At 52.2% G+C, this 119,541-nt stretch overlaps 4 protein-coding genes, 1 non-coding gene and 1 pseudogene across 9 annotated transcripts; 4 read left to right on the plus strand and 2 right to left on the minus strand.

Moving 5' to 3' along the window:
- Positions 1–32,058: 32,058 nt before the first annotated feature.
- On the plus strand, positions 32,059–32,165 carry LOC132417379 (U6 spliceosomal RNA). The gene has a single exon (XR_009517818.1). It is a non-coding gene; the product is annotated as a U6 spliceosomal RNA (small nuclear RNA).
- Positions 32,166–36,085: 3,920 nt separating this feature from the next.
- LOC132416903 (4-hydroxybenzoate polyprenyltransferase, mitochondrial pseudogene) lies at positions 36,086–36,611 on the plus strand (annotated as a pseudogene).
- Positions 36,612–49,783: 13,172 nt separating this feature from the next.
- Positions 49,784–62,741, minus strand: LOC132417087 (chymotrypsinogen B). Of its 2 annotated transcripts, none has more exons than XM_060000700.1 (7): positions 62,348–62,741; positions 52,327–52,430; positions 52,125–52,204; positions 51,945–52,023; positions 51,508–51,688; positions 50,463–50,596; positions 49,784–50,002 (listed from the first exon to the last, which is right to left on the minus strand). In XM_060000700.1, the coding sequence occupies exons 1-7, from the start codon at positions 62,436–62,438 to the stop codon at positions 49,841–49,843; spliced, it is 831 nt and encodes a 276-aa protein (XP_059856683.1). In that variant the 5' UTR covers positions 62,439–62,741; the 3' UTR covers positions 49,784–49,840. The 2 variants fall into 2 exon arrangements, with proteins under 2 accessions (XP_059856683.1, XP_069396341.1); XM_069540240.1 differs by lacking the exon at positions 62,348–62,741 and adding an exon at positions 54,215–54,266.
- Positions 62,497–68,442, plus strand: LOC132416072 (chymotrypsinogen 2-like). Its single transcript, XM_059999303.1, has 8 exons — positions 62,497–62,523; positions 62,813–63,014; positions 66,106–66,209; positions 66,333–66,412; positions 66,754–66,832; positions 67,174–67,354; positions 67,433–67,566; positions 68,219–68,442. Exons 1-8 carry the CDS (start codon positions 62,497–62,499, stop codon positions 68,378–68,380), a joined length of 969 nt encoding a protein of 322 aa, XP_059855286.1. The 3' UTR covers positions 68,381–68,442.
- Positions 68,443–68,894: 452 nt separating this feature from the next.
- LOC132416658 (chymotrypsinogen B-like) lies at positions 68,895–72,672 on the plus strand. The gene is made up of 7 exons (XM_060000141.1): positions 68,895–68,946; positions 69,728–69,831; positions 69,921–70,000; positions 70,377–70,455; positions 70,865–71,045; positions 71,917–72,050; positions 72,511–72,672. The coding sequence occupies exons 1-7, from the start codon at positions 68,895–68,897 to the stop codon at positions 72,670–72,672; spliced, it is 792 nt and encodes a 263-aa protein (XP_059856124.1).
- Positions 72,673–73,578: 906 nt separating this feature from the next.
- Positions 73,579–109,042, minus strand: BCAR1 (BCAR1 scaffold protein, Cas family member). 4 transcript variants are annotated; one of them, XM_060000138.1, is made up of 7 exons: positions 108,845–109,042; positions 86,052–86,663; positions 80,807–80,968; positions 80,513–80,629; positions 78,529–79,626; positions 77,606–77,695; positions 73,581–74,631 (listed from the first exon to the last, which is right to left on the minus strand). In XM_060000138.1, exons 1-7 carry the CDS (start codon positions 108,854–108,856, stop codon positions 74,119–74,121), a joined length of 2,604 nt encoding a protein of 867 aa, XP_059856121.1. In that variant the 5' UTR covers positions 108,857–109,042; the 3' UTR covers positions 73,581–74,118. The 4 variants fall into 4 exon arrangements, with proteins under 4 accessions (XP_059856123.1, XP_059856121.1, XP_059856120.1 ...); XM_060000137.1 differs by lacking the exon at positions 108,845–109,042 and adding an exon at positions 96,223–96,433; XM_060000139.1 differs by lacking the exon at positions 108,845–109,042 and adding an exon at positions 96,065–96,194.
- Positions 109,043–119,541: the final 10,499 nt, after the last annotated feature.

The raw sequence follows: 119,541 nt of genomic DNA on the forward strand, positions 1-119,541 counted from the left end.
GGCCGGCTGCTGTGTTCTGCTCCAGCTTTCATGGCTGTGTTGTAGTCTTGAGCCTGGGTTCTCAACTAAAACACATATTTGACATTGTTGACATGATGGAACCTTTAATACAAAAAAAAAAGACTAGTAAAGACAGAAAAACCAATGAAAAAAATGCAGGGAATGCCAAGGGTATCATTACTCTAAATTAGCAAATAACAAATGCTTTGAGAAAATTCAGCATAAACACCTTTACAATTAAACAAATGACCATAGGGGTGACTGTCCTTTCATGAGCTGTTTGCTCCCAAGGCCTTAGAAATCCAGATCAGAACTCATAATTTTTTTAAAAAGTGCCTTGTAATCCTCATATACAGAAGTGGTCTTAGAGGAGGAGACTCCTGAAGACGAGTTCTTATAGCCTGGACATATGACTTTATTTCACCAACCTTACAGCAAGCTAGAAGGCAAGTTGTCATTTCACTGGTGAGGTGCAGGCCAAGAGGCGGGACAGTTTGCACAACAAATTCTACCTGTCTGACTCCAAAACCCATGCCCACTTACTTGACCCCGTGACATCTTCACTCCACTGATTTTTTTTTTTAATGTATTTATTTTTGGCTGTGTTGGGTCTTCGTTGCTGCACACGGGCTTTCTCTAGTTGCTGCGAGCGGGGGCTACTCTTCGTTGCTGTGTACGGGCTTCTCATTGCAGTGGCTTCTCTTGTTGCGGAGCATGGGCTCTAGGTGCGCAGGCTCAGTGGTTGTGGCTCACAGGCTTAGTTGCTCCGCAGCATGTGGGATCTTCCCGGCCCAGGGCTTGAATCCATGTCCCCTGCATTGGCAGGCGGATTCTTAACCACTGCGCCACCAGGGAAGTCCCCACTCCACTGATTTTAATTAGACATTTTCTTTCCATTTCCATAGATATCTTTTTCATAACTAGAGTGCTTAAGTATTTTAACTTTTCCACATTGTTTTATGCTCTATAAATCTAAAGTTGGGAACATCTTGGTATAAAGCCAGTGTGGCTAAATGGAATTGGTGTCACTCTACTGTTGGTAAGTATCAGGACTAGTCAAATGGGGCATAAGGTGACAGCACCATAGGCAGGAGGCACAAAGCTCGCAAAGACATGGAAATGTGAGACACTGGGTCCTCCTCAGGAGGTGGGGGCTTCGTGGGGTGCTGCTGGAGGTTTAGTCCCAGCCACCCCTGCTGTCTCCCCTGTCACATTCACTACTCTCGCCCACAGTCCATCTTCATCTCTTCAGCTGAGTGACCTACATAGAGCCCTGTGCCATCCCCAGGCCGTGTGTGGCTCAACCCCTTACCTGATTGTCACAGCAAATCCTGCTGGCCAAAGTACAGTGGACTCTTGGGACCTGGTCTCCACTCGACAGTCTTGCGACTTCATCCGGTCTGTTCTCTGGTGTTTGGAGAAGGAAACTCCATAGCTCATCCTGCTGAGCACAGTCAGGGAACCACGGCTGGGATCCCTCTGCTTTATTTTCCAGACCTCAGCTGGATGGCAGTGACCATCTTCTCCTCAGGTCTTAGCTCTCCTCCTGCCCCCAGAGAGAGGCTGCCCTTCTGCCTCAGACACACACATTGAATCATTTCATGTGTGACACATGTTTTAGTAATGTAGAACCCACCTTCCTCGGTAGTATAAGGACTGTCAGAATGTTAAACAAAATGCAACTAACAAGCCAAAACATATAAAAATGTTAGGGACTCGTGTGAAAGAACCCAGAGATGGGTACTGAAGAACCTAAGGGAGCATAAAACCCCATGAGACATCTGGACCATGGCTACTGACACCAATCATGGCAGCAGATGAGGAGACATTCATTCCAAAAAGACACTGTAAGCACCAACAAGGGAGCAGGCACTGTGGGCTTCTGGGGATATGCTGGTGAACAAGATAATACTATGACAGAGGACTCCTGCCCTTGGGGCATTTACATATGAGCAGCGCATCTCAGGAGCAGACAGACAACCCAGGCAGAGGATAGGTTCCCTGAAGCTGGAAATGCAGGTATGGGCTGGGCCTGTCCCTGTGAGAAAAATGAGAAGCCATAGTAGGGTCTTAAATAAGAAGTAGCAGCATCTGCTTTTTAAAAAGTAAATGAGCTTGATACTAACTGGGAGGAGAATTTGGGTAGAGCTGCCCAGAAGCAGAAACCCCCTCTCAGGAAGAGAAGCCTAAGAGATGGCGTTCTGCCAATTCATAGCTCCCATCTGACTGCTTTCAACAAAACTCCTTCAGAGAGTAAGCAGTGTTTCCTCCTGTTACTGACTGTTGGCAATTAGTGAGAAACCATCTTGCAAGGATCCAGGTTCACTTCCTTCTGCCTTCCTAGATCTGTTCCTAGTGTCTTCTGGTGTTTTCCCTATTCCTCCTGCCTCCAGCCTATCCAGACCCCTGAGGATTACCTACGCCCACCTCAGAACTGTGGAATTCCATGCCCTGAAAAACATTTACAGTAGTTCATGCAGGTTGTTTGGGGGTGGGGCTGACATTAGCACTTTTCCTTTGTCTGGTTGATGCTGAATGTGGGAGGAGGAAGTTATTCTGTGTCCCTGCAGGTTGCTGAGGCCATTACTGAAAGTGAGAAAACTTGGGGCAACAGGTGGGGCTTGATACCTCTTAGGGAGATGAAGAGACACCAGGGCTGAGCAGAGACTGCCCCCTGAGATACGGGGAGTCCTGTCATGCGAGAAGTATGTACTTGAAGATAGCAGGTGGCCTGTGGGACTGTGGCCTCAGATAATTTTGCTCAGAGCAACAGACGGTGTAATGTTGAAAACAAGCCAGGCTTTGTCTGTGATGAGGACCTACGGGCGGGCCTGGCTCTGATCAGCTGATTTGGCTCTTCTGGGTACAAGAGCAGCCTGAAGGGTAGGCACCGGACGGCTGAGCCTGAGTAAGGAAGAGGCAGCTGCGGGTTGCCCTGCTGAGACAAAAACTTTCATCGATGGAGCAGGCAACCTAGAGGAGCGGGTGGAAAAACGTGACCTCAAGGGGGTCAAGCTGGTGAGGATGTCAGTATGGCTCCCCTGTGGCCTCAGGAGGTCAAACAACAACAATAGCGACTGCCACCAGACCAGTAGTCGTAGTGGTCATAATAGTGAGACAAGCTGGGACCTGGGACCCTGGGCTGCAGTGCTTACACCTGGACAAATGTCTCCTGGAGCAACAAAATACGAAGAAATTATAAGGGACTAAAAACCCTGTGCTCGCACAGTTGGGGCAAATTATGGACAACAAGGTACAAAAAGACAAAACCAAACCAAACCCAACTGCCACTTCTGAAGAGCTGGGAGCAAAAACAGGGTGTTGGGAGCAAAAGCAGGGTCCTGCGCATGCCCCCTGCACTCTCCACCACCAGAGAGGGGGCAGACCAGCTAAGCCACCCCTCCAGCGTGACCCCTGGACACACCCCTACCCTCACCTCATATAAGGAACCAGCTTGCCTTATATGGAGCGAGAAGGGGAACCTTTATGGAGCGAGAAGGGGAACCTGTTACTTTTTCTCGCTCCCTCCTGCTGCAGCAGGGGCCCCAGTAAAGCCTTGCCTGAATTTCTTGTCTGGCCCCTATTGATTGGGGAAGGCCAAGAACCCTGTTCTGTATCAGACTTAGTGGCACCCATCGTGGGGCACTTGGCCCACGTTGTTCCAGGGAGAGGATCTGGGCACCTCCAGGACCACCGAATGCAGCTTCCCTGTGAGTGGCAAGTGGCCACCTGAACGTCTTGTGTCAGCATCACCACATTTGGTAAGTCTGCCTTCCTGGCCCCTGGGGGCCTCAGTACCCTCATTCAGGCAACGCTTTCCCCTCCCCTTTGTCCATTTCCCTCTCCTGAAATCTCTCTACTTCTCCCTTCTCTGTCCTCTCCTACTTCTGACCTGTGGTTCCGAGAGAGTGGATGTTGGGCAGCTACAGCATCACTCCTCCCAGCTTCTGAGACCTGCTCCCTCTGGCCGGCAGTGGCTCACCTTCATGGGTGACAAGCAGAGGTGGGAGAGGCTCGCCCCACACCATGCCGACACTGGTCCAGCAGGCTCTGCTTGATGGGAGATTTATGAACGATAGAGGTTCAAACCTCATATTGTGTACTGGCTGGAAGTCCTATCGTCCCAGTATTCCCACCTTTACTACTGTCTCTCTCTCTTTTTCAGTCTTTTCTGTTCCTCCTCCCTTTACTTCTCCATTGATCCTTATACCCGCACTCCCATCCCCTTTATCCTGAAAACTTCTTGTTTTTAAGTTTTTGTCTTTAAGTTTTTGTCATTGGTGTCTTTGTTTCATGTAGTTTTGTCTGTCCAGCTGCTCCTGCAAGTCTCTGCTGAAATTGTGGGCACGATGGAGCATTTAAGCCTTGAAATACAAATACAGCCCACATTACCTGAGACTCCAGCCTTGGGTTACTTGGTGGGATTTTAAAGAGCAAAAAAGAAAAGAGAGGCGCTTGCATTTCTCTCCTCTGCCTTTGCAATGTAGCTATTCTGCCTGGGCTCTCAGGAACTACCTGATCCATCTGTAGTCCCCCAGACTGAGGGAAAAAAGAGAGGCCTTTTTAAATTCAAGCGGGAACACCATGAGGTCTCTGGTTCTGTCTGTCTTTATGTAAGAACTAACTTGTAAATGAGTTGTATTTAATTGGCTTAACAGAAAGTAAGCACTTAAATGCATTCTCAAAAATAATTTTTAAAAAACTCAACAGAATACTTTTCAGGTTCATGGGATCTGGGAAATATTCAATATTGAATTAATATCTGGTATTAAAGCTAGCTTAAGTTTGTGGGTTTAATTAATACAGACCTGTCTTTAGAGTCATCAACATTACATATAATACTTCTATTGTCCTAGGGTTACTGGAAGTGCACACTGTTATGAAATTTGTCAACAGGGAAAGTAACCTGATATGATTAAACTTTTAAGTAAATGTAACTGAGGTAAGAGCTTTTTGGTAAACTCTATAGGAATAATTATGTTTTGGAAATGTCCATCTAAAATAGTCCCCCCAAATTTTGGTAACTTGAAACTAAATTAAGCTAAATGATAGGAATGCATTGAATATCCAGGCCATTTCAAATAAGAAAAGGGAAAAACTTAACCTCTACCATAACACTGCCTGGCCTTTAAATAAGTTGGGGGGAATGGAGGAAAATGGTCTGAAATGGGTCTCTAAATTATAATACCATCTTGCAATTGGATTTTTACTGTCGCAAGATGGGAAAATGGACTGAGGTTCCCTATGTTCAAGCCTTCATGATCCTTTACCAAAACCCTGCTCTGTGCAGCTCCTATAATCAAAAGCCTGCGGAATCAGAAAGCACTCCTGACATTTCAGACGATCCCCTTTTAACCTTCCCCAGCTCTCAGGGGGGAACCAAGTCTCCCCTTCTTTTCCGGAACCACCTGCCTCTCCGGAGCCACCTATTTCCCTAGATCCCTCTGACCGGTCCCAAACTCCACCTCCCTGTGTCCCTTTATACCCTCCGTTACCCCAGAAAGAAGAGACTAGTCCCTCTGGGGTAGCTTTTAGTGGAACTTCCTATCACCCAGGATCACGAAAATATGCCCTCTTAGGGAAGCGGCAAACGGTGAAGCGACAATCAGAGTACATGTGCCCTTCTCTATAACCAATTTAGCCCATTGCAAACAGAGACTAGGGCGATTTTCTGAAGACCCTAGTAAGTTTGCTGGAGGGTTTCAGGCCCTAACTCTGACCTTTGATTTAACTTGGAAGGATGTCCAGATAGTCATATCCAGCTTGCCAGGGACCAACCCAAACATTTTGGTATGGGTGGGGAGACAGTCCCAAATCAGGAGCCCTGCTGGAATTGTAATTCCCAGGATGGAACAGAAACCAGGAAGCAAATGATCCAATGTGTATTAGAAGGGATGAGAAAGTATATCAAAAAGCCAATTAACTAAGAAAAGGTTAAAGGAGTGACCCAAGAAGGCCAAGAAAATCCAGCTCTCTTTCAGGGACAGCTTGGGGAGGCTTTCAGAACACTTACTGATCCATCTACTCCCAAGGGCCAATCCCTACTTGGACAACTTTTTATCAGCCAGTCTGCCCCCGGCAAAAGCTCCAAACGTTACAATTAGGCACACAAACCCTGAAGCCCAACTCCTAGAGGTGGCCTTCGGGGTATTTCATAATTGAGACCAAGCTGAGGAGGAATAGAGAACTTAGTGTGAAAACAGGCAGACCAGGGCTCCTGCTAAACCAAAGGCCATAGCTGTCAGCCACGCCTTATGACCTCAGGGCAACCCAAGGGGGCCAAGGAAGTTTAACCATCCACCTGGAGACAAAACCAGCAAGGGGAAATGCTTCAAATGTAAGTCTACCGACCACTGGGCCCAAAACTGCCAAAAAGAGCCCCTGGTCCATGCCCAGTCTGCAAACGAACAGCTCATTGGAAATGGGACTGTCCCCAGTTCCGAAGGGGAAGGGAGGTTCCCGCTCCCAAGATGGCCATGCTAGACGACTGAGGAGGCCCAGGGACTCTGGCGGCTCCCTTTCATGAGACGTCTGTCTCTATCGAGTAGCCCCAGGTGGTCCTTGACATGGCAGGTAAGAAAACCAGTTTTATAATTGATACAGGAGCCACTTACTCTGTCTTGATCTCTCATGCTGGGCCTCTTTCCTCCACAAGCTGTACAGTGACTGGTGTCTATGGAAAGCCTCACACCTGTTATTTTTCTGGGCCTCTCACTTGCCAATGTGAACAGCATTTAATTTCACATGTCTTTTAAGGTGTGCCTGAGTGTCCTACCCCACTAGTGGAAAGAGACTTTCTAGGCTCCCCTGGAGCCGTATGACGATTAGGAGGCACTGAGCAGCCCCTTTTCTTGACTCGAAGACAAACCAGCTGGAAGAACAAAGCCCTATTCCCAGCCATATTCTACACAGAGTAAACCCTGCAGTTTGGGACAAAGGAATCCCTAAGAAGGCTATAAACGTCCAACCTGTAAAAATCAGCCTTAAGCCAGAAGTCACTTATCCTCACGAGACAGTATCCCATAAAGTTGAAGCAAGAAAGGGTTTGCAACCGCTCAGAGATAAATTCCTAAAGCATGGCCTCTGAGTGCCCTGGTCTCTGTGCATTACCCCTCTTTTGCCAGTTGTTAAGCCAAATGGGGAATATCAAATGGTCCAAGACCTTAGAGCAGTAAATGATGTAGGGATCCCTATACATCCCCTTATGGCTAATCCTTATATCAGCCCAGATTCCTGGAGATGCCAAATGGTTTACTGTCCTTGACCTCAAGGATGGATTCTTTTGCATCACAGCTCATCCCTCATCTCAGTATCTGTGCCTTTGAGTGGACTAACCCCCACTCAGGCCAAATGCAACAATATAGCTGGACAGTATTGCCTCAGGGGTTTCAGGACAGCCCACTTGTTTGCCCAGGCCCTAGGGAAAGAACTAAGGGAAATACACCTAAAAGAAGGGGCTGTCCTACAGTATGTAGATGACATATTAATACGCAGCTCCACCGTGGAGGCCTCAGATCAGAATACCATTGAAGTCCTTAATTTCCCTGGGGCCTGGCTGCAGGATCTCCCAGAAAAAAGCACAAATCTCAAAGCAACAAGTTAGGGCTTCCCTGGTGGCGCAGTGGTTGGGAATCTGCCTGCCAACGCAGGGGACACGGGTTCGAGCCCTGGTCTAGGAAGATCCCACATGCCGCAGAACAACTAAGCCCGTGAGCCACAACTACTGAGCCTGCACGTCTGGAGCCTGTGCTCTGCAATGGGACAGGCCGCGACAGTGAGAGGCCCGCGCACCGCGATGAAGAGTGGCCCCCACTCGCCGCAACTGGAGAAAGCCCTCGCACAGAAACGAAGACCCAACACAGCCAAAAATAAATAAAGAAATTTATAATTAAAAAAATAAAGCAACAAGTTAAATATCTGCGATATATTGGGCTTCCCTGGTGGTGCAAGTGGTTGAGAGTCCGCCTGCCAATGCAGGGGACACGGGTTCGTGCCCCGGTCCGGGAAGATCCCACATGCCGCGGAGAGGCTGGGCCCATGAGCCATGGCCGCTGAGCCTGCGCGTCTGAAGCCTGTGCTCCGCAACGGGAGAGGCCACAACAGTGAGAGGCCCGCATACCACAAAAAAAAAAAAAGAAAAAAATCTGGGATATATTATAAACCCTGGAAGTAGACAGTTGTCTCCAGATAGAAAGCAAGCTATATTAGGCCTCAGTGCCCCAAAGACAAAGAAAAAAAGAACAAAAACTTCGTACTTTCTTAGGCATGGCAGGATTTTGCAGAATTTGAATTCCAGGATTCTGACTAATGGCTAAGCCTCTGTATGAAGCCACGAAAGGCCCAGAAACAGAAGCATTACTTTGGGGAACAAGAAAAGGCTTTTAATAATATCAAACAGGCCCAGCTGAAAATCAGGGGACAGCTCTGGGGGTCCTTGTACAAAAGCTAGGAGAAGTTCCTCAGCCTAGGCTATTTTTCCAAACACCTAGATTCCATGGCCCGAGGCTGGCCTGGCTGCCTCCGGGTGGTAACTGCCACTGCTTTATCAGTGGAAGAAGCTGACAAGCTTACCTTGGGACAGCCACTGGAAGTCCAGACCCCTCATCAAGGACAAGGGATTCTGGAGATTAAAGGCCACCATTGGTTAACTGGAGGTTGCCTTACTAAGTACTGGGCTTTACTCCTTGATTCCCCGGAGGTAACCTCAAAACGTGCCACATCCTTAATCCGGCTACACTGATGCCCACTGAAAGCCCAAAGCTAACACATTCCTGCCTCGAAAACTGTGCCCAGGTTTATGCCTGTAGGCCCGATTTAACAGACCAGACTGTAGAAAACCCTGAGGGAGAATGGTTTACTAATGGCAGTAGTTTTGTTAAAGACGGAGTCAGGAGGGCAGATTATGCTATTGTGAGCGCTCATAGTGTTATAGAAGCAAAACCTTTGCTCCCTAACAAGCCCAGAGGGCTGAGCTAATAGCCCTAACTTGAGCCTTAACGTTAGGGAAAGAAAAAGTATAAATATATACACAGGCTCAAAATACGCCTGCCTTGTTTTACACGCCCATGATATCTGGAAAGAAAGAGGACTTTTAAATGCAAAAAATTCCCCTGTAAAATACGGGGCTGAGATTTTACATCTCACAGAAACGGTTCAAAAACCAAAACAAGGGCTTCCCTGGTGGCGCAGTGGTTGAGAGTCCGCCTGCCGATGCAGGGGACACCGGTTCGTGCCCCAGTCCGGGAAGATCCCACATGCCGCGGAGTGGCTGCGCCCGTGAGCCATGGCCACTGAGCCTGCGCGTCCAGAGCCTGTGCTCCGCAACGGGAGAGGCCACAACAGTGAGAGGCCCGTCTAGATTCCCTGGCCAAGGTGTTACTTGACAAACAACTGACGCTCGATTATCTACTGGCAGAACAAGGAGGGGTATGTGCAATTGCCAGTACTTCTTGTTGCACATACATCAACACCTCTTCCCAGTTAGAAACCAACATTGAGAAAATTCGACAAGCCACCTAGCTTCAGTGGACAATTAATCACCAATCCTTGCTATTCAACATGGGCGGGGAAATAGAAAACTGGTTCTCTAGTTTGTTCTCTTCGATCCCACAGGGTATTAAAAACTTTCTGGCAGGAGGTTTTCATTTTCTCATAATCCTTTTCAGTCATGCTGATTTATGCTATATTTCACCTAGCGCTCCATTGTCTTCGCTACTGTTGTAAACCTGTGACTAAGACTTTTCAGTCCAAGAAGGAGACCAGGGACCACTAGGTCCAGACCTTCCATTCTAAAAATAGAGAATCATGTTAAACTTTAACCCTGAGATTAACAAAAATATACACCCAAGCAGAATGGCTTCTTGGCAGGGGTGACATCACCTCCCCTGTCTGGTCAACAGTTAAGGAAGCCCTCCCAAAGTTACCCTGGTTCCTTCCCTTTCTAGGCCCTTTAATGGCTACTGGTGTTCTTCTCCTTTTTAGCCCTTGTTTAACCTTTTGGTTAAGTTTGTGTCTTCTAGGCTCCAGCAATTTGAAGTAAGGCTTGTGATGGTTCAAGAAATTCAAGCCATATCAGCGCAGAGTGGCCCGGGCCCCTACAGGTCCTTGGAATAGTCAGAGAGGGACTTCTACACCTCTAGGGTAAGCTAGGGTCTGCAGCCCCGTCCAGCAGGAAGGAGTTTCAGAAGAAGAGATCTTTGGCTCCTTACCCCTTAAGAGTAAGGGTGTAGAGTCTCTCGGGGGGAATGAGACAGGCTGGGACCTGGGACTTTTTGCTGCAGTGCTTACACCTGGACAAATATCTCCTTGAGCAACAAAATACGAAGAAACTATAAGGGACTAAAAATAACTGCATGTGGCCTTCCCTGGTGGCACAGTGGTTGAGAGTCCGCCTGCCGATGCAGGGTACACGGGTTCGTGCCCTGGTCTGGGAAGATCCCACATGCCGCGGAGCGGCTGGGCCCGTGAGCCATGGCCGCTGAGCCTGCGCATCCGGAGCCTGTGCTCCGCAACGGGAGAGGCCACAACAGTGAGAGGCCCGCGTACCGCAAAAAGAAAGAAAAAAATAATAATAATAACTGCATGCATGTGCAGCTGGGGCAAATTATGGACAAAAGATACAAAAAGACAAAAAAGAAAACAAAAAACAACCCAACTGCCACTTCTGAAGAGCTGGGAGCAAAAGCAGAGTACTGCACATGCCCCCTGCACTCACCACCACCAAACGGGTGGGCAAAACACCTAAGCCACCCCTCCGGCCTGACCCCTGGACACACCCCACCCTCACCCCACATAGAACCAGCTTGCCCCCAATCAGGGAGTGAGCAAGGGAACCTGTTACTAGTTTTCGCTGCCCCCTGCTGCAGCAGGGGCCCCAATAAAGCCTTGCCTGAATTTCTTGTCTGGCCTCTAGTCAAATTTCTATTGATTAGGGAAGGCTAAGAACCCTGGTTGGTATCAATAATAACAACAGCACTGTTGTTATTGATGACGGTACAAAGGTATTTCCTTGCTTATTCTGCTCTTGAAAGCATACTATCTGCTTCATATGTGTTAGCTCGTTCAATAGTCAAATAACCCATGACACAAGTTGTTTATTCTTGTTTTTAAAGGAAACTGAGGTTCAGAGAGGCTAAGGAATTTGCTCAAGTTACATGACGTGATACAACACTAAGACTATGAAAAGTTCAGGTATATTGTAATCTAGAGCAACCACTGAAAAAATTATGGAAAGAAGCATATCTAAAAAGCTAACAGGTAAATTAAAATGGAACTCTTAAGAACATTTTTAACCCAAAAAGAAGGCAAGAAAGAAGAAAGGAACAAAAAGGGGGGGAGGAACAAACAAAACAAGTAGTATGATGGTAGACCTAAAGTTCAATCATATTAATGAAAGGCAGAAATTGTCTAATGGATAAAAAAAAAGCAAGGCCAAACTATATGTTCTATAAAAATCATGCTTTTAATGTAAAGACAGATGGAAAAGTAAGTGGATGGAAAAAATATTTCACAACTACTAAACACAAGAAGCTTGGAGGGTACTATTACTATCAGATAAAACAGACTTCAGGACAGAGTATTACTAAAGGGTAATCATAATGGGGTTAATTCGGGGAGACAAACATGTATGTGCCTAGTAACAGAGCTTCCAAATAGACAAAGCAAAAATGGACACATTTAAAAAAAAAAATGGACACATTTAAAGAAAGACAATAAAGATGTAAAAAAAAAAAAAAGACAAACCCACAAGCATAGTTGAAGACTTTAACATCTTCTCTCAGCAATTGATAGAATTAGACAAAAATTCAATCAAGATATATAAAATATGAACACCACTATTAACCACCTTGATCTGACATTGATAGAACATTTCACCAGGACTTCCCTGGCAGTCCAGTGGTTAACACTCCACACTCCCAGTGTATGGGACACGGGTTTGATCCCTGGTTAGGGAACTAAGATCCCACACACCACACAGCACAGCCAAAAAAAACAAAAAAATTTTTTTTTCACTAATAGCTGTGGAATATACATTCTTTTCAAATGCACATAGCACATTCAACAGAATAGATGTATGCTGGGCCCTACAAGTCTTGTTTAGAAGGATTGAAATCGTACAGAGTGTTGCCTGACCACAATAGAATCAAATTAGAAATCGGTAACAAGATAACTGTAGTCTAAGCACCCGACTGCTGAATTTTTTTTAATTGTAATGCAGGTGCCTGGCTTAAGCTTTCGACCACTGAGGCATCCATCTGAAAGACAGGTACCCCAAATAATAGGAGACCCTACCTGTGACCACTGAGTCAGTGGGTCATACCTGGACCATGTGTCCTGACCCAGACAAGTGAAATAGCACCAACGGCACCATGAAAGGGGTGATACAGTGGAGGCGTCGGGTCTCTGTGTCACCACTTGACTCACTGCTATGGCTCTTCCTCCCCTGACCCAATGGGATATATCATGGGTCCAATCCCTGGTGCAATGTTGCTAAAAAATTAATAGACCAATATGAACATCCTAAACATCTGGTGCCAGCTTCTCCTAAGAACCCTGCAGAGGTGCACCGGCTCCTTGATAAACTCAGAACCTCCAACAAGCATCCTGTGCTGCCGCACACCAGCATGCCAGGCCCTTATGTTCCACTCCAGAAGCTGAGCAGCTGTTCCCAAAGACCCTGTGAGTACTGTGCTAGTGGAAGCAGACCCCACCCCAGCGAGGTCAGCTGGGGCACCCTGGAGAGGAGAGCAGCCGCTTACAAAGCGGGCTCACAGGGACGTCATCCACAAACATCCAGTAACAACGCGTAAGATTAAGGTAACAGGAGAGAATCACAAAGTAGAAAGAGATCAGAAACTATACCTTAACTGAAATTCAAACCTTCCTGAAAGATTTTGGGAGACAGGATCAGGATGACAGAGGAGTAGGACAGGAAGCTCACCTTCTCCCACAGAGACGTTAAAAATACCTCTACAAGTGGAACAGTTCACACAGAACATCTACTGAACACCAACAGAAGACCTCAGACTTCCAAAAGGGCAAGAAAACCTCCACATAACCAGACAAAAGGAAAAAGTAAAAGGAGTTGGGATGGGGCCAGCGCCCAAGGGAGGGAGCTGTGAAGGAGGAAAGGTTCCCACCTCCTGGGAAGCCTCCTCACTGCAGGGAGATCAGCCTGGATGGAGGGGGAGCTTTGGAGCCTAGAAGGAGAGTGCAGCAACTGGTTTGCAGAAGGCAAAATGGAGAATAACCTGCACAGAAGCTCAGCACCACTGCCCTGCGCTCCCCACCCTGAGACCCCCGTCTGTTGGTGCAGGTGGGGGCTGGGGGCTGACGTTTAGGCTTCAGAGGTCAAACCCAGGGAGAGGACTGGGGCTGGCTGCCCAGGGACAGCCTGAAGAGGCTGCTGTGGCAACTGAGGGTGTACTCAGAAGAAGCCTGGGCCCACCAGAGAGGTAAGGTACTATTACTGGGGGGCACATGAGGAGAGGGGCAGGACCACCATAAGAGCTTCTTTCCTGTGAGCCCTCCCACACAACAGGACACTGCCTACAGGAGCTTCGGGGGTGAGTGCAAGTTGATGCCACCATCGTGGGCTGCAGAGGTGGGCACAGGCCACTGCTACAAGACCCCTGATCAGGTACCAAGCACTGCCCCTGCTGTCCCCGGAGTGTGCAGACAGCAGCTGCACATACAAGACCCGTGAGCAGGCAGCAGGGCCTGCCCCCACCATCCTGGGAGTGCGCAAGGGCCACTGCACCTGCACACCCCATATCAAGAAGATAACAGCCAGCACACACTGAGGAGAGAGACAGCAAGCATCCGAACTAAAAGCAGCCCCTCGATTTCAGAAAAGATGGCAGAGTAGAAGGACTTGAGCTCACCTCCCCTCGCGAAAACACTCAAATCACAAGTAACTGCTGAACAACCATCTACAAAAAAGACTGGAACCTACCAAAAAAGATATTTTACTTTCAAAGACAAAGAGGAAGCCACAAGGAGGCAGTAGGAGGGGCACTTTAGCAACATAATCAAATCCCACACCCGCAGGAAGGGTGACCCGCAAACTGGAAAATATTTATATCGCAGAGGTTCTCCCACAAGAGTGAGAGTTCTGAGCCCCACAGCAGGCTCCCCAGCCTAAGGTCTGGCATCAGGAGGAGTAACCCCCAGAGCATTTGGCTTTGAAGGCCAGCAGGGCTTGAGTGTAGGAGCTCCACAGGACTAGGGGAAACAGAGACTCCACTCTTGGAGGGAGCACACAAGCTTACACATACAATGGGATCCAGCACAAATCAGTAACTCCACAGAAGCCTGGGCTGGACCTACCTAAGAGTCTTGGAGGGTCTCCTGGGGAGGGGGAGGTTGCCTGTGGCTCACAGTGGGGGCAAGGACACTGGTGGCAGAGAGGCCCCAGAGAAAACTGATTTGGCATGAGCTCTTCCAGAGGTCACCATTTTGGCATCAAGACTTGGCCCTACCCAACAGCCTACAGGCTCCAGTGCTGGAACACCTCTGCCCAAACAACCAGCAGGATAGGAACACAGCCCCACCCATCAGCAGACAGGCTGCCTAAAGCTGTTCTGAGCTCACAGCCACCTCTAAACACACCTCTTGACATGACCCTGCACATGAGATGGACAAGACCCAGTCCACCCACCAGTGAGCAGGCACCAGTACCTCCCACCAGGAAGCCTGCACAAGCCTCAGGACCAACCTCACCCACCAGGGGGTGGACTCAAGAAACAAGAGGAGCTACAATCCTGCAGTCAGAGGAAAGGAGACCACAAACACAGAAAGTTAGACAAAATGAGACTGCAGACAAATATATTCCAGACAAAGGAACAAGATAAAAACCCACAAGAACAACTAAATGAAGTGGACATAGGCAACTTACCTGAAAAAGAATTTAGAGTAATGATAGTAAAGACGATCCAAGATCTCAGAAAAAGAATGGAGACACAAGAAATGTTTAACAAAGAGCTAGAAGATTTAAGGAACACACAAACAGAAATTAACAGTACAATAACTGGAATGAAAAACACACTAGAAGGAATCAATAGCAGAATAATTGAGGCAGAAGAATTAATAAGTGAGCTGGAAGACAGAATGGTGGAAATCACTGCCATGGAACAGAATAAAGCAAAAAGAATGAAAAGAAATGAGGACAGTCTCAGAGACCTCTGGGACAATATTAAATGCACCAATATTGGCATTATAGGGGTCCCAGAAGGAGAGAGAGACAGAGGGCCTAAGAAAATATTTGAAGAGATTATAGCTGAAAACTTCCCTAACATGAGAAACGAAACATTCACTCAAGTCCAGGAAGTGCAGAGAGTCCCAGGCAGGATAAACCCAAGGAGGAACACGTCAAGACACATATTAATCAAACTGACAAAAATTAAAGACAGAGAGAAAATATTAAAAGCAACAAGGAGAAGCAACAAATAACACACAAGGCAATCCCCATAAGGTTATCAGCTGATTTTTCAGCAGAAACTCTGCAGGCCAGAAGGGAGTGGCATGATATATGAAATCATGAAAGGGAAAGGGAAAGTGATGAAAGGGAAAAACCTACAACCAAGAATACTCTACCCAGCAAGGCTCTTGTTCAGATTCGACAGAGAAATCAAAAGCTTTACAGACAGGAAAAAGCTAAGAGAATTCAGCACCACCAACGCAGCTTTACAACAAATCCTAAAGGAACTTCTCTAGGTGGAAAAGAAAAGCCCACACCTAGAAACCAGAAAATTATGCATGGGGAAGCTCACTGGCAGAGGCAAATATAAAGTAAAGGTAGTAAATCATCCACACTCAAATGTGATATTAAAACAAGCAATCATGAAGAGAGGAGAGTACAAATGCAGGATACTGGAGATTAAGAGACCAGCAACTTAAAATAATCTTGTACATATATAAACTGCTATATAAAAACTGCACAGGAACCACAAACCAAAAATCTACAATAGATTTCTACAAAAAAGAAAAAGGAATCCAAACACAATACTAAAGATAGATATCAAATCACAAGAGAAAAGAGCAAAAGAGGAATGGAAGCAAAAAGACCTTCAAAAACAAATTCAAAACAATTAACAAAATGCCAATAAGAAGATACATATTGATAATTACCTTAAACGTAAATGGATTAAATGCTCCAACCAAAAGACACAGACTGGCTGAATGGATACCAAAACAAGACCTGTATATATGCTGTCTACAAGAGACCCACTTCAGATCTAGGGACACATACAGACTGAAAGTGAGGGGATGGAAAAAAGTATTCCATGCAAAAGGAAATCAAAAGAAAGCTGGAGTAGCAATACTCATATCAGAAAAAATACACTTTAAAATAAAGACTGTCACAAGAGACACAGAAGGACACTACATAATGATCAAGGAATCAATCCAAGAAGAAGATATAATAATTGTAAACATGTATGCACCCAACATAGGAGCTCCTCAATGTATAAGGCAAATACTAACAACCATAAAAGGAAAAATCAACAGTAACACAATAATAGTGGGGGACTTTAACACCCCACTTACAGAAATGGACAGATCATCCAGACAGAAAATCAACAAGGAAACATAGGCCTTAAATAACACATCAGGCCATATGGACTTAATTGATATTTACAGAACATTCCATCTGAAAGCAGCAGAATACACTTTCTTCTCAAGGGCAAATGGAACGTTCTCCAAGATCACATTTTGGGACACAAATCAAGCATTCGTAAATTTAAGAAAATTGAAATAATAGCGAGCACCATTTCCAACCACAATGCTATGAGATTAGAAGTCAATTACAGGAAAAAAAAAAAACAGTAAAAAACACAAAGACGTGGAGGCAAAACAATGTGTTACTAAACAACAAATGGATCACTGAAGAAATCAAAGAGGAAATCAGAAAATATCTAGAGACAAATGAACATAAAAACACAATGATCCAAAACCTATAGGATGCAGCAAAAGCAGTTCTAAGAGGGAAGATTATAGCAATACAATCTTACCTCAGGAAACAAGAAAAACCTCACAAAAACAACCTAAACTTACACCTAAATCAACTAGAGAAAGAAGAACAAACAAAACCCAAAGTTACTAGAAGAAAAGAAATCAAAAAGGTCAGAGCAGAAACAAATGAAATAGAGACAAAGAAAATGACAGAAAAGATCAATGAAACTAAAAGCTGGTTCTTTGAAAAGATAAACAAAATTGATAAATCTGTAGCCAGACTCGTCAAGATAAAAAGGGAGAGGGCTCAAATCAATAAAATTAAAAATGAAAAAGGAAAACTTACAACGGACACCACAGAAATACAAAGGGTCATAACAGACTACTACAGATAACTATATGCCAATAAAGTGGACAACCTAGAAGAAATGGACAAATTCTTAGAAAGGTACAACCTTCCAACACTGAACCAGGAAGAAATAGAAAATATGAACTGACCAATCACAAGTACTGAAATTGAAATAGTGATTTTAAAACACCCAATAAACAAAAGTCCAGGACCAGATGGCTTCACAGGTGAATTCTATCAAACATTTAGAGAAAAGTTAACATCTATCCTTCTGAAACTCTTCCAAAAAACTGCAGTGAAAGTACACTCCCAAACTCATTCTATGAGACCACCATCACCCTGATACTAAAACCAGACAAAGACACAACATAAAAAGAAAATTACAGGTCAATATCAATGATGAACATATACACAAAAATCCTCAACAAAATAGTAGCAAACCAAATCCAACAATACACTAAAAGGATAATACACCATGATCAGATGGGATTTATCCCAAAGATGCAAGAATTCTTCCATATCCACAAATCAATCAGTGTGATACACTAAATTAAAAAATTGAAGAATAAAAACTATATGATGACCTCAAGGTGCAGAAAAAGCTTTTGACAAAATTCAACACCCATTTATGATAAAAACTTTCCAGAAAGTAGGCATAGAGGGAATATACCTCAACATAATAAAGGCCATATGACAAACACACAGCTAACATCATTCTCAATGGTGAAAAACTGAAAGCATTTCCTCTAAGATCAAGAACAAGACAAGATGTCCACTATCACCACTTTTATTCAACATCATTTTGGAAGCCCTAGCCATGGCAATAGGAGAAGAAAAAGAAATAAAAGCAATCTAGGTCTGTTTTTCTGCAGACTTACAAAGAGGTTTATGTGGGCCCACAGTCAGATGGCAGTGGCTTACAGGCCAAGAAACAAAGCCTCAAATGAAACGCCAAGTACTCCTTGGTGTGAGCCCTCCCAGAGTCCGCCATTAGCCCCACCCATCAGCAGTCAAGCAGATTAAAGTTTTACTGAGCTCTGCCCACCAGAGCAACAGCCAGCTCTACCCACCACCAGTCCCTTCCATCAAGGAACTTGCACAAGCCTCTTAGATAGCCTCATCCACCAGAGGGCAGACAGCAGAAGCAAGCAGAACTACAATCCTGCAGCCTGTGGAACAAAACCACATTCACAGAAAGATAGACAAGATGAAAAGGCAGAGGGTTATGTACCAGATGAAGGAAGAAGATAAAACCCCAGAGAAACAATTAAATGAAGTGAAGATAGGCAACCTTCCAGAAAAAGAATTCAGAATAATGATAGTGAAGATGATCCAGGACCTCAGAAAAAGAATGGAGGCAAAGATCGAGAAGATGCAAGAAATGTTTAACAAAGACCTAGAAGAATTAAACAACAAACAAACAGAGATGAATACAATAACTGAAATGAAAACTACACTAGAAGGAATCAATAGCAGAATAACTGAGGCAGAAGAACGGATAAGTGACCCGGAAGACAGAATGGTGGAATTCACTGCTGCGAAACAGAATAAAGAAAAAAGAATGAAAAGAAATGAAGACAACCTAAGAGACCTCTGGGACAACAATAAACGTAACAGCATTCACATTATAGGGGTCCCAGAAGGAGAAGAGAGAGAGAAAGGACCAGAGAAAATATTTGAAGAGATTATAGTCAAAAACTTCCCTAACATGGGAAAGGAAATAGCCACCCAAGTACAGGAAACACAGAGAGGCCCATACAGGATAAACCCAAGGAGAAACAAGCCGAGACACATAGTAATCAAACTGGCAAAAATTAAAGACAAAGAAAAATTATTGAAAGCAACAAGGGAAAAATGACAAATAACATACAAGGGAACTCCCATAAGGTTAACAGCTGATTTCTCAGCAGAAACTCTACAAGCCAGAAGGGAGTGGCATGATATACGTAAAGTGATGAAAGGGAAGAAACTACAACCAAGATTACTCTACCCGGCAAGGATCTCATTCAGATTCAATGGAGAAATCAAAAGCTTTACAGACAAGCAAAAGCTAAGAGAATTCAGCACCACCAAACCAGCTTTACAACAAATGCTAAAGGAACTTCTCTAAGTGGGAAACACAAGAGAAGAAAAGGACCTACAAAAACAAACCCAAAACAATTAAGAAAATAGTCATAGGAATATACGTATCGATAATTACCTTCAACGTGAGTGAATTAAATGCTCCAACCAAAAGACACAGTCTTGCTGAATGGATACAAAAACAAGACCTATCTATATGCTGTCTACAAGAGACCCACTTCAGACCTAGGGACACATACAGACTGAAAGTGAGGGGATGGAAAAAGATGTTCCATGCAAATGGAAATCAAAACAAAGCTGGAGTAGCAATATTCATATCAGATAAAATAGACTTTAAAATAAAGACTGTTACAAGAGACACAGAAGGACACTACACGATGATCAAGGGATCGATCCAAGAAAAAGATATAACAATTATAAATATATATGCACCCAAAATAGGAGCACCTCAATACATAAGGCAACTGCTGACAGCTATGAAAGAGGAAATCAACAGTTACACAATAATAGTGGGGTACTTTAACACCTCACTTACACCAATGGACAGATCATCCAAATTGAAAATAAATAAGGAAACAGAAGCTTTAAATGACACAATACACCAGATATATTTAATTGATATTTATAGGACATTCCATCCAGAACCAACAGATTACACATTCTTCTCAAGTGCGCATGGAACATTCTCCAGGATAGATTACATCTTGGGTCACAAATCAAGCCACAGTAAATTTAAGAAAACTGAAACCATATCAAGTATCTTTTCTGACCAAAACGCTATGAGATTACAAATGAATTACAGGGAAAAAACGTAAAAAAACACAAACACATGGAGGCTAAACGTTACTAAATAACCAAGAGATCACTGAAGAAATCAAAGAGGAAATAAAAAAATACCTAGAAACAAATGACAATGAAAACACAATGATCCCAAACTTATGGGATGCAGCAAAAGCAGTTCTAAGAGGGAAGTTTATAGCTATACAAGCCTACCTCAAGAAACAAGAAAAATCTCAAATAAACAATCTAACCTTACACCTAAAAGAACTACAGAAAGAAGAACAAACAAAACCAAAGTTAGCAGAAGGAAAGAAATCATAAAAATCAGAGCAGAAATAAATGAAATAGAAACAAAGAAAACAATAGCAAGGGTCAATAAAACTAAAAGCTGGTTCTTTGAGAAGATAAACAAAATTGATAGACCCTTAGCCAGACTCATCAAGAAAAAGAGGGAGAGGACTCAAATCAATACAATTAGAAATGAAAAAGGAGAAGTTACAACAGACCCCACAGAAATACAAAGCATCCTAAAAGACTACTACAAGCAACTCTATGCCAATAAAATGGACAACCTGGAAGAAATGGGCAAACTCTTAGAAAGGTATAAGCTTCCAAGACTGAACCAGGAAGAAATAGAAAATATGAACAGACCAATCACAAGTAATGAAATTGAAACTGTGATTAAAAATCTTCCAACATGGGCTTCCCTGGTGGCGCAGTGATTGAGAGTCTGCCTGCCGATGCAGGGGACACGGGTTCGTGCCCCGGTCTGGGAAGATCCCACATGCTGTGGAGCGGCTGGGCCCGTGAGCCATGGCCACTGAGCCTGCGCATCCGGAGCCTGTGCTCCGCAACAGGAGAGGCCACAGCAGTGAGAGGCCCGCATACGGCAAAAAAAAAAAAAAAAAAATCTTCCAACAAACAAAAGTCCAGGACCATACGGCTTCACAGGTGAATTCTATCAAACATTTAGAGGAGAGCTAACACCTATCCTTCTCAAACTCTTCCAAAAAATTGCAGAGGAAGGAACACTTCCAAACTCATTCTACAAGGCCACAATCACCCTGATACCAAAACAAGACAAAGATACGACAAAAAAAGAAAATTACAGACCAATATCACTGATGAATATAGATGCAAAAATCCTTAACAGAATACTAGCAAACAGAATCCAACAACACTTTAAAAGGATCATACACCATGATCAAGTGGGATTTATCCAGGGATGCAAGGATTCTTCAATATACGCAAATCAATCAACGTGATACACCATATTGACAAATTGAAGAATAAAAACCATATGATCATCTCAATAGATGCAGAAAAAGCTTTTGACAAAATTCAACCCCCATTTATGATTTAAAAAACTCTCCAGAAAGTGGGCATAGAGGGAACCTACCTCAACATAATAAAGGCCATATACAACAAACCCACATCAAACATCATTCTCAATGGTGAAAAACTGAAAGTATTTCCTCTAAGATCAGGAACAAGACAAGGATGTCCACTCTCACCACTATTATTCAACATAGTTTTGGAAGTCCTAGCCACGGCAATCAGAGAAGGAAAAGAAATAAAAGGAATACAAATTGGAAAAGAAGACGTAAAACTCTCACTGTTTGCCGATGACATGATACTATACATAGAAAATCCTAAAGATGCTACCAGAAAATGACTAGAGTTCATCAATGAATCTGATAAAGTTGCAGTTTACAAAATGAATACACAGAAGTTTGTTGCATTCCAATACACCACCGACAAAAGATCAGAAAAGTTAAGGAAACGATTCCATTTACCATCTCATCAAAAAGAATAAAATACCTAGAAATAAACCTATCTAAGGAGGGAAAAGACCTGTACTCTGAAAACTATAAGATGCTAATGAAAGAAATCAAAGATGACAGAAACAGATGGAGACATAGAACTTGTTCTTGGATTAGAAGAATCAATATTGTCAAATTGACTATATTACACTAAGCAATCTACAGATTCAATGCAATCCCTATCAAATTACCAATGGCATTTTTTACAGAATTAGAACAGAAAATTTTACAATTTGTATGGAAACAAAAGACCCTGAATAGCCAAAGCAATCTTGAGAAAGAAAAACAGAGCTGAAGGAATCAGGCTGCCTGACTTGAGACATTACTACAAAGCTATAGTAATCAAACCAGTATGGTACTGGCACAAAAACAGAAATATAAATCAATGGAACAGGATAGGAACTCCAGAGATAAACCCATGCACCTATGGTCAACTAATCTATGATAAAGGAGGCAAGAATATACAATGGACAAAATACAGGCTCTTCAGTAAGTGGCGCTGGGAAAGCTGGACAGCTACATGTAAAAGAATGAAATTAGAACACTCCCTAACACCATACACAAAAACAAACTCAAAGTTGATTAAAGACCTAAATGTAAGGCCAGATACTATGAAACTCTTATAGGAAAACATAGGCAGAACACTCTCTGACATAAATCACAGCAATACTTTTTTAGATCCACCTCCTAGAGGAATGACAATAAAAACAACAATAAACAAATGGGACCTAAATAAACTTAAAACTTTTGCACAGGGATTTCCCTGGTGGTCCAGTGGCTGAGACTTTGCACTCCCAATGCAGGGGGCCCAGGTTCAATCCCTGGTCAGGGAACTAGATCCTACATGCCCTAACTAAGAGTTTGCATGCTGCAACTAAAGATCCTGCATGCCTCAACTAAAGGTTCCGCATGCCGCAACTAAAAAGATCCCGCGTGCTGCAACTAAAAAGATCCTGCATGCCGCAACTAAAAAGATCCTGCATGCCGCAACTAAAAGATCCCACATGCAGCAACAAAGATCTTCCTGTGTGCTGCAACTAAGACCCAGAGCAGCCAAATTAGTTTTTAAAAAGTATTATTTATTTATTTTAAAAAAACAACAACTTTTGTACAGCAAAGGAAACCATAAACAAAACGAAAAGAGAACCCACAGAATGGGAGAAAATATTTGCAAATGAAGCAACCAACAAGGGATTAATCTCCAAAATACATAAACAGCTCATGCAGCTCGACATCAACAAAACAAACAACCCAATCAAAAAATGGGTGAAAGATCTAAATAGATATTTCTCCAAAGAAGACATACAGATGGTCAAAAAGCAGATGAAAAGATGCTCAACATCGCTAATTATCAGAGAAATGCAAATCAAAACTACAATGACATATCACCTCACACCAGTCAGGATGGCTATCATTAAAAACTCTACAAACAGGGCTTCCCAGGTGGCGCAGTGGTTGGGAGTCCGCCTGCTGATGCAGGGGACACGGGTTCGTGCCCCGGTCCGGGAAGATCCCACGTGCCGCGGAGCGGCTGGGCCCGTGAGCCATGGCCGCTGAGCCTGCGCGTCCGTAGCCTGTGCTCCACGACGGGAGAGGCCACGACAGTGAGAGGCCCGCGTACCGCAAAAAAAAAATCTACAAACAATAAATGCTAGAGAGGGTGTGGAAACAGGGAACCATCCTACACTGTTGGTGAGAATGTAAATTGGTACAACCATATGGATAACAGTATGGAGGTTCCTTAAAAAACTAAATGTGATCCAGCAATCCCACTCCTGGGCATTGACAGATGAATGGATAAAGATGTGGTATACATATATACAACGGAACATTACCCAGCAATTAAAAAGAATGAAGTAATGCCATTTGCGTCAACATGGATGGACCTAGAAATTATCATACAGGGACTTCCCTGGTGGTCCAGTGGTAAGACTCTGTGCTCTCAATGCAGGAGGCCCAGGTTCGATCCCTGGTCAAGGAACTAGGTTCCACATGCATGCTGCAACTTAGAAGTCTGCATGCCACAACTAAGAAGACCACATGCCACAATAAACATCCTGTGTGCCACAACTAAGACCCGGTGCAGCCAAAATAAATACATACATATATACGTAATTTTTTTTTTAATTATCATACTAAGTAACCCAAATAATGAGAGATAAATATCATATGAGAGACCTGATGGCGGAAGAGTAAGATGTGGAGATCACCTTCCTCCACACAAATACATCAGAAATACATCTACATGTGGAACAACTCCACAGAATACCTACTGAACGCTGGCAGAAGACCTCAGACTCCCAAAAGGCAAGAAACTCCCCCACGTACCTGGGTAGGGCAAAAGAAAAAACAGAGACAAAAGAATAGGGACAGGACCTGCACCAGTGGGAGGGAGCTGTGAAGGAGGAAAGGTTTCCACACCCTAGGAAGCCCGTTCACGGGCGGAGACTGCAGGTGGCGGAGGGGCGAAGCTTCAGAGCCACGGAGGGAAGCACAACAGGGGTGCGGAGGGCAAAGCGGAGAGATGCCCGCACAGAGGATCGGTGCCGACCAGCACTCACCAGCCCGAAAGGCTTGTCTGCTCACCCGCCGGGGCAGGCGGGGCTGGGAGCTGAGGCTCGGGCTTCGGTCGGAGCACAGGGAGAGGACTGGCAGCGTGAACACAGCCTGAAGGGGTTACTGCACCATGGCTAGCTGGGAGAGAGTCCGGGGAAAAGTCTGGACCTGTCGAAGAGGCAAGAGACTTTTTCTTCCCTCTTTGTTTCCTGGTGCGTGAGGAGAGGGGATTGAGAGTGCTGCTTAAAGGAGCTCCAGAGAAAGGCGTGAGCCGCGGCTAAAAGCGCGAACCCCAGAGACGGGCATGAGATGCTAAGGCTGCTGCTGCCGCCACCAAGAAGCCTGTGTGCAAGCACAGGTCACTATACGCACATACCCTCCCGGGAGCCTGTGCAGCCCACCACTGCCAGGGTCCCGTGATTCAGGGACAACTTCCCCGGGAGAACACACGGCGCGCCTCAGGCTGGTGCAACGTCACGCCGGCCTCTGCCGCCGCAGGCTCGCCCCGCATCCGCACCCCTCCCTCCCCCCGGCCTGAGTCAGCCAAAGCCCCCTAATCAGCTGCTACTTTAACCCCGTCTTGTCTGAGCGAAGAACAGACGCCCTCAGGAGACCTACACGCAGAGGCGGGGCCGAATCCAAAGCTGAACCCCAGGAGCTGTGCAAACAAAGAAGAGAAAGGGAAATCTCTCCAGGCAGCCTCAGGAGCAGCAGATTAAACCGCCACAATCAACCTGACGTACCCTGCATCTGTGGAATACCTGAATAGACAACGAATCATCCCAAAATTGATATGATGGACTTTGGGAGCAATGATATATATATATATTTTTTATTTTTCTCTTTTTGTGAATGTGTATGTGTATGCTTCTTTGTGTGATTTTGTCTGTATAGCTTCACTTTTACCAACTGTCCTAGGGTTCTGTCTGTCCGTTCTTTTTTTTAGTATATTTTTAAACGCTTGTTATCATTAGTGGATTTGTCTTCTGGTTTGGTTGCTCTCTTCTTTCTTTTTTTTTTTTTTTTTTTTGCGGTACACGGGCCTCTCACTGTTGTGGCCCCTCCCGTTGCAGAGCACAGGCTCCAGACACACAGGCTCAGCGGCCATGGCTCACGGGCCCAGCCGCTCTGCGGCATGTGGGATCTTCCCAGACCGGGGCACGAACCCGTGTCCCCTGAATTGGCAGGCGGACTCTCAACCACCGTGCCACCAGGGAAGCCCCTCTTCTTTCTTTTTATTTTTAAATTTTTTTATTACCTTTTAATTTTAATTTTTAATAATTATTTTTTATGTTTTACTTTAATAACATTACTTAATTCTTTCTTTCTCTCTTTCTCCCTTTCTCCCTTTCCCTCTTTCTTTTCTCCCTTTTCTTCTGAGCTGTGTGGCTGACAGGCTCTAAGTGCTCTGCCTGGGTGTGAGGTCTGTGCCTCTGAGGTGGGAGAGCCGAATTCAGGACAGTGGTCCACCAGAGACCTCCCAGCTCCACATAATATCAAACAGAAAAAGCTCTCCCAGAGATCTCCATCTCAATGCTAAACCCAGCTCCACTCAAAGCCCAGCAAGCTACCGTGTTGGACACCCTATGCCAGAAAACTAGCAAGATAGGAACACAACCCCACTGATTAGCAGACAGCTGCCTAAAATCACACTAAGGTCTCAGACACCCCAAAACACACCACCGGACGTGGACCTGCCCAGCAGAAAGACAAGATCCAACCTCATCCACCAGAACACAGGCACTAGTCCCCTCCACCAGGAAGCCTACACAACCCACTGAACCAACCTTAGCCACTGGGGCAGACATCAAAAACAACAACAACTACGAACTTGCAGCTTGTGAAAAGGAGACCCCAAACACAGTAAGTTAAGCAAAATGAGAAGACAGAGAAACACATGGCAGATGAAGGAGCAAGGTAAAAACCCACCAGACCAAACAAATGAAGAGGAAATAGGCAGTCTACCTGAAAAAGAATTCAGAGTAATAATAGTAAAGATGATCCAAGATCTTGGAAATAGAATGGAGAAAACACAAGAAACGTTTAACAAGTACCTAGAAGAACTGAAGACCAAACAAACAATGATGAACAACACAATAAATGAAATTAAAAATTCTCTAGAAGGAATCAATAGCAGAATAACAGCCAGAAGAACGGATAAGTGACCTGGAAGATAAAATAGTGGAAATAACTACTGCAGATCAGAATAAAGAAAAAAGAATGAAAAGAATTGAGGACAGACTCAGAGACCTCTGGAACAACATTAAATGCACCAACATTCGAATGACAGGGGTCCCAGAAGAAGAAGAGAAAAAGAAAGGGACTGAGAAAATATTTGAAGAGATTATAGTTGAAAACTTCCTTAATATGGGAAAGGAAATAGTTAATCAAGCCGGAATCACAGAGAGTCCCATACAGGATAAATCCAAAGAGAAACACACCAAGACACATATTAATCAAACTATCAAAAATTAAATATAAAGAAAAAATATTAAAAGCAGCACGCGAAAAACAACAAATAATATATAAGGGAATCCCCATAAGGTTAACAGCTGATCTTTCAGGAGAAACTCTGCAAGCCAGAAGGGAGTGGCAGGACATATTTAAAGTGATGAAAGGGAAAAACCTACAACCAAGATTACTCTACCCAGCAAGCATCTCATTCAGATTCGACAGGGAAATTAAAACCTGTACAGACAAGCAAAAGCTAAGAGAATTCAGCACCACCAAACCAGCTTTACAACAAATGCTAAAGGAACTTCTCTAGGCAGGAAACACAAGAGAAGGAAAAGACCTACAATAACAAAGAGAAAACAATTAAGAAAATGGTCATAGGAACATACATATCAATAATTACCTTAAATGTAAATGAATTAAATGCTCCAACCAAAAGACATAGACTGGCTGAATGGATACAAAAACAAGACCCATATATATGTCTACGAGAGACCCACTTCAGACCTAGGGACACATACAGACTGAAAGTGAGGGGATGGAAAAAGATGTTCCATGCAAATGGAAATCAAAACAAAGCTGGAGTAGCAATTCTCATATCAGACAAATAGACTTTAAAATAAAGACTATTACAAGAGATAAAGAAGGACACTACAGGGCTTCCCTGGTGGCGCAGTGGTTGAGAGTCTGCCTGCCGATGCAGGAGACACGGGCTTGTGCCCCGGTCCGGGAAGATCCCACATGCTGTGGAGAGGCTAGGCCCATGAGCCATGGCCACTGAGCCTGCAAGTCCAGAGCCTGTGCTCCGCAACAGGAGAGGTCACAAAAGTAAGAGGCCCGCGTACTGAAAAAAAAAAAAAAAAAGGACACTACATAATGATCAAGAGATCAATCCAAGAAGAAGATATTACAATTGTAAATATTTATGCACTCAACATTGGAGCACCTCAATACATAAGGCAAATGCTAACAGCCATAAAAGGGGAAATTGACAGTAACACAATCAGTTGGGGACTTTAACACCCCACTTTCATGAATGGACAGATCATCCAAAATGAAAATAAATAAGGAAACACAAGCTTTAAATGATACATTAAACAAGATGGACTTAATTGATATTTATAGAACATTCCATCTGAAAACAACAGAATACACTTTCTTCTCAAGTGCTCATGGAACATTCTCTAGGATAGATCATATCTTGGATCACAAATCAAGCCTTGATAAATTTAAGAAAATTAAAATCATATAAATTATCTTTTCCGACCACAACGCTATGAGACTAGATATCAATTACAGGAAAAAATCTGTAAAAAATACAAACACATGGAGGCTAAACAATACACTACTTAATAACCAAGAGACACTGAAGAAATCAAAGAGGAAATCAAAAAATATCTAGAAACAAATGACAATGAAAACATGATGAACCAAAACCTATCAGATGCAGCAAAAGCAGTTCTAAGAGGGAAGTTTATAGCAATACAGTTCTACCCTAAGGAACAAGAAACATCTCAAATAGACAACCAAACCTTACACTTAAAGCAATGAGAAGAACAAAAAAAAAACCCAAAGTTAGCAGAAGGAAAGAAATCATAAAGATCAGATCAGAAATAAATGAAAAAGAAATGAAGGAAACAATAGCAAAGATAAATAAAACTAAAAGCTGGTTCTTTGAGAAGATAAACAAAATTGATAAACCATTAGCCAGACTCATCAAGAAAAAAAGGGAGAAGACTCAAATCAATAGAATTAGAAATGAAAAAGGAGGAGTAACAACTGGCACTGCAGAAATACAAAGGATACTGAGAGATTACTACAAGCAACTATATACCAATAAAATGGACAACCTGGAAGAAATGGACAAATTCTTAGAAAAGCACAACCTTCCGAGACTGAACCAGGAAGAAACAGAAAATATAAACAGACCAATCACAAGCACTGATACTGAGACTGTGATTAAAAATCAAACAAAAGCCCAGGACCAGATGGCTTCACAGGCGAATTAAACATATAGAGAAGAGCTAACACCTATCCTTCTCAAACTCTTCCAGAATATAGCAGATGGAGGAACACTCTCAAACTCATTCTACAAGGCCACCATCACCCTGATACCAAAACCAGACAAGGATGTCACAAAGAAAGAAAACTATAGGCCAATATCACTGATGAACATAGATGCAAAATTCCTCAATAAAATACTAGCAAACAGAATCCAACAGCACATTAAAAGGATCATACACCATGATCAAGTGGGGTTTATCCCAGGAATGCAAGGATTCTTCAATATATGCAAATCAATAAATGTGATACACCATATTAACAAATTGAAGAATAAAAACCATATGATCATCTCAATAGATGCAGAAAAAGCTTCTGACAAAATTCAACACCCATTTATGATAAAAACCCTCCAGAAAGTAGGCATAGAGGGAACTTTCCTCAACATAATAAAGGCCATATATGACAAACCCACAGCCAACATCGTTCTCAATGGTGAAAAACTGAAACCATTTCCAGTAAGATCAGGAATAAGACAAGGTTGCCCACTCTCACCACTATTATTCAACACAGTTTTGGAAGTTTTAGCCACAGCAATCAGAGAAGAAAAAGAAATAAAAGGAATCCAAATCGGAAAAAAAGAAGTAAAGCTGTCACTGTTGGCAGATGACATGATACTATATATAGGGAATCCTAAAGATGCTACCAGAAAACTACTAGAGCTAATCAGTGAATTTGGTAAAGTAGCAGGATACAAAATTAATGCACAGAAATCTCTTGCATTCCTAAACACTAATGATGAAAAATCTGAAACAGAAATTAAGGAAACACCCACATTTACCATTGCAACAAAAAGAATAAAATACCTAAAAATAAACCTACCTAAGGAGACAAAAGACCTGTATGCAGAAAACTATGACACTGATTAAAGAAATTAAAGATGATACAAACAGATGGAGAGATATACCATGTTCTTGGATTGGAAGAATCAACACTGTGAGAATGACTATACTACCCAAAGCAATCTACAGTTCAATGCAATCCCTATCCAACTACCAATGGCATTTTTCACAGAACTAGAACAAAAAAATTTCACAATTTGTATGGAAACACAAAAGATCCCGAATAACCAAAGCAATCTTGAGAAAGAAAAACGGAGCTGGAGGAATCAGACTCCCAGACATCAGACTATACTACAAAGCTACAGTAATCAAGACAGTATGGTACTGGCATAAAAACAGAAATATAGATCAATGGAACAGGATAGAAAGCCCAGAGATAAACCCACACACATATGGTCACCTTATTTTTGATAAAGGAAGCAAGGATATACAATGGAGAAAAGACAGGGCTTCCCTGGTGGCGCAGTGGTTGAGAGTCCGCCTGCCGATGCAGGGGATGCAGGTTCGTGCCCTGGTCCAGGAAGATCCCACAAGCCGCGGAGCAGCTAGGCCAAAAAAAAAAAAAAAAACTAAGGAAAGACAGCCTCTTCAATAAGTGGTGCTGGGAAAACTGGACAGATACATGTAAAAGAATGAAATTAGAACACTCCCTAACACCATACTCAAATATAAACTCAAAATGGATTAAAGACCTAAATGTAAGGCCAGACACTATAAAACTCCTAGAGGAAAACATAGGCAGAACACTCTGTGACATAAATCACAGCAAGATTCTTTTTGACCCACCTCCTAGAGAAATGGAAATAAAAACAAAAATAAACAAATGGGACCTAATGAAACTTAAAAGCTTTTGCACAGCAAAGGAAACCAATAACAAGACAAAAACCTCAGAATGGGAGAAAATATTTGCAAATGAAGCAACTGACAAAGGATTAATCTCCAAAATATACAAGCAACTCATGCAGCTCAATATCAAAAAAACAAACAACCCAATCCAAAAATGGGTAGAAGACCTAAACAGACATTTCTCCAAAGAAGATATACAGACTGCCAACAAACATGTGAAAGGATGCCCAACATCACTAATCATTAGATAAATGCAAATCAAAACTATAATGAGGTATCACCTCACACAGGTCAGAATGGCCATAATCAAAAAAATCTACAAACAATAAATGCTGGAGAGGGTGTGAAGAAAAGGGAACCCTCTTGCACTGTTGGTGGGAATGTAAATTGATACAGCCACTATGGAGAACAGTATGGAGGTTGCTCAAAAAACTAAAAACAGAACTACCATATGACCCAGCGATCCCAACACTGGGCATATACCCTGAGAAAACCATAATTCAAAAAGAGTCAGGTACCACAATGTTCACTGCAGCTCTATTTACAATAGCCAGGAGATGGAAGCAACCTAAGTGTCCATCCACAGATGAATGGATAAAGAAGATGTGGCACATATATACAATGGAATATTCCTCAGCCATAAAAAGAAACGAAATTGAGTTATCTGTAGTGACGTGGATGGACCTAGAGTCTGTCATACAGAGTGAAGTAAGTCAGAAAGAGAAAAACAAATACCATATGCTAACACATATATATGGAATCTAAAAAAAGGGTTATCAAGAACCTAGGGGCAGGACAGGAATAAAGACACAGACATAGAGAACGGACTTGAAGACTGGGGAGGGGTAAGGGTAAGCTGGGACGAAGTGAGAGAGTGGCATGGACTTATACATACTACCAAATGTAAAACAGATAGCTTGTGGGAAGCAGTCGCATAGCACAGGGAGATCAGCTCAGTGCTTTGTGACCACCTAGAGGGGTGGGATAGGCAGGGTGGGAGGGAGACGCAAGAGGGAGGAGATATGGGGATATATGTACATCTGTATAGCTGATTCATTTTGTTATAAAGCAGAAACTAACACACCATTTTAAAGCAATTATACTCCAATAAAGATGTTAAAATATATATATATGATATCACTTATATGTGGAATCTAAAAAAAATAATAATAATACAAATGAACTTATTTCCAAAACAGAGACTCACAGACATGGAAAACAATCTTATGGTTACCAAAGGGGAAAGGGAGGTGGGGTGGAGGGATAAATTAGGAGGTTGGGATTAACATATACACACTGCTATATATAAAGCAGAGTGCTCGCCTTGGCAACACATATATTAAAATTGGAAGGATACAGAGAAGATTAGCATGGCCCCTGCACAAGGAAGACCCACAGATTCGTGAAGTGTTCCATATTTTTGTTCAGAAAACATAATGAAGATGAAGATTCACCAAACAAGCTCTATACGTTGGTTACCTACGTTCCTGTCACCACTTTGAAAAATCTACAGTTAATGTGGATGAACACTAACTGCTGATTGTCAAATAAAATTATAGAACTGCAAAAAAATAAATAAAATAAAATAACCAACAAGGACCTACTGTATAGCACAGGGAGCTATACTCAATATTTTGTAATAACCTATAAGGGAAGAGCATCTGAAGAAGTATATATATATATATATATATATATATATATATATATAAAATCACTGTGCTGTACAACTGAAACTAACATGATATTGTATCACTAAATCAACTACACTTCAATTTTTTAAAAAACAACAAGAACAACAAAAAAGTCTTAGGAGCTCTGTGCCAGAAATGGGGATGAGGATCAAATATTTATTTCTTATTATAAATCACGGCTTCACAGTTGTCAACCAAGAAATAGTGCAGGAGGCTGCAAATAAGAAACGAGTTTACTGGGCGTCCTAAGAATTGCAATTCAGGAGACACAGATTCAAGTAAAACCAAAAGAGTGTTTCCAGGAAGAGTCATGGCTTACAGAGGCAAAAAGCCACAAAGTTAAAAGCTGCCTGGCAAGAATTGTGATCAACTCTGACACAAGTTGGAAAACATTTGTCCTTAAGGAATCACAAGTTATTTTAGGGTCGGGTCCAATAAGTAGATAGGTTATCATGAGTTATTTTAGGGTAAGGGTCTGATAAGTATCTTGAGTATCTGGTAGATGTTCTGAATGACTCCATTAGGACTCCAGAATCAACTCCATTGATTCTGTTTGGGACTCTCTGTGCTTCTTGGACCTGAATGTCTGTTTCCTTTCCCAGGTTAGGAAAGTTTTCAGTTACTCTATCTTCAAACACATTTTCAGTCCCTTTCTCTCTCTCTTCTCCTTCTGGGATCTCTATCATGTGAATTTTAGCATGCTTGATGTTGTCCCAAATTCTCTTAAACTGTCCTCACTTTTTATTTTTTCTGTTCAGCTTCAGTGATTTCCATTACTGTCTTCCAGCTCACTGATCTGTTCCTCTGTCATCTGATCTACTTTTGATTCCTTCTAGTGTATTTTTTATTTCAGTTATTGTATTCTTTACCTCTGTTTGGTTCTTCTTTATAAATAAAAAGGCTCTTTAACTCTTTGTTAAACTTTTCACTGTTTTCATCCATTCATCTCTCGAGTTCTTTGATCATCTTTATGATCCTTACCTTGAACTTTTTTTTTTTTTGGCTGCATTGGGTCTTCGTTGCTGCATGTGGGCTTTCTCTAGTTGCAGCAAGTGGGGGCTACTCTTCATTGCAGTGCTCAAGCTTTTTTTTAGTTCTTCTTCTGGGGTTTTATCCTGTTCCTTTGTTTGGAACATGTTCCTCTTGTCACATCATTTTGCCTAATTTTGCTGTTTTTATTTCTGTGTATCTGGTACACTGGTATTATTTCCTGACCTTGGAGATGTGGCCTTTTGTAGGAGATGTCCTAAGCCTCCCAACAGCACACTCCCCTCTGGTCACCAGAGTTATGTGCTCTAGGGGTGCCCCTATGTCCACGAGGGCTGCGTGGGTCCTTCTGTTGTGGTGGGTTGACTATGTGGGTGGTCTGCTAGGCGTGGCTGGCCCCTGGTCCAGTTGGTTGCCAGGCCCTCCTTGTGCAGAGGCTGCCAGCCATGGTTCCCAGGGCTGGGTCACAGGCAGCTGGCGGTGGAAGCCTGGGGGAGGGGGGTCCCAGGGCTACTGCCGGCCCACTGGTGGACAGAATGGGGTTCTAGGGTGAGTAGCTGTGGGGCTGGGGCTCCCAGGTCCATTGCCAGCCTGCTGGCGGTTAGGGTCAGTTCCCGACATGGCTGACTGCAGGTTCCGGGATGTCCCGAAGCTGGACTTGGCCCACTGCTGAGCGGGGCTGGAAACTGGAATGGCTGGCTGAGGGGTGCAAGGTGTCTCAGAGCTGGGGTTGGCTTGCTGGTGGGCACAGCTGGGGCCCAAGGAGCCCTGGGGCTGGTGTGTTAGTTGGGTCCTGACAAGGCCAGCTGCAGAGCTGCAGTGACCCTGGGGCTGGTGCCCACCCACCGGTGGGTGAAGCCAAGTCCTGGGGCCAGTACCAGCCCACCAGCATACAGAGTCAGGTCCTGGGATCTCTGGCTGCAGGGTGCAGGGGTCCCAGAGCTGGTGTCGGCCCACTGGTGGGGGTCCTGGGGCTAGCGCTGGATTGCTGGTGGGTGGATCCAGGTCCCAGGGTCTCTGGCTGCAGGCTCCTGGGGGTCCCTGAGTTTGAACCCAATTTTCATTGTATATGTGAGGAGATTTCCCCCACACCAAATAACTCCATTCTGAGGCCGTCTACCTGGAGATGTAAGCAGCTTTTGTCAGGAAAAAGAGCTCTCTGCAGGAGGCCCCTTTTGTCTTGTCACTTTAGCTAAGCTATATTCTAACTAACCGTAAGCCAGGCACCCCCATGCTCTACTCACCTCCTGCCCAAGCACACCTTTCCTAACTTTGTTTTTTTTTAATAAATTTATTTATTTTATTTATTTATTTTTGGCTGCGTTGCATCTTCATTGCTGCACGTGGGATTTATCTAGTTGTGGTGAGTGGGGGATACTCTTCGTTGTGGTGCACAGGCTTCTCATTACGGTGACTTCTCTTGTTGCAGAGCATGGACTCTAGGCATGCGGGTTCAGTAGTTGTGGCACGTGCATCAGTAGTTGTGGTGCACAGGCTTAGTTGCTCTGCAGCATGTGGGATCTTCCCGGACCAGGGCTGGAACCCATGTCCTCTGCATTGGCAGGTGGATTCTTAACCACTGCGCCTCCAACTTTCCTAACTTTTTTTTTTTTTTTTTTTTTTGCGGTACGCAGGCCTCTCACTGGCCCGGAGCACAGGCTCCGGACGCGCAGGCCCAGCAGCCATGGCTCACAGGCCCAGCCACTCCGCAGCATGCGGGATCTTCCCGGACCGGGGCATGAACCCGCATCCCCTACATCGGCAGGCGGACTCCCAACCACTGTGCCACCAGGGAAGCCCCACCAACTTTCCTAACTTTTGATCACACAATACCGTGCCTAACCTGTTGGTTCTTTCCATAGATCAAAGAAGTAGAAAGGAAGAATAAGTAATTAACAGATGACCAGATCTCCTCCCTAGCTTCCCCTTCAGTAATCTCTCAAACAAACTGTGTGAACAAGATAGCATCTAAAGAAAGGTTGACAAGCCTGCATGCAGTGGGAGAAGGTGACAAGTCTGATCCCCTATTTCAATAAGTAACTGAGACCACTTCCCCTTTTCCCTTTAAAAACTTCCATGGCCCGATGCTGGGCGCGGGAGGCGTGGGGCTCGCGGGCCAGGACACAGGCGTGGCTATGGGGCTCACAAGGCCGCTCCCTGGCCTTGGCGCACGCGGCCCGCGAGCTCCACACGGGAGACTGGCGGCCCTCGGCGGGGCTGGGGCCGGGCGGGCGTCGGCTGAGCCTGTCGGCGGCGGGGATCGTGAATTCTGTGCCCCACCGTCTGCAGCCCCACCCGTGCCTCATGCGGTTGGACAAGCCCATCGGAACCTGGCTGCGGCACCTGCCATGTACTCAGAGCACTGCTTTGGCAGCCCAACCAGGCTGTTTTCCGGATTGGTACGTGTTATCCCTCTCTGGCAATGGAGCTGTTCTGCTGCGTGAAGCAGGCTGTACTATTAATGACATGTGGGACCAGGACTATGATAAAAAGGTTCCAGGAACAGCAAGTCACCCAATAGCTGCTGGAGACATTTCAAGTTTTCAATCCTTTGTTTTTCTCGGGGGACAGCTGAACTTGGCACTAGGTGTTCTTCTGTGTCTGAATTACTACGGTATAGCTCTCGGAGCAGCATCCCTACTTCTTGTCATCACCTACCCGCTAATGAAGAGAATTACACACTGGCCTCAATTAGCCTTGGGGGTGACTTTTAATCGGGGAGCATTACTTGGATGGTCTGCTATCAAGGGCTCCTGTGATCCATCTGTTTGCCTCCCTCTTTATTTTTCTGGGATTATGTGCACTCATATAAGATACTATCTAGGCTCATCAGGACAAGACAGATGATGCTCTGATCGTGCTGAAGTCCACGGCAGTGCTGTTCTGTGAAGATACCAAGCAGTGGCTCAGTGGCTTCAGTGCGGCAATGCTGGGGGTGCTGAGCCTGGTGGGAGTGAACAACGGTCAGACTGTGCCCTACCACACTGCTCCGGCTGCTGCAGCAGGAGCCCATCTGGCTCACCAGATTTACACTCTGGACATGCACAGACCTGAGGAGTGTTGGGATAAATTCACCTCCAACAGAACAATAGGACTAATACTTTTTTTAGGGATTGTCCTTGGGAATTTGTGGAAAGAAAAGGAGACAGATGAAACAAAGAAAAATACAGATAATAGAATGGAAAATTAGCAAATTAAGTTTATGTGGGGATTTTTAAAATAAACTTTTACAAAACACTCTCAGGTCTTATTACCACATAACTGGATCTGAATAACAGTCTTACAATATGTTAATGAATTACAAACCAGTAGACGAAGTTTTAGAGCATTTTTGCCTGGATTTTAGTTCGAGTATGTACTAGTCGAATTCTTACCCTGTCACAGAAACCGGGAACTCTTCAGGATTTGCCATCGCCTGCAGTATTTTTAAGTTAATGCATGCTTCTCATTATAATTCTCATCTGCAGTTACAGGAATTATGTGAGTTTGGGCACTTCGGAAAAAACCTAATGTGTGTCTCATCTAAATGAATGTCTCTGTATGAAAATGGACTCTCTTTTTAGGGGAAAATAAAAGTTGCTACAGAAAGTTTGGGCTTATTGTTCTCTGTAATTGAGGAAACCATTCTATTTTTTATATTTTAAAAAAATACTTTACTTTACTTACGGCCAAAAGCTGTAATTGAGGAAACCATTCTATTTTTTATATTTTAAGAGAATTTAAATCAGTAAACAAAGATTTTTACCTATTATACCTGTTAAACAAAACAACAAACTTCTATGGCCAAGCATAATCTTCAGAGTTAGATTTGGGACACGAGTCTGCCTTCTCTCCAGAATGCTAGCTTTCTGATTAGGAACATTAGGAAAAGGAACATTTTTCATTTCTCCTAACACTTGCCTCCTGAGTATTGATTTTCAAGCAGTGGCAGCTGGACCCGAGTTTGGTAGCAGAGGTAGCCTCAGATTCTGCATTTTAAGGCTTCAGTCCTACCAGACAGCACCCCGACTCATTTCACACTCCAGTCACAGGTCCACGTTGTTACCTGTGCTTCTGACCAACCAGCTATAAATCAGAGGTTCCCACGACCCCCTCCTTGGGTTCAATTAATTTGCTAGAGTGGCTCTCAGAACTCCAGAAACTCATTTTTACTCACTGGATGTATTATATAAGAATATAAGTCAGGGGGAACAGAACAGTAGTCAGTTGAGAGCCCAGAAATAAACCCACACACCTACAGTCAATTAATCTGCAACAAAGGAGGCAAGAATACATAATGGAGAAAAGACAGTCTCTTCAGCAAGTGGTGTTGGAAAAGCTGGACAGCCACATGTAAATCAATGAAGTTAGAACACTCTCTCACATCATACACAAAAATAAACTCGAAATGGCTTAAAGACTTAAAGGTAAGACTGGATACTATAAAACTTCTAGAAAAGAACATAGGCAAAACATTTTCTGGCATAAATCGTAGCAACATTTTCTTAGGTCAGTCTCTCAAGTCAATAGAAATAAAAGCAAAAATAAACAGATGGAACCTAGTTAAACTTACAAGCTTCTGTACAGCAAAGGAAACTATAAACAAAATGAAAAGACAACCCACAGAATGGGAGAAAATATTTACAAATGATGCGATCGACAAGGGCTTAGTTTCCAAAATATACAAACAGCTCATACAGTTCATACAGCTCAATATCAAAAACAAACAACCCAATCAAAAAACGGACAGAAGACCTAAATAGACATTTCTCCAAAGGAGACTTACATACAGCCAACAGGCACATGAAAAGATGCTCAACATCACTAATTATTAGAGAAACGCAAATCAAAACTACAATGAGGGGCTTCCCTAGTGGCGCAGTGGTCGAGAGTCCGCCTGCCGATGCAGGGGACACGGGTTTGGGCCCTGGTCCGGGAGGATCCCACATGCCGCAGAGCAACTAAGCCCGTGAGCCACAACTACTAAGCCTGCGCTCTAGAGCCCGTAAGCCACAACTACTGAGCCCATGTGCCACAACTATTGAAGCCCACATGCCTAGAGCCCGTGCTCCACAATGGGAGAGGCCACGGCAGTAAGAAGCCCGTCCACCACAACAAGGAGTGGCCACTGCTCGCCACAACTAGAGGAAGCCCGCGCCTAGCAAAAAAGACCCAACTAAGCCAAAAATAAATAAACAAATTTATAAAAAACAAAATACAATGAGGTACCACCTCACGTGGGTCAGAATGGCCATCATCAAAAAGTCTACAAATAACAAATGCTGGAGAGGATGTAGAGAAAAGGGAACCCTCCTACACTGTTGGTGGGAATGTAAATTGGTGCAGCCACTATGGAGAACAGTATGGAGGTTCCTCAAAAAACTAAAACTATAGTTGCCATATGATCCAGCAACCCCACTCCTGGGCATATATCCAGAGAGAACCATACTTCAAAAAGATACATGCACCCCAATGTTCATTGCAGCACTATTTACAATAGCCAAAACATGGAAACAACCTAAATGTCCATTGACAGATGAACGGATAAAGAAGCATGGTACATATATACAATGGAATATTACTCAGCCATAAAAAAGAATGAAATAATGCCATTTGCAGCAATGTAGATGGACCTAGAGATTACTTTCTGAAGTCAGTCAGAAAGAGAAAGACAAATACCAGATGATATCACTTATACGTGAAATCTAAAATATGACACGAATGAACTTATCTACTAAACAGAAGCCGAATCACAGACACAGAGAACAGACATGTGGTTGCCAAGGCGGTGGGGGGAGGGATGGACTGGGAGTTTGGGATTAGCAGATGCAAACCATTATATAGAGAAAACATAAACAAGTTCCTACTGCACAGCACGGGGAACTATATTCAATATCCTGTGATAAACCATAATGAAAAAGAATATGAACAAGAATTTGTGTATATATATATATATATATATATATACACATATGTATAACAGAATCACTTGGCTATACAGTAGAAATAAACACATCATTGTAAATCAACTATACTTTAATAAAATAATTTTTTTTTAAAAAGAATATAACTCAGAGGACTTCTCTGGTGGCACAGTGGTTAAGAATCCGCCTGCCGGGCGTCCCTGGCAGTGCAGTGGTTAAGAATCCGTCTGCCAATGCAGGGGACACAGGTTCGAGCCCTGGTCCAGGTAGATCCCACATGCCGCGGAACAACTAAGCCCATGTGCCACAACTACTGAGCCTGCACGCCACAACTACTGAAGCCCACGCACCTAGAGCCCGTGCTCCACAACAAGAGAAGCCACCACAATGAGAAACCTGAGCACTGCAATGGAGAGTAGCCCCCGCTCGCCACAACTAGAGAAAGCCCACATGCAGCAATGAAGACCCAATGCAGCCAAAAATAAATAAATAAATGAGTGAATGAATGAATATAACTCAGGAACAGCCAGATGGAAGAGATGCACAGGGCAAGGTATGGGGAAGGGCACAGAGTGTACACGCTCTTTCCAGGTGTACCACTCCCCCTGAATCTCCACGTGTTCACCAGCCCAGAAGCTCTCCAAACCCCGTCCTTTTGGGGTTTTATGGTTGCTTCATGATTGATTCAACCTCCCTGGAGGTCAGATCCCTCTAATCACATGATTGGCTTCTCCAGCAACCAGCTCCCAACCTTAGGTGAGTTCCAAAAGTCACCTCATTAACATAAAAAAGACACCTTTGTGACTCTCATCACTTCAGAAATTCTAAGAGTCTTAGGAGCTCTGTGCTAGAAATCAGGATGAAGAGCAAATATTTGTTTCTTATTATCAGTCACAACATCACAAATGGGTTTATTATTTCCATGGCCATAGTGACCCAAATGACCCCTTCATTTCCAACCCTGAAGAGTCCCAATTTGACCCTGAGTCCACAGAATTCTTTTCACGTGGCACTCCCCCTTGTTACAGGGTGGCAGGAGTACATTTTATTGGAGCTGCTGAAAGGTACTGGAGGGCGCTGACATGGTTGCTAGACATGGAGGAGATTCCCACCCAGGAGCCCAGATACTTCAGACTTGTGAAATGGAGCCAAGAGGCCAGCAGAGGGAGCTCTCCCCCACATACCACTCCGCCATCAACCCAGACCTTGACAGGAAGACCCTTACTTGGCATCTCCCACAGGAAGTGACAGCACCATCTCCAGGAGGAGGAAGATTTTCTCCTTGCCTGGCAGCAACTCAGCCAATGAGAGACTGTCACCACTCAACCATGAAAAGCCCCTATACTTCAAACTCCCAGTTTCCCCCAATGGACTTTGGTTTATAACAGCCCATCCCAACTTCCCCTTCTCTAGGAAAGAGGTTCCTCTCCTTTGTTTTACTGGACTTCCATGTGGTTTGCCCTAGGTGCATGTCCCAAATCGCAATTCTTTGCTGTTCTCGAATAAACAAATTTTGCTAGGCTGTTTTACTGTTTTAGGTTACGGACTCATGGCCCTCTACTCCGGTTGCCCTGGAAGGGTCTCCCTTGAACAAAGTTCCCTCAACAAAAAAGATTCCCCACTCCCTCTTCAACAAACCCCCAACTTAGACAATAAGTTGCCTCTTATGGGAATACTTATGGGACTACTTAGGCAAGCCTTATGGGAACACTTAGGCAAGCCTCTACTGGGAGTTCCAAAAACTCAGGGGTCCTGGCCACTTGACCTCTGGGTAGCCAGTCTCAGCTCCAGGCCCTGGAACCTGCATTCTCCAGCTACAGCCTCCCTCTGCTGTCCACCTTCCTGCCACACAGACACCTCCTGACCCCGAGCCTGTCCCCGATGCTCCCTCTGCCTGCTTCCCTAACCTCCAGGGCTGGCAGCCACCTAAGCCCCCACCCTAGAAAACTGGCAGCTCCCTGAGGCTTGTCCCACCTCCTGAGGACAATCATCCTTATACCACTCTGGTGGTCCATTTGGGACAATAAAAATTTAGTCCTTTTTGGCCCTATTAGGCTCTGGGGCCCAAGTCACTGTCATTTGAGGCAATTCCTCTAAATTCCCTAAAAGGAAGTCCTTTCCCTATAAATCAATCAAAGGTGTAAAAACCCATTCGGATGTAACTATTGGGACCATTCATCTCAAACAGCTAGCTACCTCTGGTGGTGCACCCCTGTTTTTTTCTTTTCCTATTGCAGGCATGGATCCATTGACACAACACCATGCCCCATGGACTAAGCCCAAGCTCTTGGCTTCGCTGGTAGGACTCGCCAATTGGGCACCGGTGACTCTTTCTCCAGGTCAAGATGGTAAACATTCCCCAATACTGATGTAAACAGGGCACTGAAGGCCCATGTCCTATGATTAAAGATATGCTTGAGGGGGCTTCCCTGGTGGTGCAGTGGTTGAGAGTCCGCCTGCCGATGCAGGGGACACGGGTTCATGCCCTGGTCCAAGAAGATCCCACATGCTGTGGAGCGGCTGGGCCCGTGAGCCATGGCCGCTGAGCCTGCGCGTCCAGAGCCTGTGCTCCGCGACGGGAGAGGCCACAACAGTGAGAGGCCCACGTACCGCAAAAAAAAAAAAAAAAAGATATGCTTGAGGGACTTCCCTGGTGGTCCAGTGGCTAAGACTCCGAGCTCCCAATGCAGGGGCTCTGGGTTTGATCCCTGATCAGGGAACTAGATCCCACATGCCGCAACTAAGAATTAGTATGCTGCAACTAAAGATCCCGCACATTGCAGTGAAGATCCTGCATGCCTCAACTAAGACCCGACACAGCCAAATAAACAAATATTTTAAAATAAATACATAGGACATCGCTGGTGGCTCAGTGGTTAAGAATCCGCCTGCCAATGCAGGCCACACGGGTTCGATCCCTGGTCCGAGAAGATCCCACGTGCCGCGGAGCAACTAATCCCGTGTGCCACAACTGAGCCTGCCTGCCACAACTACTGAAGCCCGCACGCCTAGAGCCCGTGCTGTGCAACAAGAGAAGCCACCGCAATGAGAAGCCCGAGCACCGCAACGAAGAGTAGCCCCCGCTCGCCTCAACTAGAGAAAGCCCGCGTGCAGCAACGAAGACCCAACGCAGCCAAAAATAAAAATAAATAAATACATACATAAAATAAATGAAGATATGCTTCAGCTGAGAGGCATTCGGCCCACAGTCTCCTTTGCAACAGCCCCATGAGGCTGGTACTTAAGCCACTAATGATGGCCCCTCACCCTTGACAATGGAAACCTCAATGCTCAGCTTCTCCCCGCTTAAGGCTTCAACTCCTAATATCATAGAACTCACTGAGGACGTACAACGGGTCCAGGAAGCATCCTCAGTAGTCGTCAACCTACTCACCAGTTCTATTCTGTTCCCATTATGGAGGATGGGGACATGTTCCCCGGGGAGACCCACCACTCCCTCGGGCAGGTTGATTTCCTCGGCCGCTGCCCCCTCCTGTCGACACACTCATCGCTGCTGACATGCAGGACCCCTCTGCTCGACCCCCGCCCAGGGTTCCTCCTCAAACAGGCCTTTCCTGACTACATTTGCCTTGTGCCCTTTGCATCACTAGACATTACTGACTCTGACCCGGGCACCCACTTTGCTGGCCTCACCAAGCACGAGAACAGCATATTTTCTTCCTTTTTTTGGCAGTGCTGAGCCGTGCCGAACAGCTTTGCGGATCTTAGTTCCCCGACCAGGGATTGAATCCGGGCCAGCAGTGAAGCCCCGAGCCCTAACCACTGGACTGCCAGGGAATTCCCAGAATGGCCTCCTTAAAGAGCCTCTCCTTACAAGCAAGGGGTCCCTGAAATGGATGAAGCTAGGGCCCCATCTTGCTTGATTCTCACCCCCGGGGCCTTCTTATCCCACATAACAATTACTATCCACCCCCCACCCCGAAGTTCCACTTTCAGTCATCTCCGGCAATCCTCAAGCTTTCACCCTCCAAAACAGGGTCCTTTTTATTCTGTCCTCTGACTCTACTCCCCCCTTCCACTAGGGTTTTTCCATCATTTCATCATTTGCTTCACGCTGGTGACCTGATCGAGGGCAGGTAATCCCATGTGACCCCTCATCAGTGCGTGTCCCCCAGGCCAGAAGCCCAGCAAGTTAGTGTGAAATCATTTCTTCTAAAGCCCTGACAATGGAGGGGTCACTCTCCCTGTTTATAGAGGCTGGTCGCTCTCCCTGTTTATAGAGGCTGCAAGGGCTGGCAGATGAAATGAGATCTCCTACTAATTCACAGGAAGTAGAACTCATTGCCCGAGGACCAATCCCTGGCACAGTTTGGGTGTCTGAAAGAGGGAAAGAAACTCTCTGCTCGGTAGATTTGAGCCCAAATTGGAGACGAGAATATGGTGAGAAAGCTACACGTCATGGCCGTACCCCCATGCTAGACACCGTAACCCACAACCCACAGCTTTCTCCCCAAGCATCACCACTCAGCCGTTCATCAATATACAGATAGCTCAGCCACGGAACCTCCACCCCACCCGCCAAAGCGCATCAAGCATCAGTGGCTGTGACTATTCTTATGACTTTGCACTGGCCCGGGTGATGGGGTTACTTGTAGACTGGTTACTCGGGCCAACCATCGTGCAGATCCAATGCTGGAACATACCACTCCCGCTTGCAATGGCACCACCTGGTGGAGAAGCAGGAGGTGTTGGAGAGCCCTACTGAGAAGGGCTCAGGCCACCATGCCACCCAGCCTGGGGCAAGGGATGGAATCCCTTTATAGGCAACTGGTCCTCTGGAAGCAGTGTCTGAATGACACTCGCCTCCGGTTTCCTACACATGGAATATTGCTACCAGCTGGCCCTGCTATTGCCTGTACATAAAACCCCTCTGGTTATGGGAACTGTGATCTCATGGTCTCTCCTCTGCCCTCACAGATCGGTCCCAGGAAATAGCATTCCTAAGATCCTCTCTAGCCTGGAATATAAACGTGCGCAGGATCTTCTCATGCTTTGGATGAGCTCCTTGGGAGATGAAAGGGCAGCTGCCTATGCCGTGGCCGAATGTGCCCCTGAAGACCCCAGGGAGCCCTTCACAGTTAGGTTCACTAGGGAGCAGTAGCAGATAGGCAGCTCAGTCCTCAGGGAAACCTCCGAGTCACATCAGGGTAGCCTACGACCAGCCCATGACCAGTACCCCAACCGACAGCCACATGGGAGGGTCGCCGGGGTGACTGCCTCTCCACAGCACCTCACCTCTGAGATGGATTCATCGCTGGAGAGGACACCATCTCAGACGACAGGGCCCCAGCCCAAGTTTGCCACTGGAGATGCCTGTACCTCTTGCACCAGAGATGACACCCCAGGGACACACCACCACGTCAGAGACCTCACCATTTCACGTGCCCAGATGTTGAAATAGTACCCAAATCTTCGAACAGATTCCCAGAGTCCCCGAGATCACTGACCTATTCTCATGGCTGGACGCTTTAAGTTTGCGACAATAGCTACGAACAACATCGCAGACTGTATGTTATTATAGGATTTGTACATTTAGGATTTAGAGGTGTACTTCATAGGTTACAATGTGCCCTCCCCCTGACTTCTAACTGATCTGCTACCCAGGCTGTTAGTGTCCTTTTACCACTGACTCTGATGCCTCAGCATCACAGGGTGGATTGTAGTGTAAGTGCCAGACAGTGAGGTGTTTTGTTTTGTTTTAATCTTTTGGCCGCACTGTGAGGCATGTGGGATCTCAGTTCCCCGACCGGGGATCACACTCAAGCCCCCTGTGTTGGCAGCATGGAGTCTTAACCACAGGACTGCCAGGGAAGTCCCTGTTTGGTTGGGTTTTTTTTTTTTTTAATTTCATTTATTTATTTATTTTTGGCTGTGCTGGGTTTTCTTTTCTGTGCGTGGGCTTTCTCTAGTTGCGGCGAGCGGGGGCCACTCTTCATCGCGGTGCGCGGGCCTCTCACTGCCGCGGGCCTCTCACCGCCGCGGCCTCTCTTGTTGCGGAGCACAAGCTCCAGACACGCAGGCTCAGTAGTTGTGGCTCACGGGCCTAGCCGCTCCACAGCATGTGGGATCTTCCCAGACCGGGGCACGAACCCATGTCCCCTGCATTGGCAGGCAGACTCTCAACCACTGCGCCACCAGGGAAGCCCTGGTTGGGTTTTTTTAATTTTAAAGCAACTGCCTGATAAACTCTTGATTGCTGAGACACCCACTTCAAAGACAACTACGTCACATAAACACGTTGCCAGTCGCACGAGGAGGTAAAGAGTCAGCCCACCCCCACGTGATACTGCCGCAGCTGGGCTGGAGACCCACTGCGGGAACCTCCTTCGTGATTAGCAGCACTGCTTTGTGGCGTAAGCAGAGGAACGGCTCCTGCCTCATAAAGCCCACAGTCTAGCCTAGTAAACAGGTGAATCCAGTGGAGCCTAATTAGTTTCTAGCAGAGGGGAATACAAGGCTTGTGAGACCTCGGAGGAGGAAGCATCTAACTCTGGTGGAGGCAAAGGAGGCCTGAGACAAGTTGGAGGTGCCGCAGAATGCCAAGTTGTTTACTGAGGCCACTTAGCCTGCTGGTCGCCCGTCCTTGATTTCTTTCGATCACACAGATTGAGCAGGACCCCCGGTAGCGGTCCATCTATTCTGCCCCAGCGCTTCCAGGCCCTCCTAACCAACTCCATCACTCTGCGGGCCAGGACCCAGCTGCCCGTCCCGCCCTGCCACCATCACGGTAACTGCATCCTCCTGGCAGCTGCTCGTAGCAGCGTCTCCTACCGCCCAGGCTGGCCTAAAGAGGGCACCGGGGGGTGAACTCCTCAGCCAGCCTGGTGCCCCTCCCTCCAGCACATTCCTTCCTACTCTGGTGCGCCTTCCGGGCCTTCCCGTGGAAGCCAGCCACTGGGCATCCTGCTTTCCACAGCACGGCCACCCTACCACGCCCGCTTCTCTCAGCCTTAAATCCCTTCTTCCACCGTCTGACCTGGTCATTCTGGCATGTGGCCCTCATTTAGTGGGGTCCAGGGCTGGTTTCTGGCTTCTAGGAGCCATCCAGGCAGCAAGTGGGCAACCATCCCTGGGGGACCCGGTTAGGGTGTTAAATCCTGTGTCCTGGGAGAGGGCTCCCAAATCAGTAATCTCTCCCTTACCTGATTTTATGTTCTGACCCCACTGGATCCAGGGCTCACCTGGCCTTGCTGGCGAGGTCCTGCAGCTCCCTTGGGACCCGGTTTCTTTCCTCTCTTATCCGGCCCAGCACACCTCCAGGAGTGGAGGTGGGGCCTGTGCGGAGGAGCCTGCGGTCCTGCAGGGCCCTGACCCTGGCCTGGCAGACCCGCCTAGCTTGACGGTTTACGCTGCTCTACGACTACACCCTGGGCCCGGTGCTCAGCTTTCTCACCAGGGAGCCACGGAGGTTGGGCAGCTCTTTCTGTGCTCCCAGGGAGGCTCTCTGGCCTTCACACCTAGCTTTTAATGGGCTATGAATCACTCTCAGCTTTTCCTTTCCTTTTTCTGAAGCCTGAATTGTGCTTAGCAACAGCTACGCCGTTTCACCAGCCTTACAGTTTCTCCCTCCCCCCCCTCGTATTTCACCAACTCCTGACATATGGGAAAACCCACTAGTGAATTCTCTCCCACCAGACGACCATCCCAGTTTGTCAGGGGTGGAAGTCTGAACAATTTCATCGTTACCTTGTGCCGCGGGCGGTGCCGCCCCTACCAAGGGGGAAGGTGTCCTCACGGCCACAGCCGGCAGAGAGCGGTCCAACTCCAGAATCCCGTCCTAGCGCCTGCTTTCTGGAGTCCACCCACTCCTGGTACCAAGAGTCACAATTCGAGCTTCCGGGGAGCAGACTCTGAGATGAAGGTCAGCACCAGGAAGTGAATCAGGGAGTGCTTCCAGGATCAACACCTAGGAAGGGAAGGGATGGGCCTTTAAAAGCCAGCTGACCAATCAGGGATGTGGGCCGCCCAGAAAGGCAGCATGACCTTGGTCAGGAAGATTCTCTGCAGCTGAGGAAATTGCCAGAGAGGGCTGACAGCTGAGGGCTGTCTGTGGGCAACACTCCCTGCAGCTGGGGTGTGGGTCAGCGCTGCAGGGGGTCTGGGCAGCTCATCACCGTGTCCGCTAGCTGTGGGTACAGATGTCGGCTGATAAGTGACTGGTGAACGATGTGACACTCTCCAGATGTGAACGATGACCATCCTCTTCTGATCGGTCCAGACATTTCAGTTAAATAGGAAGCTAGGTGATCTGTGGACAGAGAAGGTTGGCCATATGCCCTAATTGTGCCTAAGGAAGAATAGGAACACTGGATGGGCCAAGGGAAGTCAGTCAGAAAGAGAAAGACAAATGCCATATGCTATCACTTATATGTGGAATCTAAAATATGACACAAATGAACCTATGTATGAAACAGAAACAGAATCACAGACATAGAGAACAGACTGGCGGTTGCCAAGGGGGAGGGGTTGGGGGAGGGATGGAGTGAGAGTTTAGGGTTAGCAGGTTCAAACTATTATATATAGGATGGATAAACAACAAGGTCCTACTGTAGAGCACAGGGAACTATATTCAATATCCTGTGATAAACCATAATGGAAAAGAATATGAAAAAGAATATATATATGTATAACTGAATCACTTTGCTGTACAGCAGAAATTAACACAATATTGTAAATCAACTATACTTCAATTTAAAAAATTTAAAATAAACAAATAAGTAGTAAAAAAAAAAAGAATACTGTATGGGGCAGCCTCAGCAGGGCCCATTAAGCACACCCTGCCTTACAGAGGGTCTGTTTGCAAACGGAGACAGACTCCCAATTAATCATGGAATTTTTTAACTATACTTTTCAGTGTAACGCCTAATTGGAAACCACTTGGGTATGCAAGTCTACTTTTTCAACTGCAATATTTTATGAAATTTAAATACAGATCAAGTATTCCTGATGAAAATTTAGCATCCTAATTGAGATGTGCTGTAAGTGCAAGTTACACACTGGACTTCAAAGACCTAGTATGAGAAAAAGAATGTAAAATATACCATTAATAATTTTAAAACATGTTGAAATGATAATAATTGGATATACTGAGTTAAATAAAATATATACGTAAAATTAATTCACCTATTTCTTTTAATTTTTTTAGAAAGTCTATGAGATCATCTAAAATCACCCATTGGGCTCACATTACATTTCTAAGTCAGAAGCCAGGCACAGACTTGCAGTTTTCATATGGGCCACGAGGTGGCGATCTTATCCCGGGATTGCGGTTTTCAGACTCCAGGGGGAGGGTTGGCAAAATGGTTGGCAGAGGTGAAGGCAGGTCTTGCTAGTGAGTGAAAAAGTAACTTAACCAGGCTTGTGTTTGCTACTGCATTTTTATACGCATCACATCCCACATTCATTTGCATGTAAATGGTTTTGATGTAGATATAAAATGCTTGTACTTTCCTCTCCAAGTTTGAGGGGTTCCCCCACCCCAAACCTCCAGTGTTCCTTAAAACACTGGGCTTTAAATAATATTTTAAACACTTTACTTTGTGACTCCACTCCTCTGCCCAACGCTTCTCTCTCATTTTTCTTTTCTCCCTTTCACATGTTCATTCTCCAAATCAGGTTCCGCTATCTGGGGGCTTTCTTCCGTGTCCTTAGTAATTAAATGGTATGTGTAACCTTAATTTCAACATATTATGACCCACTATCAGAACACCTAAAATTCCACCAGGAAGGGAAAGATATTAGGAAGAATACTGAAAGGGAAATGCAGCAGGGAGGCCAATGCCATTCCTTCCCAGATGCCCGGTGAGTGTGGACTACCAGCTGCCTTCCCAAAGACTAGCCTTGTAGAAACTCCAGAGGAAAAGAAACATCAAGATATGGAACCTGGGAGAGGATGATGTGAACCGGGGTTGTGCGTGACCGACACGTAGTGCCGTGACTGATGGCGGAGGCTATAGGTCTGACTGTGGGAGGATAAAATGGGAAATGAACTGTTGTAATTCTGTCTGCTTCCCCCCTAAACCCAGTGCTTTGGGGGCAATAGATGCCTGCTCCAGGCCCATCTATGACAGAGAGTACAGGAATCGTCGGGATAAATGGGTCTTACAGAAATGTGCAGTGAAGAACCAAGGAGGATAGAAAGACCATCTCCACAGTCCCACTGTGCCTTCCCAATGCCCATCTCCGGGGACTGCACAGCCTGGCCGAGACTCCTGCCTTCCAGAAAGCTCCATGGGCCAAGCTGCCTCCAGCAATTAGTCCCTGGGCTCTACCCCAGGACGGAGTCCTGAGGAGGGAGGATGAGTTACAAAGACTCAGCTTCCTGAGAGGGGGGTTGCTGGGGTACAGGCAGCCTGGAAAGGGAGCAGTAACACCTCCCCTTAGTGGGTGACAGGGACCACTGCAGCCCCACGTCGCCCAGGCCACACAGAGAGACATGTGCAGACAGATGCTTTTATTGGGGACTCTCAGGGTTGGGATGGCAGGAGCCCTGGGCTCAGTTGGCGGCCAGGATCTGCTGTACCCAGGGGATGAGTGCAGTAACACGGGCGTACACAGCAGGTGTTGATGTGGAACAAGTGCCGCTGCCCCAGGACACAATGCCCACCAGGGTCCAGGCTCCATCCTTCTGGCAGACCAGGGGGCCACCAGAGTCACCCTGCAGGAGGAGATAGGACTTGTATTCAAGCCTGAAAGGGAGTACCAGGGCCCTGGTGTGCCCTGACCTGGCAAGTCCAGGGGTGCAGACAAAGCACAAGTGGGGGCCCAGTGGTTGTGCACAGGAGACTCAGATCTGCTCAGATGGCAGCCCCAGCCCTGCCACCTACTCCTGGAGGGCCTGGGGCAGGTGGCTTATCCTCTCAGCCTCCCCATCAGCTGTAAAACAGGCTGAAGCGTCCAGCTCGTGGGGTTGGTGTGAGATTAAATACGCCTGGGAAGCCCCACACCACACCTGGCCAGAGCCGGCCCTCACCAGGGGCATCTGGTCCAGCCCTTCACTGGGGCACTGGGCAGGGCATGAAGTTAGACAGGTCATGGCAGAGAGGAGTGGGCCTCCTGGCCTGGCCAGGGGAGGCACGGGCAGTGAGGGCGGGCAGGGTGGCGGAGCTAGGCTGTACCATGCAGGAGGAGACGCCGCTGGCGCCCGCACAGATCATCACGTCGGTGATCTTCCTGCCCCAGTACTTCTTGCAGTCGGCGTTGGACAGGATGGGCAGGGTCGCCTGCTGCAGCTTGTCGGGGATCTTGTGGGCTGGAAGGACAGAGGGCGTGGGGTCAGGGCCCCTCATGCCACCAGCCCGCCCCTGGGGAGAAGAGACCAGGGGCCGCCTGAGCCCCGCCCTCCCCCTGCAAGGTCCCAGTCTTCCTCCATCGCGATGATCGTGGACACCGAGCTTCGAACCTTCCCTGACACCTTCAGGGAGTCTGGGACGCGGCTCCTCTGCGATTCCACACCAGGCAGCGGGGACTGTGCTTCCAGCAGCTGCTGCAACAGGTCCTGCCTCGGAGCCCCGCGCGCCCTGGGCCCTGGCGGCCACTGTGTGTGGGTGGAGGGGCCGTCCTTCCCCCCCAGGGAAGGGGATGCACGTCCTTCTCACCGGGGACACCGGAAGGGACCCCCGAGGGAGCACCTCCCTCCTGCTGCCCTTTCCCGGCTGCTTCTGTCCTGTTATGGGACCAGCCGGGGGCCGTGGCCGGGGCAGAAGAACTCAGGACACCGAGGAAGAACCTGCGGATGGAGCAGTGCTGGGGGGGCAGTGGGGGGCCGGTGGGGGCACCTGGGCGCTCAGGCCCGAACCGACCAGGACACTGGACTCCGGGCCCAGACTTCAGGGGCGCTGGACGCACCGCCCTCCTCAGTCTGGAGGGAAATCCGGGCTGTCCCTCTCCTTGCAGGTGAGAGGGGGCGAGACTTGCTGGTACTTAGGTGTTTCTTCAGAAACTATTTACGTATATATTATTAACCCTCATTTTTATTCATGTCTGGTAGCCTTTTAATTGAGAGCGTTTTAAATAAAGAAATGGAAAGATTGATGACTGTATAGGAGTTTAGACTAAAACATTTTTAAAAGAGCCACATGTGTCCCACCTGGAGACTCCTGCGGCTCAGGCCGCCCCTACCCCGGACACGCCTCGTGGATGGAAAGGCCACGGCCCGCTCACCGTTGTGCTTGGTCTTGCCCCAGCCCGTGGTGGCGCACAGCGTCCCGGGGGGGAAGTCGTCGTTGGCGCTGGGCAGGCACACGGCGGACACAGTCTCGGAGAAGCGCGCGGGCGTGGCCAGCTTCAGCAGGGTGATGTCGTTACGAACGGTGAACATGTTGAACTTGGGGTTCTTGAAAACCTGCGGGTGGGGCCCAGAAAGACGAGGTAAGGCCCTGGGTTAAGTCGGGGATCTCCAGGTTTCAAGGAGACCAGCTCCTTTCCTGGCAATCCATTCAGCGGAAACAGACCCATCGGAGCCCGGAATGAGAATCCTGAGACCGGCCTCATCTGCGCTTGGCTCCTGTCTCTCAAGCGGCCGAAGGGTCTTCGCCCCCCTGCCCCTGCCTGGAGCCCCGCGGCTGATCCCGGGGCGGCCCAGCAGGGCCTGGGCGTACCTTGGCAATCTTCAGGACCTGGATGTTCTCGGCGTCTGAGCCCTGGTCAAACTCCCCGGCCACCACCAGGTCAGAGGTTCTGGGGGAATCACATGGGGGTTGAGGACTGAGAACGTGCCCTACTCCCCTCCCCCACCCCAGACTGGAGCCCGAAGCAGAACCCTGAGCCCGGGCCCTCACTTGACCCCGCAGTGGGCAGCGGTGACCACCCAGTCCTCGCTGATGAGGGAGCCCCCGCAGAAGTGGAAGCCGGTGCTGTCCTAGAGGAAGATCGGAGGGTTAGCCCTGCCCGGACACCAGCAAAACCCATCTGGGCAGCAGCCCCCAGCTGGGCTGATATCCCAGTGCATCCCCCTACTCGTGTGCAGAATTCCCCCCTCACCTGCAGGGACACCTGCCAGGGCCAGGAGCCGGGGACAGCCTCCTCCCCGTTGACGATCCTGGACAGGCCACTCAGCACAGGGTCGATGGCAGGGACCCCGCAGCCTGAGGAGGGCGAGGGGACGAGGAAGAAGGTTTGAGACCCGGAGCCAGTCTGCAGAAATCCTGGTTTGTAGCTCAGCTGCCCAGGCTGACTCAGGATCCTCTGCCACACTCCCCCCTCCTCCAAAAAACTTCTCCTGGTGCCTTCCACCTGTGGACTCAAGGATCCCCACATACAGCCTGCTGACCCCAGTGTCCCATCCAGGGATGCAGAGGAACAGGGCTGCTCCCACCCAGGGCCACCCTGCCTGAAAGAGCAGAAAACAGGCTGAGTAATCGGACTACCCTGCCTGGACTCCTAGGCCCCACCCTTCCTTGCTGTGAAGCCTCAGACCAGTCACTGAATCCCCGATGCTCATTTTCCTCAGTACACTGGGGAGCAAACAATCTCACCTCACAAGTCAAAGCTCACCCATTAGACTGGTGGGGCCTGGGGGGTATGGAATTCAAATCTGATAACCCCAGCCCCTGGGGGACCCAGAATTCCGACAGCTGAGGGGGTATGTTTTACACTGAATTCACTAGTCCCAGAGATTTCAGGAACTCTTCATTGTATAAAGTTTTAGTTAATTATTTAATACAACGGGACTTTGATTCTTTGATGCCGTAAAAGGACACGTTGAGGAAACTGAAAACAAAGGACCTGAATTGTCACAAAACAATGAGAAAAGTCACGTGTACTTAATGTGTCCCTGACGCATTTGCTGTGTCAGGACCAGGTGAGTTCTCGGCACCTGCGTACAGGTTTTACAATTTGGCGACAGTAAAGAAAGTTGGGCAGGTACAGCCCTTATGACCAGCCAGGCCACCCGGGGGTCATGCAGGCCTTGCCGCATGCCCGGACCGGCATCCCGCCCCTGGGGACAGGGGGATGCACCAGCCACTCACTGAAGGTTGTTATCACCAAAACATGTCATCAACATAATCCACTCTTTTGTAATAGCAAGAAGATTAGAATATCAGCTGTGATGTATTCACACAGCCGAGTGTTTTACAGCGATTAAAGTGAACAAGCTGGGTCTTCATACGAACTGGGATAAATCTAAAACCACCCGGGTGGGAAAAGGCATGTTATAAACCTGATGTAGCGGATAACACAGTTCATGTAAGTTCTTACAAATGTTATACTGTGTTGATGGACTTATGAATGTGTAGTAAATTTGTAAAATCCACACAGAAGTGAGCTCAGAATAGGGGTCACCTTCCGAGGAGGAGAGGGGACTCTAGCTGAATCTGTTTTATGTTTTAAAAAGAAATACCTGAAGCAAACCTGGAAAAAGATAACATTCGCTAAATCCCAATGGAAGGTACATGGATGTCATATTAGTTTTTGTATTTTTCACTATTTCATCTTTTTTTAATAGAAAATGAAACGCTTAGCAAGTGCCCAGAAGAGTAAATAAAAACCCCAGGTGGAGGCCGTGGGAGGGCTCTTGCTACCACACCCTTCTCTGCCCACAGCTCCCCAACTTGAGCCACTTCTGGGGCCTCAGATCTCGGTGCGGCCCAGACTGGCCTTTTCCACCCTTCCAGTGCAGGGTGTGAGGGCTCAGAAAGCTCCAGAAGGACCCCTCTCCTCCCTGCAGGCTCGATTGCCTATCGGGGTGTGAGGCCCAAGGGAGCAGGGAAGGGGGCTCAGATCTCCCTCTTGGCCAGGCCCCCAGGTTGCTCCGGACAGAGCCCCTCCAGCCTCTGATGGGGCCTGGCTGCGGTGCCATTAGGGGCTCAGGGAAGTACTCCTCAGCCCCCTCCCAGACCTGGCTGGCGCCCCTAGCCCCAGCACTCACCGAAGGCGGCCCCCAGGAGGGCGAAGCAGGAGAGGAGCCAGAGAAAGGCCATGCTGCTACCGTCAGGGAGATACGGGGCACCTGCCCCAGCGGCTCCTTTTATATCCCCTGGGACCCCACAGGCCCAGCCCAGCCAGAGAGGCCTGAGAGCCACCCTCCTGTTATCCAGGAACCTTGGGCGATAAGCGGGACGGGGGTGGGGGGGACGAGCCCCCTTCGAAGCCTGTACTGGCTCTCAGCTGGGGACATCCAGCCCCTGGAAAAAGGGCAGCTGCCCTGGCACAATGTCACCCAGGAAACTTGGCAACGCCTGGCATCCCCAGGACACTGCGGGCAAGGCCAGTGTGCAGGCTGGGAGCTCAGGCCCTGCATAGCCCAGCTCTGCAACCAGAACGCAGGGCCGGGGGCTCTGCCACTCCCAGTGCACCAGGGAGGATTCCCAGCTCCTCAGTACAGGCAACCCCACCGTGGGGTCCAAAGAATCCCAGCTGGTCATCACTGGGGGGCCTCGCATTCTCATCGAAGAGGGTTTTCAATGTGAGACTCGGGATGGGACTTCCCTGGTGGCCCAGTGGTTAGGACTCCGTGCTTCCACTGCAGGGGGCACGGGTTCGATCCCTGGTCGGGGAGCTAAGATCCCACATGCTGTGATCCTACATGCCTCGCGGCGCGGCAAATAAATAAATAATGTTTTTTGAAGTGTAGTATCATACAGAGACGCCGTGTCATCCAGAGGGTCACCTTGAAACCAGCCCAGCCAAGCAGCTTCAGAGCCTGCATGAGGACACATGTAGGCATGAAGGAATCGCCCCCATGGGTGGCTGTGGGCGGGTCACAGGCTGGCAAACATGCTGACTGGCTGTCCCTTATCTGCCGCTGAGCTCACCCGAATTCTCTTCTCCTGTCATCATTCTCAACTTAAGGAACTGGTCACCACATAACGCTTGAGTTTCATATAAAATGGGGCTTTGATTTCACACCATCAAATGACACATGGAGAAAACGGAAAAACGATTTTAATTGTCACAGAACAACGAGAAGAGGACAGATGTAGGTAATACACCAGTGATGCGTTTGCCGTAAGTGGAGGCCAGAAGACTTGTCAGCACCATGGGCACAAGTTCCTTCTCTCCCCTGGGACAGCGCCTGATCTGGACACTGGAGCACCCACGGGAACAGAGCACAGGGCACCCCTGCACTCATGGGTCCAAGACCCCAGTGAGAGACACAGACAGGAAACAAACAAGAAAAGAACAGGATGAGTCTGAGAAACCTGGAGAGGGTCTGGAAAGCTGCTGCCCTGGACAATCCAGCCTGGGCCTCACTGCTGAGCCGGTTTGAGAAGGAAAATATGCTGACTGGGTGAACTGCACCTGCTTCCAAGGCCTCCGGGGCTCTGCGGCCACAGGGCCATGGTCATCTAGGGAGAAGTGGGTCAGAGCAAACAGGACAATGTCACAGGTCTTGATTTGGACTTGATTAGTTTTGAAGTTTTGTCTCTGAGTTGTAACTTTAGTTTTGTTTTGGAGCTGTAAATTTAATTTTGTTTTAGAGTCGTGTGTTCTCTGCAGGGGGATGTTCAAACTATTTAACGACTGTTGAGCAGAAGCTCTGACCAGGGAGAACAGTGGCTTCGGCAGGGACTGGCCCGCGGAGGCCCCGAACCCTGTTCGCTGGGGGAGGGCGGAGACAGCCAAATTTCAGGGGGCAAACAGACTGGGGCCAGCAGCTGCTTGGTAACCGGGTCTGAAGCTTTGTGATATTTTAACAGACTGGGTTCAGGCCAGGGATGTCAGCCCTGGCTTTGAGCATAAGGAATCCATATTGAATTCCAGGCCAAGGTAATTTATGTAAATATTAACATTTGCTGTTTCGTTTTGTTTTTCCTTCACTCATTCCAAGCAGGTAGAAAAGACATTTGTATTTTCCTCGCCTCGAGGACTTTTCCAGAGCAGGAAACGGAAGCAGCCTGAGGCCACTGGCTCTTGAGGTCTGTTGGGAAAGTAAACTCCTGGCGGAGCAGAGTGCAGGAGGGATATGGCCTTGGAGGGTGTGTCACAGGGGAGGGAGCGCTTCCCGGCCCACAGAGATTTGTGCACATTGGCTGGTGTGTTTCTTACTTTGAAGGATCCCTTTTTGCTCCACCCATCCCCTCGTTCAAACCAGACCACGAGGTGAGTACTCCCTGGGAGCAGGGTGACCGTCCCGTCACAAGGAGGGACAGCCTTTGCCACTCACCTAGAGCCATCTCCCCCTTCTTGTCCCCGTGGAGGGCTCCCGGGGAGCGTCACGCCACCCCAGCTCTGGGGGCGGCGGGGGGAGAGCTCTGATGAACGTAATCCCGTGGAGGCAAAGAGGTGAGGAGAAGCCCAGCCCTTCTCCTCCTGCACTTTGGCTGAGTCCTGAGGGGAGGCGGGGCTGGCCGCCATCTTGAGACCAGAGAAGAAAGACCCTGACCAGAACCACACCATCGCCCAGTGCTGAGCGAAAGGCTACAACTGCACACCTCCAGATCCCTGCTGTGTGAGAAAAGCAAACCACTGTTGTTTCGCCACTGTTAGCCACCTGCTCTATTACTAACAGCATCTGAAGTGATACAGAATAGCTGTAAGAATGGCTGTGGATGTCTTCCGTTTTCCCCTTCAGATCCACTCTCCATCCTTCTCCACCTTGCTGGCCTACAGCAAGACTGGCCCTCAGGGACGAGACTGCAGAACAGCTTCCAGGCTCTCAGGCTTCCTGTTGGGGTCAGAGCCGGAGACGGGGGAGGAGAGAGAAGTCGGGTATTTATTCTCTGGGTTCCCTCCCTGGGAGGCTGCTGTGGGCTGGCTGTCTTCCTCTGCAGAGGCCACGGACAGCTCGGCTCCTTTCAGGTGGCTCTGTCTGCTCAGCCACCCTTGCTGGGTTCCACAACTACTCCCGCTGTGTCACTTCAGCTCTAGGTGTGTCCCCATTGTTGCTAGAACCCTGTACACCTCACCATCCTTTGTTGGTTCCCTAAACCCTGCCCACACCTTTGTAAAAATTCCCTTTATTCAAACTTTCCTCAAATAACCCAGTTTGAACGTGCCACCTTTTCTCAGGCACGACCATGACTGATACAGTAACCGTGGCCCCAGGACCACTGAACATGGGATTCTGGGATTGGTTAGCTCACACACTGGAGTGGTCCATGGACAACTTTGCCGGGGAAGATGAGACCTGGTGGCCCATGGCACGCAGTGGCATCACAATTACTCAAATTAACATGGGAGGCGGCAGAGGCTGAAGTGCAGGTGGAAACAGGCCCTGGCGGTCATGTGGCTGGGGCACTAAGTTCCTACAGCATCAGTGGTGATTATAAATATTGAGGAGTCATACAGATGGCCAATGAGCACATAAAAAAGTGATCAAAAATCACCAGTCTTTAGGGAAATGCAAATCAAAACCACAGCGCGGTATCAATTCACACTCATTAGGATGGTTAATATAAACAACAAAAAAGAAAAAGAAAAAAAACAAATTAATAAGAATTGGAGAGAATGTGGAGATATTGGAACCCTTGTGCACTCTTGATGAGAATGTAAAATGGTGCGGCCACTGTGGAAAACAATATGGTAATTCCTCAAAAAATGCAAAATAGGGCTTCCCTGGTGGCACAGTGGTTGAGAGTCCGCCTGCCGATGCAGGGGACACGGGTTTGTGCCCTGGACCGGGAAGATCCCACATGCTGCGGAGAGGCTGGGCCCGTGAGCCATGGCCGCTGAGCCTGCGTGTCTGGAGCCTGTGCTCCGCAACGGGAGAGGCCACAACAGTGAGAGGCCCGCGTACCACAAAAAAAAAAAAAAAAAAAAAAATTAAAAATAGATTTACCATATGATCCCACAATTCCACTACTGGGTATATACTCAAAAGAATTAAAAGCAGGGTCTCAAAGTGATATTTGTACCCCCATGTTCATAGCAACACTATTTACAGTAGCTAAAACATGGAAGCAACCCAAGTGTCGATTGACTGATGAATGAATAAACAAAATGTGGTATATATACACACACACACACACACACACACACACACACACACACACAAAATGGAATATTATTCAGACCCAAAAAGGAAGAAAATTCTGACATATGCTACATCATGGATGAACCTGGAGGACATTATGCCAAGTGAAATAAGCTAATCACAAAAAATCAAATACTGTATGATCCCACTTACATCAGGTACTTAGAACAGCCAAATTCAATGCTAGTTGCCTGGGGCTGGAGGGAGACATTTCTCCAAAGAAGACATCCAGATGGCCAATAGGCATATGAAAAGATGCACAACATTGGGCTTCCCTGGTGGCACAGCGGTTGAGAGTCCGCCTGCCGATGCAGAGGACACGGGTTCGTCCCCTGGTCCAGGAAGATCCCACATGCCGCAGAGCGGCTGGGCCCGTGAGCCATGGCCGCTGAGCCTGCGCCTCCGGAGCCTGTGCTCTGCAACGGGAGAGGCCGCAATGGGAGAGGCCGCAACAGCGAGAGGCCCGCATGTACCGCAAAAAAAAAAAAAAAAAAAAAAAAAGATGCACAACATCAATAATTATTAGAGAAATGCAAATCAAAACTACAATGAGGTACCACCTCACACTGGTCAGAAGGGCGATCATTAAAAAGTCTACAAATAACAAATGCTGGAGAGGGTGTAGAGAAAAGGGAACCCTCCTACGCTGTTGGTGAGAATGTAAATTGGTGTAGCCACTATGAAAAACAGTATGGAGGTTCCTCAGAAAACTAAAAATAGAATTTCCATATGATCCAGCAATCCAACTCCTGGGCATATATCCGGACAAAACTATAATTCAAAACGATATATGCACCTTTATGTTTATAGCAGCACTATTCACGATAGCCAAGACATGGAAACAACCTAAATGTCCATTGACAGATGAATGGATAAAGAAGATGTGGTACATATATACAATGGAATATTGCTCAGCCATAAAAAAGAACAAAATAATTCCATTTGCAGTAACATGGATGCAGCTAGAGATTATCATACTAAGTGAAATAAGTCAGAAAGAGAAAGACAAATAACTACCATATGCTATCACTTATACGTGGAATCTAAAATATGCCACAAATGAACCTATCTACAAAAGAGAAGCAGACTCACAGACATAGAGAACAGACTTGTGGTTGCCAAGGGGGAGGGGGAGGGGATGCGGGAGGGATGGAGTGGGAGTTTGGGGTTAGTAAATGCAAACTATTACATATAGAATGGATAAACAACAAGGTCCTACTGTATAACACAGGGAACTATATTCAACATCCTGGGATAAACCATAATGGAAAGAATATAAAAAAAGAATGTATAGGGATTTCCCTGGTGGCACAGTGGTTAAGAATCCACCTTCCAGTGCAGGGGACATGGGTTTGAGCCCTGGTCCGGGAAGATCCCACATGCCACACAGCAACTAAGCCCGTGCGCCACAACTACTGAGCCTGCGCTCTAGAGCCCACGAGCCACAGCTACTGAGCCCACATGCCACAACTACTGAAGCCCGCGTGCCTAGAGCCTGTGCTCCGCAACAAGAGAAGCCACCACAATGAGAAGCCCGTGCACTGCAACGAAGAGCAGCCACAGCTCGCCACAACTAGAGAAAGCCCGTGTGCAGCAACAAAGACCCAATGCAGCCATAAATTAATTAATTCATTAATTTAAAAAAAGAATGTACATATGTGTATAACTGAGTCGCTTTGCTGTACAGCAAAATTAACACAACATTGTAAATCAAGTCTACTTCACTTAAAAAATTAAATAAATATTACAAAAAGATATTTGTACACCCATATTTATAGCAGTATTATTTACAGTAGCTAAAACGAGGAAGCAACCCAAGTATCCATTGACCAATGAATGAATAAACCAAATGTGGTATATATAAACAATATATATATAAACAATGGGGTATTATTCAGACCCAAAAAGAAAGAAAATTCTGACATATGCTACATCATGGATGAACCTGGAGGACATTATGCCAAGTGAAATAAGCTAATCACAAAAAGACAAATACCGTATGGTTCCACTTATACCAGGTACTGAGGATAGTCAATTCAATGCTAGTTGCCTGGGGCTGGGGGTAGGAGATATAGATTAACGGATATAGAGTTTCAGTTTTGCAAGATGAGAAGAGTTCTGGGGGGAGGGGCAATATAGGGGTAGAGGATTAAGAGGTACAAACTATTATGTATAAAATAAGTTCCATGGGGGATTTCCCTGCTGGTCCAGTGGTTAAGACTCCTCGCTCCCACTGCAGGGGGCACAGGTTCAATCCTTGGTCAGGGGAACTAAGACCCTCCCCCCATGCCGTGGCAGGGAGGTCGGGGGGAAGAAAAAACAAAAAAGCTACAAGGACACATTGTACAACATGAGAAATACAACCAATATTTTACAATAACTATAAATGGAGTATAACCTTTAAAAAATGTGACTCACTATATTGTACACCTGTGACATACAATATTGTACATCAACTGCACTTCAATTAAAAAAGAGTTCTGGAGATGGATGGCGGTGATGGCTGCACAACAATATGAATGCACTTAGTACATTCCGAGCTGTCCACTTAAAATGATTAAGATGGTAAATTTTATATTATATGTATTTTAGCACAATTTTGAAAATTGAAAAAAAAACAGTGAGGTAACCCTTCACACCTATAATTTTTTAAATGGAAAATAAGTTTTGGCAAGGTTGTGGAGAAATTGGAATCCTCATACATTACTGGTGGGAATGGAAAAGTGATGCTGCCTGACTGCCAGGCTATAGCAAGCTCCGAATGAACAGCCTCTACTCGTTCTCATTGGGGTGGTCTTCACTGATTGCCACAAAGGCCAAGCTCCTGTTGGCGGCCTCCCCCTTGCATATCGCCCTCCCCAGGGGCCAGGTAACCACTCTTGCGTTTCCAGGCCCACTGACCCTAGCCCTATGCTGACCTGCACCTCCTTATGGTTTCCCTAAACCCTGGCCACACCTTTAGAAACAGTCTCTTTGTTAGACTCTCCAGTGAGACTCCTGGCAGAATAAAGGATCGAAATTCAAATTTCATTCTCTAATATAAAAAAAAGAAACCTACATTTCTTGCCTGCCTATGTTTAGGGCTGAGAATCATTTCATTACAAGGAGCAAAAAGGGAGTAGGGGGCTTCCCTGGTGGCACAGTGGTTGAGAGTCCGCCTGCCGATACAGGGGACATGGGTTCGTGCCCCGGTCCGGGAAGATCCCACATGCCACGGAGCGGCTGCGCCCGTGAGCCATGGCCGCTGAGCCTGCGCGTTCGGAGCCTGTGCTCCGCAACGGGAGAGGCCACAACAGTGAGAGGCCCGCGTTCCGCAAAAAAAAAAAAAAAAAAAAAAAAAGGGAGTGGGGTGGGGGAGGGGTAACAGCCCAAATGTCCTAGCCGGAGAATGGGTGCACAAAGTGTGGTGTGCTTATGAAGTGAAACACCACTCAGCAATAAGAAGGAACACACTGGGGATACACGCAGGAACACAAGTGAATCGCAAAACCATCTGGTGGAGTGAAAGAATCCAGACACAAAGACAGCATACTGTATGGTGGGGGTGATGATACTTTATATCGTGGTTGTGGCGTTTGTTACATGGTATGTATATGTCAAAATTTATCCGTCTCTTCACTTAAGATCTGTGCATTTTACCATGTGTAAATTATACTTTCAATATATCTTATTTTTAGTAAAACAGAGGGTTGGGATTTGACCCCCTCAGTGACACGACTTCAAGAGGAGTAGCTCCTTCATCTAAGAAAACTGACTTCTGAGTTCCTGCCTCGAAGAAGATGGCACAGTCTCAGAGATGCGGGTCCTGGAGGGACGCATGCGCACTGCCCCGCCGCCCAGTCAGGACCTGGAACCCTGACACACCACCACTCCCAAGGCCAAATCCCAGGAGGTGGCTGGGCAGGGATTGGATTAGGGCCCCCTATCCAAGCAAAGCTCTTTCCCCAAACCCAGGCTGCCTGGGAGAGAGCCGACCCCATGAGGGTCCCCGTGCATTGGGTCATCTCCTGAGTGACTTTCTTTGATTTACACCTGTTCGTGGGCTGATTTCAGCACTGCCCATTAAACACACTAGACGCCACATACCTGCAACGAGGTAACAGGTGCAGAGTGAAGGTTTTCTGACGTGGCAGACAACCCGCGAACAAGGCTGTACCTTCTCCCTGGGAGTTTGCATGAGCAGAGATGGCTGGGCTCCAGGCGTCTAGAGATGAGGCAGGGTTCCAAACCCGAGGATGGGAGAGAAAAGTATCAGCGACAAAGTGAACCCAGGAAAATGCTCTTTACTGTAAACTTGATTGGCTAAACAACTTCTGGGTCCAGGGATCTATCGACTCATCCATGGCCTCTGATTGACGCCGGCTTTGCCGCTGGTCAGCCATAGCTAAGGCTGAACTGCTGCCTACAAGGAGGCGCTCACGGCCAGGGCCGGGGCCGGAAGGGCGGTGGACCTTCTAAAGGGAGCGAACAGAGCGGGCAAAGGCCCAGAGGCAGGAAGTTCAGGGCCCGGCGTTTCGGAGAATGGGGGGCACCTAACACTCCGAGCCTAAGCGTTCTTCCTCGGGGTCGGGCGTTCTGCGGAGTGCGCAGTCTCTCTGGTCGAAACGCCAGGCGAGGGGGCGGGGCGGGCGGAGGTCCGCGCGCCCGGCCGCAGTCAGCTTTGGCCCCGCCCCCAGCAGGAGTCGAGCACCTGCGGCGGCCGCCTTCCCCGCCCCCACCCGCAGCTGCGCGAGTTCCCAGGTCTCTGGCAACCGTGAGTAGGGGGTGCTGGGCGGGCAGGACTCGGGCCAGCTGTCGGCTCCCAAGGCCACAGCCACGGGTGGGTTCGAGCCGCCGCGTGCCCTCCCTCACCGGCCGCGCCCCTCCCCCACTCAGGCCCGGCGGCTGCCACCTCGCATCTTGGCAGACACTCGGGACAGCCCTGTACCTTCACCAGGGCCCTTCTCTGTCGGACCCTTGGCCTCTCCGCCCTGCCTCGTGTCCTCTCGGCTCTTGGTGCCACCCAGGCTCCCTCCACCAGGCCTTTGCCCTCCTTGTTCCCTCTCCCTGGACACCGTCTCCACCCAGATAGCTTGGCAAACTCTTGGGTAGCAACTTAATGTCCCCTTCGGAGTGAGGCCCTCCTGCCTCGGTATTAATAATAATAATAACAATGATAATGATAACTCCTTAGCTGGTAGTAATGTATATTTTACTTTTTTTTTTTTTGCGGTACGCGGGCCTCTCACTGTTGTAGCCTCTCCCGTTGCGGAGCACAGGCTCCGGACGCGCAGGCTCAGCGGCCATGGCTCATGGGTCCAGCCGCTCCGCGGCATGTGGGATCTTCCCGGACCGGGGCACGAATCCGTGTCCCCTGCATCGGCAGGCGGACTGTCAACCACTGCGCCACCAGGGAAGCCCCCTACTTTTTTTTTTTTTAACTCTTTTCCATCAACTCCCCACCCCTTTCCCACCTAAGCTTGTAAGTCAGGAATTTGTGTTTCTTTCGTTTGTTCTGTTCCAGCAGGGGCCTGGTAAGTGCTGGTTGATGGGATGGATGGAACTGCACAAGTGGTGGGTTTCACACAGATGGTGCCACACTCTGCATCCTGTTTCGTGCCCTGCTTTCCCACCTAATGCACTGTGGCCATCCCTCCCTGTTATTGGCAGTCTTCTAGAAAGCACAAAGGGACCCCACAGGCAAGTCAAGAAGGAGAAGTACCAGGTCTGACCAGCGTGGACTGTGTTAGGCCTGGTCCCAGCACACTCAGTATGGACTGTGCCCTTTCATAAAGCGGGACCCTTGGTCTAAGGATCCCCATTTTACATATTTAGAAATGGGATCAGAGAGGGTAACTTGCCCAAGGCCCCACAGCTGTTTTGTGCTGAAACCTGTGACCCACCACACAACAATCATCAATGCAATGGAAATTAAAAATAGCCATAAGTGGGCTTCCCTGGTGGCGCAGTGGTTGAGAGTCCGCCTGCCGATGCAGGGGACATGGGTTCGTGCCCCGGTCCGGGAGGATCCCACATGCCGTGGAGCAGCTGGGCCCATGAGCCATGGCCGCTGGGCCTGCGCGTCTGGAGCCTGTGTTCCGCAACGGGAGAGGCCACAGCAGGGAGAGGCCACAGCAATGAGAGGCCCACATACCGCAAAAAAAAAAAAAAAAAAAAATAGCCGTAAGATATCGTTTTGCCTATGTGTTTTGGAGTACTTGCCCTGTGCCTGGTAGCCTCACCTTCAAACTTCCCCCTCCCCAGTTTCCCAGTTGCTGGGAAAGGGCCCTGCTGCCCACCCGAAACAGGCCTCCTTGCCCCCTGCTTTCCCGCCTGGTGTAGCCTCCAGAAGCTCTTGCTGGGATGATAGCAGAGGCCCCCTGGCTGGCCCTGGGCCCAGTCCTGCACCTGAATGCCATGTACTCAGTTCCAAGGGCAGGATGCCTGGGTGGAGGGGCCTGACTCCGCGTGAACGGGCAGTGGGCAGCTTGCCCTCTGAACCAGCCCACGTGACTGCCCCTGATATTGAACTGAGCCACTGAGCCTTCTTGGCCATCCTAAGACTAGGGGAGCATCCTCAGCCCACTGGTCACCTGTCCCCTCACCATGCTTTGGTCCCTGCCCCTCCCCCTACTTGACCACACTGCCCATGGGGTTTTGAACAACTGCAGACCAACTAAATTACTTGTCCAAGGTCCTCCAGACCATGAGAGACTTGGCTGGGGCTCAAATCCAGCCCAGGCCTGGCTGCTGCCCGCAGGGCCCCTCTAGAGGTAGGGCCTGGAGGAGGAAACCTGAATGTCCCCTTCCCCTTAGCTGTGGGTGGAGGGCTGCCTTGTTTGGCCCCAACTTTGCCCTAGATCCTGGCCCCAGCTGCTGCCATCCCAGGCCCTGATGCCAGCCCTGCTCTGGCATATCCTGCCCACTGGGACACATGCCCAGGAAAGGGATTATCACCTCAAGGTCTTCAGATAACAGCCTGGTGCACAGGGATATAATGGGGAGCCCTCCAGGCAGGCGTCCTACACCTCCCTGACTGCGGCACCATGACCTTCCTCTGGCTTCTCTCCTGCTGTGCCCTCCTGGGCACAGCCTTTGGTGAGCACCAGGGCAGGCAGAGGCCGGAAAGGCTGCCTACCCTTCCACCAACTGCTGGAAGGGGTGCTGGCCCCACCAACCCCAAGGCCAGCAAGGAGCAGCGGGGTCCCTGCTCCCAGTTCAGTTGTGTGTGGTGGTGTGAGCCCGAGCGAGTCTTTCTCCCTCTCTGAGCCTCACCAGCTCCATCTCTACAATGAGGATGCTGGGAGGACTGGACCAGACCAGCCAGTGTGAGGCCCCCCGGGGTGGAGGTGGACCTTCCTGGGGCCTCGCATCGTGTGCAAGGAGGGGCAGCAATTCCAGAGGGACAGAAAGCTCTGTGAATAGTTGGTGGCTCCCAAGCAGGCTCAGATGATGAGCAAGTGTGGCTTGGCCCCCATCAGCCCTTTCATGCCCTTGAACCAGCCCTTTTAAAACTTTTCCACTTTTGTTCACTGTGTGCCAGGAACTGAGCAAGTTCCTGTTTTGCCTGCTTTGTCTACTAAGGCAAAGCATCTTTCATCCTTATTATACCAACTCTGTGAGGTTAGCCAACTGTAAGATCCCCATTTTGCTGGTGGGAAAACTGAGACTCAGAGTGGTTGAGGTAGGCAGTGATAGGGCCTCCCAGCCCAGGCTTTGGCCCTGCCACCACCTCAAGCTCAGCCTGTTGGGCTTGTCTGGGCTGGAGCACATGTCAGCCTGAATTGTCCCCGGCGTATTCCTGGGGCGGTGAGTCCTGGGTGGGACCTTGGCCTCCACCCCTCACTCCATACTTCCACCCTCAGGCTGCGGGGTCCCTGCCATCGACCCTGTGCTGAGTGGCCTGTCCAGGATCGTCAACGGGGAGGAGGCTGTCCCCGGCTCCTGGCCCTGGCAGGTGTCCCTGCAGGTGAGGGGGGAATTCTGCACACGAGTAGGGGGATGCACTGGGGTATTAGCCCAGCTGGGCGCTGCTGCCCAGATTGGTTTTGCTGGTGTCTGGGCGGGGCTGACCCTCCCCATCTTCCTCCAGGACAGCACCGGCTTCCACTTCTGCGGGGGCTCCCTCATCAGCGAGGACTGGGTGGTCACCGCCGCCCACTGCAGTGTCAGGTGAGAGCCCGGGGTCCCCAAGAAACCCCTTGGGGTGGTTTCCTCCAGCACTGAGGACTTGCCCTTTAACGCCTTCATTTCCCAGTTTCTTATTTGGAAATGTGTAGCAAACCCAGGTCCTTCCAGTGACCTAGGGGTCCCTGGGAAAACACATGGCGGGCTGTAGGCCCAGTTGAGATTCTGAGCTTCCATCTCTGATCGACACCACAGCCGTGTGTGCAGACGCACAAAGACACGCATGCGCATTACGCGTGCACACGCGTGCACTCACACACATAAGCACCCTGCATCCCAAATGCCCCCTCATGGCAGGAACCACTCCTTTCTCTGGCCCTCTCCAGAACATCCCACCTGGTCGTGGCCGGGGAGTTTGACCAGGGCTCAGACGCCGAGGACATCCAGGTGTTGAAGATTGCCAAGGTATGGCAGCCCCCAGGGTCCAGGTGTGACCCCAGGCAGGGTGGACCCTCGGGAGTGTGCAGCCCAGGCTAACCCCCAGGGCCCCAGCTCCTCCCGGTCACCCCAATACCCCATCATGATGGGGCAAAGCAGAAAGCAGGGTATGCAAAGCTCCATGAGGGTAAGGTCTGCACCTTGGTCCTGGGCCTCGGGCTCCTGGGGCCGTGGAAGGAGCTGCCGAGTTGAACAGGCCATTGTCCACGGAGGAGCACTGAGGCCGTGAGGGGTAGCCTGGCGCCAGGTTCTGCCCCGGTCGGCTTCTTCCCAGACCCCAAAGGCAGCTGTCTGGCCCTGCCCCACAGGTTTTCAAGAACCGCAGGTACAACCCGTTCACCAACAGCAACGACATCACCCTGCTGAAGCTGGCCACGCCTGCGCGCTTCTCCAAGACCGTGTCCGCCGTGTGCCTGCCCAGCGCTAACGATGACTTCCCCGCCGGGACGCTGTGCGCCACGACTGGCTGGGGCCTGACCAAACACACCAGTGAGTGATGAGAGACCACTGGCTGGCCAGGTGGGAGGTAGGGGCAGCAGTCACTAACCACCCACCCTGCCCTTCCAGATGCCAACACCCCCGACAGGCTGCAGCAGGCGACTCTGCCCCTCCTGTCCAACACCGACTGCAAGAAATACTGGGGCAGCAAGATCACCAAGAGCATGGTCTGCGCCGGCGCCAGCGGCGTGTCCTCCTGCATGGTATGGCCTCCTAGGCTCCCTTCCCTCCCGGCGTGGGGTGGGTTCAGGCCAAAGCCCAGGCCAAGGGCTTGGGCAAAGAGAGAAGAAATGGAAGTAGCAGGCAGACCTCTTTCTAGGGCCTGTCACTCTCTCCCTGGGCATTCCTGCCTGAGTAGTTGGGAAGACAGGGCTCCTGGAGGGTCATCAGTGACCTCAGCAGAGAGGTACCAGAGCAAGGGGCTCTGGTCTCAGAGCTGCCATATTGCAAGATTCCACTAATATCAAAGTCTGAGTAATGGCACCTCCTGGAATTGTGCAGTGCACAGCCTGGGCAGCAGAGCATGGTGGCCCAAAAGGGCTCCAGAAGGGGTCTGGCAGCCCTTCCTCCCTCACAGTAGCCCCACAGCCAGCACCACCCATGCTTTCCTCCTATCAGTGAAACCTGCTCTATTGAGCCTCTGTTATAGGACCCCACCCCTGGGGGTAGCCCAGACTTCCAGGGGCACAAACCACAGGAGCTGCTGAAGTTTCTTTCATAATCCTTCTCATATGCATGTTCTGAGCTTCTACTGGCTATCAGGCCTGGGACTGGGCTCTGGGAACAACGTTCAGTGGCCTCTGGGCCAGGCCACCTGGGCTGCCAGACCCAAGCCCCCTCCTCCCTGTCCTGCAGGGCGACTCTGGTGGCCCCCTGGTCTGCCAGAAGGATGGAGCCTGGACCCTGGTGGGCATCGTATCCTGGGGCAGCGGCACCTGCTCCACCGCCAGCCCCGGCGTGTATGCCCGCGTCACTGAACTCATCCCCTGGGTGCAGCACATCCTGGCAGCCAACTGACGACCAGGCTTCACCCTGGCCTCCCTGCTGACCTTGCTTCCACAAAGCCTCAATAAACCAGTGGAAGACGTGCTGATGGTGTCTGTGACCTGTTTTGGGGCTTCTGGGAGTCCACTCTGCTCCTGAATTTGGACCTTCACTGAGCCAGGTGTCCGGGGGTGTCCAGGAGGGCCCCTCCTTAGTCCACCTCCCAAGAGTGGCCAGGAAGGGCACAGGCAGATAAAGGGGGACCGTGACCCCCACCTCTCACCTCATGCTCCCACCTCCAACTTCGGGGTCCTCACCATCTGCCCCCGGCTCTGTGTGCCCGGGGCCTGCCCACACACCTGTGATTCCAGGAAACCTTCCCAGGAGTGGCCCCCAAGGGCTCAGGCCCGCGCTGGAACCAGGTGCTTCTCGGCCCAAGGTCTCATGATAAGGAGGGGATGGCGAGGCAGGCTAAGATTGGAGGCTTGAGGGAATATATTGGGCGGTCCCTCGGGCAGGCCCCATCTCACCTGCTGAGTCGCGCGCCATGGCCCTTCTCTGGGTTGTCCTTGGCTTCTTCCTCTTTGGCAGCAGCTTCGGTAAGCGCGAGGCTCAGGCAGGCCCGGCAGCCCCAGGCCGAGCCTCGCCCACCCCCTGACCCCCCACCCAGAGGCAGGGAACAGGAGGGCCCTAGTCCTCATACCTCTAACACCCCTGCCACCTGCCCCTGCAGCTGCCCCCTGAGCCTCCTTGGGCTGCTCTGCCCAGTCCCCCACTCCTCCACTGGGCACTCCTGGAGCCCCCTCCACTGCCTGGAGGTCCCGTGGGCCCTGCCTAATTTGGTCTCCTCCATTCACTCAGAAGCTGGGGTGGTCTGGGCTCCTCCACCCTCCAAACGTGCCACCAAGCTGTGTGAATGCTGCCTCGAGAACGTCTCCCAGGTCCATCCATCTTGCCCTGCACCTCCACCCTCGGGATCTGGACAGCCTCCTGCGTGTGTGCCCCCCCAACTGGGGTAACAACCTCACCCAAACCTGCTCCCCCTGCAGACTCAGAGGCCATGAGAACCCCCAGGACTCAAGCAGGACATCCCAGCCCCCAGGACAGAATCCTGGGCTCAGAGTGGCATGGACACTCCCCTCAGGGCACAGAGCAGGCTGGGGAGCCTGGGCCCCGACTCCAGATACCCTCAGCCTCGGGGACCGTCCACAAGGGCACCTTCTAAGGGCAGCTGTCAGCTGGACTGGTGGGGGGCTGAATTCCTTGCAGCGGACAAAACTCTGAGTGCCAGGGTGCCACAGAGGCCTGGAAGTGCTGAGTCTTCCCCTGACCCCCTTGGGGCACCACCCACTGACCAGCCGCACTGTCCTTGTCCCTCAGGCTGCGGGGTCCCCACCATCGACCCTGTGCTGAGCGGCCTGTCCAGGATCGTCAACGGGGAGGACGCTGTCCCCGGCTCCTGGCCCTGGCAGGTGTCCCTGCAGGTGAGGGGGAGTCTGGGGAGGGGCAGGTTAGACAGGGAGGGCTCAGGCAGGAGAGGCAAGGCTGACTCTCCCTCCCCCCGTCTCCGCAGACTAGCTCCGGCTTCCACTTCTGCGGGGGCTCCCTCATCAGTGCGGACTGGGTGGTCACCGCCGCCCACTGCGGGGTCAGGTGAGGCCTGGGCTGGGGCAGAAGGGGCCCCCACCTCACCTGCCTGAAGAGACCACCCTCGCCCCTAACCCCAACCGGGCGCTGCCAGCGAGTGGGAAACAGTCTGGCAGAAGCTGCTCTGTCCCCAGGCTGCAGGCAGAGCCAGTCAGCAGGAAACCCCAGCCCTAGCGCCCCACCTCCCCAGACCCCAGCTTGGTCCGGGGCAGCTGGCCTGGGCCTCTGCCTTCACTGTACAGATGGGGAAACTGAGGCTCCAAGGTCACCACGCGATTCAGTGGCCCAGCCGGGGCTCACCCTGCCTGGCACGCTCTCCGGGCGCTCCTCTGAGGAGGTGGCCGTGAGCCTGAGCTCCGTCTGCCACCTCCTTTCTCTCCAGGAAGAGTCACCTCGTGGTGGCCGGGGTATCTGATCACGGCTCCGAGGAGGAGGCTGTTCAGGTGCTCAGGATCGCTGAGGTACGGCCGGCCGGGCGGGCAGCCAGGAGGGTGGGCCCCTGGGGCACAAAGGAAAAGGAGGGCAGGGGGGGAGTGGGCAGGCGACCCCGGCCGGCGGCTCAGGCCTCACCCCACTGGCACCCCTCCAGTCCGAGCTCTCTTCTCTTTCCCACATAATAAAGCTCCTTTACAAACGCTGAAGTTTGTTTCTGATTATAAGCTTTGCTCATTGTAGAAAAACGCAAAATACGTCACATGCCATCTCCCCAGCACCCCAGAGATTTGGTCTGTTCAGCCTCATCTGGGTTCCCTTCTCAACACTCTGCCCCTTTAGCACCGCCGGCCCCTCCCAGTCTGCAGGTCTGTGTGTCCCTAAAATCTCCCAAGTCCTCCCTCTGTGGCCCACCGAGCCCCCACCCTTTCCACACAGGTCTTTGAACACCCACTGTGGGACCTGCGCACAGTCCAAAACGACATCGCCCTGCTGAAGCTGGCCACGCCCATGAGCCTCTCCAGGACCGTGTCCGCCGTGTGCCTGCCCAGCGCCAACGCCAGCTTCCCTGCGGGCTCCCTGTGCACCACCACGGGCTGGGGCAAGACCCGGTACAACGGTGAGTGCCCTGAGGACTTTTCAGGAGTGAGACTCATTCTGTATTTTGGTCTAAATTCCAAACACAATCATAAATTGCAACAGTCAATAAATCTTCCATTTCTTTACTTAAAACCCTCTTAATGAAAACCCTACCAAACATGAATAAAAATGAGGGTTAATAATATATACGTAAACAGTTTCTGAAGAAACACCTAAGTACCAGCAAGTCTCGCCCCCTCTCACCTGCAAGGAGAGGGACAGCCCGGATTTCCCTCCAGACTGAGGAGGGCGGTGCGTCCAGCACCCCTGAAGTCTGGGCTCGGAGTCCAGTGTCCTGGTCGGGTTCGGGCCTGAGCGCCCAGGTGCCCCCCACCGGCCCCCCACCGGCCCCCCCAGCGCTGCTCCATCCGCAGGTTCTTCCTCGGTGTCCTGAGTTCTTCTGCCCTGGCCACGGCCCCCGGCTGGTCCCGTAACAGGACAGAAGCAGCCGGGAAAGGGCAGCAGGAGGGAGGTGCTCCCTCGGGGGTCCCCTCCGGTGTCCCCGGTCAGAAGGACGTGCATCCCCTTCCCTGGGGGGGAAGGACGGCCCCTCCACCCACACACAGTGGCCGCCAGGGCCCAGGGCGCACAGGGCTCCGAGGCAGGACCTGTTGCAGCAGCTGCTGGAAGCACAGTCCCCGCTGCCTGGTGTGGAATCGCAGAGGAGCCGCGTCCCAGACTCCCTGAAGGTGTCAGGGAAGGTTCGAAGCTCGGTGTCCACGATCATCGCGATGGAGGAAGACTGGGACCTTGCAGGGGGAGGGCGGGGCTCAGGCGGCCCCTGGTCTCTTCTCCCCAGGGGCGGGCTGGTGGCATGAGGGGCCCTGACCCCACGCCCTCTGTCCTTCCAGCTCTCAAGACCCCCGACAAGCTGCAGCAGGCGACCCTGCCCATCCTGTCCAACGCCGACTGCAAGAAGTACTGGGGCAGGAAGATCACCGACGTGATGATCTGTGCGGGCGCCAGCGGCATCTCCTCCTGCATGGTACGGCCTGGCTCCGCCACCCTGCCCGCCCTCACTGCCCGTGCCTCCCCTGGCCAGGCCAGGAGGCCCACTCCTCTCTGCCATGACCTGTCTAACTTCATGCCCTGCCCAGTGCCCCAGTGAAGGGCTGGACCAGATGCCCCTGGTGAGGGCCGGCTCTGGCCAGGTGTGGTGTGGGGCTTCCCGGGCGTATTTAATCTCACACCAACCCCACGAGCTGGACGCTTCAGCCTGTTTTACAGCTGATGGGGAGGCTGAGAGGATAAGCCACCTGCCCCAGGCCCTCCAGGAGTAGGTGGCAGGGCTGGGGCTGCCATCTGAGCAGATCTGAGTCTCCTGTGCACAACCACTGGGCCCCCACTTGTGCTTTGTCTGCACCCCTGGACTTGCCAGGTCAGGGCACACCAGGGCCCTGGTACTCCCTTTCAGGCTTGAATACAAGTCCTATCTCCTCCTGCAGGGTGACTCTGGTGGCCCCCTGGTCTGCCAGAAGGATGGAGCCTGGACCCTGGTGGGCATCGTGTCCTGGGGCAGCGGCCGGTGTGGCCCGTTCTCTCCAGGCGTGTACACCCGGGTCACCAAGTTTATTCCCTGGGTTCTCGAAGTTCTGGAGGCCAACTGAGCCTCTGCCCCGCCCCAGCCCCCATGTGTGTAAAACCCAAATAAAACTGCTCGCATCTTCACTTTGTGCCTTCGCCGGGGCGGGAGGATGGCTGCCTTCACTGAGGTCCCCTCTGGAGCTCAGAGCGGAGAGAGCTGGCAGATACCCAGCCCTATCCCCTTTTTCACAGAGATGGAGGAAATGAGACTCAAGTTCACACACAGAATGGTGAGAGCTCGGAGCAGGACCGCTGGTCCCCAGAGCCCTCACCTTACTTGGGCTGCCAGACATACCCCCGACTGCCGGAAAGGGGACCACTGACCCAGGGTGAGGGCCCCTCCTGTCCCCTACCTCCCAACTGGGAGTCCAAGTCCATGTGTAATTCAAATGGACACTTGTGGAGAAGTTCCACAAGCTGAAATTAAGAGCTTCCTTCTACGAGCTACGTTCTAGATAAGGCCTGTGAAAGCAAGTTTCTCTGCGTGGAATAGTGTCTCTCCCAGCGGTGCCCCCAGCGGGGCGCCCTCTGCCTCGGGACGCAGGGGCCCGAGCAGGGCTCACTGGCTCCTGGAGCTGCTCCCACCCGCACATCACCCTGCATCTGCCTTCGCCTCGGCCGCCTGCCCAGGGACCATGCTGGATTTTCATCGAACCTCGGCGACGGCTGCGCCCTTGGCCACTGTGCTCACGCTGAGCCTTCCTGGCCTCAAGCCCTGGATTCTGACGGCCGCTCTTCAGCCTCACTCCAGCTGCCCAGGCTCCCCCCACCTCAGCTCCCGGCCCAGCCCCGCTTCCCCAAGCCTTCCTTTTCTGCTGAAGGGACCCACCTTCTCCTCACCCTCCCGAGGCGCTGCCCACAGCCTCGCCCCAGATCTCGCCAACGCGTGACTCCACCTGTGGCATCCAGACTGGCAAACACCTGCCCTCCCGCTCACAGGTCCTCTTGCCTCTCACACCTCAGGAGAATGCTTTTCATCTTTTTAATTTTATTTAAATGTAGACTATTAGTCAAATGATTGGAAAATCAATAATGAAAAATAGTTTTTTAGGGTTTTCTCCTGGTGCAGAGAGAATACACCACAGCCACGCTTGCCCTGCCAGGGGGGCACGGCACCCTCATGGTCAGCCCGAGGGGTCACCTGAGGCCATGTGGGTCAAGCGGTCTGCGAGCCCCCAGCCCAGCCCCGAATGTTGGGCCCCCCCGGGCCCTCAGCACGCTCAGGAAAGACGGCCAGCCACTCCTGGCCTGGGCTCCGGGGCCCAGCTCTGCTCGGGCTCCTTTGAGGAGGCACCGTCCCACATCCTGCCCCGCCATAAATATACACAACTCCCTGTACAGTGTACAGTCTGGGGCACCAGGCCCAGGTGGAGCTGGGGTCGCCTGTCCCCACGCCCGCGGCACGGTGGCTCTCTGGGGCCCATCGCCACCCTCCTCCCCTTGCCCTCCGTCCCTCTGGCTGACGGCTCTCAGGCAGCTGCCAGCTGGCCCAGGACCCGGCGGAACTGCTGGGTGCTGTGGCCCAGCTCCTTGACCCTGTCCACCATGTCCTGGGCGGCGGCAGGCGACGGGTACTGGAGGGCAGCGGCCTTGGTGGTGGCCACGATGCCGCGCAGGAGGTCACACAGCAGGTTGCTGTAGTGGGTCACCTGGCTGCGGACGTCGGCCGCCTTAGCCTGCCGTGACAGTGTGTCCCCGATGAATACCAGCTTGTGGGCGCTGAGGATGACAAACTTGCTGTGTGCCACGAAGATTTTGGGGGGCTGGTTGGTGGCCACGGCGGTGAAGAAGGCATCCACGGCGTTGGTGAGCGTGGTCAGGTTCGCCTCGCACTGCTCCAGGTAGAAGAGCAGCAGCTGCCGGTCCGAGGGCCCCAGGCCGCCCGTCCGGCCCGGGGCCAGGGGCTGGGCTGGCATCCAGTTGGCCAGGTCATGGTCTATGGGCCGTGACACCTCCTGCTCCAGCCGTTCAAACTGCTTCAGCTGGGGAAGAGGGAGAACAGAGTGAAAACCACGGCCACAGAGCAAAAGGGACAGCGAGGGGGCCCTTCTGGCCCTCTGAGTGACAAAGCTCAGAGTCAGTGGGCAGGGGAACAGGCCACCTCTGTCCTGCTGGCCAAGCACATGTCCCTGCCTGCCTCCAAACAACTTTCCCACCAATCTCAAATAATTCCGTTTATATAACATTTTTGAAATGACAAAATGCTAGAAATGGGAACAGATGAGCAGCGGCAGGGGTGAGGGATGTCAGTCTCTTGGTTTGGGTGCTGTTATCTAGTGATTTCAGATGCGGTCACTGGGGGAAGCTGGGAGAAGGGGACACAGGACTGCTTTGTACTTTCCTTCAAACTTTCTATGAATCTACAAATACTTCAAAATGAAAAGTTAAAAAAAATATTTTTCTCCTTAACATATGCAGTGTAAAAAGATTCACAGACACCAAGCAGAAAGAAAGATAGTTACCAACTGGAATCCCATGCACCCAGAAATCTGTTAAATCTCTGGTAAATCGTCTTTTAGAAATATACACTGACATATTTGCAGATGAAATGATGTAACGTCTTCAAAACGATCGGGCGGAGGGGGTGGGGGTGTCACCGGGCGGGAAAGGGGGCTACATACACTGGATTAGTTGTGCTGAGAATGGCTGGGGCTGGGTGAATTGTACCCGGGGTTCCTTTTCTCCAGTGGGTACCTGGGAGACTATTTTCCTCAATTTTATACATGTATTAAATTTCCCATAATAAGAATTTTAAACAAAAGCAAAAAGGTCATGGTATTTGCAAATTTCAGAAAACAAATATTCACAGCAAAAACCAGTGAATATTCCTCAAAGACATCTTCCTTTAAACAGGAATATTCCTACTTCTTTTACAATTAGAAAACCGGAAACACACAATATATAATATTTTATAGCCTACCTTTAGCACCCAACAACGGGTCATTCATTTCCTATCAGTGAGAACGTATAAAGCACGTGGTAAAAGTTTCCACCAGCAGCAGCCCTGCCTAGGCGTCAGCGGTGTGGACTGACACGTCCTCACCACAAGCTGGTTCTGACTGGGTCGTTGGGACCAGCCGTGCACACAGACTCAGGGACTCAGGTACTTGTCTAACCAAGGTTTCAGGCTTTACTTTAATTAGCAAACCAGCGTGAAACTGTCCCTTCCTAGCATGTGAAACCCTCTTTCTTTCCCTCCTAGGCTACCTGGTGAAATTTGCTTGGCTCTCCTGTCCGGCGGGAGAATACACTCATTTTTGTTCTGTTTTACCTTCAGTGGGTCTTCTGCATTCTTTGACAAATTCTGGGTAGCTACACAATATTCTACTGTACGAATGCTCACACTGTATTCAACCAGTACTCTACTGTGAGGTATTTGGTGGTGGCAGCCAGGGGCTGTTTCCAGATTTTTCACTGATGCAGAAATGGAGCGACAAACGTCCCTGTCAGGGTATTTTATGTTCTTGTATTTTATTTGTATTTGATGTCCCTCGCTTAGGAACTCTAGATCTTTAGTTTCTCACTCACATTCCTCTTACTCCAGCTTCTAGTAATTTATCTAAGTGACTGACCAGATATGTGAAGAGATTTGGTCAAAAGTAGCTCTGGGAACAAACGAAGTGTCCACCGACACGGGACTGGTTAAATAAATGCTGCGACAGTCCAGAGGAAGACAAAGAAGATAAAGCACATGCCCATTTCCTAAGTCGGTGGAGATTCCATACACATATAATTATTAACATCTGTACCTTTATTGGACATGTTCTATGTGCCCAGCACCTCCTAAGTATTACATATTGTTTACTCATTTAATTCTCACATCGACCCCAAGACGGATGCAACTACGCTTCCCGCTTGACAGCTGGGGAAACGTGGCTTTGAAAAACGCACACCATGGCCCGGGTTTCAGGGTGAACCTGGCAGGCTCTCTCCTACACCATCCTTCCCCATGCCCAGGGAAGGTGGGGTGAGGAAAACTTTCCGGGTGATATTTCTGTGTTTATTTTGTATTAGACTATATTTTAATTTTTAAAATCTTCATAATCAAAATAAAACTCCCTTACAAAAAGAAAATCCCAGACTCCCCTAGTGGCGCAGTGGTTAGGAATGCGCCTGCCAATGCAGGGGACACGGGTTCGAGCCCTGGTCCGGCAAGATCCCACATGCCGCGGGGCAACTAAGCCTGTGCGCCACAACTACTGAGCCTGTGCTCTACAGCCCACGAGCCACAACTACTGAGCCCACGTGCCACAACTACTAAAGCCCACGCGCCTAGAGCCCGTGCTCCGCAACAAGAGAGGCCACCGCAATGAGAAGCCCACGCACCGCAACAAAGGGTAGCCCCCGTTCGCTGCAACTAGAGAGAGCCCGTGCGCAGCAACGAAGACCCAGTGTAGCCAAAAATAAGTAAATAAATAAATTTTAAAAAAAAATCCCTCTCCTACTCTATGGAAACAAACCAAAATATGAAGAAAATCCAATGTCCTTAGATAAACACAGTAGCATTATCTACAATAAGAAAAATTGGGTACAACGTAAACATTCGACCATAATAGACATAGGTTGACGTTAAAAACAACTTATGACGAATATTTAATGCCATGGAAACACCTTGCGATAAAAGCAGACATAACTGTTCACAAAGTAGCATCTCAGACACGGACAGAGACCCCTTCCGAGGCAGGAGCAAGACCGGAAACCAGCCCCAGAGCACGGTGACCACCCCTGAGGGTGAATGGCTTCTTTTCTGTCTTCACACTTTTCTGTGTGCGCTGAGATACCTAACTGTGATTACTCTGATAATAACCTAAACATAAATCCAACGAACACACGGAGACCGTCATGCACTTGAGTAGGGACGGGCTGAGCAGGGAGGGCCCTGGGAAGCTCAGCTTAGGCGACAGATTCTTAGGGACGCCTGTGCTGGGAGAGGCTGGGGAACCTGAGTGTCCTCACCTGCTGCAGCTCCAGCTGGCCCTTCCCCTGCCGCATTATGTTGCCCTTTTCCAGCAACTCCTTCTGGGTCTTCTCAAACTCTTCCTTCCCCTGGAGGGTAGACACAAGGATGCGGCTGAGCCGGAAGCCCCCAGAGGCCCAGCGGGGTGCAATGAGACCAGCGGCCACCAGGTGGCGCTGCAGCCGCACCCAGGCTCCCGCTGTGGCCTCAGGCCCAGGGTGGGGGCAGCTTCCGGAGGAAGCGGCTCTCCCGGGCCTCCTTCACCTCCTGACCCCAGGAAGGGGCTAGGCACACTCCACACGGCCATGTCAATCTTCCCTGCCCCAGCTCCCATGGCAGGAATCACATCCAGGCCCCTCCCCTCGGCATACAGGGTCTGCCCACCCATCCCTGACCGCTGGGCCTTGGCACCTGCTGGCTCTCAGCCCGGAATGCCACTCACCGGGATGCCCAATCGGCTGGCACCCTGGCCTCTGCCCAGCGGCCCACCCCACCCCACCTATCGATCACCTTGCTTGTTTTCCCCACACCTGCTACTATCTCTGTCTTTGCTTGTACTTCGGAATTCACCTCTCCAAATCCCTAACCTCTGCCCTGGCCACGAGAGGCCCAGCCCTTGCAGGTGTTCAGGGGCCCTCCCTGGCTGGCACTGCAGGATCCCTGATGTCAGGGCCACATGGGTCCAAAGGCCTGAGACAGGCTGAGGATGGGCTTCCAGGGACCCCTATGGCCTGGAAGGTCCAAGTGAGGAGGGCACAGGGACTCAGCAAGGTCTTGCTGGGGACCACACCTTCCTTTGGCCACAAGAGCCCTCTGTGGGGGGGAATCAGGGTGCCCACGACAGGGTGGCAAAGTCAGAGCCCCGAGAGGACCAAGGGACTTCCCCAGGGGCCCAGGGAACCTGGGCAGAGCGGGCACCCACCTGCAGGTGGACGTAGTCGTAATCCTCCATCCAGCCTCCCTCACTGTTCTCGTACTGCCCATCAGGCGAGTCCTGGGAGGTGAACTTGGGGGGTGAGGGCAGGGGCCGGGACTGGATGCTGCTGGCCTTGTCGGTGGGGTTGAGGTGCAGGGGGCCACCCCCCTCAGGCCCTGGGACAGAGGCCTTGGTCCGTCTGAAGAGCAGCGAGGCGTTGCCATGCAAGAAGGAGGCCAGCTGCTTGACATCCTCGGGCACAGCCCGCGAGCAGGCCACCAGGCGGTCCAGGTCTTCGGGAGTGGCCCCCAGGCCTCCCCGGCTACTGTCAAGGGCCTGACCGTGGGCCACCAGCGTCTGGTACACGTCCTCCATCTTCTGCAGTTGCCGGCTAAGCTTGGCATGCAGCGTGCGGTCGGAAGTGTGGGCGGCATTGCCCACGGCACTGCGGGCAAACTCCAGCAGCTCGTGGACGGCCCCGTGGACGGCGGCCACGGCAGCCCGCAGGTCCTGCGCCGGAGGCTCCTGAGGCTCAGAGGTGCTGCGCCAGCCCCCACACCCGCCCGCACTGCCTGCCAGGTCCAAGAGGTGGGCCACGGTGGCGCTCACGCCCTGCTGTAGCCGTGCCAGGGCCTCCACGGCCACCTCCAGCTCCAGGGGCTCACGGCCCGGCACCGCTGCCTCCAGGGAGGAGGCCGACTGGCTGCTGCGTGTGCTGCCCGTGCTGGAGGCTGACAGGCGCTTGGTGTCGGCCGGGGCCTCTCGCTCGGCAGGGGGAGGCACCGCGTACACACCGTCGTCGGCCACGCTGCCGTTGGCTGCCTCGGGAGGAAGGACCCGCTCTCGGGGCACGTCGTAGAGGGTGCCCGGGCCAGGCCGCCGCAAACCGGGGGGCACGTCGTAGAGGTCAGGAGCCGGGGGCGGCACGTCATACACGTCCTCAGCTGGTGGCGAGTCCGGAGGGGGTGCGGCGAGCACCAGCGGGTGGCGGGTCGGGTCAAAGGGCTTGGCCTTGGCGAAGGCGGGGGGCACGTCATAGGTCTCCTCACGCAGCAGTGGGCCGTCGGGCACGTCTTTGCTCACCGATGGAGGAACATCGTACACCTGGGGGCCAAGAAGAAGTAGTCAAGGCTGCCAGCCCATCTGCCCACCCGGGAGCCTACGGGCAGGACCCAGCCACACACACAGACACAGCCCAGCGGGCACATTTGTCATGATTCTTATTCATGCAGGTTACGGTTGAGAGCCCGACTCTGGGGCCAGACCAGGGTACGAAATCCTGGCTCCACTGCTTACCACCTGTGAGACCTAAGGCAAGTGACTCCACCTCTCGGTGCCTGTCTGCTCACCTATAAGATGGGAAAACTCCCTCACAGGTTTGTTGTGAGGATTACGTGAGCTAATTCACTGCATACCTGCAAACGCTTAGTGAGAGGTCAGCTATCATACCACTACTGCCGCCACCATCAGCACCACCGTCACCACCATCACCACCCACGTGACCACCAGCATCACCATCACCACCACGTGCGTATTCTCTACTCTGTGGCAGGTACCTGGCTGAGCTATGTGCAGGCTGTATTCAGGGCGAACACCCTGGTTCGCCCAGGACAGTCCTGGTTTGTGCCTGATGCCCCCTCATAACTATCCTGTCATTCTCCTTTCACTCTCAGAAGTATCCTGGTTTGGATGATAAGTCCTGTGGTCACCTTGCTGATATCCTGTGTGATCCTCTCAAGAACCTTCTGAAGAAGGCCTTACGAGGGACCCTTTTACAGACGAGGAAGCTGAGACTCAGAGGGGCTCAGTTTCCACCTCCGTCACAGAGCGAGTGAGGGGCAGAGCCGGGGTTTGGAGGCAGGTCTCTCGATGCCCCCGGCTCTGCAGACCTGAGTCCCCACCCCAGGGCACGCACACACACTCACACCCAGAACCCCATGCACAGATCGGGCCTCAACCTGTGAGGGCCCAGCATCCCCTAAATGCTTACCGCATGATGGCTGGACGGCGGCAGGCCCTTCTCCACACTGGGGGGCACATCATACACGTCCAGCGATGGGTCCCGGCTATTGGGACCCTTGACAGCCATGGGGGGCGTGTCATATACCTGAGGGCAGAAAAGGTGCAGTAATACAAGTGCCAGGGCCATCTGAGGGGACAGAAAGAGCAGAAACCCGCAGCTCTACCCCAGGACCACCCAGGCTGGGGCCAAGAAAGCCCAGCTCTCCATGCAGGGCCAGGCTGAGGCACCCCCCTCCCCGTGCCTACCGGCCCGGACACCTACCTCCTGGCCGTACTGGCTGGGAAGCAGCCCCCGAACAGGGGGCACGTCGTAGATGTCCTGGGGCCCCGGGGCCAGCAGGTGGCGTGGGATGTCGTACTCGTCCTGCTCGGGCTGGGGGGCCTCGAACACATAGCCTTGCCCCACGCGGGTGGACACCGCCACCTGGGGGCAGACAGCCAACCGTCACCACCGGCCCTGGAGAGATTCCACCGCCCCGTGAGGTGAGCGGGACATACGTAAGGGGGCTCCCCAAGGGTGGGCTCAGAGGCAAGGGTGTGCGCATCCCTTCGTATTCCCTGCCCTCTCTCTCTTCAATGAAATGCAGCACGTGGGGAATACAAGGACCCCCACTATTTGCTTAGAGCCGTCTGGTTCTGGCAGGAAACAGAAGTGGTCTCTACAGCTGAATGACCCAGAAGGTTCCAGAGGAGAGAACATGTGGGCTGATGGAGAAGGGGCCACCCTTGAGTGAGGCGCCCCTGCTGGATGGTACCTCCAGCTGCACCCTCCTGCGAGAGGCCTGCCCAGCAAGGGGTTGTCCCTACCATATGACCCAGCAGCCACCTTCAGGCTCCAGGACAGATGCGGGAGGGCTGGACCCAGAGGAGGTGGCCTGCAGGAGATCCTGACAGTCAGGGCCTGGGGGCTCCAAGCCCTGCCCTCCTCGTCCCCCCAGCGCTCTTGGGGAGATTCCTGAGAACGGGGCCACCAAGAGCCCCCAGCCCCTCGGGGCCAGCCCTCCCGCAAATGGAAGGAGGGAAGCTGTTTTGGCAGATTGTGTGTGGGTGTGAGGGACTGACCAAGACCAGAACCAAGACCTGTATTCCCCACCGCACCACACCCTCGGGGCCACGGGGACCACCCCTCACCTAACAGGATAAGGCCTTCGTGGGGGGATGTTGGCCCAGAGAGGAGGCCAGCCCCTTCCCTCCCCGGTGCCCCTCCCCTGTCCCGAGGTGCAGGGCGAGACCGCTCGCAGGCAGTGTTGGGTGGGCAGCTTCCTTCCCTGTGGGCACCCGGCCCTGTGGGAGGGGTCAGCCCTGTAGGAGGGGCTGGCAGGATCTTCTAACCCAGCTCAGGGTACACCTCCTCCACAAGGCTCCTGGCTCAGCTCTTCTCTGACAAAAAGGCCTTTTGTTCCCTAATCAAATGGGAGGTCTGGGACAGTGGTGACTCAGGCGCTCCCCCACACACATCCCTGGGGACAGCAAGGCGGAGGCAGGGACTGCCCTGGGGCTCATGCCCCCGGAACCCTGCATCCCGTGCCTTGCGCAGCCCCCAGGACACCAACAGCCAGCTCTGCAGGCCCGTGGGCCCTGGAGGGCACCGGCTGTGTGCACGCACCGGGCACCCCAGGAGCAGCAACGACCCCGCTGAAGTGCAGGCACCATCACTTTCTGATCAGCCCAGGGCTCCGCAGAGCCTCCTGCTGATGCAGCCCCCGGTGGCCTCCCAGGCAGGCCGGCAGGGCTGGCTCCCTGTCAGCTGCTGGGGTGAGCGCCGCCAGGGGGTGTTCCAGGTCCACTGCACCCCACCCCCGGCGTGTCTGGGAGTGGTGCTGGCAGCCCTTCCCAGACTCATTTCTCTCCTCAAGCCCCAGACTTGAGTCTCCTCCAGAGCTATTTTTAGACCCTGGAACCTGCCAACAGCGGGGGGGGGGCGGGGGCTGGCGGGGGCTGGCGGGACGTGGCAGGTTGGCGGGGCCTTGAGGCGAGGCCTGAGGTGTCTCCAGGCCCTGCTGGCCTCGGAAGGCAGGTGGGGACCCAGCCCAGGACGAGGGGTGTGTGCCGCCCTCTCCACGCCCCGACGCTGGTGCGAGAGGGCGGGGCGCAGGCGGAGGGGCGCTGGGGCCGGACCCCAGGCCTGGGCCGCGGGCAGCTGGCCACTCACGCGGCTGAGTCAGTGACAGTAGGCAGCCATACTGGCCAACAAATGTTTTCTGTTAGAAGAAAAGGCAGGCAGCCACCAGCGGGGGAAAGCTTGTTAGGGAAACCAACGCTCCAGAGAGCCGCTGAGCCCGCTAATCACAGGCCACCCTGCTCCACACCTGGGGCCCCATTAGCAGAACCTGGAGCCCCCTGGGGCTGGGGGACAAAGCCAGAGTCTGGGAGGAGACACAGAGCCCAGCCCAAGACCCACAAGCTCTCTCACACACACATCTCGAGGGCGCAGAAGGCAGACACGCAGAGGCAGAGAAAACGCGCACAATGCCCACTGCCAGACGCACACCCGGACACACAGACCCAGGCCGGGCAGCTCATCAGGGCGCCTGCAGGAGTGAGAAGGGAGGCTGAAGGCTCCCAAGACCCCAGGGACGGGGCAGGCCGCCTGCTGCCTTCTGCCTGGCCCCTGACCACCTCCGCGCCGCCTGGCATCTCCCCTCGTGACCCAGGCCGGCTTGCTCTGTCACTGCCCCCCCGCCCCCCCCAAGAGCCTCGGGCTCCTGCTCTGGAAAACGGAGCACCGCTGGGGGGCCTGGGGGATGGAGGCACACGCCTGATGTGGGTCCCCTCCCTCCCAAGCTCCTGTCCTCCAGAAGGAACAAGGCTGATCTGAGCTGCGTCTCCCCCAGCCTGACCCAGTGCCACAGCTGTTCCCTCAGGCACAGCTGCAGCCCTGACCCAGAGCTCCCCGAAGAGTGACCTCACAAAACACCTCCTCCTCCGGGGGCCCCACGTGCTTCTGCCCTCAGCAACCTAAAAGCGTGGCCCAGCCCCAAAGGGTGCTGACACCCGGTGTGGCCCTGACCTTCCCCCGGCAGCCACGCGGGTCACCCTGCTCCAGGCTCCAGGAGGCTGACCCCTCCTGGCCACCAGCCTTGTCACTTGCCCTCTGCTTTCCTGGACCCAAGGCCGCACCCACCCACCCCACGGTCTTGGCAGGGTTTCCCCTCAGCAGAGCCGACCTCCAGCCCTGGAACCAGGGGCCTCAGTTGCCCAGGCTTCTGAAAGCACAGCCTGAAAGGTGGGCACACATGCACGCTCCAAGACATCTATGGCCTTACTGCCATTAGAAACCGCCTGGAGCCTGCCCGCAGCAGAAGGGGCGACCCAGCAAAACCAGTGGTGATCGTCATGATCACGCTCAGGGACCCAAAATGCTTCTGATATCTGATGTTGGATTTACAACCTCAAAATGCAAAAGTATGTGTACAAATCTGTGAAAGATGAATAGGGAACACGCTAGACAAAACATGGTGAAATCCCCCAGCGATCCCGTCTTGACTGGGGAAGCTCACCTCCAGGCCTCCTCATACATTACACATTCCCGTGACAAGCAAGCACACTTCCATGGACCATAACACAAAAGCAGCCGCGATGGAGACTGCCCAGGCCAGGAGCCATGAGGCTTCTCAGGGGAGGGCAACCAGGTCCCAGCACACAGAGCTTTCCTCCTGGGGCCATCAGCCCGGTTTGGGTCCTCAGGGACACAGGGCCTGGGCAACCCCGCCAGTGGGCATGTGCGGAGCATGCACCAGCCAGGTGAGCTCAGAAGCAGTCTGAGAGCAAAGCCCCTCGTATGGGAGGGAAACAGTACCAATGACCAAAACGTGGGCTCAAATCCACAGCCCGGAGTAAAGGCCTCACTGCTGCTCCCTGGGCCACAGGGCTTCCAGGGCCTGTCCTGGCCTTGGAGCTGCCTGGACTCAGGAAAGGAGAGGATGGAAAGGGGAAGGGCATGCCTCCCTGGGGAGTGTGCACAGTGTGAGCTGTGTGTGGGCATGGGCGCAGAAGGATGGCCTATGGCCTGTCCCAAGGCTAACCACCGGTCACTCCTCCTCCCCCAAAGCCATCTTGGGAGCTGCCCAGTCTGGGCTATCCCAGTCCAGCATGGCTCACTTCTGCCACTGGCCTGTCTCCGGCCAGGCGGTTGAAGGAGCAGGTAGGGAAGTGGAGCCAGTGACCCAGAGTCCCCTGGGGGCCAGTGTCCATGGAGCCCCAACCTGAGCCAGCCAATGACCTGTGTCCAGGTCTCCCGCTCCAAGCTCTGCCTGTGGCGGGGCAGGGCAACACTGCATGCTGAACCGCTGCCCAGCTGGCATCTGACCCCTGGGCAGGCTCTGAGGAGAGGCTCAGCGCCACGCGGTGAGTGTCCTCAGACACTAGACATGGCACTCTCCAGTCCTGCCTCCTTCCTAGGCAGACAGCCCTGGGTGTGAGGACACATACGCAGGTCTGTGTGGAGCTGAGGTGCTGGGCTCAGAGCCTTGCCCCCCGCCCAGCCTCCCACTGGTAACAGCCCACAAGGGACTTGAACAAGAGCCCCTTTCACGGTGACCCTACAATCCCGCAGGCAGTGTCCTCCCCGCGGTTTAGGAGTCACGAGCAGGGCACCCTGCAGGCGCCCACAAACACGGCCCAGGAGAGGAGAGGGTTGGGTGCGTGTGGATCTAGATGAGCTGCACCCACAGGGGGACCGTGGGAGCCCCTGGGCACGCGTTGGCTGGCCTCGCCCCTTTGTCCCTTCCTCCCTTCTCTGCCGGCTGGAACTCACACGGCCACTGTTCTGGCCCGCGAGCCCCGTGACGAGGCGGCAGAGCAAGAAGACGGAGGACCTGCCCTCCACCGCCGGCGCTCCAGGAGGAACCACAGGCTCCGACAGTCTCGGAGGTGCCACCAGCGCCACACCGCTCACCCCCAGCCATGCTACGTGAGAGAGAAATGACTCTGTCATCCAGTCCAATCTTCTGGGTTTCCAGCCACTCTGGCCCAACTGCGGCCCTGTGCTCCATACTCCGTTTCTCCCCTTCAGGTGCCTCCCAGCTCCCCTTTCCTGGGCTCCCTGCACCCTCCCCTCTGGGCAGAATGGCTTCACCAGGATGTGGTTGGGCAGGTCACTCCTACCCAACACCCTCCGCCCTCACGAAGGTTCCAGGCCCCTGGGGGTCCGTTCCCAGCTGCTGCTCAGGCCTCCGTGGTCAGGCCCCACCTGCCACAACAGTCTTTGACAGGCTGTGTCCTCTGCTGCCGACACCCTTCCACTGGGGCTTGTCAGCTGAAGGCCACCTCACGGTCCACGGCCAGCTCGGTGTCTCCTCTCGGGCTGCTCACACCCACGTCAGCAGACATATAAACACATTCCCCAGACACTCACCTCCCCCCTCGACCCCAGACCAAACGCGGAGCCGCTGCTAGAGTCCCGGAGGTCCCAAGCAAGGGTGCCTGGCCGGGCCCTGCTGCATCCAAAAACTGGGCCCAGCCAAAACCCACCAGGAGGGCTGCCTGGCCACCCAGGGAGGCCTTACCTTGGCTGGTGGCTTCGTCCCCTCCCAGCTCCGTGCATCCATGGATGGGGGGACCTGGTAGATGTCGTGTCCTATCCCAGCGGAAGGCGGCACCTGGTAGATGTCCTGGGCAGGGCTGCCAGGCCCCGGGGGCACCTGGTAAAGGTCTGGGGCTGGGCTGGGAAACGGGTGATGGGGCATCTGCTTGGAGAATGTGGCTGTCTGCTTGGCCGGGGGAGACTGGAACTGGGGGCTGGGCCCAGGGGCTTGGTAGAGGCCTTGCTGAGTCTTGCTGGGGGTGGGCACCAGGTAGACACTGTCCGGCTGGGGCTGGTACGTGGCAGGCAGCATGGGTGTGTACTGGGCTGCCGGGGGGTGGAGGCTGGGCTGAGGCAGGGCCGAGCTGGCGGGCGGGCCGGGGCCGGGCCCCACGGGCTTCTTGTCATGCATGCCCACCAGGATCTTGAGGCGGTTCCCGGGCACGATGCCTTGGCGCCCGTGCAGCGAGCAGAGCCACCAGCCATCTAGGCCCTGCGTGTCCCGCTCCAGCACCGTCATGATGTCGCCCTTGCGGAAGGAGAGCTCATCTGGGGACTCGGCCACATTGTCGTAGAGGGCTTTGGCCAGCACGTTCTGGGGGAAGAGGACACAGGTGGGCGTGAGGGCAGGAGGACGTGCGCTGGGGGCTCGGCGTCCCGCCCAGCTCCCACCCCCTCCAGGACTGGGGAGGCACCTGGCCTTGGCACCGAGAAAGGAACTAAGTAGGGTTTGGCGAGCTCCCCACGCCTCTGCCCCCGCTGCCCCTGGCGGAAAGGCCCAGCTGATCCCGGCAGTTTTTCCAATGAGCCTGGATAGTGTCTCAAAATCCTCTTGACCACAGCCATCACCTGCACTCCAGGATGGTACTCAAGATACTCTAAAAAATACTCCCGGAGTCACGCTATAAGCTGGACCTAATGCTGGGGAAGGCAGCGATAATGACAATAATGGCCACCACGTCCTGGGGAGAAAACAGGATGCACACCCTCCCAGCTTCAACTCAACTCCCTGCTGCCCCACCAGTGCAATCAGCCAGGAGGAAAAGACCAGAGAGTGGGGAGGGGACACACAGGGACAGAACAGTCATCATCTGCAGACCATATGTCATCTACATACAGATTCCAACAAACAAGAAGAATCAACAGTGCTGAGGAGTGAACCTCACAGAAAAGATGTCACCAGATAACAGAAACTACAAGTTATCCAGGAGTTAATGAAGCAAAGACTCCAGAGGAGAAAATGTAATAACAACTGGGCCAAGCTTGCTTAATAAGTTACAACTGCAATAAAAATGCCAGCCGAACATTTTTTTTTTTTGGAGGAATTCAACCAAAGGAAAAAAATCCTTCTAGAATTAAGCAGAGGAATAGAGGTCCACAAATAAGCAGGTCAATTCTGAAAATGAAATGCAAAGAGGCACTTCCTTCCTGCCGTGAGGACAGGCCACAACTCCAATCCCTAAGCAGGACAGGCAGCAGCGGCTGGGAATCACGCAGCGATGATGGGGGCAGGACTGTAACCGAGATGCTACCAGGAAAACTCACTCACCATAGGAAGAAAAGTCAATTGGGACACTTTGCCTCATGTTATAAACAAACGGTAATCAAACACCTACATGTGAAAGTTATAACCTTAGAGCTGATAAAAGAAAAGAATTGTGGGAGAATATTTCTGTGACCTTGAGGTGGAAAAAAATTATAAACAAAACCCTAGAAAAAAAGACCACAAAAAGCACAAAACATAAGGTAACAACAACAGAAACAAAGAGATGGATTCAACCTCATCAAAGTGAACGGTTTCAGCTGGGTGGGGGAACAACAGAAAGCTGACAGGGTGACAGGCCACCAAATGACAAGAGTCTCTGATCTAGAATCTGGAGGTTCTCCTACAAACAAGCGAGGAAAAAACAAGAACACCAACAGAAAACCAATAAAATATGAAGAGTTTTCTGAAGGGGAGACCAGAATGGCCAAGATGGCCACAAAGGACGTTCAGGGATCCAGCCAGCAAAGCGGGACAGACCTGCGACTCTGCTCTGTGCTCCAGCAGGTGCCCAGGTGTCTGGTGAGGAACACCAGCCACACCCCCCGAGTCAGAGGAACAAACAGGAGATCTACAGCCCAGAACGCTTTACGTAAATGTTACGAATACCTACAAAAGAACTCTATGTATTTTTCACAGACACTTGTCCAAGGGCAGATTCCAGACACATTACATTTGCATGGGTGCTTCTGGAAGAGGGACGGGAATGAGACAGGCATCAGGAATAAATGGGGAGAATAAAGCAAAACAAGGAAGCCGTCCCATATAGACTGAGGACGGCCACAGAAGGACAGCACCCCACGCCCAGCCCCGCTCTTTACTCCTGCAATTCTCCTGTTAATTCTCACAGGCACCCCAGAACCGCTGCTATGGGTTCCGTGAGTCGGCAAACCCTCCTGGAGCCGGGACACATGCTCCGTGCAGAGGCCCAGTAGCCCAGCAGCCTGTGCAGGCCTTGGCGAGGCTGTGGGGACAGACAGGAGGACCCCAGCATTGGCAGGCACTGTGCCGGCAGGCCCAGAACCTCACCGGGGACAGAGAACCGGGTGGACAGGCCCCACATTTTCAGTCCTTGGCCTCTGCTGCTTGCGCGGGTGAGGGCTCAGTCTGGGCCCAGAGATAGCACAGGGGGGCCCCAGCCAGAGGGCCAAGGTGAGTCCAGCAGAGGGCAGGAGCAAAGCAGGTGCCTGGGTGGGAAGGCCAGGCCTGTGGAGAGGACAGTGCCAGGCCAGCTGGGCACCGGCCCCACCAGCCAGGCCTCAGCTCTGGTCGCCCTCCTCTGAGTCTCCTGGGGACTGAAGATGCAGAGCCTGGTCTAGATCTGACTTGGAAATGGGACCTGGGTTCGGACCACCCTTCCCCACGTGGGCCTGGGTCTCATCCCCTGGATTCCAACTCGGGGCAGAGAGAAGTCGGGGTGAGGCCTCACCCAAGTCTAGGAGGGCCCACCTCCACACCAGCATCAGGAGCCGGAAGGAGCCCCTCTGAGCTCCGTCTCCCCTGCCCGTCACAGTGAGGATTAGGGAAGAGGACGGAACACCATCAAGGGGGACAGCAGCCCACGGGGGAAGCCGGGGCAGGCAGTGCGTGCTCCAGGCCCAGGACTGCACGCTCAGACTCGGGGGCGCACTGGCGGGAAGCCCACTCCTCCAGGGCAGCTCAGAAGGACCCAGAGGCCAGAAAGCTGGGAGCCAGGAGGGACAAGGCCCAGGGGAGAAGCCAGCCCAGGCAGGCAGCGCACAGAGAGCAGAGCAAGCGAATTCACCCTGCACCAAGGTGAGCGCCAGGGCAAGGGCCCTCGGAACTACTGGCGGCGCCAACACTGTCCACACCAGTCAGGACGGTTATCACTGCACTGAGGTATAAATGAGTCCTCAATAAAATGTCACTTGAACTTAACAACTGGGGAGAGGGTAATGTTTGAGACAATGGGGGATGCTTTTTCTTCCTGCTTCTCAGAAATTTTCAATTTGTATTTAATGAGCATTTCTTGGTTTGGGGGTTGAAAAAATATACACCCTGAAAAAGAAAACAGTGGACTACCTCCTAGGCTCCAAGGCAGGATGGGACGGACAGGGCCGAAGCAGCTCAGAGGCCAAAGCCCCAGGAGGAGCAGATGGGGCGGGGGCTGCCCTGTTGCCCACTGGGCTCATGGGTCCCATCCCCAGGCTGCCTGCAGGAAAAGCAAGTTTCCCAAATATGGTCTGCAGCCTGCTCAGGGAATCACACCCCGTCAGGGGGGCGGGACACCCAACCCACCCTCCCCCAATGACCCCAGAACACAGAGCCACCCCTCTGGGTCCCCTCAGCCCCTGCCCTGGTGACCACAGGAAGTGCCAGCAGAGTGAGTCACAGGAAAATTCCCCTCCAGCCCAGTCAAAGGGGGCAGGGTGCAGACAGAGGGGAATGCCCCTCAGAGGCCCCTCACCTCTTAGAGGAAGGCTGGCAGAGGGGCTTCGGCCAGGCCCTGCTGGGCAGGGCTGGGCTCTCAGGGAGGCTGGAGAGCTCTGCCAAGGGCAAGGTCCAGCGGGAGGGGGAAGGGGGTGGAGGGAGGGTCCCCTGGACCCAGGAGAGCTGCCCAGGGAGCTACCGGGGCCTCTCGTGCCCAGGGTGGCCAGCTCTCACCTCCTGGGTATGAGCTCGATGAGCAGTCAAGGCCAATTCCAACTGCAACTGTATAGTCCGGGGAGGCCAGAGCCAGGCTGGGAAGCACCTCTCAGGGTGGGCACGTGGCACCAGGCGCCTGGCACCAGGAGCTCCTCTGCCTGCGTCAGCTGGTGCCCCCCTCCCCCCGCCGAGCCCCCAAGGCAGGCTCTCCGCAGTCCTGGGCACTGCTGGCGCCGCAGAGCTCCAGCTGGCCAAGCACCCGCCCCTTTGGGCCCCTAAGCCTCTCCAGCTGCTCCTGACACACTTCTCCCTCCAGTGCTGAGCAGCAGCTAAGACCAGACCTGGGCCTGGCTCTCCCTCCCACTGCTGGGGACCTTGGGCAAGTCCCTTAGCCTCTCTGAGCACCCAGATCCCTTGTGTTAAGGTGACAATCCTGGTTTCATAGGGAAGTTCTTTTGTTTAATAAAAGATTCACCTGGCATCTGCCCTCTGCCAGGTGCTGGGCCAGGCCCTGCAAGACGGTGCAAGCCTAGGTCGACCAGGCCCTTGTCTGCACGGGGCTTGCATCCCAGCAGGGCAGGCAGACACAAAACGATTTGCCAGGGCAGGGGGAAATGTGGCATGTGCAACAGGGCCACTACACATAGGATGGTCAGAGGTGGCCTCCCCCAAGGAGGACATTTCAGATGACTCATGAAGACCGAAAACTAGGCGACCATGAAACCAGCCCGGGAAGGGCATGTGGGCAGAGGGCAGGCATGAGCCAAGACACTGAAATAGGGAAAGGCTGGAGGGGAGACAGGGTTGTGGCCCTGAACCGGCAGGCAGGCTGGGCCGGTCACACTGCAGGGTGCCTTGGGATGCTGCAGGGAGAGCTCAGTCCATGCCGTCCAAATGGTGGCATCCCATGGCAGGATAAGGCAAAACCCACACCACCTGAGCATTCCTGCTCTGGACATGCTCCCCAGGGCCCAGTGTCTTGTCCCAGCTTGGAGGAGCGGGGTCAGTCTACCCAGAACCTGGCTTTCCAGCCTTCCTCACTGTTGGGCCCATCAAGTGCTTCCCCCAAGCTCACAAGAGGACACAGCTGTGATCTCTGGGAGGGGCACACCACCAGGGCACCATCGCAGTCCAGGCCAACTCTGCCAGCCACCTGGGTCCAAGGCACCACGGAGACTGCTGCTGACTCGCCCGAGTCTCTGGCCGCCTCACCCGCAACCCTAGGAAACCTCTCGCTGTGTCCTACTCCTCCTTCAGGACGTGACTTGGGTGTCACCCCCCCACCCCGCCAAGAAAGCTCCCACATCCCTCCCCGGGCACCCACACCTCACTGTCCCCACCTCAAAGTGCTGATCAACACCTCTTGTTACTGCCCACTTCGTGCCCCCAACCCGGGCGCCCAGAATGGGAGGGGCCTGTCTGCTTGAGCAGGGAACGTCCCTCCGCTGCACATGCACGCCAGGCCTGGCCCAGAGCAGGGCTGAGCGTGGGGCTGCTGGATGGGCGGGTTCAGGCAAAAGCCCCCCTTGCGGAAGGTGGTGCCCTGCCCTCCCTGGGAGCCGCGTGGCCACGCCTGAGAAAGCCAGGAAAGGCCCTTTGGGCTCACTCACCCCAGAGGGAGGGGACAGAGGAGAGCCCCCTGCCCAACGCCAACACCCCCCAGGCAGCGGCCTGCCAGCCAGGCCCGCCCAGAACAACACCCTGGTTGTTGCACACGGGAGCTGAGAGGGCTGCCCCACGGCCCTGCCGGGTCTGAGAATGGCCCTCATTGTGTGCGCCAGACTCACCCGGGCCCTCAGACACGGAGCAGCTGGGCCTTGGCCGCCAACGGGCACGTGTCAGCGGCCATCTGACGGGTTCTCCCTCGGTCTGCTGCCCCGGAGAGCCCTGGATGTGCTCTGGGTATCCCCAAACCCCGACTCTGCGGGACGGTGCTACCTGGTGGTGGGGAGACTGACAGTTCACAATGATGACGATAACGCCGGCAGTGAGAGACAGGGCTCTTCTACGTACCTCAATTATCTCTTTCAACCCTGTGAGACACTGTGATTGCCTCCACCTACGGATGGAGAGACTGAGGTGCACAACAGACACTTGACTCGCCAGGGTTATGGTCAGGAAGTGGCAGAGGCAGATCTGCTGTATGACAAAGTGCAGCTGGGTGGCTCCCGGGGTACTGCTTAGGTCCATGGAAGCCAGGAGTGGAAATTTCACAGGGCTTTTCCATCCCTCCCTGTCCCCCACCCTGACATACACCCCAGCCCCAGGCACAGAGCCCCACACACAGCAGTCACTAGGGAAACTCTAGTTCTCTTCATACAAAGAACCATCTCAAACCTGGGCCAAGTTTATTTCTGGGGTATTCTGGTTGCTTGTCCCAAGGAGCCCCCGTGGCCACTGGTTACAGGCCCGACGTACGTGTGCCCAAGTGGCGGTCTACACCCACAACCGCTGCTCACTTGTGCCCTGGGAATCTCGCCGGAGGGGCAGCGGCTACAGGCCCACTGGCCAGGGTCCTGACAATCCTCTGCTCCGCCTCCCGGCTGCGATGGGGCTGGGCGGGCAGTGCCTCCTCCCTTCCCAGGAGGCCCCACACCCTCATCCTGGGTGGAACTCCGCAACAGCAGGCCTTGGCATCACCCTCCCCTTAATTCTTCCAGGACAACTGAGTGACCAGGGTCTGGGCTCAAGTCCTCAGTGCTCAGCGTGACAAGCGTGGATAAGCCCCCCACTCCAGAGCCACTCCAAGGGGACGAGGGGAGCATGGCTCCTTCCCTGCCTGCTTTGGCAGTGCCTGAGGCTCAGAGGACAGAGCAGGGGCCGTGTGGGGGTCCTCAGCCCCATGCCTGACAGCACCCAGAGGACAGGTCTACAGAACAAAGGACTAAAAACCCACCTGTGGGTGGCCACCGCCAGCAGCTCCCTCAGACAATCAGAAGCCCCGAGCTGGCCTTGCTACAGTGGCAAGAGCAGATGTCTTTGTGCCCAGCTCTTGGGCCGAAGCAGGCCCCTGGCCCCTCTCCTGCCAGGGCATCCCAGGCACTGTCCCTGCGAGGCTGGGCAGAGGAAGAGAGGTGGCATGGGGAGGGCCCTCCTACTGCAGGACATGGCATCTGCAGCCCCCAACACACCTCGGACGGTGGGAACAGGTGGGTCTGGGGCCAGGGCACCAAGGAGCCCATGTGGGTGACACGAGAGCGGAGCCCTCCACCCTCCAGCCCACCCCAACTTCTGACAGCTTGGGAGTGGTCCTCAACCCCTTAGAACCCTCACCACTGCCACCCAGCCCAGGGAACCGACCCAGGCTGACAGACCCCAGACATGTTTGAGTAGACCGGCTTGTTCAGCCTTGGGATTTGGTCTCTCAGCAGAGGGCCCAGCATGAGGTTGACCTTCACTTCAGGGACAGTACCAGGCCCTGGTAACCCACCGTGGCCAGCCCCAGATATGCCACTGGAGGGGCAGAGGCAGAAGCCCGGGTGGGACAGCAGGGACTTCACTCCTTACGAAGCCTTAGTTTCCCCACCTGGACATCTAAAGCCTCCTCAGCTCTGCCCCTCTAGCCCTAAGTGATAGCTTTCAGCAGCCCTTAGAGCAGCACCATCTGCTTCCGCAGGGATGGAGGAGGACACACTGGCACAAAAAGCAGGGTTCTCCAGCTCAAAAGAAGTACCAAGCCCCTGACTTCAGGATACGCAATGGAAACAGGGGACTGAGACGGGGCCCTGCCCCTCCACCCTCTGAGCTCCTTCCACGGCAGGCTGGTACTCTGCCCCACTCCTCACTCAGAGGTGGGAGGAAGTTAGCACAAGGAGATGGAGATAGAGCCAGGGCCTCTCCCCAGTGCTAAAGGGCCCAGCCTGGCCCCTGGAGGGAGGCCACTCTGTAGCCCCTTATTTGGGGGCCTTAAGGATCCAGAGGAGGAGGAATTTGGCCAGTGTCTCTGCTGGAGAACGACCCTGTCCCGCCCTACCCTACAGCCTGCCCTCCAAGCATGACTCTAACACTGCTCCTCCCCCTTCCACCTGCTGGCTGGTTCTGGCTGCCCCAACTGGCTGTGGGCTCCTGGGGCATGGTGGAGGGAGTTCTCCAGGCCTGAGAGACAAAGGGTGGTGGGATCTCCTAAAAGAATAATGGAGGCCAGGAGGGGGCTACTAAGGCACAGTTCTGGAGCCAGAGAGACCCCACCAAGTTGGCAGCCCCAGTAGAGCATGGCAGCACCCCAAGGACCAGAGCACCCTCAATCCCAGAGCAGGGGGAGCACGTGGCTAGAGCATGGGGCCATACCAGGAGACTATGTTCTGGATACGGTTCTGTGAGGACAAGTAACTGCCCCTCTCTGTGCCTCAGTCTCCCCATTGGTACCATCTGTATGACTCGCGGGGAGAGCAGGTGTCTTAGGGGCCCTTCCTGATTAGGAAGGATTCCCTAGTGGCACTGCCCTTACTTCAATCCCTTGCCCAAGCCTGGGGAGATGATGCCAGCCCACAACGCTAACGTCTCTGTTCAGCACAAGCGTAAAAGTCACCCTCTTTTAAAAGTCACCGGGAGCTGAGGGTGACTGCCTTGGCAGAAGCTGGGGCTGCCCTGCCCTGCCTCCACCCGGCACCTACAGGACTCCTTCCTTGCCCACGGCAAGCGGGTAGTGGGTGCTAGTGCCAGGAGAGCTTGCCGGCAGGTCCTCCCAGACCTCCCTTCCTGCCAGTCTCCACCTGCACCTGGGCCCTTCTCCTGCTTTTCTAAGCCTGTTAGCCCTGCCATCCCTCCACTCCCACCATCAGCTCTCCACCCCGGAAAGGAAAGAGTCATGGGCAGGAGGCGTGTTCCCCAGCCCAGGGGGATGAGGAACATCTCCCTGCCTGGCTGAAATCTGCACAGCAAACCCAGAGAGTACCTCCCAGCTTAGACTCTTCCCCATGCTAAGAGTGCCAAGGAAGTAACTCTTCCTCATGCTAAGAGTGCCAAGGAAATAAACTCCCTGTTCTCAAGATCAGTTAGGAAGCCACTGCTCCTACCGAGGGATGGGAGACCCCAACATCTCCCCAGACTCTAACCCCCGCACACCCCCTGACCACGCCCGGCCCTCAGCAAATCTCAGCTTCTCCGAATCTTTCAACACCGCTCTGGGCTCTGCAGCAGCAATGAGGGGCTGGGCGCCCGGGCTGCGGCCACCCGGGCAGCGGCCCCGCCCCTCCCCAGCTCCCACGCTCTACCCGCGGAGGCTAGGACCCCGGGATCGCGGCGCGGCCCTGGACTCCCCTGCCAAGACCCGGCTCCTACAACCGTTTTTGCAACCACGGTAGGTAATAACCGAGAAGCTCCCGCCCTGGGTCCCGGAATCCAGCGCGGGCGGGCCGGGGGTTAATTATTAACTTCTCCGTGGACACCCGCGCTTGCTCACCCACCCCTCAACCCCTAACCTGGGGGCATGGGCAGCCCTCACTCCAAAACACACGGATCGCCACCCTGCTTCCTGGAAGTTCACGGTCCAAAGGACCTCGGACCGCTCCTCGTAGCGATGGAAAGTGAGGCTCGGAGACAGGGCTCACAGGCCCAAGGTCACCCAGCAGGCAGCGGCCGGCAGAGGGAGAGCGGGCCTCCGGCCAGCAACTTTCCCGGATCCAGGAACTCTCCTACCAGCCGGCGGCCCCCGAGTCCGGTCCTTCCAGCCGCCCCCGGGGTGCGCAGGCTCTGGGATCCTCCGCAGTCCTGGCCTCTGGGAGCCCCGGCCAGGGCAGAAGGGGGGTTTTCCAGGACCTCGGACCCCGGCCCGGTCACGCCCCCGCGGAGGCTCCAGCGGCCCGTAGTTCCCAGGACCTGCAGGTCCGGCAGGAAATGCCACTCACTTAACTCTTTCCCGCCTGGGACCGCCCCGGGCGCGGGTAGAGCTGGGTCGCCTCCAAGCCGGTACGCGGACCTCGGCCGACACTCCCTGGCGCGCGGACGCCGCCCCGGCCACCGCGAGTGGACTCCGGGCCGCACTGGCTGCGCTGACCGCACTCACCAGGTAGTTCATCGTGTCGGGTCGGCCTGGGGCCCCGGCTCCCCGCAGGGCGCACAGCGAACTGCCCGCGCCGCGCGCTCTCGGATTCCCGAGAGCCCCGAAGCCGCCCGGGTCCTGGTCCGGCCGCTTCAGCCACCTCGCAGGCCACTGCCGCTGCCGCTGCCGCCGCCGCCGTCGCCGTACAGAGCCGGTCCCATCTCGCCCCGCCCGCCACCGCCGCCAAGGCCGGCGGGCCCAGCCCGGCTCCCGGCATGCCCGGTCGCGCGCGCCCATTGGCCGCTCGGGCTCCCCATGCAAATGAGCCGCCGGCTCGGGGGCGCGGCTGGCTGCGGGAGCGCGCGGGCACGCGCTGCCCAGTGGGACCGTCCACCACCCCCCACCCTTGCACCCGCGCTAGGCTCCAGGCGCCTCCCGGACACGCGGGATATCGCCTTTTCTCCGCACGCCCATCCCTGCCCTCCACCGTGGGCGAGAACGCGCCCCTCCTCAAAGGCCTAAGCCTTCTTCTTCTGGGAAGACTGCCGGAATTGCCCTCCTCCCCCGTGGCCGTTGCAGCCCCGGAGGCACCAGCTTCAAGTCTGCCTTCCCCGCCCACCAACCTGGGGCATTTCACGCGTGTCCATCCGGCAGTCCGACTCAGATCTGCATCTAGAGGGGCATGTCCCAGCTGGCAGAAAACTAATAATACGACCACCGCACTGACTCTGGTCAGGCCTTCGGTGTAAGAGCCCCAGGTTATGAAGACACAGCAAAGAAGCTGGGGACTGCGGCTGTCCCTGTAATCTAGGGAGAGTAGAACCGGAGCGCATCATGTTCTACCAGCCGTGCGCGGGAGGTTCCAGTGCACCCAGGGACAAGAAGCTTGCCATCTCCCACCTTCTCCTCGGAATTGAATTCAGTCTCCTCGAAGTGTCCCCCACTGTCTCGGTGCTGCTCTAGGAGATGTGCCCCTACCCCAATCCCTCCCTCAGTCAGCCCTGTCCAGGGCTAACGCCTGTGCCCCAACGACTCCTGTTTCAGCAACAGGGGGTAGGAGGGATGCTGATGAGAATGAGGGGGAAGGAAGAAGCACGACAGGGAAACTGAGTGGAGGGTGCCTTGGTTCTCCTGAGCTCCCGCTCCCTAGGGGGGCAAGTTGGTGACTGTCACCCCATGTAGCCAGCCAGAGTCCCTGAGCACAGTCCAGGTTTGCACAGTGGTCTGCAGAGAGATCTAGAATGGGACCTCTCCAGAACTAGACTGTCCCATTTGCTGAGTGTGTGGACACCATCAGGCAGCTCGAAATTCCAGGGAAGCATGGGGGCACACCCTGCAGAGAACCCTCGGGCACGGCCTATAAAATACATACAAGCCCACAGTGCACTCACAGGTGCCCCTCCACCTGACACCCAGGGATGGCCGACTCAGCCTCTCACCAGGTGTGCTACCTTGGCCGGGCCCTCTCCCATCTGTAAAAGGAAGGAGCTGGGCTAGGGAACCCCAAGTCTGGCTGGTCACAGGTCCCCTGGAGAGCTTGTCAAAAAACAGATTCCTGTTTTTTAGGAATCCCCTCCTAAAAAACCCCTCCCACAGGTCCCCTCCTCCAGAAATCCCGGGTGTGGGGGGAATCTGGACATCTGCATTTCCCCCAAAGTTTCTCGGGGAACCACTGGACAGAACTCCCAGCATAGGGTGTGGGTAAGGAGCAATGGGATTTGGACTCAGTGTGACCCAGAGTCCTCAAGAAGGAATGGGACAACTAGCTGCTACCCTCTGCCCTCCTCAAGACGGGACCTCCTGTAACCTTCAAAACAGCCCAGTTCTTCCACAGAAGAGCCAGCTCTCAGGGGAACACTACCTAGAGTATCCTCTCCTGCTTGTTCCCAAAGCTGTGCCCCAAAGTCAGAAAGGAAACTGCGGGCTCAGCCCCTCCGAAACCCTGCCCCTGCCCCTGTCCTCAGCCTGGCTGGCATTCCAGGTTCCAAGGAATCAGATCAGAACCAGCTGGGCTGTGTGTGAACATCTGTCCATGCTGGGAGCTGGAGGGAGTCCCTAGGTTTTCCCCGGGTCTCCACTCCGGTGGGGAGTGGGGTGGAGACCAGGCTTCACAGCCAGATGGCAGGAGGTCTCTGCAGGAATGGGCAGGGACGCAAAAGGGCTGGCCTTACTCGGTCCTAGCTGGCCTTGGGAGACAGGAGGAGGCTGCCTGGGAGGAGGAGGACCGGAGACCCTCCCTCTCTGGGGCTGGATTAAAGCAGCGCTGGGGGCGGGGTTGCTCCTGTGGGCGGGCAGGCGGGGGAGGAGAACCCAGCTCTGGCCCAGGCATTTCAAAAATTTGCTGCTTTTCCACTTAAACTCCCCGCCCCCCCCACCCAAGACTGTGCCTCCCAGAATGGCATTTCCGCTTTGGAATCAAGGCCCTAGGATCTGTGCCCCACTGTGCTGCAAGGGGAGTAGCTGGAGGGGGAGAGGAATGCCCCCTCCCAGGCCTGCCATGGGGGAGTGGGGGAGGGGCACCCACTGGGCAGGCTCTGGCTGGGGTGTATGGGGGAGCATACCCTCCCGGGCCGACTGCCAAGTGACACAGCCCCCAGGACAGCATACAGGCTGGCCCTGGGCCAAGGTCTCTATGACCACGTGCTCATTTCATGCCCGCAGTGATCCTGCAAAACAGCCTTCACGCATAGCCCCGTCTTCCAGAGGAAGAGGGTTGAGACCCAGTTTACTGCCCCTTGCCCCATCCCACAGACTTCAGCCACAGAAGGGAAAGAACTGGTGGCCACAGAAGGGACGGTGGGGATGCTAGAGTGCAGTCCACCCTGACTCCCCTGTGGCAGGCAACTTCAGGACAGGGCAGAAAGGGAATCAAGGGGCAGGGACACTCAGGAAAGCCAAGGACCCTGCCACACTCAGAGACCCCAAAGGACAGGCGTCTGAGACCCAAGCACCGCCCTCAAACACAACTGAGTTCAGAACTGGGGCCCAGGGACTTCCCTGCTGGTCCAGTGGTTAAGACTCACACAGGGACTCTGGCTCTCATCTGTCCGTTAAAGTGTCCACTGGGGTGAGGGCTGCTGCTGATCCTAGACCCTAAGTGGGGAGGCCCGGCTCCTACTCTCTGGGCTTTTGGGGTCTTATTCTCTAGGTCAGACCCACAACACAAAGAACTATTCTTGCTTTAGCCCCAACAATGTCTGTGGCAGCATTTATAACAGCAAACAAAGAGGGGGCATAACCTAAATGCCCAACTATAGGGGACTGGTTGGGCCACCAGAGCCTCTCAATGGAAGATTGTGCAGCTATTAAGATGGCCACTTTCAGAGACTAAAATCATGCAAGAAAATGCTGATGGGCAGTGAAAAGAGTGGGCTAAAATGGCTCGCACAGTGTGACTCAGACAGCCCCCTTCCCCTCCTAAAGCCTTGGTTTTCCCAGCAGCACAGAGGGTGGCTGGATGGGTCAGCTGATGGCCAGCTCGGGGAGCAGCAGCAGGAAAGGATTTCCTGAGGCCGGAGGTGAGTGCTGCCAGCCCAGGGACAGGAAGAAATGATGTATCTGTAGGGCTATGGGTGTTGACGCCTTACCCCTGGGCTGGCCACGCACACTGGCAAGCTCCAAGCCAGCCTGCAAGCCGGAGCCAGCCTGCCTGGGCAAGGGTGGAGGAACCCCTGTGGATGGCCTGGAGAAGAGGCCAGCCCGCTGCATCGAGAACCACTGTCACACAGGCCGGACACCCCACACACCCAGTGTCAGCCAGCCCTCACTGCCCTCCTGGGGACCAGGACAGAACTACCACCACCCAGAGGCTCAGAGAGGGGCAGTGCCTTGCCCAGGTCACACCTCCAGGAAGTGACAAAGCTACAAACTAAAAATGTAACCGTACCTGGCTACCCAGGGGTGTGCCCACAGAACAGCACCCCAGGTGATCTCAGACAGAGCAGAGTCTGCACGCTTAGGGCGGGCGTCAGAGCCATAAAGAGCTCTCCCGTCCTCCCCTGCTCTCCAAGGGCGGAGTACCATGGGGCAGTCTGTTTGTCACTGCAGTGGTGACTCGGACTGTGGGGGGGTGGGCTCTAGTCCCCAGCCTTCGAGTCCGTTTAGCATCGTCCCAGGCCAGTCCCCAGAGACCAGGGTACAAGGGCACAACCAGGACCGAAGGTGTGGGGACAGAGCCTAGGGGTGGCGGAGGGGGATAGATGGGCCTGGATCCCAGCAAATCCACTGCCCCCCACATTCCCGCAGCTCCCTCCCCTCTCGCTCTGGCTCTTTCAAGAACTGGGAACTGGAAAGAGCAACAGTCTCCCGATTCTTTTAATTGCTTTTCTAACTTGGAAATGAAAGAGCAGCAGGGGCACCTGCGGGGAGATGCCTGCTTCAGTGAGCGAGCAGCCCGGTTCACGAGGCTGGGGCACTTCCCAGGGGCTCTTTGTCCCAGCCCAGGGTGCTGCCCCCATGGCCTGAGTCCTCCCTTCTCTTCGAACCCCCTCCCCATGTGCCTCAGAGAAGCAAAAACCAGGCCCCACATGTGCATAATGAGAAGGCTGCCCTCCCGCATGGCACTGGGACACCACTCCCTGGGTCCTCACCCAGAGGCAGCCACCTCGGCACTGCCTGAGGGAGGACACGGGGGTGGGGGGAGGAAGGGCTGGGGACAAGACCCTGTCCTCAGACAGAAAGCTTAGCCGCTGGAGGCCCAGCTCAGGCTGACAGCCTGGGTGGGCAGGGCCCGGGGTGTGGTCAAGAAGCAGTCCCAGCCCGCAGTCTGCACCAGCCTCTCCCCATGGCAGCCAGCTCCAGCATGTCAGGGCAGGGAGAGGGGGCGACTTCACATGCCCTCTGCTGTCCCCCGAGCCTGCTTCCATAGCAGCACAGGTGCCCACACCCACAGAGACCCCCAGAGGGGCAGCAATGTTGGCCAGACATCAGCTGGGGTCAGGAGGACAGTGGAGTCACAGGAGGGACCCTGGGAGCTCTGGGGTCAGTGGGGTGGGAGTACAGGAAGGCGTGAAAACAAAGAGAGCACAGCTACAGCAGCCACCGAGGAAGTGTGGCTTTTTCTCCCTCCTCGAACCGCACTGGGGGCCTCCCACCTGAGCCTGCTCCAACCTACAGAGAAAGGCTCCATGTGCCCCAGGAGACCCAGGCCCAATCCTCACCCAGGTGTAGCCTACAAGGACAGGAGTAGAGTCCATTAAAGATTCCACCTGGCATGGGACCTCAGTGGTCACTGCATCTTTCAGAGCCTTGGTTAGTGCGTCTGCTAAACGTAACCACCGCCAGGAGCCCTGCCCACCACCAGGCCATGAGACTGCAGGCACGTGCAGGCGCAGTGCATGGCGGCACCTTGGTGTCAGCAGCACACTCACGCACCTCCCCTGCCCTGCCAAACACACTCTCTTGGGCCCACAGCTCATGCACAAGTGCACTCCAGTAAGCCCTCCCTGTCCGCCCAGCCGCTGCTCAAGGGCCCTGAGCTTCCCTAGCCCCTGAACCACACGAGGAACAAAACCTCAACCTCGTCTGAGATTCTGCAGCAAAAATCGTTCTGCAAAGCCCTGTTGCCCCCAGCTCCACCAGCCAACGCTGGGAGGTGGGCAGGGTCTCCCCTCAGCCAGGGGGAGTGGGGAGTGGCTGGGCCTATCACTACACATGCTATAGCACCCACTCCCTGCTGGGATAGGCTGCCAGGAAAACAAGTCGTGTCCTCAAGGAACTTACACTCCAGGGCGTGTGAGGGGGACAAACAGATAAACATGGGAGCGCCTGTGGGAGAACCAAGCAGACAGCAGAGAGCAGACTGGAGGCAGGGGCTACTTTATACAAGGTGCCTGGGGGCTCCTCTCTGATGAGGTAGCATTTGAGCAGATGTGTGAATCTTTTGCTAAGGTTCATTATGCAGAAAAAAATAACAGTAAAGGTTTGTAAGAACAGCACAGGCAGCCAATTCCCTCGGTGTGAAGAGCAGAGCACAGAGGTGTTAGGGAAGCAGGGAGTGGCTCTCAAGCAACCCCTCCCTGCTCTTAGCTTCTTGAGTGGTGCGGGTGTCCTGCTGGCTGGGGGCATCCAGAGTTAACTGGGAGCAGCCAGGAGTGTCTGCCTGGTGGGGTGTCTTGGCAGGCAGCCAGGGACAAAGTGCGGGGGGGGGGGGGGGGGGGACCGGGAATCTGTCCCGACCAGGGAGGGTGGAGGGATAGGGTCAGCTCCCAAGACAGGCTCCATCCTCTCCTAGAAGCCTCTCCCCACTAGGACCTCTGGTGGGCACAGAGTCCTGGGAAAAACACAGGTGACTCAAAAACCTAAGACGCTTCACCTCATGGCCAACCTGGGAAGAGGGAATTCAAACCCTGGATACCTGCGGAGGGCTGTGAACAAGAAGGCATGTGGTCACACCACTCTGACAATTGTGTAACTTTGGGGAATCCAGGATTTGGGGGCACAGACGACTCTCTGGGCATGCCTCAACGCACACATGATTGGATATCAGGTTTTATAAAATACTGAAATAGGGTATTACACCACCACTAACACTAGTACGTTCCAGTATTAAAAATACACAGCACAGAAAGACTAGAGACAGATATCCATCAGCAAGAGAATGGATAAGTACATAAATTCATAGTCAAAAGTGGAACACTCAGCAAAGCCACGAAAAGAGAACTACTGATACACACCATGTGGATGAAAATCTCAAAATCATTTTGCTGAATGAAAAAAGCCAGACCCCAAAGAGTATATACTATATGCTTCCACTTACATCAAGTTCAAGTTCAAGAACAGGCGAAACCATGCCATGATGAGAGAAATCAGAATGCTGGCCACCTTAGAAACTAACACAACACTGTAAATCAACTATATGCCAATAAAAATTAATTAAAAAAAAAGATCACAGGATAATCATAGCTTTTCCTTTAAAAAAAAAAAAAGAATGTTGACCACCTTACAGGGGGTAGGGCACACTTGACTGTGAAGGGGGTACTTGTGAATTTTCTGAGATGATGGAGAGGTTCCTTATCTTGATTTGATTGATGGTTACATGGGGTCTACATTAGTCAAAACTTATTCAGCTGTATTCCTAACATCTTTCAATTTCACTACATAGAAAATCTACCTCAGGGACTTCCCGGGTGGCGCAGTGGTTAAGAATCCACCTGTCACTGCTGGGTTTATGGGTTCAATCCCTGGTCTGGAAAGATCCCACATGCCACGGGGCAACCAAGCCCATGCGCCACAACTACTGAGCCCGCATGCCACAACTACTGAGCCTGCGCGCCCTAGAACCCGTGCTTCGCAACAAGAGAAGCCACCACAATGAGAAGTCTGCGCACTGCAACGAAGAGTAGTCCCCGCTCGCCGCAACTAGAGAGAGCCGCCCGCATGCAGCAATGAAGACCCAACACAGCCAAAAATAAATAAAATTTAAAAAAAAAAGAAAATCTACCTCAACAAGAGAGTCTCAACTGGTAAAAATAAAAAAAGCACAGAGGAAACAATACATAGCATTAGGAATACCAAAAAATAGGTACTGCAATCCTAAACCCACCGTGTTACCCTTTTTGCCCTGGCTGTCAGGGAGCTTCAAGTTAAATCTGCATGCCTACCTTCCCCATACAGTACATATTTCTGGATCTTTTGATGATCCCAGACTGTTTGTGTCTTTCACTATAATCTGCTTCAACTCCTTACTGGAACTCAGCAGGGTTTAAATAATAAATTAAAATTACTAAAAAGTTCCCTCAGCCTCTAATTCCCCTTAGAGAAGGGATTAACTTTAGAGCCACAACTTGTGACCACCTCTCCTGGCAGAGCAGGCATGCATCACCACATCCAAGGTCCCCAACCTGTCCCCAGGTCTTTTTCTTTTTTTCTTTTTTGGCCGGGCTGAGCAGCATGCAGGATCTTACCCCGACCAGGGACCAAACCCTGAGCCCCCTGCAGTGGGAGCGCAGAGTCCTAACCACTGGACTGCCAGGGAAGTCCCCCCTCCAGGTCTTTTTCTTGAAGAGAGGGAGACAAAGGCCCAGCAAACTGAAGAAAGCCAAAGAAACAACAGGGTTAGACTAGGATGCAATCAAAGCAAGCGGTTGTTATGAAGCCAAGTCAGAGGCTGGGGAGGCAAAGAAGAGCACAGAAAGGGCAGGAGACGGGAGGGCAGGTGCAGCTCAGGCCTCATGCCAGGCCATGGGAGGCGGGGGGTCACAAGCTGCCACCCTCACAGCCTTGCGGCCCACCTGCCTCACCCACAAGCTTGAGCCCCCTCCCTTAAAGTGCCAGGACCCACCTCCGGCGTGCTCTCCTTCCCACCCAGGACCCTGCCTGTTCCATGCTGGCCAGGCCACTGCTGACCACATCTGAAGTCAGGCTTGTACCCACCGATCCAACAGCTCCCAAAGCTGGCAGCCCTGCACCCGCTCCCGGGGGCCCTCAGGGCAGGGCATGCAGCTGGTCTGAGGCACAGTGGACCAGATGGTGGCCCCACTGGAGGCCACTCTATCTGTGGGGTGAGGACACGTACCTGTCCATCCAAGGCTCAAGAGGCAGGGGAGGGGCTGGGGTCATTCCACTGCTAAGGCCCTGGCCGGAACCGACCCTAAAGAGAAAGCTACTGGAGGCAGGCTGGATGGCGTGGAACATTATGGGGGCAGGGAGCTGATCTCTTCCCAAGCTGGTCGTGCCAGTGCCAGGAGTGGGTCTCGGCCACTGCACCAGTCAACAGTGGCAGGATGAAGATAATAACCTCAACAGCAGTAGCTGCTATGACTTATTAGCCTCTTAGTAAAAGCTTTCTGCAAACCTCACCAAGTTCTCATAAAACCCCAAGAGCTCAGTGCTGTTAACATCCCCATAACACAGAGGACACAGGCTCAGAGAGGTTCAGTAACTGGCTCAGACGAGCCAGCACCATTCACTCCGGAGCCCTTGCCCTCGACCCACCACAAATCCTCCCCACCCAGACTTAGCCTCTCTGGGAACCCACTCAGCCCCCAACAAGGCTTCCAGGACAGTGGCTGGGATGCAGGCTCTCTGCACAGGGACATAGACTCCTATATGGCGGTGGGCTCCTCGGTGCTCCCAGGGCCACTTCCTTGGCAGGTGGCCAGGATAGGCTGGAGAGAGAGGAATCAAGCAGGCCTGGTCCTGCCCTGAGGAGCCTAGCAGGCACCAGATAACCCCAAGGATGAATGCACTATCACAGATGGGAATCCTGGATGGCTTCCTGGCACGCTGCCCTCTGCCTGAGCGAGCGGGAGTGACGAGGTGAGCACGGCAGCGGCTGAAGACCTTCCTGCCGAGGGAGGGCCGGGCAGAGTCCAAGGCCAGCGGGAGGAGTGTGGCAGCAGGGGCGTGCCAGGGCCTTCGGAGACTGAACTGAGGACCTTGGACTTGGACACTGCCTCTTCCCACTGTCCTCTTTTGAGCCTGTTCTACCAGGCCCCAGCTGTCCATGGCCTGGCTGCCCAGGCCAGTGGTGAGCCCAGGGCAGAGCCTCCCAGCTCCCTGGCCAGCTCTCCAGTCACAGTGGTGGCTGGCACAGAGCCAGGCACAAAGGGCACCCTGGGACCGCTGGCAGAGGTTCGACCAGGTGCCACTCCTGCCCCGCCGATCTCCACTGACTGCTGCTGGGGCCCGCAGGGCTACAGCCCCGGGCGAGCTGCCTGGTCGCCCAGAGGCCCAGCTGCCTCATGTCCAGGGGTGCTGAAGGGGTTACCCAAACTCATGCTCAGAAAGCCACGAGCAGAGGGTCGCTCTCTCAGCAGCCTTGGCCTCTGTGGATGGCTCAACAGGCCACAGCCCCTACAATTAGAGAGGCCACACTCACTTTCTGGCTTTGGATCCTGCCAGACTTGGTGCCCACCCTGGCTCCGTCTCTCAGTGGCCAGGCGACCCTGGCAAGACTACAGGTCCTCCCCGAGCCCAGAGCCTGGCACACAGAATGCACTCAACACACGTCAGCACTTAGCTCCTTGAAAGGACCCATTCCTCACTTAATAAAGGAGCAGAGGAGGGGCTGGAATGGCTGTGCCCATTTCCCAGACAGGAAACAAGAGGCAGGAACAGAGAGCAGGCAGCTTCTCTACAAGCTGGAAGCTGGCTTCCTGCCTGACAGTGCCGGGGGGCAGTGTCACTCCAATGCCCACCAGGGGTCTGAAGGGGGTGGCACAGCCATCTTCCTTCCAAATGCTTCCTGCCTGCCCAGAGAGAAGAGACAGTCCTGGGTGCTGACCAGCCATACCCAAGACGAAGGCGGATGTCCGACAGCACCCAGGAAGTGCACCTCCAGGTGCTGTGTGAACTGTGCCTCAGCTCTGGGCAGAGGAAGAAGCACGAGGCAGGGAGTCAGGAGGACCCCATGTGCCTTCCCCTCTCTGGACCCCAGACCCCACGTGAGTCAAATGACAGAGGGAGACAAGCTGATCCCTGCAGGGCCCCCCAGCTCTAACACTCAGGAGGTCACTCCTGTCCCAACCTGGTTTGCCCCAGCCTCTTCTGTCACCGCCATCACCTCCCATCTCATTCTGAAGCATTTTATAATTGCTGTGGGCCAAAGTGCCTGCGTCAGCCCCATCCAGGAAAAGACTGCCCAAATGAAGGGGTATGCTTAAAACCCAAATGTGTCCGTGAGCACCACATGGGCGGTCACCATTCTGGGTTCGCAAAGCAGGGCTTGAGCAGGAGGCTGGCTGGCCTCACCACTCATCAGCACATGAAAGCAATTTTCTGAACATTTCATGGCTGCTCCCAAAATGAACTTCCTCTCCCAGTGCCACCAGTTCACACATTGCTCAGGGTCCCAGGAGACAGCCAGGGTGATCTGACAGGCCAGCACGTAGGGGGCAGAGGGTGAGAACCCCCCCACTCCCCTCTGCAGAATCTCCAAGGGCTGTGGCTGCAGATGGGAGGGTGGGAAGCGACGTGGAGCCGGCAGTGGTGTGTAGAGACGGAGCAGAGCTGGACTGCAGGTCTCCACAGCAAGTGTCCACAGCAGTGCCTGTCTGTCCAAATCACACCCAGAACCTGGCCCTCCCACCATCCCTCTCTTGTTACAGATGGGGCCACTGAGGCACAGAGCCCAGGAAGGCTGCCCAAAGTTCTATAAGGCAAGGGGTCTGGGTGCCATCCCAGACTCCAGATCCGCACCTCTGCTGTGATTGTGGAGGCCACACCAAATCAAGCGCAGACGTCCCAAACTTAGGCTGTCCAGCCTCTTATGTGGCCGGAGTCACATGCCCCATTCACTACTGCCCTGGAGACTCAGGTCCTCAAGCAGGCTCAGATGGCCCACCTCATCTCTCTGGTCAGTGCCCATAGGATCAGGGCAGGTTCCCCCAATGCCCCGAGCCAGAAGAGACCCAGAGCTTTGCAGGAAAGCAGGGCAGGAGAAGGGCTTGGCAGGCATTTTCTGTCTTCTTTCTTTCTAAAGATGAGGCAATTATGCTCTGAACCAGAACAGATGGGGGTGGGGACTTCACATCAGTACGGTCTGGAAGCCCTAATTTTTTCTTCAGTAACTCTGCATTACTGCTTCTGGAGGCGGGCAGGAGCTGGGATCTTTAATTCCATAATAACAATGCTTTGCACTTACACAGCATCTCTCCTCCAGTAATCTCCATACACTCTACAGTGGGTAATTAAAAGTCCACTTGCCCTGCCAGGAAGCCCCAGCTGTCTGCTTCACCGTAAGGACGGGGTCCCCCAAGTGACAAGCAGTTCCAGAAACAGGCCAGGGGACAGGCGCGCTGGGCCACTGCCCCTTCCTGTCAGAGGGAAAGCCCCTAACGCAGCAGAGAAACAATGGCTGGAGGCCACAGCTTTCCAGCAGAAGGTGCCCCTTCCGGGAAGGAAGGAAGCAGGGTGTCAGCCCCCACCTCAGTCTGTGCATCTGTAAAGCGGGCTAGGGTCTGTGCTTGAGGCTTGGTGACCAGCGGTGGCCAGGATCACTTGCCACCCTCAGGAGGTGGGACTCAGATGCCTCCAGTTGCCGGCCAAAGTGTGGAGCCCTGGGGGGCTGCCCAAGCCTGCCTGCTGGGCTAGGAGGAGTGGGTGTCGGGTGAGAAGAGAAGCCCCCATGGCTAGGAGGGAAGAAAAGGCTGGGCCCTGAACCCTTGGGGGTTCAGCCGCAGAGGTAAACTTCCCGGGAAAGTGAGTGCATCCGCCGGTTCTGGGGGGTAGGCGCAGATCTCCACCCCGCCAGGCTGCCCCGGGTGAAGGGTGTCTCGGTCTTGGGAGAGGTACAGACCGGGCTCCAGGCCTGGCCATCCCCGTGAGGTCCCTGAGCACAACAGGGCAGCTGTCCTAGGTGATTCCCAGGGGTACTACGCAGACCCCGCCCCCTCACCCAGCCCAACCATCCTGTAGGAGGCTTCCCGGGGAGCGGCAGAGACCTCTCCCCACTAGGCCTAGCCGTCCTGGTGGTGGAGGGATTCCTGGGGGACAGCACGGACCCCAGCCCGACCCGGCTCTCCAGGGAGAGGATGGAAAGAAAGGCGGAGGCGGAGAGGCCGGCTTCGCGGAGAAACCCCAGGCTGCCCCCATCCCCCGACGCGAGAAGGCCCAGGTGGGGTGACCCCCAGCCCGGAGCCCCGGCGGCATTAGGCCTGCAGCGGGCGGCGTGAGGTCGCGGTCCCGGCCGGCGGTCAGTACTCACCGGCACGGACATCTTGGCCGCCGCTCTCGGGGCCCGGGCGGGCAGCAGCGCCGGCAGGCTGCGGACGCCGGTCTGCCGCGCCGCTCAGAGCCCCCCGCGCGGGGTCCCGGCGCTCTCGGGGATCCCGACTGGCTCCTGCGATCTCCCGGCGGCCGGACTGTCCAGCCGCTCCAGCCCACGCCGCGCATGCGCCGCCCCGTGCCGCCCCTCCCCCTCCCGTCTCCTCCGCCCGGGGCCGCGTTAAAGGCGAGGACCCCGGACCCCGGCATTTTTCTGTCGGCCCAACGCGGCGACGAGGCTCGGCCTCCACCCTTTACCCGTCCTTCAGGGGCCACCTCGAGTCGCAGCATCTCCTGCGCGCCCGCTAGGTCTGGAGGCCAGAACCCCCCCACCCCCACCCCCACGTTGCCCAGCCCAGGGTGCTGGGCGCCTGCCCGGTGGTCTGGCTGGGCTCCCAATCTCTGTCTGAGGGCTACTGCAAGTCAGTGGAGCAGGGCTCCTAGAAACCCTTCCCACTCACCCAGCTGAAAGCCCAGCGACACCCCCGCCTCCCCCCCCCCCACCCCCGCCACCAAAACCCCACACACAGCTCTGCCCAGAGCTCCTCCGCCTGCTCTGCGCTCCCCTGACTGCCCCTCCCCGGGAACAGCCTGGCTGATCGTCAGGTCACCCTGACAGAGCTGGACGGGCTTTTAGGGAGGATCCTGTCTCCTGGTAACCCCCACTCAAGGGCCACCCATAACCAGGCCGTCCCTGCACCAGAGACCAGCCTTCAGACACTGGAAGACAGGCACTCCAGGGCCTGAGCCTTCTTTTCTCCGGGTTAAACCCCCGATTTCTTCAGCTCTTCCACATCTGACATGGTGTCCAAGCACTGTGCACATACCTGTGCATCCTAATTGCCCCGCCCCCTGCCAGGTAGGCCTTGCTGTTCCCATGTTACATAGAACAGATTGAGGCTCTGAGACCCCTCGGCTACCAGAAGGCAGTACCAAGGGTCTGACCACTTTGTTATGCTGCCCATCACATACAAACTGTCCCTGCTTCCTGGGGGCCTTTCCTGGGCTAGAGGGGGCAGGCAGGGCCACAGCAAACAGAGGGGAGTCTGGGGTGACAGCTGCCACCCACTCAAAGGGCTCTCTGTGTTTGTCTGGCAGGCAGCCCTGCCCGTGCCCACTTGCCTGCATCCAGCTGGCACAGGGTCTCCTGAGCTGGGAGCAGCAGTTCAGCCTAGTGCCCAGGCTCCAGGCCACACATGCCCGCTGTCTCAGACGTCCCTCCTCTGCCACCCTCTCCCCCTACCACACTGAGCCTTCCTCCTGGAGCCCAGGCTCCAACCCTCCTTTCTCTCCTACTTCGTCTGGATTCTTTTTTTTTTTTTTTTTTAAGGTGTTGTGGGTAGGAGTTTATTAATTAATTAATTTATTTTTGCTGTGTTGGGTCTTCATTTCTGTGCGGGGGCTTTCTCTAGTTGTGGCAAGCGGGGGCCACTCTTCATCGCGGTGCGCGGGCCTCTCACTATCGTGGCCTCTTGTTGTGGAGCACAGGCTCCAGACACTCAGGCTCAGTAGTTGTGGCGCACGGGCCTAGTTGCTCCGCGGCACGTGGGATCCTCCCAGACCAGGGCTCAAACCCGTGTCCCCTGCATTAGCAGGCAGATTCTCAACCACTGCGCCACCAGGGAAGCCCCGTCTGGATTCTTATCGCCCACTGCTCCTGTCTTCTCTCCCATCGGCCCCATCTCTCAGTGCCCAGGCCAGAGCTGGGTGAGCAGTGGGGAAGGACTCCTTCCACACTCCTGGATATAGGGAAACGGGAACCCAACAGAGGGGTGTGGTTGGGGCCACAACCTCCAAACCATCAGTCCTTGCCTCCAACTGACCCCCAACGACTGCTTACTCGGGAAGGCCATCTCTAACTCATCCCTTAGCGCAGGAGGAGGGATGGCTCAGCCAGACCCTCACTCACTCTGAGGCAGGGACCCAGGGCCTTCGGTGTGGGGTTGGGGGCAGCCAGAGGAGCCCCGTCAGGGCACTGAGCATCCTCCCCAGCACGACCAGGTGTCTGTGAAAAAACAGCGGATGCTCCTCCCTTACCGTCACCAAACATCCCCCACTGCCCAGCAGGCAAATGATCCCAGGATGACTCACTCAGTCCTGCAAAAAACAGGCTCTGGGCACCTCAGGACTAGCAATTACACCACAAGTAACAGCTGGGCTGCCTGAGCAGGCACCAGCACCCTGAGAGGGTCCTTGAGGGCTACCAGGGCCCCAGGGAGACAGGGTTTATTGTTGCACCTGGCACTGGGAGGGAAGGGCATTTGGACATGGCCACAGAGTAAATCTGGGCGGAGACAAGCTTCATACCCAGTTCTCCAGACACCCAAACCCAGCCTCTATCCCCTGGGCTTTGCCAGAGGAGCCCCTGGCCGAGGAGAGTGCAGTGAGCCTTTGGAGGCGCCTGCAGGCAATGTGTAATAGTCCTACATTAGCAGGTTGCTTCGGTCACTGTTGATGAGCCAACATTGATACATCCTTATTAACTACTGTCCACACTCTATTCAGATATCCTTAGTTTTCCCTCTGTCCTTTTCCTGTTCCAGGATCCCATCCCGAATCCCACATTACATGTAGTCGTCATGTCTTCTTGTCAGGTTACTCTGCTATAAAGTGACTCTTTTTTCCTCCAGCTTTCTACAATGTACCTTTTGAAGAAGTGAGGAGTTATGTTCCACCTCCTTGAGGATAGAGTATCTATATCAATTATTTGGATTTATTCTGTATGGGAAATTTGTCTCTTCTCCTTCACTTATTTATTTATTCTATCATTTATATCAGTATGAATTCATGGGTATTTATTTTATAATTTGAATTATATTACTTTATTTTCTTGCTCAAATAGTTCCTGCTTCGGCTGTTTGAGTTCTTTCAGTTGGCGAATCAGATTTTTCAAGTGAATCTAGAAATCAAGATTTTTTATAAAATCTCTAGGTTTTGAAACATTGACTGTGTAAGCCAGTGCTTCTACAGGCCAACCCTGGCAGCTCTAGGCCCTGGGGTCAGATCACCTGCTTTGAACCCTGCTCCTCTGCTTGCAGCTGAATGATCTTGTTCCTGTGAGTTAACCTGCCTGGGGCTCAGTTTCCTTATCTGTGAAATGGGAGGATAATATCCTCTGGGTGGTTGAGAGGACTCTGTTGAATGGCTCAGGTAAAGTTCAGGGCACTGGACCTGACACAGAATTCTTATTAAACAGCAGGGACCACCATGACCACAGGCATGAGCAACTCCCTGTGGAGGGCAAGAACTGAGTTTGTTTTGGGGAGGCCTAGAAGGAGACTTCAGGGTTGGAGGTGGCCAGCAGGACTCTGTGAGCCCTGGAGTGGATGAGAAGGGAAACTACCCACCCCAAGCCTGGTTTTCAACATGAGAGTCGAACTCTGCTACTCTGTAGTAATACAATACTGACAGGTGGTGTATGCACAGGCAGCTGTCCTATCTTACTCATGCTAAAGTGTGAATGACTACCTCTCTCCAGGAGGGCAAGTCAGACTGGCAAAGAAAGAGGCTCAGCTTAGTGGAGTGGATGGGGACCTCACTGGCCTGCCAGGCAAGACCCTGGGGTTCAGTCCTGGCACCACCTCACACTTATCCTATGACCTTAAGCAAGTCCAGTTTCCAACATCCTTGAGGATAATTTCACAGTCTGGTCAAGGGTGGGCCCTGGGGGCTGGGGCACCTCCTTTTCTGTCCCCCATGCACAGAACCTTGGGTATGCTTTGCCTGGAAGGCCTCTGGTTAAGGGAGAGGGTGATGTTCAGGTCATCAGGCTGCTAGGCACAGAGGGACACCCTCATTCCTTAGACAATGAGGTTTCAAGGCCTGGTAGCAGGAGGGAGATGTATTAGTTCCTTATTGCTGCTGTAACAAATTACTCCAGGACTTCCCTGGTGGCGCAGTGGTTAAGAATCCTCCTGCCAATGCAGGGGTCACGGGTTCGAGCCCTGGTCCAGGAAGATCCCACATGCTGCAGAGCGACTAAGCTGGTGCACCACAACTACTGAGCCTGCGCTCTAGAGCCTGTGAGCCACAACTACTGAGCCCGCACTCCACAACAAGAGAAGCCACTGCAATGAGAAGCACGTGCACCACAACGAAGACTAGTCCCTGCTCTCCACAACTAGAGAGAAAGCCCACGCACTGCAACGAAGACCCAACACAGCCATTAAAAAAAAAAAAAAAAAATACCCCAAACGTAGTGGCTAAACAACATGAATTTATTACCCTACAGTTCTTGAGGTCAGAAGTCCAAAATGGGTTGGCAGGGCTGCATTCCTTCTGGAGGCTCTGAGGAGAATCGTTTCCTTGCCCTTTTCACCTTCTTGCGGTTTCACCTGCATTCCTCGGCTTGTGGCCCTGCATCACTCCAACCTCTGCTTCCATCATCACATCACATCTCCTTCTCCTGACTCCCTCTTATAAGAAGCCTGTGATTACGTTGGGCCCACTCAAGTAATCCAGGAAAATCTCTGCATCTCAAGATCATTAATTTAATCACACCTGCAAGGCACCTTTTGCCTTGTAAGGTAACCTAGTCATAAATTCTGGGGATTCAGATGTGTATGGGGGGGACCCTGGGCCCCCCAAAGCTACTCCCCCACTGGGCACTAAAGCCTAAACTTCCGCCATGGCTGCATTTGGCCAGCCCGGGAATCCTCTCACTCAGTTTAAGAGACATCTCTCATTGTTCACGGGAACAGCTATAGGTGATGTGTGGCTCCAGCATACAGTCTGGCAAAAACCCCTAACAGGCAGGGACCCTTTGACTCAGCAATGCCACGAACTTATCCTAAAAAAATACACTCACAAGTAGCCAAAGATACACGTGCAAGGATGTGACTTGTAGCTTTCCTTATGATCAGGAAAACATGGGAACAACTTACAAGTTCAGTAATAGGCACTAGTGAAACAATTCACGCAACATTCCCAGGACAGAATTCAATCTTGGGCTCCACCACAAATGATACGGAATGACATGAAAACACGTTTACAATATACTGTAAAGCAAGGAAAAATAGGCTTCCAAATAATAGGTATAGATGGATCCTATTTTCATAAAAAATCACATATTTATATTTATGTCATATGTTTGCACTGGGAAAAGTGTGGAAGGATAGATACCAAATATCAGCTGTGGTTATCTTGGGGAAGGGGTAGGATTTTTTTCACCATTGTGTCATATTTAGGGAAGGCCTATTCAGTGCTTGGTACTCTACGGATTAATAAGTAGAGCTTTTTCTGTCTTTACAGATTAAAATTTCACAGGAGACTAGTTTGTTTGCTGTTTGGAGAAAAAGAGGGAGTTTTGGTTAACTAAAATTATTTCCTCTATTTTCTAATGTTTCTTGAGTGAACATTCATTATTTGTGCAACCCTTTTTTTTTTATAGTAAACACTTTTTTAAATTGTGGTAAAACATACATAACATTAAATTTACTGTTTTAACTATTTTTAAGTGTACAATTCAGTGGCAAGAAGTACATTCGCAGTGACCTGTAACCATTACTACTACCCATTTCCAGAACTTTCTCATCTCAAGCAGCTCTGCACCCATTAAACAATAACTCCCCTGCCTTCCTCCCAGCCACAGCAACCACCATGCTTTCTGTCTCTATGAATTTGCCTATTCTAGTCCCTCACATAAGTGCAATCATACAATATTGATCCTTCTGGGTCTGGCTTATTGCACTTAGCAAAACGTTTTCAAGTGTTAAGTTTGGTTTTTTTTTAAATATAAAAACACCTTTTTTTTTTTTTTTTTTTTTTTGCGGTACGCGGGCCTCTCACTGTTGTGGCCTCTCCCATTGCGGAGCACAGGCTCTGGACGCGCAGGCTCAGCGGCCATGGCTCACGGGCCCAGCCGCTCCGAGGCATGTGGGATCTTCCCAGACCAGGGCACGAACTCATGTCCCCTGCATCGGCAGGTGGACCCTCAACCACTGCGCCACCAGGGAGGGGAAAATGCAATCGCCGAGTTCTAGGAAATACAAAGCCACCCTGAACAGGTTCCCATGCAGTCCCATCGCCTCTGAGGAGGCAGGAGACAGAGGGGAAGGGACTCACAGGTCCCCAGCAGCAGACAGCTGAGCTGGGAGACCCGCAGCCCCACCCCAGCCCCAGGGCCCTGGCTGCTGGCCTCCTGGTCTCCTAGGATGTTTGTAAACACCCAGGGACCAGAGCCCCTTCCAGGAACAGGCCTGTGTTCTCAGTGCCCGTGACAAGTGGAATTTCACTCTCCACTGGAAACAATCCCCAGGGCATTGTGTTTCTGAACCCAGGGATGAAGCCGCCCGGCTGAATAGTATACATTCTCTAAATTATTAAACAGCTGCTGCCACACTGGGGTCACCAGTGCGAGTCCCCAGAGCAGCAGCTCGGTTCTCAGCGCGGCAGGCACACCAGGCCCCCACGCCCATCACTGCTGTGCTGTCCGGAGGCCAAGGGTCTGCACCAGGGGCACTGAGAAAGTCTCCCTGCTCCCAGGGAGCGAGGCTGACTCTCATGGAAACGAAAGGAACGCACTGTAGGGAGGGAGGTCTGTACTTTGGCCAGAACTGGACTCCCTATCACCTCTGACGTCCAGTGGCAGGGCGGGGCAGCCAGGTCTGGGTACCAGGCTGGCTGTGTGAACTTCAGCACAGCATCTATACTCTCTAAGCATGTTTTCATCCCAGTCTGTCAAATGGGGATTAATAAAGTGGAGCCCCGTCCCTATTTTATTCTTGTGACCAGCCCCTCTCCCCCGCCAGAGTCATGCAGTGCCGTGGCCTTGATTCAAAAGTCCTGGAAGGACTGGGATGTCAGGCTGGGCTAGAAGGGCTGGTGTGACTCCCAGTTACAGCAGTTATACGCTGTTGCTGTCAGAATCGCTGACTTGAGTCTCTCCACCCTCCACCTACCAGCTTGCCTTGCTGGGCCCCAGCTTTCTACTTCTCAGGCTCTCCTGAGGCAGGAGCCGCTGCTCCTCCCTGGAGGCCCAAACCTTTCCCTGTTCAGGAAGGCGCCCCAGGGGAGAGGAAGAGGCTTCACGAAGGCACCACAGAGTTGCAGCTAGGACCTCGGTCTTCTGAGACAGCCCATGACAGAATGTACTGTAAAGAGGGGTGAGGGTGGGAAAGCTCCCTCTGTGAACGGACGCAGGCTCACTTCTTTATTCTCTGGCCTCTGGGCCTATTGGTTTAGGGTGGGTGTTGAATACACTAAATGCCATGACTCAGCTTGGAAAGAGGCCAGGGCAGCTGCCCCAGAGGCTTTGAACGTCGTGGGGTGTTGTTCTTGCGGCCAGCGTCTCAGGCTCTCCAGAAGGATGTAACTTTTGGCCTTAAGTGGTTTCCTCGTAGATAATCCCTTCACCCATCTCCACGGTAGGAGTCTTCACCAACCCTGAGGCCTATGGTGACCTAAGCCCAGCTCATCCCAGGAGGTCCGGGGTCTTGCTGTAACTGACAGCAGGGGCCAGTTCTCATCTGCAAGCACAGAAGCCAGGCCAGCTCTGGCTCTCACACGGTTCCATCCTTGATGGCTCCCCTTTGTCTAAGGATGCACTGAATGGAGCGGATGCCACCAAGTCCAGTCTGGCTGTGCTGCTTCGTAACTGTCAACCCTCATCTTATAGAGAGCAAAAGCGAGGCCGCAAGCAGCCGCCCAAATTACAAAGGAGAGAGGGGTGCCAGAATTGACGCTTGAGGTCTGAACCACAAGTCTGGAATCCCGTGAGCAGGTCTGACTGCCCAAGTCAGGGCTGACGTGGGAGACGTGGAGGACACACAAAGGGGCAACTGACATGAGAAAGGGGATGGGCAAGCCATGGAAAGGCTTAGAAGAGGAGCCCTTGTTAGGAAAGATGAAGACCGACCGAGAGGGGATGAGATGGGAGGCTAGGTGGTTGTGAATGATAATTTAAGACGAATGTAGACCAAACCTCAGAACGAAAATGTTACCAAACCTCAGAACGACTTGGGAAGCATGAGAGAAGTGAAGTGAAGCCCCACCTCTAACTGAACAAAACTCACTTACCCTGAGCAGGGAGAGGATAAATGGATTCAGAAAACATTTAGAGGGACTCACAGATTAATGTGATGTTAATCACACAGGTTAAATACCATAGGTTAAAAAAATACAAAACAGATTAATCCAGGTTTAGATGAATCAAGGGGCATTGGGGCATATTCCTGCTGCTTTAGGGCTCTCCAGAGAAGAAGAACCAGTAGGACACAGACAGGCTGAGGGTTCTGCTGTCTGCAGGCTGGAGACCCTGGGGAGCTGACAGTGTAAGTCCCAGTCCAAGCCTGCAGGCATGAGTGCAGATGGACAGGAGGAAATGGGTGTCTGAGCTTAAAGAGAGAGCAGATTCGCCCTTCCTCCAACTTTTGTTCTATTCAGGCCCTCAGTGGGTTGGATGATGCCTATCGACATTGGTGACTATGATCTTCTTCTCAGTCTACCCATTCGAATGCTGTTTCTAGAAAACCCCTTACAGACATGTTTTACCAGCTACCTGGGCATCCCTTAGCCCAGTCAAGTTTACACAAAAAATTAACCATCACACCTGCCCCGTCCAACTGCTTCTTCCAGAGACAGAGCCCTGGGCTGGTACTGCAGAAGATGCTAGTAGGTCTCAGGGATGACCTAGTCCAGTCTTCTCCATGGGTGGCGTTCTCCTCCTACTTCCGGACATGTCTCCCCCAAAGCACTGGGCTCTGTGTTCAGAGACAGGCAGACAGGGCTTCCTTGCTGAATCTTGTCTTCTCAGAGGGTTTACACAGGAAGAGGGGCACAACCGCCCTGCTGGATGGAGGAAGACCCTTTTGGGAGGTAACTGGGCATTATATTTCAAGGCCTTGAAAATGTCACCTTCCCTGACATGACAATTCCACTTGTAGCAGTGATCTGGAAATGATCAGGGATGCAGGTCCAGATCTCAGGACTAGGCAGTTCACCACAGCATCATGTATAATGACAAAAAGTGGGTAACCTTAGTGGCCAATGGTTGAGGACTGATGAAACAAACTGTGGTACAAGCATGTAATGGTACATTATGCAGCCGTTAAAAATCGTTTTCTCAAAGAATGTTTGAATAAATGGGGATGTGCTCATAGTACATACCATAGGTTAAAAAAAGAATACAAAACTACATACACCAGTGCGGTCCAACAGAATTCTGTGCTGATGGAAACGTTCAATATCTGCACTTTCCAGTAGTGTAGTCCCTGGTCACGTGACTGCTGAGCAGTTGAAATCTTTGGCTAGTGTGACCAAAGAACTGAATTATGAATTCTAATGAATTTAAAATTTAAATCAAAATATCCACATGTGGTTACTAGCTTCTGTATTGAGCTTCACGGGTAGAGTATAATTCCAGTAGTGTTAAGAAAAGCTATGTAGGGCTTCCCTGGTGGCGCAGTGGTTGAGAGTCCGCCTGCCGATGCAGGGGACACGGGTTCGTGCCCCAGTCCAGGAAGAGCCCACATGCCACGGAGCGGCTGGGCCAGTGAGCCATGGCCGCTGAGCCTGCGCGTCCGGAGCCTGTGCTCCACAACGGGAGAGGCCACAACAGTGAGAGGCCCGCGTACCACAAAAAAAAAAAAAAAAAAAAAAGAAAAACTGTAAAAACATAGGGAAATAGACTGAAAGTATCCCAAAATGAACACAGCAGTTTTCTTCGTTAGTAAGACTATGGGAGATTTAAGTTTTAATTTTTCTGCTTCCAAATTTTCCAACAATGAATGGTTGCCTTCGATAATCAGAAGAAAAAAGAGGTACATCAGGAGGGGAAAGAGAGAGGTCAAGCCCCGTGCAGACAAAGCTCCCACTGGCAGGAAGGCCTCGCACTGGCCCAGTTGGCCTGGGAGCTGGGGCCATCTGCCTCGTGCAGGGCTGATTTGACAGAAGTGGTGTGCCTCTGGTGACTTGGGTCTTCTCCAAGCTGCCGGGCAACCTCGCTGACACACTAGACGCTCGGCTTAGCCGGGGTGAGCATGTGTGCGCGCGCACATGGGTCCTGCCATCTGTTGCCAACCTGGCAGCTGAGTGTTGCCTCTTCAGACGTGTTTGCTGGGACTTGGGTGGATTTTGTTGTGTGAATTTCTCGCTTGTTTCCCAGGCCTTACTTCAGCTGCTTCTCCAAGTTACTGATGACTTTAAGGGGCTTCCCTGCAAAGGCCTCTGAAGGTAGGAGAAAGTTCCTGCAGGTGGGTCTCAGCAGATGTCAGGGAGGAAACCTGGGCTTACTCATTATGGTTTGCTGGTGCGTCAGGAATTCAGGAGTCTGAATTATTTGAAGTGGTAAGAATAAAGGAAATGGAATTTTCCTAAATACATAGCTGGAGGCTTTTACATTTTTTTCTAGGTAGGGAGGCCATAAGCAGCGGTTCTCAAACTTCAGAGTGCATAAAATCATGGGGTTGCCTGTTCAAAATGCAGATTCCGGGCTTCCCTGGTGGCGCAGTGGTTGGGAGTCCGCCTGCCGATGCAGGGGACACGGGTTCGTGCCCCAGTCCGGGAAGATCCCGCATACCGCGGAGCGGCTGGACCCGTGAGCCGTGGCCACTCGGCCTGCCCGTCTGGAGCCTGTGCTCCGTGGCGGGAGAGGCCACAACAGTGAAAGGCCCGTGTACCGCAAAAAAACCAAAACAAAAC

This window comes from Delphinus delphis, chromosome 20, assembly GCF_949987515.2.
Source record: "Delphinus delphis chromosome 20, mDelDel1.2, whole genome shotgun sequence".
NCBI lineage: Eukaryota > Metazoa > Chordata > Mammalia > Artiodactyla > Delphinidae > Delphinus > Delphinus delphis.

Bases quoted from the DNA above. Each gene is read 5' to 3' on its own strand.
- LOC132416072 (XM_059999303.1), top strand. From the start codon at position 62,497: ATGGGAGAGAAAAGTATCAGCGACAAA. The intron at 66,210-66,332 runs GTGAGGGGGGAA...ATCTTCCTCCAG, and splicing joins CCTGGCAGGTGTCCCTGCAG to GACAGCACCGGCTTCCACTT. The intron at 66,833-67,173 runs GTATGGCAGCCC...CCTGCCCCACAG, and splicing joins AGGTGTTGAAGATTGCCAAG to GTTTTCAAGAACCGCAGGTA.
- LOC132417087 (XM_060000700.1), bottom strand. From the start codon at position 62,438: ATGCAAACTCCCAGGGAGAAGGTACAGCCTTGTTCGCGGGTTGTCTGC. The intron at 52,205-52,326 runs GTGAGGGGGGAA...ATCTTCCTCTAG, and splicing joins CCTGGCAGGTGTCCCTGCAG to GACAGCACCGGCTTCCACTT. The intron at 52,024-52,124 runs GTGAGGGCCCGG...TGATTCCCCCAG, and splicing joins GCTGCCCACTGCGGGGTCAA to AACCTCTGACCTGGTGGTGG.
- BCAR1 (XM_060000138.1), bottom strand. The intron at 80,630-80,806 runs GTAGGTGTCCGG...TTCTGCCCTCAG, and splicing joins CCAGCCAGTACGGCCAGGAG to GTATATGACACGCCCCCCAT. The intron at 74,632-77,605 runs GTGAGGACACTC...CCTCTTCCCCAG, and splicing joins GCCAGCTGGAGCTGCAGCAG to CTGAAGCAGTTTGAACGGCT.
- LOC132416658 (XM_060000141.1), top strand. From the start codon at position 68,895: ATGGCCCTTCTCTGGGTTGTCCTTGGCTTCTTCCTCTTTGGCAGCAGC. The intron at 69,832-69,920 runs GTGAGGGGGAGT...CCGTCTCCGCAG, and splicing joins CCTGGCAGGTGTCCCTGCAG to ACTAGCTCCGGCTTCCACTT. The intron at 70,456-70,864 runs GTACGGCCGGCC...CTTTCCACACAG, and splicing joins AGGTGCTCAGGATCGCTGAG to GTCTTTGAACACCCACTGTG.